The sequence below is a fragment of the Podarcis raffonei genome, chromosome 5 (assembly GCF_027172205.1).
Source record: "Podarcis raffonei isolate rPodRaf1 chromosome 5, rPodRaf1.pri, whole genome shotgun sequence".
In the NCBI taxonomy this organism is placed as follows: domain Eukaryota; kingdom Metazoa; phylum Chordata; class Lepidosauria; order Squamata; family Lacertidae; genus Podarcis; species Podarcis raffonei.
Window position 1 is genome coordinate 13,502,137 of NC_070606.1, and position 129,542 is coordinate 13,631,678.

Below are 129,542 nucleotides of genomic sequence, written 5' to 3' on the forward strand. Positions count from 1 at the left end.
TTGGCCGAGGGGCCGGCATACAGCTTCCAGGTCATGTGGCCAGCATGACTAAGCTGCTTCTGGCGAACCAGAGCAGCGCACGGAAAAGCCGTTTACCTTCCCGCCGGAGCGGTACCTATTTATCTACTTGCACTTTGACGTGCTTTCAAACTGCTAGGTTGGCAGGAGCAGGAACAGGAGCTCACCCCGTCGCGGGGATTCGACCCGCCAACCTTCTGATCAGCAAGTTCTAGGCTCTGTGGTTTAACCCACAGCACCACCCGTGTCCCATTTAACTTAAGTAAGAGCCTTGTAAATCCCACTACAACTAGAGGGAGAGGGTGCCAGTTCTGACCACTTACCCCCCTCCCCACAGCCCACCAAAGTGTGGTAACATTTCAGCTTGAGCTGGTAAAGCACCGCTATTGTTGCCTGTGGTTTATACATTTATTGCTTTTTCCTGCTAGTCTCTCAAGCTTTGCAGCTTCTGACCCCAAGAAGTGGGGAAGATAAAACGAGAATGAGAATGCCCTATATGAATCAATATTTGAATCTATGTGAATTCACTGGCAGAGGCACTGGGGGGGCGGTATATAGAGTATTGAACGAGAAGAAAGCCAGGGTCTACAAAGGCACCATTATATTCTGGGATGGAAAGAGGTATGGAATTGCCCTACCGAGGGTAGTAAGGGGCAGGGTTAGAAAATAAATGCGAGTACATCATCAAAATGTGGACCACATGGCAAAGTTTTCCCCATCTCCCCCTACCCACCCACCAAATCTACTGTCTGCCATTCTGCCACTTTCCAGAATGGCAAACAATGTGAAATCACCCAATCCTGTTTTCTCCCATGCTGCCAGAAAACATTTGCTTTTCTTGCAGCCACTTTAAAACAAACACAGACAAAACAAAAATTTGAAAAGAAGTAGCCTCTCTTTAAAAACAAGCAAGCAAGCAAAGAAACAGACTTTCACTTCCAAAGAACTGGATGGATAGAACCAAACAGTTTCAGGCAAGATTCAATTCTCTCAGCCTTCATGGTTGTGTCCAACAAGATACTTGTGCTATCATTTAATATTTGCTTCTGTAGGCAGCACTGATGTACAGTTTTGTTCACATTTAAATCCACTACACAAATTACTTCTATCTACGCAAGGCAGTCAGCACAGCCTAAATTCACAAACATTGCATTTCCTAAGGACAAATTCCCAATGATTGTTTTACTCACACAGAACTTAATCGGTTGCACAAAAAAATATCATTCAATAATGTACACTGTAAACAGTTAACATACTTCAGTGAAGAGCAGCACCATTTTACATTATATTTAACATTTCTACATAGTTCGTTGTTGGTGGTTGGTTGGGTTTTTTTTTTAAGGGAGCACGCCCAAAGATGGGAACTCTGTGCTGAAATGCTACCCAATTCTCACGGCTTCAGAATGACCCACTGTCAGTTTGGGGGGTGTTTTCTATGCCGCTCCAATGACACGGTGAGGCAAAAGAGGAACGCTGTCAGTGCAGCACAATGGACGTTCCTGCAGCATCATCTTATGCAATGCATTCGCTGCAGATCCTGAAGCGACAGGATGCTGTGTAAGGAGAAAGTGCTAAATTTGGGAAAAAGAGCGCTTTATAAACTAAGAGATGCACTAGCCTGAATATGCAAGGAAGGTAGAGAAATGAGCACCACAGAACCATTTTCAGTGTGGGAAACATGAATTTGCATTGTTAATCTATTTAACTATGGGGCAAGTTAAATTTGCATGGCAAAGGCGGCGTGCTCTATCATGCTTCTTCATCTTGTTTCGTGTGATTCCTTTGGGCACAAGAAAATGTGACATTGTCAGAGCTTATATAATGTTCCCTATATACCGCAGGAGATGTCACTGTTCAGGACTGCTGTCTCCGTGGCTACACCTTAGCCTATAATTAGATAGTTTAACCACTCAAATGGCTAAAAATAAAACATTTAGCTTATGGACTGAAAAAGGGTGTGCAACACACAAAGATACCCTAATAAAATGATTCTGAAACTCAAGTAAACCTTAAATAAAGCTGTCGTGTAACAAACGGGACAGCAATGTTACATTTAATAATGTAATTTTTAAAAACGAGGTCCACATCACAGTAGTAAAACATATGCAAATTTAAAAACTCATGATAAAAATTATTAATACTGTACAATTTATTACAGGAAAGTATTGTGGCTTACTTTGAAAACGCAACTTAAATTAAAATTAGCACTCTGAAATTAATCCCACAATTACTTTTGAAAACACTCCCCCAAATAATACCACCAATTTTTGTAACTAAGAGAACCCCTGTCCCCCAGTACGTCAAGTAGTCATCTACAGCAACCCAGGGGGCCTGCGGAGGCTTCTAGGCTGCTGTCTGTATCGGAGGCCAATGTTGGGTCAGTAGACATTGAAGAGACGTCATTGGCAGATGACGATGAAGAGGGATGCCGAGAACCATTGATCACTGCTGCACCTGTGCTATGAGAAACAGAACATCAATTCGGTTACAGAGAGACTGGCCTCCTTCACTGGCTCGTTTTCACTCTGACTGGCCATTAATGCACTTGGCTCATAACAGACTGGTTAAACTTAAGTCTTGTAGGATTCAGTTTTAGGTTACCCAGGACAGCACATCAGCTAAGTGTAAGCTTAGAGCTCATTCCAGGTTAAACGTTTCAGCTTTCAGCTCCATTTAAAACCAGTTAAAAGCTAGGATCTACTTTAAAACAACCCCTCGAGTGTCAGCTTTCAGTGCCGTTTTAAAAAAGCAGACAGTCTAAGTTACAACTTAAAGCTAGAGGGCAACTTAGGTTCCAAAACAAAAACCAACCAACCACCCTCAGTTGAAGCTCAAGATTAAGCTTATCGCAAAGTTATTAAGTGCTGTATATGAGCTAAGTGGAAGGTTAAGACTCAATCTAAGTTAAAAGCTCAGCTTTTGGTTAAGTTTCAAAATAAGTTAATAATCAGCTCAATTTTAAAAAGTCCCACAGGGAGTCAACTTCTTGCAATCCCAGAGGTCCTTCACTCCCATATCTTTACCTTAACCCACCTTTGTCAACCCCCAACGGAAAAAAAAATCCATTCATTGGGGGGGGGGGCTGACTCCAAATCCCATTTCAGATTTCTACTCACTGGAACCGGGTGCAGCCCAATAATTGAGCCACTCCTCCTTCCATTTTTCTAACAAGGCGCTCCGGACCTAACTGGCTGCAGCAACAGCTGGGGGAAGCTAGTCAGGGCTACAAATCCAGGGAGTCCACTTTGTAAGCAAAGAAAAAAAGGGTGGCCCAGTCAGCAAAGCATCTCAACCTGTGGCAAAGGGTCATGTTAGCTGGTGAGTTTGGCAGTAGGAGTGAGGAGGCCAGAGCAGATTACTCCCTTACAAAGCTACTGATGTAAGAAATTCCAAACTCCACAGTAAATTTACCTAACTAACAACAGGCACTAAAGTCAGGAGGGGTCCAGGGGCTATCAATCATACTGTGCAGAATGTTACATGCCTCTGCTGGACAGAGGTTGTGGGTGGGTGCTTGGTGCCATGAGCTCCTGGCCCTAAGGGATCAAGTTCATCCCTGTGAGGCCAAGGCAGCTGACCTCAAGAAGCTGAGAGTCAGAGAGGTTGGGGGACAAGGCCTTCAGGGATAGGATAACAGCATCCCACCACCAGAGTTACAGGCCTTCCACAGTCACAGAGAATGGAGGCCCTGGGAAGTGGGAGTTGCTCTGAAGAGAAAACAGAACCCTTTGGTAGGATGAACAAATATGCCCACAAGCAAATTAAGGCGTAGTATGCCTTTCCATCTTATAGTATTTTATTGTTATAGTGGTGTTTTAGCGACTGTTTTTTTTGTTTTTGTTTTTTTCCCCCTACGGCACAAGCTGTCACTTATGTGTTGTTTTTACCTGTATAGGCCTATGGCCATAATAAATGAAATGAATGAATGTATGCCCACAGAAGATACGCCTCTGGAAGTTGGGGGATTCCATCATTAGGGACACAGGTGAGCTTATGACATGTGTGCAGAGTGGAGGGTGACTTGCCTGCCTGGTGCAAAGGTTGCAGCTGCCATGTGTTGTCTATGCCAAAAATGGGCTCCAGTAGATCTCTGAGTGGTCTGAAGTAGATCAGCAAGGATGTCTAACTCCCAGTTATTTAAAATGGAAACAAACAAACAAACAAACAAAAAAACCCTCCCCCAATTATAGGGCTTCAACAAAGAAAGACCAGGTAACCAACAGGGGTCTCCTTCCTGAATTACAAGGCAAACATGGGTGATTCAGGTGAGGTTTGCATATGCCCAAGTCAGATTATACTGTTAGCTAGGCAATGCAAGTCTGATCAGGGATTTCCTGAAGTCCTCAGTCTCTCTAGGTAAAGGGATCCCTGACCATTAGGTCCAGTTGTGACCGACTCTGGGATTGCGGCGCTCATCTCGCTCTATAGGCCGAGGGAGCTGGCGTACAGCTCCCGAGTCATGTGGCCAGCACGACTAAGCCGCTTCTGGCAAACCAGAGCAGCGCACGGAAACACCATTTACCTTCCCACCGGAGCGATACCTATTTATCTACTTGCACTGTGACGTGCTTTCGAACTGCTAGGTTGGCAGGAGCAGCGACCGGGCAACGGGAGCTCACCCCATCGCGGGGATTCGAACTGCCAACCTTCTGATCGGCAAGCCCTTGGCTCTGTGGTTTAACCCAGAGCGCCACCCCCTCACTCTCTCTGGGGGAGAAAGCTGCTTTTTCAAAGTGACAGACAGAAAGCAGACTAGCAAAACTCTCTGAGCTCAAGTAGAGAAGCAGCCTTTAATTCAATGAGTTATTTCTCCAGAAATTCACAAAGATTTGGGAAAGGGCTGATGGAGTAAGTACTGAAAACTGGATGGGATTCATCAAATGGATCCTGCCAGCAAAAGCCCAGCGCAAGCAAGGGTTTCCACTTGCATTACAGGGATTTCCCCTCCTCAACTGGCTTTGTGGGGGTTGGATAATTCCATCTGCCAAGCTGATAAGCTTGCACTGATCGGATGTTTGTAAGACAAAAATGTTGAATCCCACCTCACGTTCTTAAGGTATGATCTAGCAACAGAGAATTGGGATTAGTGTTTGTATCCCTCAAAGACTTTTTTTGAGGTCGGATAGACCCAAACAGGCCCCACAGACCTGAGACAGCTGTACATGGCTATTCACAGTGAAGGAGGCAGGTGTATTTACTGCGTGCAGATATTAACAGATCTACACCTGCCACCTTGTTGCAGGGGAAGAAGGTGAATTGGAAGTGCTTGTGCATACACCATCACAGTAATTTGCAGTGGCTTCTAAAATGACTTGGGACACGGGTGGCGCTGTGGGTTAAACCACAGAGCCTAGGACTTGCCGATCAGAAGGTCGGCGGTTTGAATCCCCGCAATGGGGTGAGCTCCCGTTGCTCGGTCCCTGCTCCTGCCAACCTAGCAGTTCGAAAGCGCGTCAAAGTGCAAGTAGATAAATAGGTACCACTCCGGCGGGAAGGTAAACGGTGTTTCCGTGCGCTGCTCTGGTTCGCCAGAAGCGGCTTAGTCATGCTGGCCACATGACCCGGAAGCTGTATGCCGGCTCCCTCGGCCAATAAAGCGAGATGAGCGCCGCAACCCCAGAGTCGGCCACGCCTGGACCTAACGGTGAGGGGTCACTTTCCCTTTCCTTTTCCTAAAATGACTTACTGTATCATGGCAATGGGTAACTGGGTATGTGTGTAAAATGCACATGAGTACTGTAGAGCAAGTTGCCTGGTACAGACAGTTCTTCTCCAAGTAGTGAAGGTGGATGGGAATGCGGAAAGGCTGTCCTCACTTCCTTCTCCATGCTCCAGCACAAACACCTGAAGAGGGCTAAGTGGCAGAAACTAGAGCAACAGCACTTTTATTGTAAACCAACCTAAAGGAGGCGGTTGTCCACATATAACTCCATTCTTGGTTCTCTCCTCCAGGTCCATAACTTCCTTGTAAATCAACTCTGAAAATCACCAGGTATAGTGTTATCCATACGGTATTTCAAACAAGCCAAAGAAACAGACTCCTATATAACAAGTATCACATGTTCTATTGAATATGATTCTGTTGATCAGGCAGAAAGCAGAGAATGTAGTACATTAGGCAAGTCAAACAATGCACCCATGAAATACCGCCATTCTGCTCCACTTTGCAAAACTGAGCAGACAGCTTCAGGGTTTTCTTGAGGATGAGCACATAAAAAAGCATTTTGAAAAGGCCACACCCTCCCCGACATCTGCAGGCAATGTTTGCTTCCTTAAATGCTTCTGGGTCAAATGATTCTTCAACCACAAAACTAGCAAAACTTCAGAACACTATCAGAAACAGAAAATCTACCCAAGCGAGAGACTTTAAATACACAATGGGTGCCTTTTCCAAGAGTTGCACTGCTAGTATTCTAGAAAGAAAAATATAAAGGCATGGATATTAGTCCTGAAGAGAGGTGGCCATTATAGTGCCTTTACAGATCCCATTTGGATATATCAAAAGCTAGTTAATGGATACTATAACACTCAATTCTTAAAAGGTGCAAGGGATTTTAAAAGCAATGCCTTTATCAAAGTTCAAGGAGAAGCCCCTTTTATAACTCTTAATTCCCACACATTTTGTTCCAAGTTTCTCTCTGACCTTTATTCTCTCCTTTTCTACATGACTCTGAGCCATACAACTAACTGCTTACTTATACAGGATCGTATTCTTTCACTCCACTTTAATTAACTTATTCATGATACCCACCGTTCATTGTTCTTTTCCAGCTACAAGCAGATTAGATTCTGTACTTCCTTCATAAGAAAGTACTGAAATAATGGATACCAATCTCCTACTTTGCCTAGCTGTGAGCACAAAATGATAACTGAACAGTAAGTACAGTACTCCTGCGATTCATTGCCCTATTTGTAGGCTTCTGGTTGGCCAGTGTGGGAAACAGGATGTTGAACCAAATGGACTTTTGGTCTGATCCAGCAGATATCAATAAGCTATATATTAATAAGCTTGCACAACTTCTACCTTGTCGGTAGTGGCGCCCACCCTGTGGAACGCCCTCCCATCAGATGTCAAGGAAATAAACAACTATCTGACTTTTAGAAGACCTCTGAAGGCATCCCTGTTTAGGGAAGTTTTTAATGTTTGAAGTTTTATTCTGTTTTTGGTCATCTGTTGGGAGCTGCCCAGAGCGGCTGGGAAAACCCAGCCAGATGGGCGGAGTATTAATAATAATAATAATAATAATAATAATAATAATAATAATAATAATAATAATAATTATTATTATTATTATTATTATTATTATTATTATTATTATTATTATTACAGGACTAAAGGCTGAGAAAAAGAACCACCAACCAACCCAAGTGTTTAGGAACCTGCTGATTTAGAAAATTGTTGGGGGCTGTTATTCCCAACATAGTTTGTGGGGGCAAATGCAGTCAGTTCCCACCACACTTTAGCATCTTAAAACAGTGCAGTGAAAGCTTCATTGGTAATAATATTAATACTTAAAGTATTAACCTCACCTTTCCATTCTTCTATTGTGTGCTCTCTTTCATCCAGCTGCTTGTCTGGTATCTTTGGAGGAGGCTGAAAACAAAAATGTGGCAGAAAACTGAATAAAAGGTAGCAAATATAAATTTACACTCTCAATTTCAGAATAATCGTATATTCATCCCAGGATATTAATACCAGACAGGCCCTCAATTTATTAATTATTTTGCATTATAGACCAGCCATGAAATTTTCCAAGGACCTATCATTATGTAGAATTTTTGTTCCTGCTATGTCACTGGGGGAGGGTATTGTGACAAGGGCCCAATGTTGATCACATGCCTAGAGGTAAAGGTAAAGGGACCCATGACCATTAGGTCCAGTCGTGACCGACTCTGGGGTTGCAGCACTCATCTCAATTTATTGGCCGAGGGAGCCGGCGTACAACTTCCAGGTCATGTGGCCAGCATGACTAAGCCACTTCTGGTGAACCAGAGCAGCACACGGAAATGCCGTTTACCTTCCCGCCAGAGTGGTACCTATTTATCTACTTACACTTGGCGGTGCTTTCAAACTGCTAGGTTGGCAGGAGCAGAGACTGAGCAACGGGAGCTCACCCTGTCATGAGGATTCGAACTGCCGACCTTCTGATCGGCAAGTCCTAGGCTCTGTGGTTTAACCCACAGCGCCACCCGTGTCCCGATCACATGCATAAACATAGATAATTTAAATGGACCTTTTCCACAAGAAGTGGCATAACTTACACTTGTGCCTCTAAGCTGACCAACACTGCTTTGTAGGAATACTGTACATGCCCAGCATTCCACTTGCATTTCCCTAGATTTTCCCCAGATACCTATACAGCAGGATTCTGAAATTCACTGAGTCCTCTCTATGTTTAGGCTGCTAATCAGCAGTGCTAATTAGTGTGCTAAAATGTCTCCTCAATCCACTTCTGGAAAATAATCCCAATGCTACAACTAGCTGTATGCAGCATAATAAAGGCTTAGGAGTTACAAGTGCCAACCTGCCCCATGATGCATAAGACGTCCATGAGTTGGACATCAGCAAAGTGAAAACAACAATGCAAATGAAAATCCTGCCCCCACAAAAAAATAAATAAATGAAGATTCATATAATTACACTTACAGCATAACTTGGAAACTCAGAACCTTGCACATAATGTGTAGGAGTCATAAAAAAGCATAATAATAATAATCTAGTGTTGAGCCAGATGCTCTTCAAGTTATTTTGAAGGGCCCCCCTGCCAGGGCTTAATTTCATGGATATTTGGCAGCCAAATTTTATCTCCCTTTCCCTCTTTTGCAAGCAGTCTTAGCTTCGTGACATGAAACCGTTAAATGGGGTCATCTGGAGTTTTGGAGCAATATCCTAACTAAACACAGCTCTATTTCTCCTTTACATTGGCAGGTGAGGCAGTGGATGTGCTGGGCCGCTGTCTTGCCTTGGCAGTGGACTGGATGAGAGCCAGCAAGCTGACACTCAGTCCAGTTACGACTGAGGCACTGTTAATGGACAGTTCCCTAGACTGGATAGATGGGGGGGTTGCCTGCTCTTGAAGGGGTTACAGTAATCAGGGGTCAGCAAACTTTTTCAGCAGGGGGCAGGTCCACTGTCCCTCAGACCTTGTTGGAGGCCGGACTATATTTTTTTTTTTGGGGGGGGGGGGAAATGAATGAATTCCTATGCCTCACAAATAACCCAGAGATGCATTTTAAATAAAAGGGCACATTCTACTCATGTAAAAACATGCTGATTCATGGACCATCCGCGGGCCAGATTTAGAAGGCGATTGGGCCTTAGTTTGCCTACCTATGGGTTACACTTCCTCTGAAGTAGCAGGTACATAGCTTAAGGGTACTTCTGCATCCATTGCTGTTGCTTGAGACTCAGGGTTTGGCGCGTCCGTAACCTGAAAACCCGCAACCCGCAGTGTTCGCAACCCAAGGTATTACTGTACAGTCATACCTCATGTTACGTTTGCTTCATGATACATTTTTTCAGGTTGCTTCCCACAGCGACCCGGAAGAACCAGAAAGGGTTGCTTCTGGGTTTCGCCGCTTGCGCATGCGCAGAAGTGCTGAATCGCGCTTTGCGCATGCGCACAAGCGCCAAATTGCGCCACGCACCTGCGCAGATACGGCGCTTCAGGTTGCAGGCTTTTTATGTTGCCAACGGACCTCCGGAACGGATCCCGTTTGCAACCAGGGGTACCACTGTACCTGTAGGGCCCTGCGGGACTTGACATCTTTCCGCAGGGCCTGCAAGACAGAGCTGTTCCGCCAGGCCTTTGGCCAGGGCACAGCCTGACTGCCTCCCTCGGCAATCTTCGCGGAGCTCTGGCCCAATGGTGGCCAGTGGCTTGAATTTAATTAATTTATAATGAATGATTTTAGAGTGTTGTTTGTGTTGTGCTTTTGTATTGTTTTATTGTTGTTAGCCGCCCTGAGCCCAGCTTTGGCTGGGGAGGGCGGGATATAAATAAAATTTATTATTATTATTATTATTATTTTGTAAAATTTTTAAAAAATGACTTGAAAAAAAGAAAAAAAGATTCAGCTATGTGCCAGGGCAAACAAAGCCTAGGGATCATCTCAGAATAAAGTAGTTTTAGGACCATTTCCTTCAAAACGGGGTTGATTCTATTCTGGCAAAGCTTTTTGGAATGCTTCCCATTTTGGCAAAGCTTATCCTGAACCTTCTGAAACTCCAATTCAATCATGTAAAGAATAAACAATCAGCCTTTTGGGCTACCTTCCGGCACCAGACACCATGATCAGTGGTGTCCCTGTCAGCAAAAGAATCCAGATTCTAAATAATAAATAAAACTTACTGCTTCTGCTTCTGAAGGGTCATACCAGACATTGATGTATGGGTGCTGTAGAGCTTCATCTACTGAGATTCTTTTTGATGCGTCGATCACCAGCATTTTGGATAACAAATCTCTTGCCTGACTGGCTGCAGGAGTAACATTTAACATAGGATGTAATATTTAAACATTTCGGGTGGCATGGAAAAGGTTGGGGTGAGAGTCATAAGCAAACTAAGGAAGAAACTTATTATACAACTTATTTGGCGATACAACCAAACTAGCTGCTTCAATATCAATGTAGTTTATGAGCAAAGCTCTACAGTCTTGCTCACTACTTTCATCATAGCGATGTGTCAGCCAGCCTCTAGAGAGCAAGATAAATGCAAGGCATCTTCCCAACCCTGGAACTGAGGATTATCCCAACCCGCTCTCAAAGATGGAAAGAAGGCTGGGCTTTGTTTTGGTTCTGCATTTGCTGGATGGAAGCACAGAACCAAAACTAGCCTCTGACTCCTCCATCTGAGCTAGAAAGGGAAAGAGGCATGTGGGCTTGTGTCTGCCACAGTGGAAATCAAAGTGCAGCACTGCACAAAACTCTTACCTTTCAGTTTGTTATGTTCAGAATCAACTGGAAACAGGACATCTGGGAAGAGCTTTTCAAAACTATAACCAGCATATTTAGGCCTATTCTCCACATATGTCCTCACTGTTGGCTGCAGCTTCTTCATGAATTCTGAGCACGGCGTTCCTAGTTGTTCAATAACTTTATTCCATTGATCAATATCTGAGGTGAAGCAGCTAAGGAAAATTGTTTATGCAGCGTTCAGGACAAAGGCCATGTTAAAACTACATCAATGATAAATGGGAGAGCTATGGCCAACAATAACTTGTTAGAGAACCAATGGTGGCTAAATCAAATAACTGCTCTTTTCGCTATGATCTCAACAAGGGCTAGTCTCACCTGGCACACAGGATCTCATGCATTTCAAAATGCCACTTAGAGGCTTTCAGAACAGTATAGAAAACAGAAAGAATTTTGTTGGAATCGTCTGCATTTGTGCTGTCAATAAAAAAACTCCCATCCCTTCTCTTTGACTATTTCTGACCATGGGATCTCACCCACAAGTTCCTTAAGCTTTTCGAAATCAGCCTTCTTAAAGTCCAGAGTGCATGTTTAACCACCCTCAGCTTTACATTGCCTCTGTATAATGAAACCCAAGAGGACGTGATCACTTCCTCCCAAGGTTCCCAGTACTTCTGCTTCATCGATCAGTTCACCTCCTCCCTGTTGGTGAGGACCAGGACCAAGAGAGATGATCCCCCGGTTGTGTCTTCAACCTTCTGGGAAATGAAATTGTCAGTAAGGCAACTGGGGAATTTGCTGGACCTTACATTGCTGGCAGAGTTTGAGTTCCAACAGATATCAGGGTATCTCTCCCTTTTGAATGTCTGGTAATTTGGGGAAACCTGTGATCATCACTTGAGAAAGTGTCTTCCAAAACACCCCTTGCCCTATTAATCACACTGCAGGGAATATCAAGAAGATTGACAGTATACGGTGTGGTGCTTTTGTCCCATCAAACCCAGTAAACCAACCAGTCTTCTCCCCATACCTCAATCTAAGCCAAGAACAGTTCTGCACCAGTCAGGGAATCACTTGTAGCAAAATACGTTATAAGAGTCAGAAATGACTGCTAACAAGAATGTTAAAGGACCAGAGAGAGAGGAAAAACCAGGGAAGCAAACACTTATCCAAGGGTCAGTCATTGTGTAAGTGATGCCCACCTCATGCTACTCTCTAAGTGGTATCCAGAGCAGGTGCTCCTATTGCCCCAACCTGTTAACACTACTAAATAGCAGTACCACTAATGAAGGTGTCCACACACAAATGAAGATTAACAGAATATTAAATAACTAGCTCTGTTAGGACACAAAGCTAAACATAAACAATTAAGACAATACGCTTAGGTACTCAATAGAAAGGAGAAAATGCAAAAAATGAAGTTACAGAGGAAAAAAGCAGAAGGATATTAAATAGATCTCACTAATTTTTCACATGCTGCCCACTAGAAATACTTCTGTGTTCAAGCCCAAATCACACAAAGACACAACCATACAAGGTGTTCCTCCAGCTGGTGGAACTGTTAATCAACACAAAACTTTTTACTGTTCTGGAGCATATAAAAAACCACTTTGTTTACAAAGCAAGTAGGCCTATGCTCTTAATTGGAGCAAACAGCAAACTGTATAAATGTTTGAAACAATAGAATTTTAAAGCCTCGGCAGCTGGAGACAGCATTATTTGATGTTGGAAAGGAAAATGCTAGAATACATTTGACTTTTGATCATTCAGTTCTAGGCCCAAAGTAAGGATACGGTCTGTACCAGGAAATAATACACCACCTTTGATCATTTCTCCCATGATGCACCCCACTGACCAAATGTCAACTGAAAACAAAATGCAATGACATTAACTGATTAAAAGAAAAGCAAAAAGGACTTTAAAAGGAAAAAAAACCAATGATAATAAAGAGCAGTGCAGGATGAAAATGAATGAGAAAAGTGAAGATGTGCTTGCTATCATACCAGCAGAGACTATTTCCTACTGCTAAATGCAGCCTCAATAGAACCAAATTTATTCTAATAATTTTTATACTTATCCGGAGGAAATAATTATGAGCCTTTTAAGGGTGGGTGGAGGGAGTTATAAGCATTTTCCAAGGAATATTTGGGGGGACAAAGGGGGAAGAGAGTCACAAGGTATTAGTTACCAAAAAAATCACATGCTGCAGCAGTACAAGGATACAGTCCCTTCCTGGAAAGAGGATTTTGTGGCAAACCATTTCTCCCATAATGCACCCAACAGACCATAAATCCACTATGTTTGTAGCACAAAAAGAAGAAGCAAAGCAAATTGTCACTGAAAATTAAAGAAGCAGGAGGGCATGACTGCATTTTACTATCTGCAGAGAAAGCACCAAAAAGGAAGACGCAATCATGGGATCAAGCTGTAAACGTATTTTTAAAACACACACACACAGCTCCATATGTCCAAAACGTATTCTGAGTGGGACCCAATGGAAGCAATAATGGTCACAGGAGAATAGCGACCTTACATAGCTCCCACTACATTTCAATGCAACTTGCTAAGCGGAAGTAGAGTAAACCCCCAATACTTGAAAGCTAAAAAAACCAAAAATTCTTGTTCATTAAGAAAAGATTAACAATAACCGAATTCCTTAACAAACAGCTGAAATGACAGAGGAAAATACACACAGGTTCATAATTAGTAATGAGAATTAATCAATCTCAAAAAGGTAGAATATCAGTGGGGTAGGTGGCTCATCTATTCAGACTGTGTTCAAACGGTTCTAGATTGCACTCAGTCTAAAATATCAAGGCTGGCTCCTAGATGCACCCTTGTCACCAAAGGCCCAGATAGCCTCTGTGCCAAAAGAGTGCCTTTTATCAGTTTAGAATGGCATACCAGCTGGGATCTCTCCAGGATAGAGACAGACTGGTCACAATTATCCATGCTCTGATGAACGTCTAGTGTTGAGTGCTCTAATGTACTATATGTGTGCCTGCCTCTGAAGACTGCTTGGAAACTACCATTAGCTCATAATACAGCCACCAGGACCAGGGTATCGAGAGAACTTCCAGGCCATTTCTGAGCACAATTCAAAGTGCTAGAGCCTGGGGTACAAGTTTCTAACTAAACACTTGTAGTTGTGCTTTTCACACAGGTACCTGAACAGATATCTGCTCCCACCACAACCTGCCTATGTACTTTGTTCATCTCTGGAGTATCTTCTCCCAGAACACCATCATCCAAGGTAAGTTGAATGGCATCCATATGGAGAGCCTTCTCTGGGGAGGATGTGCCACAAACAAGGCTGTGCCACTGGAGCTAAGGCAGCTGCTATGAAAAAGTGTCCCCTTTGAATTCCAAGCACAGAATTCTTTCTTATCACAAGGTACCCCTTAATTTATACCAGAGCTCCCTGAAACAGCTTCCGATGGTGGACTGGTGTGCTAACACCGGGGCAAGATGGTTTGGGCATGTAATGCCAATCTTGGCCTGACTGCACTGGCTGCCAATTAGTTTCCAGGCCCATTCCAAAGTGCTGGTTTTGACCTATAAAGCCTTAAAACAGCTCAGTACTGCAATACCTCTCCCCATATGAACCAACCCAGACCCTGCAATCACTATCTGTGGTCCTTCTTCCTGTGCCTCCTCCATGGGAGGTTCGGAGAGTAGAATCACAAGAACAGACCTTTTCTATACTGGCTCCCTGTTTGTGGGAAGCTCTTTGCTGCCTGTCTTTAGGTGCCAGGCATAAACATCCCTCTCCTCCCAGGCCTTTGGCCAATTAAGCAATCTATGCAAGAGAGAACGGGGTATTGTTTTTGTTTCCTATTATGGTGTGTATTTCTGTGTTTTTATTTTGTAAACTGCCTCGTGGTTTCAGATGAAGTGTGGTGTAGAGATTTAATAAACAAACAAACATCACATTGTTATAGACAACGTGGTCAACTTCAAGGCAAATTAGCTTTTCCTTTTCCAGTAGGGAATTTCCTGCTCCTGTTCATCAGAACCTCTGAAAGTAGTAGAGTTCTGAGGTCCTTGATAGAAACCACATTCACACAATACATTTCAATCACTCTGACACCACTTTAAAGAGCCATGGCTTCCCCTAAGTAATTCTTGGAGCCGCAGTTAGTTATAGGTGCTGAGAGTTGTTAGGAAACCCCTATTCCCCTCACTCCCTTTTGTTTTCATCTTAACTATTGTTGCTTTCGTTTTAACTACTGTATTGGCCTGAATATAAGCCACACTTTCCCCCCAAATTCTGACGGTGAAAAGTTAAAGCATGGCTTATATTTGTGACCTTACGGTATGCAACCAGGAGCGCGGGGCAAACAGCGCCAGGAGCGTGGCGAAGTAAAGCTGCGGCTTATATTCGGGTGTGGCTTATATTCATGCCAATACGATATGTATTTTTGCTTTTACCTTGTATTTTTATCCTGTGAACCGCCCTGATATCTTGTGATGAAGGACGGTATATAAATCTATTTAGTACTAAGTAAATAAATAAATGGGACTGGTTGTTAAGCCACTCAGAGAATTGTGGCTCTGGGGAACTTGTTAGCGCAGATGATGAAGCAGGCTTGGCTCTACCATCCATCCGCTGGTGAGTGGGAGAGTTGAAGCCTGCTTTCCCTTGCCGGGTGCACAATCAGGAGTGCACTTTACAGCTCCTGGTGGTACATTGGCAGCTACATCTCTACCTGTCCTACACCTTGGATCACATAGGACATCAGATGTGAGAAAGGTGGCCTGGCTCAGTATAAGGCAGCTTTCTATGTTCTATTGTCCCAATCCTCTCCCTGACACTTGCCCGGAGAGAGGCTGAGGACAAGCAAGAAGAAATGGTAGATACCTCTATAAAAAGCAGCAAACATGGTAAAGGGACCCCTGACCATTAGGTCCAGTCATGACCGACTCTGGGGTTGCGGCGCTCATCTCGCTTTACTGGCCGAGGGAGCTGGCATACAGCTTCCGGGTCATGTGGCCAGCATGACTAAGCTGCTTCTGGCGAACCAGAGCAGCGCATGGAAATGCCGTTTACCGTCCCGCCAGAGTGGTACCTATTTATCTACTTGCACTGACGTGCTTTTAACTGCTAGGTGGGCAGGAGCTGGGACCGAACAACGGGAGCTCACCCCGTTGCGGGGATTCGAACCACTGACCTTCTGATGGGCAAGTCCTAGGCTCTGTGGTTTAACCCACAGCGCCACCCGAGAGTGTAAAAAGGAGTGTGACTGAGCAGTATGGCATCCCAGAGGAAGATGACAAGTGAGATCTTGGAAGCAGAGGCAGGTGCATCTTACAGCCATTGCTTGACTAATTCTCCCTTCCGTGCTGCCCACAGGGATAGCAGGAAAGGAGCAGCTGTCATCTCCACAGTTACTCCTCTCTCATAGCCACACAGCAGGAAGGATTGTGCAAGTACTAGATGCAAGGAGCAACTGCTGCTTCTGATCATTCATCTGTCTTTATCTCTCTGGGAAAGCCTACCTATTCGTTCACCTTCGTTATTTGGAGATGGTGGGGAAAAGTTTTTGGTAAATCTAAATCTGCAACAGATATCACCTGCCTCTCCAATCCCCAGAGAAGGTGGGAGATTGGCCACCATCTCAGGCTACAAGCAGCAGCCACCACACTGCAGCTTTTACAGGATAAAAGCTGATAACTGAGTGGTGGCTTGAATGAAGTTTTACATCCATTTCCATTATCAGTTCTAGATAACTGAGCTTAAAATTTTAACCTCCATGTCAAACACGAGATCAAGGTGGACCTAGCATAGAGTGGGAAAGTGTTATTTGTGCAGATAGAATAAAACACTGCCCCAAGAGCATATTTTATCTAAACAACTGCATCCTATGTTTCCTCAGTGTATAAATAGTATTTCCTAACATGCTTTCAACACAACATAGTGGGGTTAAACATTTAGCTTACTTAGGTCATGGTGCTATTTTAAAAAATAAGCTTCAGCAGCTGAGAAAAATGTAAGATGTAATGTGCAGGGTGTAGGGACAGAAGATATAAAGCACATTATGTTAAGGGACAAAATGAAAGTTGCTGACCATTTTCTTTGTATCCCATCCCTAGGATGACTTCTGGTGCTCTGTAGTAACGAGTCACAACATAAGGTGTCATCATAAAGCTGGTTCCTGCTGTTCTAGCTAATCCAAAGTCAAGAATCTTCAGCGTGCAGTCAGATTTTACTACTATATTGCTAGGTTTCAAATCCTTTCAAGAAAGAGAGAGAGAGACAGAGAGAGATTATTCTAAGCCAAGCATGAAAGTCCCCAGTGGAAGATAAAAAACAAACTGGTAATTATGAAACAAGTGTGGGGAGGGGTTTTTTTTCAGCCAGAAGTCTCATGCTGCCTAGGGACAATGGGAGTTGGAATTCAACAACATCTAGAAGGCTACAGGTTCCCCACCCCTGCCCTAGAGGATTAAATTTGTAATCTGGAGGTATGACCAGACAGGTGGCCTCTCTGCTAGGGAGTGCCTTTCATCTGCTTATCTTGTAGTAAGATATAGGGTTGACTACTATAATGTGTTGTACATAGGTCTGCATTTGAAGGCTGTTTTGAAACTGCAGTTGGTTTAAAACATAGCCACCATGGCAGTTTTATTTCAAGTGAACAGCAATCTTCTTTGGCTTAACAGCAAAAAAAAAAATACTCCCCAAACAGGAATGTTAAAACAACGGCAATAATCTCACTAACCCTATGTATAATTCCAGCTGAGTGAAGATGCTTAATGCCGCACAGCATTTGATAGAGGAGATAGGACATTCGTTCATGGTCGAGCTCCATTTGAATCACTTGGCAGAGATTTGCATCCATGAGCTCCATCACTATGTAACTTTTGAAGAACATCAAAACGTAAAATCAGACGAGAGCAGCAACTTAGGTCATAAAATCAATTGTGCGCTCGTAATGTACTCGCCGAACAAGTTTTACAAAAAAAAATTATACTTACACATCTTGAAATTCTTCCAGTGATTTCTGTGGGGTAAAGACATTCAATAGGCCAATTATCTATGGGAAAGAAACAAGTCACAATGAAGGCCCACAAACAGTCTGTTTGTCTCTAAGTGATAAATGCAAAAAGAAACACGCAAGAAAACATAGCATTTGATCAAATCAGAACTTCACTGACGCTCTCTCACATTTTCACCTATAACCTCAAAGACAAGCCCAACTAGCTGTACTGAATACAGGTAACTCTCATCTTACACTTAATTTACTTATGCAATTGTAGCTTTGCATGGGTATGGTAGGACGGGTGGAAATAAATTAAATCAATGGAGAATGGGGGGGAAGTATTATTTTTTCCTTGTAGCTTATCTTTGTTGTTTTGTTATATAGTTTTAATTTGCACTTGTTTTCATCTTTTTATGTAAAACGCTTTGTGAGGTTTAGCTGAAAAGAACTACATAAATATTTTACAGATACCAAATTGCTGATGTTCAGAACCCATCCATTCAGTATAGTATCATCAAGATAGTATAGTATAAATCAACATAATAAAATATAACCCATTTCTAGCAAATTAAACCGTCCTGTATCCTATTTGCTATTTTCTTGCTATGCCAAATTAGACGTGATGTCTGCCCTATTTAAACATTAAAGAGGAGAATGGGATGCTAATTTTTACAACAAAAGGTTAACGATAGTGAAAGAAACAGGATCAGTTTGTCCATCTTTACACACAAATGTGGCAAATGCATGAGTAAGAATGATCTCACATCTAGTCTGACCCTTACTGTTGATATTTAAACGATGAACAAATGTACTTACGTTTTTGTGGTTTACGCACTTCATGAGGACAAGCTCTCTGTAGGCTCGTTTGGCATGGGTTTGGTTCTGAAATGGCCGACTTAGCTTCTTGATTGCTACATTTCTTTCAAGGATAGCATCGTAGGCTGCACTGTAAATAAAAGTGAACTGTCATAACCATATTTGTATAAAAATTGACAAGAAGACTGGGAGACTGGAGTCAAGACCTATCCGTGAAACACAATCAGTCAAGGATCTGAAAGAGGTTTGCAGTATTATAGATATTCTGATTTGAATAAGAATCAAAACAGCTTAAATATTCCGATACTGTGAAATGTTTGTGGGGAAAATAATTGCTGTAGTGAAAGGCTTACTCTCAGATTGTACAGCTCATAGTAAAGCTTCTATGAAGAACATTTATCTCAAAGATGTCATCTAGGATTCTATGGCGATATCAGGTGATCTGCCACGGGTGGTGAAACTCAGGCTCCAACCTGCTGGGCTGAAAACCTGCTGTAGACAGTGGAGGTGGTGCTGCCACTGAGTGTTCAATACACTCGTTCGTCCAAGGGGCCCAGAACTGACCACAACCACTGGTCAAGTGAAGAAAAGCAACTGTGGAAGGCTGCTAGTTTCAATGAGAGAACCATGGGTGGGCTGCTTAACCCTTTTCCCTTCTGACATTCTGTCTTCTCAAAATCATTCTCTCCTGCTTGCTTTCCAACCCATAAGGGACAAGATAAAAAGTCCCTGAATTTTTTTTCCTCGTGCTTGCAGAAAAGCAAGACAGAGAGGGTGATTTAGATGAGGCAAAATGCCAGGAAGGGAAAAGGCTAATCAATCCATTCCCTGAAAAAGATAGCCCTCTGAGGTTATTTTCAATCAGGAGACTTATTCGCACATTTTATAAGGTGTGGTATTTCATTGGTTTGAGGCTGAGTTTTGCTGCTGTTCTCAGGGACAGGAGTGTGCATACAACTGCTATTCTCCCAATTCTGTACCTGCCACACCTATTTCCTAGTTACACTTGACCTTTATGTGACCTGATGTCATTGTATCTGGTTCTATTCCCTCTTTTCACCTTGCGCTACAATAAAAGGACTGGGGCACTATATATACAAAAGCAATGGTTCTCTAGCAACCAGTACTATCTAGCATTCAAGTAGCACATCAATCAGTTTTGCTCATGTTCGCATTTTAAACAAAATGAGATTTCATCACTGAGCTATTTTTTAAAAAGGAAAAGCCTTACCATACTATGCCTTGCGCACCCGAACCAATAGGTTTTAAATTCTGGTATCGTTTGAGTACAGTGAAAGTAGAATCTCCAATCTCTACACTATAGAAGTTGTTTTCACGTTTGCTTCTGCTCATGACGCCGTTAGTCGAACACTTTAATCTAAAAGACATGAACCTGCAAACAAAAGGAAAATGTTACATGCCTAAGCATATAAATATATAAATATAAATGTGTGTGTGTGTGTGTGTGTGTGTCAGTCTGAAAACTTTTCTGCATTTTTGGCCACAGCCATCCCAACTGTCTCGACACCTGCTCAACACAGATAGATGCTCCTGCTTTTAAGAAAGAAAGAGGTCCAATTTAATGTCATGGACTGGAAAGCAGACACAGACTCAAGAGTCAAGATACAGGATACAAGAGTTCTGGAGCAGAATAAGAATTTCAGAACCGGATGGAAATGGCAAAGATGTTCCAGCAAGTTTCCCTGTTAAAACAGGACACACTCACTTGCAAGACTCTTTCGCCTTCTGGGAATGTTGAGATTGCAAGTGTGCACTCCTTCGGGGTGGGTGGGATTGTTCCCATTTGTGAAGGCGGCACCTGGTTCCAGGTGACAAAGCAGTGCCCTCCAGTCTAGCCTCTTGAATGAGTTCAGTTTCTGCCCCTGACTGATCAAAGCCTCTCCCAATCTCCACTGGGTCTCTCTGCTCCACAGGAAGGTTGGAGGGGAGAGCTGGCATACCTTCTCCACGTTCCAAAGTCAGAGTGGAAGGGGGAGATACTTCGTCCAACCCAGAGTGCCTACATTCCCCATCTTTCTTCCTCCTCCTGCTTCAGAGTCTGCCGTCTCAATCCCGATTCCCAACACTGCTGTGGGGCTCATGACATCAACAACCTTACAGAAACAATTTTCTTGTAATTCTGCACTCCCTCAACATCAGCTCAGCTCAGCTCCTTGTTGGTAGAAAGAGGAGGAAAACTTCTCCTTTAGGGATCACAATGCTTTTCCTGCAAAAGGTCCCAGGTACAATTCCATACATCTTTCATTAGAGCGATACCAGAATGTATGAGGCAAGGAAAGGCCTCTCTGTGTCCAAGACCCTGATGAGCTGCTGTTAACTGGGAATACATAATAGTGGGTGAGATGCCTTTGAGTAAGGAAGCTTCACCCGCTTGTGAAAGATGGTTCTGAGGTATGGAGTCACGCAATTAAGAGCTGTATAGTTCAAAGGCAGCACCCTAGGTTGTTCTTGGCAGGCAGATTAATAAAGGATGACCTTTCACAGCTGAGGATTAATTTTCAGTGAAACACATTTTAGCGATGTCTTCCTAACAGCATTCCAAATGAAAAGCACTAGGCCTCTTTCTTTTCTTTTTAGAATGAAACATGAATAAATAGCACAGAATGTCAGCGTAAAGTGGGATGGCACTTTGCTTTTTTTTTAAGGGAGGGGGGCAGAGAGACTAATACCGTCCCACTTTTATTTTGCCACCTGCATGCTTGCTTCTCTCCCTCCTGGCATTCTCTTACTTTTCCAGAATTTAAGAGATAGGAGGTCTGTCAATAATATTTATAATTTAATTAATTAAAAAAAATTAAAACGTGGGCAGGAAGAGAGAGACTGGCAAAAGCCCAGGAACAAACATGCGGTAACCCACAGCATTTAGCTGTATCTCCATCCTGAGTCCTGTATCACTACAGCATTTCCCATTCTGGACTCAGCAAGCTCCAAACAAGACCCGTCACGGTATACAATCAGAAGATTATAATTTCTGGTTGTTGTCTGAGCAGTCCCAAAGGGAAAACTTTCAGTGGCAATATTTTTCTTCCCCAAACCTTTACTATAGATTCGTGGAGTGTGTCCCTAAAAGTTCACACACTTGAGCCTTGTTTCTGCCACTTCCTCCAAGACTCTTTAAGCTATGGCCAGTATGCACCTTTTGTAGCTTAAAGATTGCTTGGTGGAAGTTATTGATTGGGAATGGAGAAAGCATAAGGGGAAAAGCACAAATCGTCTCCATACTAGCCTTTAAACTGCAAATGGGGCAGAGACCCTAAGAGCCAAAAGCAGGGTAGATAGCCCTTTTCAGCACTCTGTAATTGTTTCACTAGCTCTATCACCTTCCATCGTGGGAAGCAATGTCAGGGATTCTGATGCCTGATAAGTCAGGGATTCCTAACTCCTGGCCTGAAGGATTCTTGGTTGGGGATTCGTACTTGATATTATGCACCCTCACAATCCCAACTTCTCTGTCCTGTTATGTTTCCATGACAGTACACACAACTCTCTCATTCTTTCAGTGTTGGGGTTCCCCCACCTTGCCTTTAAATCCAGTTTTTTTCTACATATTTGCGGAGTCACCTGGGTATGCAGAAACCCAACCCTTGTTCGTGGGTGGTCCCGTTGTGCTGCCTTACTGGTCATGGGAGTTAATCGTCTGGAACAGCAAGCAACAGATGCCCTGCAATGGAAAAAAAACACAGTGAAAATACTGCAGCGTTTGCACTGGATAGTATGAATGCTTGGCCTTGATCCTCAACTTTTGCTGCTTTTTAAAGGCAAAAGTGTATGTTTATACCATTAGTTATACAAAAATGTGGGCAAGGAACCTCACAATGACATTTGTAGGGGAGACAGGACTGACATTTTTATTTATTTGTAATATTTGTGTCCCATTTTTCCATCCAGGAAGCTATCAGTCATTAATTTAGACATTAAAACAAAGTAGCCATCGCTTTCATTGAAAGCTTCTCGAAGTATGACTACATGAGTCTCCTGGCATCCTCCACCTCTGAAAATCACCGGATAGGAAAACCACGCAGCAGATGACAGTTACAAAGGACAAGGTCTCGTCCAGGGAACCACAGCTCTAAGTGTGCCACACTTGTTCCCCAGCTACTGTCACTTCTCTGCAGGCCAGGGATAGGAAAACAGCAGGCTTCATCTGCTTCTGAAGTTCTTCTAAAGGATGACACAGGACCATATGAGACATCTCTTTCAAGGCCTCAGACCAGACACACAAAAAGGGAATTGCACCCAGAAGCCAGTTACAGGATACAGAAATGGGAGGAGGGTGTTTAGAAAAAAGCTGAATGCAACTAACACCTATTTTCTGATCCTACCAATTGGAGACTAAACAATATTAAAAATAGAAATCAGCCAAATCTAGCTTTTCCTTCCAACTAGAAAGTCTTATACAACAGCCTTTCCTCCTGTCCTGGGGTGGGAACCCTGCAGACCTAGAGCCAAAGGCAGCCCTCAGCCTAATTTCGAAAGACCTCTACAGATCATTTCAGATATCTGGCAAGAGTGATCTGTCCCTTCCCCAGCAGCCTCTTCTTGCCTTTAATTCCTCTGTAAAGAGAACATATTTGCAGCAACAGCCCCCAGGAGGGTAGATTTCTCTGCAAGCAAGCTGCTGACCCAGGTAAGAACTAGAAGATGTGGTCCCTAAGTCCTTCTGCAGGGGACTAAGGAGGAGCAGAAATGTCTCACAGTAAGTTCACTGGCCCTCTGCCAGGCAGAACTCCACTTGCTGGAAGTGATGATCCATTTGCATCTTTTCTTAATTCAAAATAAAAATAAGGAACATCTGCAGCACCTACCATGAACACAAGTGCCCCTGTGAAAAGGTCAAGATGATGACTCATGTTCTCCTTTTACCAAGAACTGCATAAAATCTTTTTTTAAAAAAAACCCATAAGCCAGGACAATCAGATCATATTCATCATCATCATCATCATACCCTGCCCATCTGACTGGGTTGCCCCAGCCACTTGGGTTGGCTTCCAACAGCGTATATACAGAAACACCACCAACACCACCACCACAACAACCAGAACATGACACATTAAAAGCGTCCCAATACAGTGCTGCCTTCAGATGTCTACGGAAGATTATTTATCTCTTTAACATCTGACAGGAGGGCATTCCACAGGGCGGGTGTGACTACCGAGAAGGCCCTCTGCATGGTTCCCTGTAACTTAACTTCTCACAGTGAGGGAACCGTCAGAAGACCCTCGGAGCTGGCCCTTAATGTCCAAGGTGAACAATGTGGGCAGAGATGCTCCTTCAAGGTGAAAGCCATTAAGGGGTTTAAAGGTCAACATCAACACTTTGAATTGTGCTCGGGAATATATTGGGAGCCATTGCAGGTCTTTTAGGACTGGTGCTCTATGGTCTCAGTGGCCGCTTCCAGTCACCAGACTGGCAGCTGCAGTTTCCAAGTCACCTTCAAAGGTAGCCCCATGTACTGCAGTAGTCCAAGTGGGAAATGTACCACTCTGGTGAGGCAGTGCGCAAGCAGGTACTGTCTTGGTCGGCGTACCAGATGGAGCTGGAAGACAGCCACTCTGGACACCGAATTGACCTGTACCCCTATGGACAGCTATGAGTCCAAAATGACCCCAAGGTTGAGTACCTGGTCCTTTAGGGACACGGTTACCCCATTCAGGACCTACCTGCCCCCTGCCTCCCAGAAACAGTACTTCTGTCTTATCAGGATTCAACCTCAATCCGTTAACTGCCATCCACCCTCCTCCTATTTCTCTCAGACCAAAATGAATCTATCACTCTCAGTGTGGCCAAGTACTGTGCTGCAACAAGCAATCACAGCCAGGAACTGACCGCAAGACGTTTTGTACTTTTCCTCTTTGGAGTACATGTTATGACTACAACTTTCAATAATATTCATTCCAATTTTACTATTCTATATGCTATTTCTATTTACTTTCTTTATTCTTTTCACTCTATTATACACATCTGGATAAAGTGTTCTATATGCTTCTTGCTTTGATTTCTTAATAATAAAGATTAATAAAATGAACAGTCCCTCCCAGTCCTGGCTCTACTTTCATCAGAAGAGCAGGGTTAATAATTTGCCTTTGAGCTTATCTCAGGAGCACTATGTGACCTAGTCTGCCTTTCTTCTCCCTTTTGTCTGGTCTATAGGGGACTAGGAAGGACAGGTGGGTTTGGGGTCCTGCAAAAGAAGACTGTTCCAAGCCCTCTAAGTGCTGCATGTTCTTTATATTTTTAAGTATCTTCCCTCCAGTACTGCTGAAGGAAGGGCATTTAGGTGCACCAATGTGAAGTCTCTGCAGTGCTTTTGGACCAAGAGTGCAGAAAGACAGTTAGCTGGTTTACTGAATTAGAGTGCTCCGTCAATTAGTGTGTGGTTGGAGGTTGAACCTAGATGATGTTGGCGTTCAACATCTGCAAAACATTGCTTTAGAGCCACTCTAGCCCTCTCCTATCCCAGAGAAATGGCAGAGCTCAAGGAAAATCTGTATAGCTAGAGTTCAGAAGTTTTATGAACAGCAAACTGAATGGTTTGTGGGGCTACTAAGCCAGTTGAATGTAAGGTTAGCTTCAGCCAAAAATTGAAAATAGCAAGCCAATCCCTGGCTTCTAGAGCTTTCTAGAGGCCAGCCTCCAGACACTGGGTGATGTTTGTCATGCCAAAGGGTACCTGAAGAACAACCCTCAGAAATTTGGATTGAACTGCTTTCATAGGTATAAAAATGGAGTAAGGGTTGGGCTGGGATAATCAAGTGACTGCATATTTATTTTCCATCATAGAGAACCTATGTTATTTAGGAAATACAACCTTGGGAAAGTTTTAAGGCTGATTAATGCATAAACATAATAAAATGTGGAGCACAGCTATTCAACACACCTGGTGATGGTTTGGGACAAGTGGCTGAATCCTAACAGTGAGGAGAGCGGGTTGCAAAGATTAAGATTAGAAAGTACTTGGTAAGACCCATATTAATACTTTGCATTGTGTGACACTGAAATTCAGCATGAACTTCAGAGATCAATCAATAACCACAAATCTTTTTGCATCTTCTATTTACAGCATGTCAACTCAGCATAATCCTGTAAACTTTCTCATGGATAAGTAACCAGTTATGAAGAAGATTTGGCATGAAACAACCTGAAGCCTTGAAAAGTCAATTCAGAAGTGCTTAGTAAGAAAAGTAACAAATTCTGACAAATGCAAGCATGCCAATCTTCAAATGATGTAATGCTACAATCCGAACCACATTTATTTGGGAGTACAGTACAGTGGTACGTCGGGTTAAGAGCTTAATTCGTTCTGGAGGTCCGTTCTTAATCTGAAACTGTTCTTAACCTGAGGTACCACTTTAGCTAATGGGGCCTCCTGCTGCCGCCGCGCCACCATGCGATTTCTGTTCTCATCCTGAAGCAAAGTTCTTAACCTGAGGTACAATTTCTGGGTTAGTGGAGTCTGTAACCTGAAGCATCTAACCCGAGGTACCACTGTAATCTCCATTAAACACAGTGGGTTATATCTGTATAAACCTGCATAGGATTGGTCTACAGGCAGGTCCTGCTATCCGAATAAAATGTGTTCTCGGGAAACCTTTTGTCAGGCAAGCGGTCACATAAATGGTCAACTATTTCTACTGATTCCTATAGGAAAATTTCTAATGTGTTCCCGACCAAGGAACTTTGATCCCAAAATGACAAAAACAACAACCCTGGGAAAACCCTCTGAAACCTTGCAAAAGGCAACAAGGAAGGAAAAAATGTTATCTTATTTGTCCAGTCTCTCATCCTTCCTCCCTTCTTCACCATGGTTTCTGATGAAAAGGCTGCTGCAAAAAGTAAGCCTTGTTTAAAGAGGCTTATTTGTTTAACAGTACTACTCACAGATCTGGCTGTTTAGATATTTGAATCTGTGATGTGCCTAGCAAGATTAAGAGTACTACTTCCTCGTATTTTGATAAGTGATTTTTTTTGTATACTAAGTGTTTGGATAGTGGGCCTTAAGTATAATTAGTGTAATTTGCATCTGCCCATACAAGATAGGTTTACTACAAGAAGCAGGGAGCTACTCACAACTCCTTATTAGCATGTCACTGGAGCCCACTAGATAGCAACCTTGTAGCATCTTAAAGAACGAAAAGTTTTCTTGTGGAGCATAACCTCACTGTCAAAAACATGAAGCGTAATTCTCATTTGGAAAACACAGATAGATAAAACATAAACTGGAGCTGCGAACAGAACCAAAAAGCCATGACACACAAGAAACACAAATGGTTTGCAACACGTCTATGCCTTCTGAGCTCAGCGCACATTCTTGCATCTTGTAGCCTCACTCATACCATTTCCCACCCCTCTGAACATTCATGCGTTTGTTAGATGGATAAATTGGTCCCTCTCAACTCTACGATTCTATGTCCGAGTGCAGATTCAAACCCTGATCTCCCACATCCCAGTCCAACACTGTCTAAATCATTACACCACACTGGCTCCCGCTTGGCCACTCAGCACCTCTCGGTCCACTTCGCAGGGATGTTGTGAAAACAAGAAGGGGGAGAAGGAGGGAGGAACATCTGAGATAATTTTCGGGGAGACAAGTCGGATGCATAATAAAACAAGCATGCTGTAATCTGCATTTCGTGCACACTGGGCCCCAAAAAATGTGCAGCATCAGCACCATCATTATTCCAGGGGTGCCAATTGTCACCATTATCATTATTCTATGCCAACCTCCATTATTATCATTGCTGTATTCTATATCATCTAGGGGGTGCCCAACTTGAATAAAATATTGGGGGCCCCAGGGAAGCCCCATGGTGCACACACACACACACGCACCCATTTGAATGGGAATTCCCCTCAAACTTCCCCCTCAAATATATATTTTTTGGGGGGGACACACACACCAAAGGATCCCCTCCATCTGAGGATCCCAGGGCCGCCTTTAAACACACGCAAAAAGCACGCAACCACACAACCTCCCTTAGGGGCCCCCAAGTTTCTTTGCGCACCCCCCCCCACTTTGAGCAAAGGGGAGCAGGCCCAAAAAGGAGAGGCGGGTGGGGGGAGGAAGAAGGAAGGACGCCCCCACCCACACCGCTCCAAGCCAGGCGAGGCCTTGTGAGACCGGAGGCGACGGTTGCAGCCTTTGCCCGGTGAGGAGGAGGGTGTGAGGGCGCCTCTCTCTCTCCCCTCAGAAAGGCACCCATGGGCGCGAGGGAGCGCCTCCTCCAGGCAGGTAGGCCCAGCCGCCAGCCCGCTCTCTCCCGGCCACTCACTCGCTCGCTCGCTCGCTGGCTCCGCTTCCTCGCCTCAGCCGGGCCTTGTCGCCGCCGCCGCCGCCTCTTCCTGCCTGGCCGCCGCCGACCACAGCGAGGCGGAGCGGGGCGGGGAAGGGGGCGGGCGCCCGCCGCCTCGCGCCCGCCTACTGACGGCCGGAGAGGCCGCGGCGCGCCTTCCGCCTCCGCCGCCGGGCCAGGCCGGCATCTTCCTCAGGGAAGGAAGCCGGTCGGGGGCGCTGAGGCGGCGGGAGGCCTCGCCCGCCTTCCTCCGCCGGACGGGAAAGGCTCCCTCAGCGATCCGCGCGCGCAGGAGCGATATCCTATATACTCTCTTAAAAAATAAATAAATTTGGTTTTCACAACATTATAAACAAACAAACACATAAAACAAACAAACATAAATCATAACCTTATTAAAAATTGCACTCATTAACATTGTTAGGTGACTTCCTCGCTTGCCCTTGGTTGAATTTCATTGCACGGTTTTCCAAATCACAGTTCTTAATTTAACTTAAACATCAACATCCTTAGATCTTCACGTTATGAAATCAAACATATTAATTCATCACTCAATTTAAAATCTTAAGCCAATTAAGTATCAATATCTTATATACTCTTGCGCAGCAGCTATCTTATTCTCTGCGCACGCATGTGTGTTTTCAGGGGCTTTAGTTCTGTTTTAGTTTCTTATTTATGCTTTTCAGGTTTATACATTTCATTAGTTTGACAGTCAATTTAACATTTCCAAATTTTGACTTCCTTCCCCCTCTTTCTGCGGTTCTTTAAAAAAATATATATCTTCTGCATATTCAAGTTGCTCGTTGATTTATCTCCTGCAAATATATACTCTTGTGAAACTGCAGGTTATTATTACATTAATGCTGCCAATGTTTTTAATCCGTTTACAGTTTATCTGTAAATATTCAATAAACCATTTCCATTCTTTTATTTAAAAAAAAAAGTTTATCTTGATTTCTTATTCTTTCGCCATTTCTGCATATTCCACAAGTTTTTGTACCCATTCTTGTTTTTCTGGGACTTTACTGCTTTTTTCCACTTTGGGGCAAATAACATTCTTGCTGCTGTAGTAGCAGACATAAATAAATTTCTCTACAGTTTAGGTAGTTCTGTCCCTACAATTCCCAAAAGAATTTAGATCTTAAGTGCGACAACCCCCCCACCCACCCAAAAAAAGCTGAACAAGAGTGTCCCGTGCTGCAACATTTTGTTGCTGCTGCCATGCGACGTCCCTGCTTGCAAACTCCAGGTTGCAGATTTTCTCCCTTTGAGGAGAAAAATCGGATTTCTTGCTCAGTCTCTGGGCCACAAGGCCTGGTGGGTCAGGAACGAGCCCCTCACTCCTGTTCCGGATCCAGATTTGGAACCGGTGTGTGACCCGCAAGTTGCATGGACACCTTGGGGTGGCACCTGGTGGGGCTGCAGTAGGTGCAGAATGCTGCAGCGCAATTGCTGACCAGAGTGAGGTCTGCACTGGTTGCAGGGCTCGAGTTCAAGGTGTGGCTACTGGCGTATTAATAATAAATAATAATAATAATAAATTTATTATTTATACCCCGCCTTTCTGGCTGGGTTTCACCAGCCACTCTGGGCGGCTCCCAATAGAATATTAAAAATACAATCAAACATTAAAAACTTCCCTAAACAGGGCTGCCTTCAGATGTCTTCTAAAAGTCAGATAGTTGTTTATTTCCTTGACATCTGGTTGGAGGGCGTTCCACAGGGTGGGCGCCACCACCAAGAAGGCCCTTTGCCTGGTTCCCTGTAACCTCACCTTTGCAGGGTGGGAACCACCAGAAGGCCCTCACAGCTGGACCTCAGTGTCCAGGCTGAACGATGGAGGTGGATACACTCCTTCAGGTATACAGTACTGGGCCGAGGCCGTTTAGGGCTTTAAAGGTCAACCCCAACACTTTGAATTGTGCTTGGAAACGTACTGGGGGCCAATGTAGGTCTTTCAGGACCGGTGTTATACGGTCATGGCAGTCATATCAAGCCATTAACGCCTCCGGAGCAGTTGATCTGCAAGATGGCCTTTACCCCACAAGCGCCCACACGGCTGCTTCAGATCAGCAGTGCCACATGATGCCCGTTCCGCATTGGTAAGAACTTGATTGTTTAGTGTGCCCTTTGGAACTCCCGGCTTGTTGAGATCAAGCAGGCGCCTCCATGGCACTGCACAGCGCCTGCTAAAAGCATTCCTGTTCAGACAATCCTACCCAGATGCTTATGTGCGTGCGCGCGCATAAAACATTATGGTTTTCCCTCCTTCTATGGCCTTTGGATATAATATTGGGGGGAGAACAGAGAGGTTTGCTGTGGTTCTTCATTGTCTCTTCCTGTATGGCAGGTTTGTGGCACCTGTGACCTTCCAGGTGTCCTCATCAAAATGCCATTCCATGTTGTCTTCCCATTTCCATTTCAGGCAAATATCTGCTAAGTAAACAAACAAACCCCACAAGGAGAAGACATCCAACATCATCAGGGGAGCCACAAGTTCCTTTGTCCTGCTGTGTGACTTGTAGGATCATGCAGAGCTGATGCCATACTCTACAACAATTTACAATTTGAGTCCTAAGTCACAGCCTGGTCCTGTGCAAAGTTTTGTTGTTGTTGTTGTTTAGTCGTTTAGTCATGTCTGACTCTCCATGACCCCATGGACCAGAGCATGCCAGGCACTCCCGTCTTCCACTGCCTCCCGCAGTTTGGTCAAACTCATGCTGGTAGCTTCGAGAACACTGTCCAACCATCTCTTCCTCCGTCGTCCCCTTCTCCTTGTGCCCTCCATCTTTCCCAACATCAGGGTCTTTTCCAGGGACTCTTCTCTTCTCATGAGGTGGCCAAAGTATTGGAGTCTCAGCTTCATGATCTGTCCTTCCAGTGAGCACTCAGGGCTGATTTCCTTCAGAATGGAGAGGTTTGATCTTCTTGCAGTCCATGGGACTCTCAAGAGTCTCCTCCAGCACCAGAATTCAAAAGCATCAATTCTTCGGCGATCAGTCTTCTTTATGGTCCAGCCCTCACTTCCATACATCACTACTGGGAAAACCATAGCTTTAACTATACGGACCTTTGTTGGCAAGGTGATGTCTCTGTTTTTTAAGATTCTGTCTAGGTTTGTCATTGCTTTTCACCCAAGAAGCAGGCGTCTTTTTAGGCACACCTAAATCCAGTTGAAGTGAATGGGCTTGCGTGCATCTCACTGCACAGCATCAGGTTCTAAGTGTGTGCAGGAGAAATGCAGCTAACAGTGTCAACAGGTACAAATCTAATCTCAGCCAGTGAGACAAGACCCAAATCTGAACAGTCAGTGAGTTTGCCTTATTTGTGCCTAACCTAACCTAATCTGTTTGTGAAGGAAATCTCTTCTCTCTTTTTGGCAATCACTCGTAGCTGAGTAAGATAAACACGGTTTTAACAATGAGTCTGTAAGTAACTGTGGAGGCCAATTTTGGATCCACACTTCTGGATCCACATGTCCTTCCACAGTGGGGACATAGGTTTCCAGGCGGAAGTTGATCACGGTGTGGATTTGCTAAGTGTGCCTGCCTCTTAGCACGTTTCTCCCTTGCGTCCTGAGTTCGAGCGTCTTCAAATCCCATGACACCTTTGGTAAAGGCTGTTCTCCAACTGGAGCGCTCGCAGGCAAGTGTTTCCCAATTGTTGGTGTTTATACTACATTTTTTCAGATTTCCCCTGAGACAGTCTTTGAACCTCTTTTGTTGACCACCAGCATTATTTAAGTTCGGAATAGAGTAGTTGCTTTGGAAGGTGATAATCAGGCATCCGCACGACACACTCAGAAACTTTAGAGTCTTGTGGAAAAGAAGCCATGGTTGCTTCCCATGTGTCTTTGTCATGTGTGTCATGGAAACAAGGAAGGCCACTTTCAGACTGTCGCACCTCAACTGAGTGCTCTGCATTTTGCGTGTATGTGATTGAATCCCATGGTTGTAAACTCTACTGCAGTCAAATTAAATAAATAAATGCAACCACAGCAACAATCCCCCATGAAAAGGTCATAGGATTGGTGGAATTATTTCATATACTTGCCATAAATGGGGGGGGGGGGCTTTATTGAAACAACATAGAACAAACTCGCCTGTAAGAAGCAAGTAACTGCGTTGGGGAATTGCGAGGTGAAAATAAGCAATCATTAACCCAGCGGAGAAGATACTCTGACCTTATAATGGAGGCAAGTCCCATTATAAGTGAAATACAATCCCAGCAATATATTACCGAGAGAGGCCATGAAGATGGCTTAGGTTAAGAAGATTTGTATGTCGTTTCTAATTAAGGGCAGGATTTTAAGAAGCTTTCCTGACCTTGAAACCACCAAAGCTAAAATTGGAACTGTAATCCCCACTTCAAAAGTTCCAAGAAGTTGCTCCATTGTGCTATATGGGGAGACTCATTTCGGTGCTGTAAGCTTGTGTGGGAAGCCAGTGAATAGCCAGGGCTTATGCAGTATAAACGGCTAACCAAACAGGGCATTGAGAGCATAAAGGGCAAAACTGCATCCTTGGGAAGCTGTCACAGGGCAATTTGGAGTCATCAAAAAACACACCTGGCCACCTCGCTGTTTGCTCCTAACTCCAGCAGGTAATTTATGAACAACTTAAATAGAACCAGCTTTGGAGGAACTTGATTATTGCATCCTTCATTTGTGATTTTCAAGCAATAGGGGACATTGATTTTTAATTAAATCTACTCGCATTCAAGGGAAGGTAGACTTCCCCACTCAACATTGGGCAAGTCAGGGACTGAGCATGTCGGGCAAAAATGCACAGGGATGTGGCCCCTGCCTCCCATCTGCAAATACACTAGAGCAGACCTTTAGAAAGTGGTGAATACTGATGAGAATTTAGCTTAGCATAACCTTGACTCTCATAACACCAGTAATAATACTAGTAATTTTTATTAATACTATTACTAGTATCAAAGAAGGAACACATGAAAATGAAAATTCCCAATTAAGCCAATCTTAAAAATTCTTTATTTTTGCTATTAGGCAATCACATTTATCAAATATCACATATTAAATAATGAATAAAATCAAATTTGCATAGATTTGCTTACCTAGATTCATATTAACAATATCAAGAATAACCAGTAAACAAATTTATTTATTTTATTTCACAATAATTTATTTTATTTCGTTGCTTGATTGTAAAAAAAAAACCCCAACAACCTCAAAGTGCTTTACACAAAGATAAAACAATGAAATCGAGGAAAATTCATGACCCCGCTTTAAAACATACCAAAGTTAAAATGCTAAAACAGATTAAAATCACCTCAACTTTCTAGGTGTCTGGGTAATAATGTTTTTAGCAAGCGCCCCAAAAAAATGCAGTGAAGACTCCTGCTTGATCTCAGTAGGCAGGGAGTTCCAAAGTTGCATGTGCTGCCACGCTAATATTGATTGAACACTGGGGAAAATAATAAGAAAAAAATGTTCAGCACAACGCTGTGTTGTTTCTGTAGTCTTTAATGAAGTCTCCTGGGAAATCTCTACTTTCCAGAGACAGTGGAGTGTAGAGAAGTGTTGTACCTGAATAGTTCAACAAGTTCAATTCAAGGCACTTCCCCGCCCCCCAATGATTTTTAATCCAATATCTTGGATTAACTCAGAGTGGGGAACCATTAGCTCTCAAGATGCCGTTGGACTGCAGTTCCTATCACTCCTAAGCAGCATAGCCAATAGTCAGGGATGATGGGAGTTGTAGTTTAGCAACATCTGGAAGTCTTGCCCTTGCCCTTTTCTTACTATATAAAATAACTTTTGAGTGTCATCACGTTGCAGTTTGCTTGGCCACAGACAGGTGGTGCTGCAAGCATGGCAACACAGAGTCACTCTGCAATTCTATGGAAGAAGGTCCAAGGAGAGAGAAGAGGCTTAGCAATGAAGAAAACCACACTGAAAACAATTTAAGCATTTACGAGAAAGAATGTGATGACAAAAGATAGGGTACTTTCCAAAAAATATACACCTCAGGTGTCAACGGTGTTAGATTTAGCAAGCAAAAGTGTTATGGAAGGCTTATAAGACGCACCCGGCAGGAAGTTAGACAATAATTTTATTGTTTCCTTTAAACAAGAACGGAACAGTAATAGGAAAGTGAACTATTTCCCTTGCCAATGAAAAACACTGTTCATTTCTGTTTGCTTGTTTTTTTAAAGGAGGTTCCTGACACTTTTAATCGCACATGTCATGTGGCAACATTTCCTTGAGTGCTTTACTAATTGAGCAGCACACAGAATAAAATTATTAATAGAGAAACAAATCAGCAACAAAACGGAAAAAAAACCCTCTGAGACAACTGGCCCTACTTTCTTCAGTTAAACCATGGAGCAGAATAGCTGGTCATTATCATCTGAAATGACAGCCTATGACCCTTTAAAAATCCACAGTTATCTCAATATCCCCACTGCCACCTCTGTCCCCCCCACCCCACCCCGGTTATGCTTCTTGCGGCACTTCATAGAGGTCAGAAACATGTAGATGTTCCTGGCAGGCAACAGATTAATTATTTGTTAGACAAACCACCTCCCTGGGAGTATCGGAGAACAATTTTATCCTTTATCCTGCTGATGCCTCCAACCCAGTCACATGCCAGCTTTAAGGGTTGCTTTGGAAACTGCTCTCTGGGAGGTGAGGGACTCCTGGGTTCAGTTAGCACCACAAAGGGACGGAAAGAAACAAACAGAGGTGAAGCACCTTTGGGCAGGGGGGGTGTGCAGCAGCTTCATAGCATAGCTTTGTGAAAATCGACCCATCTTTCCTGCTTTTGGGCGAAGAGAGTTTCGCACCTCAGCGCAGCACGCCTGATTCTGCGGCACACAAGGTATGGCAGAGTTTTCACCAACCCGTAAAGTGAGCCAGTGTGGTATATTGGATAAAGTGACTTTTGAACGCAGGGCATTCGGCTTAACCTTCCTCACTGGGTTGCAGAATAAAAGGGGAGATCGGTCACGAATGCTGCCTGAGCTCCTTAGTGGAAGGGTGCGGCTGAAATCGGAGTGAATCGGGTACAATTCTGCAACAGCAGGCTCTCCAAAACCCGATTTCCCACAATTTAATTCCGAGCCTTTCCTTATTCCTCTAGCCTCTTGTAAGAATGAATAATGTTTTCTGAAATGTAAAGCTGTAAAGCGCATTATGAACAAAATAGAATCATGAGACTCATCTATGAAAGGGACAGAGGGTTGAAATTTTGTACCGGTAACTTGAATTTGGTTGTTTGGGTGGGGCTGAGTGAGCTTTGTGTTCTCTGGCTAGAGACACCGGCGGTTGTTCACAAAAAATACACCCTAGCCTCTTCACTGGTTTATTTCCTCAGGACACAATAGATTCCCAATATTGAATGCACAGAAGCAGCATGCCACCCTACCTTAAACGAGGTGCTGGTGAGAGTCCATGGCAGAGCAGAGGCCACATTCTGTGCCCCTGCCTGCCTAGGTAAAGGTAAAGGGACCCCTGACCATTAGGTCCAGTTGTGGCCGACTCTGGGGTTGCGGCGCTCATCTCGCTTTATTGGCCGAGGGAGCCGGCGTACAGCTTCCGGGTCATGTGGCCAGCAGGACTAAGCCGCTTCTGGCCAAACAGAGCAGCGCACGGAAATGCCGTTTACCTTCCCACCGGAGCGGTACCTATTTATCTACTTGCACTTTGAAGTGCTTTCAAACTGCTAGGTTGGCAGGAGCTGGGGCTGAACAACGGGAGCTCACCCAGTCGCGGGGATTTGAACCGCCGATCTTCTGATTGGCAAGTCCTAGGCTCTGTGGTTTAACCCACAGCATCACCCGCGCCCCCCCTGTCTGCCTACTCGGTTCTATATTTTTGTTTCAACACCCACTTTCCTCTTTCTAAAAAAAAAAAAGCACGATCTGACATTTCCCCTTACTTTTTAGGAGGAAAAAAGTGCATCTTATGAAGCGAAAAACACGGTACTCTCTGAAGACTAGAGAAGAGACGGTCTTAAGAATATGGGGGGGGGGTGGGCAGGGGAAGGACTAGACCATGTGAAAGGCGAACGTAATATTTTAGCCGCAGTTTGTTCATTTTCAGCTTTGTTTTCTTGTTATATATATATATTAAAAAGTGCCCTGTTGCACCCATAACCTAGGTTTTGATGTTAAGCCTATATTTCTCTGGTTAACGTGGTATCTTCAGTGCTGTGAAGATTGCCCTGTTTGACAGGAACAGATCCCATGTGGAGTATTGCCTATTATTATAATAGAACACGCCAGGCTGTGTTGTGAGCGGCGTGTAGCTTGTCCTTGTCCCCAGAGAGAGATGTGCAATCTGAGTTTGTGTGACATCACAGAGTCATAGGCAGAAGGTTCCACACCGGAACTGTGACAGTTGGGGAAGCAGTTGCGGAGGATGTTGTGAAGAGGTGGAGCATCTGGGCCATCTGTGGGGTGCATACCAGACTACATCCACGGCTGATCATGAGGCTTCCCTAAGTTAACATCCCTCTGAACTGAAGGAGGACTGTGCAGACTGCCTTCTATATGAGGTTGTGCCTTTTTTCTCTAAAGATCACGTTGGGAAGGCTTGCTTTCATAACTGGAAGTTAGAATACCCAGGAGTGCATGTTGCCTATTTTAAACCGTTGCTACACTAATGCCTTAGCAAGTGAGCCCTGCATGTTCTAAAGCAGGGTGTCCCAAACTTGGGTCACCAGCTGTGTGTTGTTGTTTTTTGGACTACAATTCCCATCATCCCTGACCACTGGTCCTGCTAGCTAGGGATGATGGGAATTGTAGTCCAACAATAGCTAGAGACCCAAGTTAGGGAAAGCCTGTTGTAGAGGGACAAATTCTTCATCTGGACTGCATGAGATTCTGCTTTTTCTTTCCATTGTGGCTTCTATTTTTTTTAAAAAAGATATTTATTAAGATTTTATAAAAAGACAAAGATATCAAAACCAAAAATAAAAAATACAAAGAAAAATAGAAAGAAAAAGTACAAAAAATAGAGAAATACATAAAACATAGCAAACACAAAAAAATAATTAAAAACAAATCCATTTTTCAGATTTTCAGAATTCTCCTTATTTCTCTGACCTCCTCACACCTCCCTTTTTTGTATTCCCATTCACATAATTAATTCAGCAAATCCTTATCCTTTTTCTTTAAATTTAACTCAATATCTCAACAAGTTACAACTTTATACATTCATCCATTATCATATTCATATACCATTTTTACATATTCTTATAGATCTTATTACTGAGTCCACTTAAATCCAGTCCAACATCATTTTAACATTCATTAATTTTACAATATTTCTGCAAATAGTCTTTAAATTTCTTCCAATCTTCTTCCACCAACTCTTCTCCCTGGTCACGGATTCTGCAAGTCATTTCCGCCAACTCCATATAGTCTTTTCCATTGTGGCTTCTAAGGTTAAAAAAAAAAAAAGGTAAAGGACCCTTGGATGGCTAAGTCCAGTCAAAGGCGACTCTGGGGTTGCGGCGCTCATCTCACTTTCAGGCCGAGGGAGCTGGCGTTTGTCCACAGACAGCTTTCCGGGTCATATGGCCAGCAGGACTAAACTGCTTCTAGTGCAACCGAACACTGTGATGGAAACCAAAGCGCACGGAAACGCCATTTACCTTCCCACTGCGGCAATACCTATTCATCTACTTGTACTGGTGTGCTTTTGAACTGCTAGGTTGGCAGGAGCTGGGACAAAGCAACTGAAGCTTACCCTGTCACTGGGATTTGAACCACTGACTTTCTGATCGGCAAGCCCAGGAGGCTCAGTGGTTTAGACCACAGTGCCACCCGTGTCCCTAGTTGTGGCTTCTGTCTTGAGGTAGCAAAGGAAGCCTTGCTTATACAGTTTCTGTTCTGTTAACATACAGGACCTAAGGGCCTCCCACAGAAAGGCTCTGAACAGAAAAATATTGAGATTCATTTTTAAATTTTTTGCTCAGTATGGATTCGTATGCCTGGATGAACGCGGTTACCTGGGAATCCTAGGAGCACAGCAAAGGATCACTTTCTAAGACCAGGAAGAATCCAGTTAAATGTGTAGCAAGGTGAGGAATGGCTGCAGCTTCTTTTCCAGCGAATTACTAACTTGTCTGTTGTTTCTTCAATACAGTTTGGTGAAATGAAACAGGCCCATCTCTTGCTCTTTGCCTCAGTGGTGGTGATAACATGCTGCATGTAGCCCAGAGATAACATTTCCAGAAATGCTGCGGCCATGGAACCTTTTCCACAAAAAGAAAAGCAAAAAGGGAAGCAGGGTGCGTGTGCTTTAGAATAAGTGCAATGTTTACTTTCTTAAATGTTTGTGTGTAACTTAAATTGTCCTTCTTAGCCTGTTTATAAAATGTAAAAAATATAAATGCTTTTGTTTTAAACAGCAATCAGAAACGTGCCCGTTGTTAGAAATGAAACTGCAATCTCCTGGTTTCTAGCGGCACAGTCCTTTGCATGTCTGCTTATAAGTCCCCGTATGTTAAATAGAAATTACTCCCAAGTAAGTGTGCATAGGATTGGAGCCAAAGGTGATTTAGGATTGCCTACACGCTAGAGTGATTTAGTGCTGTTGAGGCACTGCTTTTCTGTAGCTATCTGGAAGTGGAATTAAAATGGAGATTCTATACAAGACTATAGCACCATATTATCCAGCAGTCGCCTAAATTTGGGCTACAATATGTTATTCAGGTAATGTTCTTTCCTGTTTTGTTGCTTTCTATTTATCCCATCTTAAGGGCTTTTTAAAATCAATTTTATATCCTTTCCTTCCTCTTGAAAAGGAGCCCAGGATGGTTCACAGCATAAAAAAGTATAGGGGGGAAATGAATATTAAAACATTTTTCAGAGTTGGAGAATCACAATCACAGAGCCTCCAGCTGTCCTTATTTTTCAGGGACGGTCCCGGATTTACAGAAGCCATCTCAGTTTCTGATTTGATCCTGGAATGTCCCGTTCTTCCTTAAGACATCCGGATTTTCATCAGAAAAATGTTGGAGGGTGTGGAGTTATGTGACCCCCGACCCAAGGAGATAAGTAACTATACAACCTTTAGAAGACATCTAAAGTCAGCCCTGTATAGGGAAGGTTTTTTAAATGTTTTATTGTGTTTTTATATGCATTGGAAGCCAATCCAGTCCGATGGGCAAGGTATTATTATCATCATTATCATTATCATTATTATTATTATTATATAGGACACCCCTATTTTCATCGGGGAAATGCTGGAGGGTATGCAATCAACATGTAAAACAGCGACATATAATATAATAGTGGCTGGTTTACTTTACAAAGGGTAAGGCAAGTCTCCATCTGCTGAGAGATAGTTGAGCGATCAGCTAGGTACAAAATCTGTAGGACAGAGAAAATGTGGCTTTTGCTATTTGTAGGCACAGAGGATCCAACGTTGTGTTCAAGAAGACATCCACAAATCTATCCTTCATCCTCAGCCTGGGCTCAATGGGAAGATACTCTGAGTAGCTGTCCAGAGCTCACCATGCTTCTGTGGTCTTCTGTATATCTTAACAGCATTTCCAATTGCCCTTGTTTCAGATCACTCACCAAGTTTGCCGTTGTTCTTCTTAGGCTACAGATGTTAAGTGCAGCCCTCCTCTCAAGAGAAAGGATGAACCCGGGAAATCGGAGGTTATTTCAGGCAGGTATGGTTCTTGCACATCTGAATCCATCAGCACACATAAAATACAGTACAGGTATATTCTCTGCCAGCTGCATCATATTATTTAAGCCAGGAGCAGGTGGCGTGTGGTATAAACCACTGAGCCTCTTGGGCTTGCTGATCAGAAGGTCAGTGGTTCGAATCTGTATGACGGGGTGAGCTCCTGTTGCTCTGTCCCAGCTCCTGCCAACCTAGCAGTTCAAAAGCACGCCTGTGCAAGTAGATAAATAGGTACCGCTGCGGTGGGAAGGTAAACGGCACTTCTGTGTGCTCTGGTTTCCGTCACGGTGTCCCGTTGCACCAGAAGCGGTTTCGTCCTGCTGGCCACATGACCCGGAAAGCCGTCTGCGGACAAACGCCGGCTCCCTCGGCCTGAAAGCGAGATGAGCGCCGCAACCCCATAGTCGCCTTTGACTGGACTTAACCGTCCAGGGGTCCTTTACCTTTTATTATTTAAGCAATTATTTAAGCCTTTTGACAGGACACACAAGCACCGCCCCAGAAGCACCTCTGCGGCACTATCCTCCTTTTTTCCTGCCTTTTGACCTCTTTCCACACTTTTCAGTTTGTGTTTGTGAGTCACCTTTCTGGGTGCTCCCCTGGAGATGTTCTAGACAGCGTCCTTCCTGTGAAAGTTAGCTTCCCCAGATAGAGGGGCGTAGCCTATCTCTCCTCTGTCTGGGAGAAGGCCCTGGTCGCCACTGCCAGGCGTTTCCATGCCAAGTGCTGAGGGCTCTTTTCTGGAAGAGGGCATTGCCAGAGACTGAAAGCAGGCACAATTCAAACCATTTCTGCTCAGTGAGACAGCCTGGCTTCTCCCGCTGTCGGTGTTTTTAGCCAATGAGCGAAGTCAGAGCTCTGATGGACAAGTGAGTTGTTGGACATCAGCAACAGTAAACCCTGGGGTACGAAAGAGCTGCTGTTTCCCCCTCCCCTTCAGCGCACTTTTACAGTATCTCTTCTTATTTTTGTCCAAGGGATCTCTATAGTTTGCCCTCTTTTCCGGCAACTAGGATGCATATTTCATTGGGTTTGATCAGATACTCCCAAGGAGTTATTTTCTGTAAGTTCTACTACACATGTTAAAGGAATCCCCCCCTCTCCGCCAGAAGCCAAATGTTTGGAAAGAGGTTTAGGAAATTCTCATGCAGTGCATGAGATAAAGACCAGGCACTCATGGAGAAGTCCCCATATTCTTAACCTGCAGTACAATGGTATACATGGCTACTCAGAAGGAAGCCTCTGTGTTCAATGGGGCTTGCTCCCAGGTAAGTGTGTAAAGGGTGGCAGCCTAGGCATTGGTTTAGGGTTGGTATTGAGGGACGCGGGTGGCGCTGTGGGTTAAACCACAGAACCTAGGACTGGCCGATCAGAAGGTCAGCGGTTCAAATCCCCGTGACAGGGTGAGCTCCCGTTGCTCGGTCCCTGCTCCTGCCAACCTAGCAGTTCGAAAGCACATCAAAGTGCAAGTAGATAAATAGGTACCACTCTGGCGGGAAAGTAAACGGCGTTTCCGTGCGCTGCTCTGGTTCGCCAGAAGCGGCTTAGTCATGCTGGCCACATGACCCGGAAGCTGTACGCCGGCTCCCTCGTCCAATAAAGCGAGACGAGCACCGCAACCCCAGAGTTGGTCACGACTGGACCTAATGGTCAGGGGTCCCTTTACCTTTACCTATTGAGGAAAACAAGGTTCCTGTGCCTTTAGGAGCTGTGTGGCAGGCAGAAATTAAACAGATCGTTAGTTTGGAAACACATTAGGGAAAGGTTTAATCGTCACAGTACAGGTAGCGCTCCCACCCCCAATTAATGTGCATTCAGTAGGTGTGCAGCCGTGTATATGTACATCGCAGTGAACCCAGAAGTGACCCAGAAACGTCACAAAGGTGTCACTGAAACATCACTAAAAGGACATAACCTGGGGCAGGGCAGGGCAGAATGGGCTGTTTGCAGGCTTTTTCAATGGGTTTCAATTATATGCAATTTCACAGAGGCACGAGATGCCTCGGAAGGTAATGCAGGCGGGGATCTGTCTGTACTCACTCGTTTTGTGTTTTGTCAGGCCCCAAGAGCTGCCATTTTGTGACTGGTGCCTGCAGTACTTTCTCAAAATTCCACTTGTGCCCACAGGCCCCAAAACATTGGTGACTCCTGAGCAAAGCTTTAGTTGTGATTCCTGCACTGCAGGGGGTTGGATTAGATGACCCCTGGGTTGCCTTCTAACTTTGTGAATCCTCAGAATCACTATGGAAGTGCTGAGTATTATTATTAAGAATTTGTGTTTTACTTTTAGTAGCTGGGGTTTAAATTAAGGCTCCCCAGGCTGAACATCTGGAGAGTGATGAGAGTTTCCCCCCATCTTCTGGTAGGAAAAATACCTCGATGGCTTACAGAAAATTACACAAAAGTCACGCGTTCATTTTATATTTACCATTAGGCTGTTGTTGTTGTTGTTTAGTCGTTTAGTCGTGTCCGACTCTTCGTGACCCCATGGACCAGAGCACCCCAGGCACTTCTGTCCTCCACTGCCTCCCGCAGTTTGATCAAACTCATGCCGGAAGCTTCAAGAACACCATCCAACCATCTCATCCTCTGTCGTCCCCTTCTCCTTGTGCCCTCCATCTTTCCCAACATCAGGGTCTTTTCCAGGGATTCTTCTCTTCTCATGAGGTGGCCAAAGTATTGGAGCCTCAGCTTCAGGATCTGCCCTTCCAGTGAGCACTCAGGGCTGATTTCCTTCAGAATGGATAGGTTTGATCTTCTTGCAGTCCATGGGACTCTCAAGAGTCTCCTCCAGCACCATAATTCAAAAGCATCAATTCTTCGGCAATCAGCCTTCTTTATGGTCCAGCTCTCACTTCCATACATCACTACTGGGAAAACCATAGCTTTTACTATACAGACCTTCGTTGGCAAGGTGATGTCTCTACTTTTTAAGATGCTGACCATTAGGCTAGTGGCCACTAATTAATGATACGATGTAGACTTCGAACAGCAGAATAAAATGTCACTTCGCTCTAATATGTTGAGACTTGAAGTACCAGAAGGTCCTGGACCTGGGACCAGAGGCATGTTGGGCAGGAATTAAGCATGGCCAAAAACAGGAGTACTGCAAGAGACCCTATGGAGTACCAAATAAATAATTTTAACAGCCTGATCTGAGTCAAATGAAAGCTTCCACACTATTTTCACTCACAGATCTGAGCAGCAAAGACGCTCAAGTTGTGCCTTGTTCTTTAAAAGAAACTGCTTCGTAAACCACTGAGCAGGAGTTTGGTCTGACATGTAGCATCCCCCTGGTGCAAAAGAAGTTGGGGTAAAGGTGTAGCTTGCAACAGGGGACTCCACGTTTCTGTGCAGTAATCAGCAAAGAGAAAGAAAACAGAGAGTCAGGTGCTTTGAGATTGTTTAACTTTAGCACTGCCACGTGGTAGCGGTTTCTGCCATTTCCAATATAGGATGTTAAGTGAATAACGTCGTTCTACAGCCTGCAGAAAAACAAGCTTGAAACACAGAAAATGGAAACAACAGAATCAGAGGGTTACGTGAGTGAAGATGAAGACGTAGCCAAGAGACTGTCTACCCTGCCCAGAGGTACCTACATAAATATCTGCATCAGCTGGTATAAATCTCATTTACCTTTTTGTCTCATTGAAGCAACACCATTATTATTATTATTATTACTAGTAGTAGTGGTGGTAATACACTACCCATCTGAGTGGGTTGCCCCAGCCACTCTGGGCAGCTTCCCACAAATATAAAAGCATAATAAAGCCAAACATTAAAACTGCCTTCTACAGTTGTACCTTGGAAGCTGAACGCCTTGGCTCCCGAATGATCAAAACCCGGAAGTGAGTGTTCCGGTTTTCGAACGATTTTCGAAATCCGAACGTCCAGCACGGCTTCCACAGCTTCTCATTGGCTGCAGGGCGCTCCTGCTGCCAATCGGAAGCCGCGTTCTGTTCAAAAACCAAGGTACCACTGTACCTTTAGATGTATTCTAAAAGTTGTATAGTTATTTATCTCCCTGACATTTGAATTTACTGTGTAGTAGCATCTACAGAAAATAACTTGTAGCAAATACCTGATCTCAGGTAATGCTCCCATGATGGTATAGTTGCCCATCATGACTGGAATATCTTCTTCCCCCTTCTTATGTCCCATGCGAAGGTCAGAATATCAGCCTTTGAGACTTCGTACCATAGGGCCTTGGCTTAGTTGGGAATAGGCAGGTACCTTTCTGTGGAGAGTCCTGTCTGCCAGACCTCCCCAACCAAAAGCAAACGATTCCTTTTATATCGATCCGACAGGGGCGTCACTTGTCAGTGATGAAGAGTTGGCTGAAATGTCACAGATATCGCAAAGGAAAAGTGGTTCAAACTGTAATACTGAAAATCTAATCCAGAAGCTTCAAAAGCAGATTGAACAGGAAGAGATTCTGAAGGAATATGTGGTGAGTGCTCTACCTCTTCAGGCCTGAGTGTTGCTATTTCAGCAGCAATAAGCAGAATTATTTTCCTACATTATGAGACAATTGTACCAGTATTGTTATGGTGCAGTCCGTACCCGTGTCTGCTCATGAATTTGGTAGGGGTTGCTTCCCGGTAAGTGTGTACTGATTTAAAGTATCTCTGAAATACTGAGAGAAAAATGTGTTCTGTTTCTGGAAGAAGGTACAGAAAACTCCTGTTTAGATACTTAGAAATACCATGACAATTCTAATAACATTTAAGGTTTAGTAGACATGAATGTTAAGGACGCAGGTGGCACTGTGAGTTAAACCACTGTGGGCTTGGGCTTGCTGATCGAAAGGTCGGGGGTTCGAATCCCCGCAACGGGGTGAACTCCCGTTGCTCTGTCCCAGCTCCTGCCAACCTAGCAGTTCGAAAGCACGCAGTGCAAGTAGATAAATAGGTACCGCTCCAGCGGGAAGGTAAATGGTGTTTCTGTGTGCACTGCTCTGATTTCGCCAGAAGCGGCTTAGTCATGCTGGCCACATGTCCCGGAAAAACTGTCTGCTGAAGCGGACAAATGCCAGCTCCCTCGGCCTGTAAAGTGAGATGAGCGCCGCAACCCCAGAGTCGTTCGCGACTGGACTTAATTGTCAGGGGTCCCTTTACCTTTAGACTTGAGTGCTAGCTATGAATCAGATGGATTATCTCTTACAAAAAAAAGAGAGGAAAAATGGATTCACTGAATGCACACACATGAAACCCCAACATATATACTCCTACTCATGTCTCTGCAAATGAAGGATGTTGAATTTTACCTTTCTTTTAGAGCTTAGAGCACATGAAGCCAACCGATGACTGCCAGATTGCTGCAGCAGCAGAAAACCGGGAAAAGAACAGATACCGAGATATCCTCCCATGTAAGGATTTGATTCTGTGGTGGTCTAGGGAGAATGCAAGGAAAATGCATGAATGAGGACAGAACGTATAATTTGCTCAATGCCAGCTCAGTTGGTTAGGGAGCCTGGTTAGTTGGTTAGAACATTTACCTGTGATTTTAAATCTTGGGCCTAGGCCTTAAGATTTTCCACTGGACAATTACAATAATTCGATTTCATTCGAATATGAGAAACCAGCTCTATAGCTCACACACAATTTACAGGTCATGTTTATATTATATATTTACTTCCTTTTGGGGTTTTTGTGTGTGGGGCTGTAACTCAATAGCACACAACAGGCTGGACTTTCAGAATGTTCTGAACCTGGTCCCTAAGGGATTTAATCTGTGTATATCCCCAGCCACACAACTAGAGAGCTGCAGCCTACCGACTTGCAGCTCTTTCTCCAGGCTCTCGTCCTGGATGGTGCTGATTTTCTGGACCCAATCCAGTCTGGCTCCAGCATGGTTTGAGACTGAAATGCCTTCAGTCAATCTGGTGGGTGACCTGCACCAAGAAACTATAGGTAGCGGGTCTCCTTGTTGATTTTCCTAGACCTCCCAGCTGTGTTTTGTATTCGGCCATGATATACTCTGTCTTGGAGGGGAATTGGGACACTATTTGCAGTGGTTCCTCTTTGTTTGTTTGTTTAGAAAAGGTGTACTCTGCCCCTTCAGTATTGTTACTTCCAAGGCAACTATCGAGACCAATGAAACAGATAAAAACAGCATCACACGGGCAAGCTGTAAACAAAGAGATACATACTTGGGATATTTTGTTAGAAAGCACCCCATGTCAGTATTGTCAGGAGCTCAGCCTACACTCGAGTAGGACCCTGGTAGAGACCCATGCCCGACTGGCATGTTCTCTCCCTCCTGGTGAATCATTCGGGAGCTTCAAAAGCTTTCTTCAGCCCGAACATCACAGCGACCGATGCCAACAGACACCGGCACACTTAGGGATCCGCAGAGTTTGCGCATCATGCGTAACAGACCTCAGCAACTCAGCATTTTGGCTAATCTACTTTATTTACATATAAACACACACGGAGCACTGCAACATGGCTCCCTCTCTCTCTAGCATCAGACAGCAAAGAGAAAAAGAACAAAGGACAATAGTCCCACCTCACGGAACACAGTAACACAAACATCCTGTCTCCGTCACTTCCCACTCTGTGGAGTCAAAACATATACCATCATTTGATAGACAACAATCCCATGACTGCAATCATGGAGCAGGAATTCTAACAAATATTTCATGGTGTAGTCTGCAGACTGCAGAGAAGGCTTAGAGGCCTGGAAGGGCTCTTCTGTATTCCTTCCTAGACGACAAAACGCGGGTTCCCCTCGGAAAGGCCGAAGGCTACATCAATGCCAGCTACATCCGCGTGCCAGTGGGCAAGGAAGAGTTCTTCTACATCTCCACCCAGGGGCCTCTGCCTTCCACCGTGAACGACTTCTGGCAAATGGTCTGGGAAAACCAATCCAATGTCATTGCCATGATAACAAGAGAAACGGAGCGAGGAACATCCAAATGCCACCGCTACTGGCCTGAGCCCCCCCAGGACACTCTAATGGATCTGAGTCAGTTTCAGCTGCGAATGAGTAACTACCAGATCCTAGATTGCTTCATCATTAGAGTGATAGAAGTTACAAAGAAACAGGTATGGCGCCCAGGTTTGCACAAGAAAGAGACTTGTCACAGATGCCAATCTTGATCTATGCACATAATGAGAATAGTGATTAATAATAATAACAATAATAAATTTTTATTTATACCCCGCCCCCACCAGCCAAGGCCGGGCTCAGGGCGGCTAACAACCAATAATAAAAACAAGTTGATTAAAATACAATTTAAAAGATTAAGATACAACATTAAAACATTAGGATGCAGCTTCTTCACAGGAGGAGAAAGGAAAAAGAAAGAGGAGGGGGGAATCAAACTGATTCTAAGCCAAAGGCCAGGTGAAACAACTCTGTCTTACAGGCCCTGCGGAAAGAAATCAGATCCCGCAGGGCCCTGATCTCAAGAGACAGAGCGTTCCACCAGGTCGGAGCCAGTGTTGAGAAGGCCCTGGCTCTGGTTGAGGCTAATCTAACTTCCTTAGGGCCTGGGACCACTAGGGTGTTGCTATATATATGGACCTTAAGGTCCTCCGTGGGGCATACCAGGAGAGCGGTCCCGTAGGTACGAGGGTCCCAGGCCATGATTAAGTTATATATGTTTGCTGAATTTTTCTTCCGTTTGCACAAGGAAAGTGATGGTTGAGCTATGTGCATCATTAGAACAGTGATTAAGCTGCCTTTCTTTGCCCAATTTTTCTTCTGTTCTGTTCAGTGATGCCAAATCAGCACAAACCTCCAGCCTGCCTGTCTGATAATATTGTTTCCAGTCTTGCGCAGGGCAAGGCATTCAATCCTCCCCTTTTGGAGGAAGCATTTTGGAAGATGTGCATTTGGAACTGTTAACGAGTTGTGTCCTGCTTTGGAACGCCTTGGCCTAAGTATGTTTCCCTGTTGCCTGTGACCTTGGCTGTTACAATGCTGTTTCAATGTTCAAGATGCTGGAATATAAGACCTCTCAGAGAGGAATCTAGTAATCCTGTCCCTTCACAGCCACCTTGTAGGTGGAAAGGGAAGAGGCCAAGACAGTGGTTGACAGATGGGGGGTGGGGTCAACATTTATTTTATTTAACAAATTAATTGTAATCAGTGCTTTTTTCTTTAAAAAATGTTTAGGGGTACTCTCATTTAGACTCAAGAAAATCAACATTTTATAGTTCACTTCAGGAAAAATAAATACAATAAATGTACAAAAGTACAAAGATTCACAAAATGTTTGGAGGTATGCGTACCCCCAGAAAAAAAGCACTGATTGTAATAAAACTTTTAAGAGGTTTACAAAAATTAAAAACAGAATACAGGGGTACCTCGGGTTAAGTACTTAATTCGTTCCGGCGGTCCGTTCTTAACCTGAAACTGTTCATAACCTGAAGCACCACTTTAGCTAATGGGGCCTCCTGCTGCTGCCGTGCCGCCGGAGCACGATTTCTTTTCTTATCCTGAAGCAAAGTTCTTTACCTGAAGCACTATTTCTGGGTTAGCAGAGTCTTAACCTGAAGCGTCTATAACCTGAAGCGTATGTAACCCGAGGTACCACTGTATTAAAATTATTATCAACAAGAGACTGTTAAAAGCAGGGCTTGCATGGGGGTTTTGTGTTGTTAGTAGCGTGAGGGGATGCAGACCAGATTTCGACTGAATTGCTTGGTTTCCCGAATTCTGATTTAAGAAGAGGGGAATCTTCCCACGACTAATTGCGTAACGGCTAGTTCTTTGACTCCTTCTGCTGCAGACACTTGAGAAGCGGTCTGTGCATCACCTCCAGTTTACATCCTGGCCAGACCACGGCACTCCCACGTCATCAAAAGATCTTGTCAAATTTGTCCGATACATGAGAAAAATCCACCAGTCAGGCCCCATCATCGCTCACTGCAGTGCTGGGATTGGAAGGAGCGGAGTGCTGCTTTGTGTGGATATTCTGTTGAGCTACATCGAAAAAGATATGCCTGTAAGTTCACTAAAATCCTCATTCCATCCTTAGCAGGCATGCTGTGTTGGGATGCTTGCTATGTGCACAATCAGTGAGAAAGGCTGAATAGACTGGTGGGAGCTGTGGTGATCTCAGAATCAAGAGTCCCAACTGTGGACTCATGGTTTTGTAGAATCACAGAATTGTAGAGTTGGAAGGGACCCCGAGTGTACAGTGATGATCTCTGTCAGGCGAGCAGCCTGATAAGCAGCGAAAGACTCTCCGTCAGTTTTATACAAGTTTATTTAAAAGAAAAACACATTCAGAGCATGGCGTTCTGCCTGCTCTCATTAATCTTAGTTCCTCAGTCTGACTCATCGTTCCTCCCCCAACAAGAAGAACGCCAAAATCCCGTCTTTCGTCTCCTTCCCTTCCGTTGCTCTCCGAGCTTTTCTAATCTCCTCGTTTTAAGACTACACGGCTGGGCTACCTCTTCCTCAGAAGATTCAGCCTCCAACACTGGCTTATCTGCTGGTTGCCTGGCAATGCCTTGACCAACTTCCAACTCTTCCTCCCCTTGGGAGCTAACTGCTTCTCCCCTGGAGAGGAGGGGCTGCAGGCTGCGCTCTCTAAAATCAGACAGACCGTTCTCATCTACAGTCAGCCTCTTCTTCACTCAGCTCAATTTCCGAGGCTGACTCTTTTGCTGAGCTCGGGGGGGGGGGAGCACGTTCCTGACACCGAGAGTCCTCTAGTTCAACCCCCTGCAATGCAGAAATCTCAGCTAAAGGATCCATGACAGATAGCCATTCAACCTCTGTTTAAAAACCTCCAAGGAACCTCGCCATTTGCCATGAACTCTCCAGGTGGCATCAGAAAGCCAAACGCTTGTCTCAGAGTTAGTTCCTTCCTAGCTAAAATGCAGGAATCAGAATACTGACCTGCCTCAGAAGAGTTCTTGCGGGGGCTGCCCCATTATTGTCAGAAGTTTGACGTGGGCCCGGGCTGCCCCCTCCTACTGGTCCCCAAGGGTGGCAAATAAGTCAGCCTTCTTTATTCCCGCAGTTTGACATCAAGCAGATAGTAACGAATTTGCGGCAACAGCGCTGTGGCATGATTCAAACCAAGGTAAGGAGATCGAGCTCAATTGTCTCCTTGCACAAACTGCACAGAGTTACCGTATTTTTCGCCCCATAGGACGCACCGGCCCAAAGGACACACCTAGTTTTTTGGGGGGGAAATGAAGGGGGGAATTATTTCCCCCCCCCCCCAGGCTAGGGGCTGGGGCAGGGGATTCCCGAGCTTCCCCCGACCCCAGCCCCCAGAACAGGCTGCTATCCGCAAGCCTAGGGAGCCCGGCAGGAAGTCGCGCCGGTCTCCCCAGGCGTGCGGATATCTGTCCCCCGAGCTTGTGGGGCTGCCCGATATCTGCCCGAAGCCCGGTGTGTCTTCTGGCCCCTCAGCTATGCATGCTCTCTTGCTTATGTGACCACTTGGATCCTGACCCAAACATTGCAAATCCCCTGAAAAGCCAAATGAATGATGTTGCAATTATGTGTTTGCATGGATATTTAATTTCCCAAGAGAGCAGGATTTCAGTTCCATTGGAATTGGACGTGATTGGATTTTTCAAAACCTGTAACTGGCCCTATATAGTAATTTTTAGAGAGCAAAAGCAAATGTTCAAAAGGGGAGGGTCTTCAGGACAACACCCTAGCAAAGGAAGAGGGGAGGTCCTGCTTGCTTTATCTTAGCAGAGTTTCCTAAACATGGGTCTCCAGCTGTTTTGGGACTACAATTCCCACCATCCCTGACCACTGGTCCTGCTAGCTAGGGATCGTGGGAGTTGTAGTCCCAAAACACCTGGAGACCCATGTTTGGGAAACCCTGATTTAGAGCCTTGGATTAGCTCAGGAAATGAAGCCTGTTATTTCTGGTTGTTGTTTCCAGGTAAGTCAGTGCAACGTCAAGTCTATCTGAGGTGAGCAGGGGCAAGCTTGCCCATCTCTCTCTCTCTGTTTGCCACACTTCTTCAGGGGGAAATACTCCTTATTTGAAGGAGAAACCTAAAACCGAAATAGTACTGTAGCAGCTGTGGGAATGTTCAGGGATGCAGGAGAGGATATATTGTCTGATTATATCCTTATCCAACTTGTGTTAACAAGTTGCACAATTTCAGCAGAGTAACATTCCCTTCTTTTAAATTTGCAGCGGCTGTGTTTGCTCAGGCTCGCTAAAGCCTCTATAATAACTTAAAGGTAAAGGTAAAGGTACCCCTGCCCGTACGGGCCAGTCTTGACAGACTCTAGGGTTGTGCGCCCATCTCACTCAAGAGGCTGGGGGCCAGCGCTGTCCGGAGACACTTCCGGGTCACATGGCCAGCGTGACATCGCTGCTCTGGCGAGCCAGAGCCGCACACGGAAACGCCGTTTACCTTCCCGCTAGTAAGCGGTCCCTATTTATCTACTTGCACCCGGGAGTGCTTTCAAACTGCTCGGTTGGCAGGCGCTGGGACCGAACAACGGGAGCGCACCCCGCTGCGGGGATTCGAACCGCCGACCTTTCGATCGGCAAGCCCTAGGCGCTGAGGCTTTTACCCACAGCGCCACCCGCATCCCTATTTTCCCCTTATTCCCTCATAAAATATAAGAGACAACACAGCCTTTTACAAAAGTATAAAAAGAGTTTACTCACATATCATTCTGTTCACAATCAGATCCCAGAAGGCAGACTTAGCTTAATGAAGTAACATACACGTGAAATCTATCTCATAAGAAGACAGTCCCTTTGTCCTCTCTTGGCTGGAAGCCAAGAGTGCATCTTTCACTCAGTAGATGTTGCTTCTTTGATGCATGTGGTGAAAGAGAGAAAGATGGCTGCCCTGCCCTGTGCTTTTGTCATTATCTGCACAGGTGAGGCCACACCCACCTCTAGTCACATGCAGAGGAAGTCTGCCCCAGCCCAGAAGGAAACAGGAAGTTTACCTGCTGGCTGGACAAACATCCCTCCCCATGTGTAAACATGTTCACTCTAGGAATGTTGTACTTGACTGCTCTTGTGTTTCACATCCTACAGCGGCAAGCATTAGCCAAGCGATTGTCCCCACTGAATAGTCTCTCTCTCATCTGCTTGCATTAGGAATGGTGGCTTCTAATCCGTTGCTTTGCAAAGAGAACTATAAATACGAGAGTAATACAGGTAGAAAAGAAAGTAGGCTTTGGCTCAAGGTTATGCCAAGTTTGTGCTGCAACACATTCCTTGAGTCTTTGCAGACTCAGCGATGAAATAATTCTGCTCTGGGAAAGAGGGGGGAGACTCGGATTGTCCCAGAGCCAGAACATTCACGAGCCTAGCAAGTTTTCTCTGTCTTTCATCCTGTGATGAGGAATATAACTGGCTGTTTCCTTCTTCATGCCCAGGAGCAGTATATGTTTTGCTACGAACTAGCTCTTGAAGTCTTGAAGAACATTCAGAGCACGAATTCCTAGCCAGCGCAATAAGCAAAGCCACGCTGCCGCCACCTGTCTCAGATCCGCCTTGTTACTTGAAACTCTTTCCATCGAGATGGCCATGAGAGGTGCTGTACAAGTGGGGATTTTTTTTTTTTCCTGTTTCAGGGCTTGACAAACGTGGATTTCTAAAGCTTTATGCAGGCAAAGTTGACACAGTGGGTGTAGACAAATGTCTGGTAACTAGCCATAAAAAAATCTGCTTGCAACTGAATTCAGTTCTGCTAGTATTTGTAATTTGTAATGGTTTGGGCTTAATTGGCTGCGTGGCTCTGTCCCTCGGATGAATGGCAGCTGGAAGGTAGTAGACTTTAAGCCACACAGGACCTTGCTGTCTTCACCCACCTGAAAAAGAGGGGGGGAGGCCTGTGTTTTGAATAGAGGTGGCTTGTTTCCAATGGCAATGCCCCCCCCATTCTCATTCAAGCTAGAGAAGTATGACTTCTCAAACCCAGGCTTCCTTGGCTGCTTCGCTTTATCACTGGTGATAGGACATGGCCTTTAAGTAGAAGATGAAACTCGCAGAGAAAGTGTTTTAGCAGTTGCAGGAGACAACGTTTTTGTCACCAGGACTGTGAAATGACAGGCACCTCATCTTTTAATCCAGTGTGTTTTGATTCAAGAAAAGGTAGTGGCTGGCTGGCTGGCTGGTTTTTAATAACAGAATGGCCATGTATGTATGCATCTAGTACACTAGACTTCTGAAATTTAGCTGCCCAACTAGAATGGCTTCTGCAGGGAATCTGTGATGCAGCCCTTTGGATAAAATGAGAGGTTGCCAGGTTTGCATTGGAGCCATTCATGTTCTTACTCTCCCTGCAAAAACCCATGCCCTGAAATTTCAACACAGTTTTCAAAGGGAGTATGAATTGTCGTGAAGGAACGAGCACAGTTTTGTACACAATGTAAGTAAGGTGTGCTAAGGAGAATGGTGCAAGTGCCATTTCTGACTGAGCCAGAGTTTCCAAACTTGCAGCCGGTATCTGTAAAAGCTGCCTGATCCCCAAGTCAGCAGTAAAAAGCTACAGCTTTTGCCACTCTCCACACATCTCAAGTTACATGTTTTTTCCCCCTACATGCCAAGTCAATCTCTGGGATGGAAATTTTTAATAATCACGAAGCAACCCTCCGAACCTATCTAACTTCTCCATGTCTATAATCTCGTGATAGATGAAATGAACTCGCTTCATCGCTGTCCATTGGCCATGTTGGTAAGGACTGATGGGAATCCAAAACATCTGGAAGGCACCAGGTTGGCTATCCTAATGCAATCCATGACATCTTTCTGGTGTGCCTTACAGTGAAATTACCCATCACAAGAGAAATCTGGGTGATCAACCCCAGGTCTCCCTCCCAACACTGTATGGCTGGGGGCATTTGCCTGGGAGAATTAGCAGGCTCACTCAGCCATTTAAGATCATCCCCCAGCTGTGCTCCAAACTCAGGGGGGAAATGGCCCGGCCGGGGGCATCTGCTGGGGAGAATTGGCAGGTGCAGGAGAGCCCTAGTCTGCTGATTCTCTCATGCCTGTGGGTTTGGTACCAAACTTTTGCCAGGGTGATGCCTTTACGGGAGAGATGTTTCGGAAGCAGACTGCCTAGAGAAAGGTCACCTCCTTTTAGAAATAGGCAGTATACACAGTTAAGTGTGGGAATGTTCAGGGAGACAGGAGAGGATGGCTATATTGTTTATTGTTGCGCTAGCAAGTTCCTTTACTTAGCAGAGTTTCACATCCCCCTTTTAAACACACAGCAGATAGCTGGTTGCAAGCTTCTGTAAGCCTCTCACTATTAGGTTCCTGGTAAGTTCCCTTAATATCCCTCGTAAAAGAATAAAGACACCACAGTCTTATTCATAAGTAAATAAAAAAAGTTTACATACATCTGGCAGGGCACAGCGTGATCCCTGAAGGCAGACTTAGTTACAAAGTATATACATGTGGGGGACGCGGGTGGCGCTGTGGGTTAAACCACAGAGCCTAGGACTTGCCAATCAGAAGGTCGGCAGTTCAAATCCTGTGACAGGGTGAGCTCCCTGCTCCTGCCAACCTAGCAGTTCAAAAGCATGTCAAAGTGCAAGTAGATAAATAGGTACCGCTCCGGTGGGAAGGTAAACAGTGTTTCCGTGCGCTGCTCTGGTTCGTCAGAAGTGGCTTAGTTATGCTGGCCACATGACCTGGAAGCTGTATGCTGGCTCCCTCGGCCAATAAAGCGAGATGAGCATCGCAACCCCAGTGTCGGCCACGACTAGACCTAATGGTCAGGGATACCTTTACCTTTACTATATACATGTGGAGCTATCCCATATGGGGAGAATCCCAGTGTCTTCTGTTGGCTAGAAGCCAACAGAGCATCTCTAGCTGAAAAGCTGCTCCAACGACGGAATAAGTCAAAAAGAGAGAGAGAGTGCTACGTGCTTTGTCCTTTTTGTTACTTGGACAGGTAAGGTCACACCCACCTCTAGTCACATGCAAAGGAAGTATGCCCCAGCCAGGAGGAAACAGGAAGTTTTTGACTGGCTGGACTAAACATTCCCCCGCATGTCCACTCTAGGAAAACAAGGAATGTTGTACTTGACTGCTACTTATGTATCGCATCCCACATTAAGAGTTTCAGCGTAGACTTTTGCCTGCAATACTGCACCTTACTCTGCAAAATGGTAATAAATAGCTTGTGTTTAAATCACAACCTGGTACAAGAAGACCAAGACCATCAAACACAGCCAAATGTTCCTCATGATCAAATTGTTCCACTATAATGAACAGAGCTGAAGAGGCCTGCACTCCCACTGGCCAGAAGTAGTTCAGGGTTTTGACGTAAGTATCGCCTTAAATGATGCAGAACTTCATTTAAGGTAAAACATATAGGTAGGGACTGATGTACTTCCTGCCTGTGGGTGGACCAATAGAGTTTTTTAAGTTTATGAGTTGCTTTTCCTTCCTTTCCATTCTTTTCTTCTGTGTTTTTATTAGCCAAATTTAGCTGCAGAAATATTACATTACAAGGTTGTATACATATTGAATGTCATATTTAAAACTGCATACATGGGACAAATTATTTGTACCAGTTTGATTCAAAACAGTTTGCGAATGAAAACGTTTACCAACTTTTGCTCAATTATGGTCTCCAAGACTACTGAATACGACCCCATTGATCTTATGCAGACACGATAAACTAAAGATTCATGTTATTATTATTTTTTAACTCATAGCCCATCTTTCCACATGTTTGAATGAAAAAAAATATTAAAATAAGCAACCTTTAAGTGCAAAAGCATGATTCCCATTTCAGTTTGAAAGACTCTGGCCCCAGCTATAGCTTACATTCAGCAACATGATTTGACTCACAAGAAAATTAAGAACAGAGGCTTTAGATTTTAGACTGAAGAACAGAATTTTACCCATTGCAGTTATTTTTGTGGGCCGCAGCTCAGAAGACACATCTCAGAAGACACAACCTCTGCTGCTTGGTCTATGTATACAACGGATGAAAAACTGCGCCAGAGTTTTGAGAATGAACTGTGCAACTTTTGACACACCATTTTAAATGCTTTCTTGCCTTAAAACCTAAAAAAAAAGCAACTCTCTGCACAAAGGAAATTAATACAACTTGACACAGGTGATGGATCTTATTGGTATGCTAGAGTTTGCTGTTTTACTTTTAGAGGGTGGTTTAAACATGTCAAATGCATTCGAAACCACGGTCCCCGACTGCAGTCCACTTATCCCGCTCTGGGTTTTACCAGCATTTTTCTGCGTGTCTAGGTCAGGCTATAGTTCTTGGGGGAAGAAAAGACCCCAACCTGGTCCTGCAAGAGCAGGTTGTGCTTTTTATGTATTTACGTAGCACGATTTCAGGGCAAGTATGTAATACTTCCTTTTCCATTTGGAGCTAGGAGGGAAGATAGTAGCTGTATGCCATTCAAATAAATGCAGCTGTTTTTCAACCCTAGCACCAGACTTTTCGGAGTCCCCTCTGGTTCCAGCCTTCAGCTGCTTCTATAAGAACTGTTATGACTGCAATAGTACAAGACACTCCAAAAAGAGCACTTCTTCTTGGGTGCTGTTATGTACTGAGTTGAATAGGATCCAAAATGCAGCAGTCTGATTGGTCCTAGAACAATAGGATCCAAAATGCAGCAGTCTGATTGATCCTAGAAAAATAGGATTCAGAATGCAACAGTCTGATTGGTCCTAGAACAATGCAGCAGTATGATTGGTCAGCAGGAGTCACCCAATCCAGCTCCAGGTGGAAGTGAATCCACAACCTGATTGGCCTACAGGAGAATCCCAGAATTAGCCAATCACGTGGGGCCCATTGTGTAAATAATGTATATAAAGCAGATATTGTGGGGGAACTTCCATCCCTCCTCACCACTATGAGCTAAATAAAGAGCATGAAATCCACTCTCGACTCTGAGTATATTTCAGGTGCTAACAACTAGGCCAAGTTAATGCATTTGCGTTTTGAGGCCCCCAACCCCCCCTTGTAAATAACTTCACACAGACACAAATTTTAGTTTAAGTTATTGGGCAAATTTTGGCCAAAGATGATCGGTACTGGTTTAGGCATTGGCTATAGACTATAACTGACTCCACCTCTCTGGCTGGTAGTCTGAAAGGGTAAATACAAACGAGGTAGCAACATCGATGAAGACCGACCGAAGCTCACCCTGGGGTTCCTGTGGTCCTGGCATGGCCCTAGCCCCTCAAGCAGACTTCGGACGAGAACCAGAACCCCCAGATTCCTTTACCGGAATATCCTTTTCCAGGAGGGGCAGGTGATGGCCGCACCTCCCCTCCCACACATTCCAATAAGCCAACGCCTAACCGCCAAACCTTATAAGTTGTGATAATTGCGGTGGGGAGCTGGGCGGAAACCAAGTGGCCAAAGCCAATCTGCCAAATGGAAAAATTCCTACCCAGCCCCTCTTCCAAAACAGGCGACCCAAACCAAAGCAAGGCCAGAGCAACACAGCTTAGCAACAAAATAGGGGGACATTTATGGGGAACAAGATGGCCGCCACCATTGAGAACTGCCATTGTCTCCCCAAATGCCCAGGAACAACACTGTGTCTAGCCATTCTGAGGAAAAAATCAAAATGGCGGCTGCCAAACACAGCAGCACAAAAGGTGTTTATTGAGGGGGAAACGCCGCCAAATTGATGCCTCAGAACAAAAGAAATGGAAATGAGTAAAATCTGAAACAACCTAGGCTTTCTGCAGTGAAAATGTGGAGTCAGAGTGATTGAGGAAAAAATGAACATATTCTACAGCCCTATAATGACTCTGCGATTGGGAGTGCAAGGCTCCCAAAAAAATGTACATACACTTCTGTGGATGTGGCCTTTTGAGACCACAACAAATAAAAGTATAGCAAAGATTTGGAGGCTGTCATCACACAAAAAAAACAAAAAGGGGGGGCAGGTGTCCAGCAAGGCAAGTGCCCCAAATTGCGTCGCACTGCCACATATACAGAGCCCAGGGATCACGCCACCTCACATGATTGGCCAAAATAGCCTGGCGTGATCCCTGGGCAGAGGGGGGGAAAGGCTAACTACGCCCCTAACAATTTTAACACTGCCGGATCGCCTCTGGGGCCCACGTGCAACCAGGATCCTCAGTGAGAAGGATCCCATTTCTTTCCTTGGTCACCATCTGATCAAGATCCTAAGGACAGTCAGGGACGTAAGGACAGCCTAAGGTCAGTTCCTGAGTCGTAGAATGGGTGTGTGGGAAAAGCCCTGCAATTCTTCCCAGAGATCCCCTTATGATCATAGCTGTCAACTTACAGATTTGAAAATAAGGGACCAGCAGCCTCGAAAATAAGGGATCAGCAGCCAAAATAAGGGATTTTAGTCAACCAGCTCCTTTCCTTTCCCCCATAACAGTCAATTGAAGGAGCCTCCAAAACAAATCCAAAAGCCCCCCCCCCATGAGACCGCCTTTCCTTCCCCCCACACCATGTGCCCCAGCTCCAGACAGACCTTTTCCCCGGCATGAGTGAGTGGGCCGTCGATGACGTATCCATCTGATTCCGAGCACAGGTATGTTCAATTTCTGAGCCCCTCCAAGCAAAAGGCAGAAAGCCTAGCCAGCAGCCAAACGAAGCCTCAAGCTGTGGTTTCCACAGCGCAGCAACCCGGCAAAGGGGATACAGCAAGGAAAACCACCGTCACCTCTCCGCTGGGAAGCGCTGAGCAAAGGCGAGTCCCCAGGCAACGCAGCCGATTTGATCGGCACAAGGCCTGCAAGCTCCACCCCCCCCAGTCATTCTTAGACTCCTTATTGGGTGAGCAACGCGGCCAAGCAACACAGTTGGAGCCTCCCTCCTCCCTGGCCGGCGGGGAGGGAGGGAGAGGAGCTGCTTCCTTTGAAACCCGGGAAATTTACGGGACATCATCAATAAGGGACAGCAGCGGGAAACGGCGCTGGGATAAGGGACTGTCCCACCAAATAAGGGACGGTTGACAGCTATGCTTATGATGTGATGTGAGCCCCAGGAGTAGGGAACACCCTGCTGCAATTATAAGCATCAGCTTGACTCTTCTCCAAAGAATGTGAGTTTCAAGCCAAGACATTTTAAAAAGTGACAAAAGAAAGAAAGCAAAACGAACAGGTCCTGAAAATACAAGAATGAAACAGAAGGCAGGCAAAAGAAGTTTGGCGCAAGCAAGCAAAGAACATAGCGCTCTGAAATGCATCACCGCTCCTTGTACTAAGGAAAGAAAAGGATTGTAGGATCGTAAAGCTGGAACGGACCCTGATGGTCATCTAGCCTGCGATGTGGGAATTTCGGCCCTAGCATCACGACAGCTTGCCATCCAACCCCTGCTTAAGAACCTCTCCGAGGAAGGAGAGTCCAAGGAAGGGAGCAAGTAGTTTTGAAAGGTCCTTTGAGCCTGCAAGCAAAGCTCTGGTCAAGGAACGAGGCTCAACGGTTGTCAACAATTATTGATTGGTTCTCCCCCCCCCTTTTTTGTTTTGTTTTGTTACTGTTCTTTGCTGCATCAAGACAGAACTTGCCATTTTGCTAGGAGAAGGAAACTGAAAGCCTGTGGACTCGAGGAGGCTGCATGGCAGATGCTTAGTCTCCCTTTTTGCTAACTGGATGCCTGATGTCAATAATAATAATAATAATAATAATAATAATAATAATAATAATAAATTTTATTTATACCCCACCCTCCCCAGCCAAAGCCGGGCTCAGGGAGGCTAACACCAGTAAAATTACAGTAAAAACATAATAAAGGTAAAGGTAAAGAGTCTAAGTTCTCCAAAGGACCACAGACCCTGGGACCCCATGAGCTCTTGCAGAGAGAGGGGGAGGCACCCAACTTTTGTAACAATATATGGTATAAACCAGGCACACCCAAACTCAGCCCTCCAGCTGTTTTGGGACTACAACTCCCATCATCCCTAGCTAACAGGACCAGTGGTCAGGGATGATGGGAATTGTAGTCCCAAAACAACTGGAGGGTGGCGTTTGGTAAACTTTAAAGTCCCCAGTTACTTCATGGACCACCAGGTGTCACTGTTCCCTTACATGTCTTACAGTGCCCAACCAGCTGAGCTGCTTTTTCCCTGACCACCACCAGCTAAAGAGAGAGGGTTGTATGTTGGTGGGAGGAATATTATTGCTCCTGCTCAGCTGCCGCTTAATGGGAACCACTCCATCAAGCAGCAGTGGAGAGAGAGAGAAGCTGGGCTGTTCCATCACTTCTGCAAAAAGGCCTACAGTCATAACTCAAGTTGCATTTGCTTCACGTTGCATTTTTTTCAGGTTACGAACGCAGCAAACCCGGAAGTGTTTGCTTCCGGTGTGATAGGAATTTTGAGGTCTTAGATATATGGTAATGTTCATAACCGCACATACATAGACTTCCCTCTGTCAGCGAACCGACCTCATGGGATTCCTGTGATTGCAAAACTTGGTCTTGAGATTCTTTCCAAAAAGCTCCCTCGAGAAATCTGCCTCTGTGCCCTTACTGGGTAGCAGGAGTTCCCACAGTGCCAGACTGGGCACCAGGAAGGATGTTCCCTTCACATCAGCATAGAAATTATGCTGCGGGTAGGGTTGGGAGAATCCTGGTTTACAACATTGTGATATATCGCCAGCTAAACATCATATGTGGGACACTGGTGGCATTGTGGGTTAAACCACAGAGCCTAGGGCTTGCCGTGACGGGGTGAGCTCCTGTTGCTCGGTCCCAGCTCCTGCCCACCTAGCAGTTCAAAAGCACGTCAAAGTGCAAGTAGATAAATAGGTACTGCTCCAGCGGGAAGGTAAATGGCGTTTCCGTGCGCTGCTCTAGGTCGCCTGAAGCGGCTTAGTCATGCTGTCTACATGACCCGGAAGCTGTACGCTGGCTCCCTCGACCAGTAAAGCGAGATGAGTGCCGCAACCCCAGAGTCATCCACGACTGGACCTAATGGTCAGGGGTACCTTTACCTTTAAACATCATATATACTGATATATCATGATGTCAGATATAAGGATGGAGCAACATAGTTTTGGATGATAAATCGCCCAGCCCTAACACACATAATGATTCACGATCTATTGCCAGTCATGAAACCAATATCAGTATATGGACTTTTAACCGGTTTTGGATGATATATCAATATATCACCCAGCCAGCGTTCCCCCCCCCCCCCGGGATTTCTCAAGGGTACTTTTTTTTTTTTTTGCTGAAAGGAAAGTGCTGGTTTAAAGTGTGGCACTTGCTGTAACAACTTCATGGTGTGTAGCAGCACCTCTTTCTAGAAGAAAAGCACTGCACCAGGCCCTAATTGTGGGTTGAAAGTAGTGTTCATTGCTCACCTGTACCCCTGGTTGGCATCCGTCTGTCACGGGAGACGAAGGAAGAATGTGCCTTCGGAGGTAAAGTCAAACTGTCATTTGTTGACATTTGTAAGGATTGTGTACAGTACCATCTACAAGTTGGGCTCCCCAACTTATTTTAAAGCCTTCAAAAAGTACAGTGGTACCTCAGGTTAAGTACTTAATTCATTCTGGAGGTCTGTACTTAACCTGAAATTGTTCTTAACCTGAAGCACCACTTTAGCTAATGGGGCCTCCTGCTGCTGCCGCGCCGCCGGAGCACGATTTCTGTTCTCATCCTGAAGCAAAGTTCTTAACCTGAAGCACTATTTCTGGGTTAGTGGAGTCTGCAACCTGAAGCGTATGTAACCTGAAGCGTATGTAACCTGAGGTACCACCGTAGTTGCTACATTTTTCTATATTGCACTGGTCACTGAAGTGTGGAAGTCTGGTCTTGGGCAAGCAATGATAGAAACTTAGACTGAGGAGCTTCTGGAAAGGCTGTGGTTAGCTGTTCTCAAAGTCTCATGAAGGAGGCAAAGTTCGTGTGTGTGTGTGTGTGTGTGTGTGTGTTCACACGCTTGGCTGCCTGTTGTCCCCAGCACCTGTCTCCAATTACTGAGAATGACAAGCCACAGCTCTGATTGAACCGCGTACATCTAAACGAGATCATTTGTCTTCATCATCTCTGCCCATCCTTCAATGCCTTGACAGCAGTCTCTCATTGGAAGATAATAAGACCCATTATTGCTTAGAGGAGGAATAATGTATCGCAGGCCCCGCACAGAGCCTTTGGGAGCAATTTGTATTCATTAACGTTCTTGCAAATTAACTTTCACTGATTAATATGTAAGTGTGACAGGCATGCTGGTTGGGCTGCTTGAGCTGGCGAGAGGAGTCTGCTTGCGTCCATCCCAGTTGTTCGTAAAACAAAAAAGAAAGCTGATACAAAAGGAAACCACATACCTATCTAGAGCTGCCTCTTCAGCTATCTGGGTCTTGTGGCCAGCGTGATTAAGCCGCTTCTGGTAAACCAGAGCAGTGCACAGAAACGCCGTTTACCTTCCTGCCAGAGCGGTACCTATTTATCTACTTTATTTATCAAAGTGTGACGTGCTTTCGAACTGCTAGGTTGGCAGGAGCTTGGACCAAACAACTGGAGCTCACCTGATCAGCAAGTCCTAGGTTCTGTGGTTTAACCAACAGCGCCACCCGCATCCCTTCTCATTTAGTTACACAGAGGTTAAGATTATATCCAGTCTCTACTGAGCCTTCATCCTCATTTGCTTGCATGGCATTTACGCATTTCTCTGTGAATATTTTGTTTGCCCTATATTTTTCAGTGAGACACAGTTGGTGCCATGGTCTAAACCCAACCTAAACCTCTTGGGCTTGCTGATCAGAAGGTCGGCGGTTCAAATCCCCGCAACAGAGCGAGCTCCCGTTGCTCGGCCCCAGCTCCTGCCAACCTAGCAGTTCAAAAGCACCCCAAAAAGTGCAAATAGATAAATAGGTACTGCTCCAGTGGGAAGGTAAATGGCGTTTCTGTGCACTGCTCTGGTTTCTGGCCACATGACCCAGAAAAATTGTCTGCGGACAAACACCGGCTCCCTCGGCCTGTAAAGCGAGATGAGCGCCGCAACCCCAGAGCTGTTCGCGACTGGACTTAACTGTCAGGGGTCTTTTCCCTTAACCTTTTACATTTTTCAGTGCCATTCCCCTTCCCTTTCCTAACTTCAAAAGACCCCAATTCTTTTAAAAGTGCTAAGCCATTTTAGCTGCAGAAACCTGACATTCTCAAACCCCTCGTACAAAATACTGTCAATCTCGGAGTTACCTAAGCCTTTGTAATGGAATATCCAAAAAAAGGCATCCTTAACTCTCCTGGGTCTTGGGAAGTCCTCTTTAAGAATGTCAAGGCAGTTGCTACCTCACTCTGTTCCAACGAAGCTGTTATGTACTGAGTTGAATAGGATCCAAAATGCAGCAGTCTGATTGGTCCCAGAACAATAGGATTCAGAATGCAGCAGTCTGATTGGTCCTAGAACAATGCAGCAGTATGATTGGTCTGGAGGAGCCACCCAATCCAGCTCCAGATGGAAGTGAATCCACAACCTGATTGGCCTACAGGAGAATTCCGGAATTAGCCAATCACGTGCAGCCCATTGTGTAAATAATGTATATAAAGCAGATACTTTGGGGGAACATATACCTCCTCACCACTATGAGCTGAATGAAGAGCATGAAATCCACTCTTGACTTCGAGTATATTTCAGAACCATTGATCTCTCCTTGAACCAACCCAGTCCATCTCCTTCCAATGGACAAGAGTTAAGAGGGCAGGTGATTCAAACAAATGGGTGGCTGCAACTGAGCCGCTCCACAGCTTTCCCCAGACACCGTGTGCTGGAGGTTGCTATGGGCGGTGTGGTTATCACCACAAAAGCATGTATCACCTGAACGGGGGCTCGCTTTCACTTCTTTGCTGATAAAGGCCCGTCTCTTTGCCACTGGTCATTCACAGCTTCCCTTCCCTCAGTGGCAGACCCTCCAACCATGCTGGGAAAGCCACATCCTTGCCAAGAAGCAGTAATGATTTCCTCCTCTCTTCCAGAGCTTACGGCCATCGAACTGTGCCACAATCCAGAGCATTGTGAAAGCTGTCAGAGTCATTCCAGGCGTTCCAGAGCCCTACAAAATGAACTTTCTGGCTGTTCTGCTCCTTGATTTGAGCAGATACATTGTGTTAACAGCTGTGATGGGAATTTTATGGTCTTAGATATATGGTAATGTTCATAACCGCACATACATAGATCAGCACAGGAAGACCAACCTGGAACCATTTTGATTCCTAAACTGATCAAATGTTTTCTCTGCATGGTCAAAGTGGAAAAGCCTCCCCATTGTCTTTTCCTTCACAAATCCTGTCTTAAGGGTGTTTGAATAGGGTGTGAGCCTGTGACCAGGCCCAGGAACTAAGTATTTATCACTACAAAAGCATGGCCAGGCTCCCCAGGCAATCCAATCAAGTAACCTGCCAGACAGGAGATAATCAGCGACAGGAGAAGAACAACATGCAAATGTTCTGTTTTAGACAGCTTTTTTGTGTGAAGGTGTGATGTATCTGAGGGGTGGTCTTAGGTTTCTGAGGGGTGGTCTTGATCTACAGGATGGGAATTTCAAAAGTCTTCATAAGGCCTTGCATGCCTCCTTTCCTGCGGGTGAGGGGAGCACCCTGTTGCAACAGATCAATAAAGATCAAGCTTACTAGCTGCTTTGCTTCTCAATATTCTCTGGTTGGCCTCTGTTATTGTTATGTACTGAGTTGAATAGGATCCAAACTGCAGCAGTCTGATTGGTCCTAGAACAATAGGATCCAAAAGGCAGCAGTCTGATTGGTCCTAGAACAATGCAGCAGTATGATTGGTTGGCAGGAACTACCCAATCATGCTCCAGATAGAAGTGAATCCACAACCTGATTGGCTTACAGTAGAATTCCGGAATTAACCAATCATGTGCAGCCCATTGTGTAAATAATGTATATAAAGCAGATACTTTGAGGGGACTTTCATTCATTCCTCCTCACCACTATGAGCTGAATAAAGAGCATGAAATCACTTTGCGACTCTGAGTTTATTTCAGTTATTTTCTCCTACCAATAGGGAACCTATGTAAGGACTCTATATGGGCTCTTGGATACCTCATAAGGGAAAAGGGCAATTTTTTATTTACAACACAGCGTACCCCAATACGCCTGTACATGCCAATAAATTTTGGCACGTGTATACGCGATTAGCATTTGATCGTCTTTGGATGAGTGGACTTGAAATTGCAATCGTCTTCGGCGGTGGGGGGGATTGGTTACACATTTTGCCTTCCGATGCTTTCTTAACTTGCATAACAGAGATAATGTTGTTTACCATATTCTTCTATATTTAGAGTCACCCCCCAAAGCTCAACCTCCTAAGAATTTTTAAAGGAAAACTGTGTTTCCGGGATAAGAAACGGACACTTCTTCACTTGCGTACGTACACAAACGCAGTATTTCCATGCAGAATCTGGTCCATTCATGCAGAATTTATACTAAGAAGTTGATCTCACGGAGATATATGTGCCTAGATAGGCAAAATGTTAGTATAATAAAAGGAAATGTGGAAAAGCATTATGCATGGTGAATCATTATTTCCCAATTAATATCACACACCTGCATGAGGAATGGGAACAGAAGGAGACATTCCTCCTTCCATCCAATCATGTGTTGAGAAACCTGGATTACTGCATATGGCAGGGCTCTCCACTCAGGTCAGGAGGTGGCAACACTAAATGCAGCCAGAGAGGCGCTGAGTCTCTTTTATCTTTTAAACAAACAGCAAAGGTGACAGGATTCAATCATCCGAATGAGGTCTCCTACAGATTTTGAAAGGGTTCCTATCTTAGCTCTAGGACACGGAGGAAAGCAGAGGTTTGTTGTTGTTGTTTAGTCGTTTAGTCGTGTCCGACTCTTCGTGACCCCATGGACCAGAGCACGCCAGGCCCTCCTGTCTTCCACTGCCTCCCACAGTTTGGTCAAACTCATGCTGGTAGCTTCGAGAACACTATCCAACCATCTCGTCCTCTGTCGTCCCCTTCTCCTTGTGCCCTCCATCAGGGTCTTTTCCAGGGAGTCTTCTCTTCCCATGAGGTGGCCAAAGTATTGGAGCCTCAGCTTCAGCATCTGTCCTTCCAGTGAGCACTCAGGGCTGATTTTCTTAAGAATGGATAGGTTTGATCTTCTTAAGCAGAGGTTTAGAAGTTTCCAAAAGGCTGAGTAGGCCTTATTTGGTCTGGGAGCTGCTGAATGAAGCCCAGGGCTCTTGGATGAGACCAGCCAAGTGAGTACACATACAAACCACACGAGCCAGAGCTGTCTTTACGATACGATACGATACAATATACAATACAATACAATACAACATGATACGATAATCTTTATTGTCATTGTCTCATACAGAACAACGAAATTGAAAATCTACATCAGACATTCAGAAACCAACAAGCCTGCTATCCCAGCTATCCCATCCTGGTTTGCCCCCTAAAAACTCTGATACCCCGTAATTAAATACAATATACTCCCATAGAGACTACCTTACACTGCGTTTAAAACCAAAATCGCATTTGAATAGAAACTATTTCTCAGGCGGCTAGTCCTAGTCTTTATAACCCTGTGCCTTCTTCCAGAAGGCAAAAGCTGAAAGAGATTATTTCCAGGGTGTGCAATATCCTGCGCTATCTCTGCAGCTTTCTTATGGCACCTGGAAGCATAGATTTGATCCAAGGTAGGGAGAGTGCACCCAATTATTCTGGGGGTGCAAGGGGTGCAGGGCACCCGGGTGCTGAATTCTGGGGGGCGCCAAATGTATACCTACTGTTTACTGGTCCCTCTTTATTGGCGGCGGTGAAAAGCAATAGAGTGAAAGTCCCGCCCCCGGCACTCTGTTACTCCATAGCATTTTTTTCTGCTGCATCATTGTTACATATGAGCAATTTCCCCTCCCAAAGAACTTCTCCCCTCCCAAAAAAAGTTCATCAAAAGTTAATTTGGGGGCTAAACTAAATTTGGGGCCGCTGGGCAGATCTTTGCACCCTGGCGGAGCATATGCTAAAGACAGCCCTGACACAAGCAAATGAACCTTAATCAGTTTTATCACCTTTCCTATGGCCCCTTCACCAAGCATTTTAAATTTGTTTTGTAGGTACTTCTAGTTTCCCTTGGGACGCGCGTGGGTGGCGCTGTGGGTTAAACCACAGAGCCTAGGGCTTGACGATCAGAAGGTCGGCAGTTCGAATCCCCGCAACAGGGTGAGCTCCCGTTGCTCGGTCCCTGCTCCTGCCAACCTAGCAGTTCGAAAGCACATCAAAGTGCAAGTAGATAAATAGGTACCGCTCCGGCGGGAAGTTAAACAGCGTTTCCATGCGCTGCTCTGGTTCGCCAGAAGCGGCTTAGTCATGCTGGCCACATGACCCGGAAGCTGTACGCCGGCTCCCTCGGCCAATAAAGCGAGATGAGCGCCGCAACCCCAAAGTCGGCCACAACTGGACCTAATGGTCAGGGGTCCGCCCCCCCCCCCGTTTCCCTTGACTTTAACTTGTTGCTCGGTTGACAGGCAAACTGTTTTTGTTTTGTTTTGTTGCGGGAGATCCTAGGTACACGCTCAGGGAAACTTGACCTTATCTTTTCTCAGTGGTGCAAAGGAAACAGGAAGTGTGGGAATCTCACGGACAGCTCCATCCATCTCGCCCAAGGGCAAGTTCCCACAACTCATCCAAAGCCTTTCCTCTACCTGGCTGATGAGAGATATGATGAGTTGAGAAACCTGAATAGCAGGATCACAGAAGTGGTCATTTCCTAGAAGCCTAGGAAATTTGAGGCACACCTACTTCTAAGCCTATTTGTAAAAAATGATAGCAAGAATGACTCTCAGAAGGGCTCACAAGGTTGAAGGGTGCTTTGCTCTTGATTATATATGACTCTTTGGCAGTGGCGTAGCGTGGGTTGTCAGCACCCGGGGCAAGGCAAGTAATTTGCGCCCCCTAACCCGTGGATTTGCGCCCCCTAACCCGTGGATTTGCGCGCCCTAACCCGTGGATTTGCGCCCCCTAACCTGTGGATTGCCCTAACCCCAGATGTTGCGCCCGGTGCGGCCGGCCCCCCCCCCCTGCACCCCCCACGCTACGCCACTGCTCTTTGGAAGTCACCAAAACCTGGAGTAGGACTACTTAACTTCTACCTGCTATGGCTTCAGTGCTCATTCTAGCTGTTATCTGTGCAGACTGTGGGAGCTTATTGTACCAGAATTCCATCATATTGTTATAGATTCTTTTGGGTGGGGTCCCCTTAAACCAGAGGTCAGCAAACGTTTTCAGCAGGGGGCCAGTCCACTGTCCCTCAGACTTTGTGGGGGGGCCGGACTATATTTTGGAAAAAGAAAGAAAGAATGAATTCCTATGCCCCACAAATAACCCAGAGGTGCGTTTTAAATAAAAGGACACATTCTACTCATGTAAAAGCACATTGTTTCCCAGACTGTCTGCGGGCCGGATTGAGAAGGCGACCGAACGGGATCTGGCCCCCAGGCCTTTAGTTTGCTAGAGACACCGGCGGTTGTTCACAAAAAATGCACCCTAGCCTCTTCACTGGTTTATTTCCTCAGGACACAATAGATTCCCAATATTGAATGCACAGAAGCAGCATGCCACCCTACCTTAAACAAGGTGCTGGTGAGAGTCCATGGCAGAGCAGAGGCCACATTCTGTGCCCCTGCCTGTCTAGGTAAAGGTAAAGGGACCCCTGACCATTAGGTCCAGTTGTGGACGATTCTGGGGTTGCAGCGCTCATCTCACTTTATTGGCCAAGGGAGCCAGCGTACAGCTTCCGGGTCATGTGGCCAGCATGACTAAGCCGCTTCTGGCGAACCAGAGCAGCACATGGAAATGCCGTTTACCTTCCCGCCAGAGCGGTACCTATTTATTTACTTGCACTTTGATGTGCTTTCGAACTGCTAGGTTGGCAAGAGCAGGGACCGAACAACGGGAGCTCACCCCATCGCGGGGATTCGAACCGCCAACCTTCTGATTGGCAAGTCCTAGGCTTTGTGGTTTAACCCACAGCGCCACCCGCGTCCCTCGTAGTTTGCCTACCCATGCCTTAAACCCTAAGAATGAATAAATGCTAGGTTTTTGATTAATTGGGATGTAGATTAAAGTACAAGCTGCCAAACTTTGCCAACAGGGAATCCCTGGACTGGTTTACACAAACCATCCTGGCTGGTTTAGTAAAGAGCAAACCTCTTAACATGACAAAAGGGTTTGGTGGGCCATTGGGGAGGAATGGCTTGGGGAGTAAGAGGTTACCAAGGTGACGGGGGGTGTGGAAGCAAGGAATGGTGGGAGGAAGAAGCAGGAAGAAGAGTTGAGATCCATCTTGGGCAGGCTGGCTGAAGGCAGGCTGGGAGAAATGCCTTAGACTCCAGCTCTGCACAGCTGTGGGGGACAAGCCCCTCTTGAAATGGCCATGCTGTAAGATCTGGACTCTCTTCCATGCAGACTGAAAGTGTAAATAGGTGAAGAAAGCACATTTCTTAAAGCCGTGACAGTCTCGACCGTGTCTTCCATTCTGCAAAGGAACACAGGTCCCCGTGGGGTTGCCTGGGACCTCATGGGCTCTGGCCACCGCTCAGCAGAGAGAGGGGCAGGCACCCGACTTTTGTAACAATATGCGCTGACTTCTTTCTTCTCATCACAAATCAAGGTCCAGTGACTGCGCCATAGAACTTGCTTCCCTCGGAGGCTTGCCTGAGCCCCATAAAGAGCTTCATGTTGGAACGCATTACCGTATATCTAAGGAAGGAAGCTTTGAGTGCAAAAGGGCTACATAACAATAACAATTTATTATTTATTATTGCCGCCCATCTGAGTGGGTTGCCCCAGGTACTCTGGGCAGCTCCCAACATCATCATCATCATCATCATCATAGATTCAGGTAGGTAACCGTGTTGGTCTGACGTAGTCGAAATATAAATAAACAATAAAAAATTGTCCAGTAGCACCTTAAAGGTAAAGGGACCCCTGACCATTAGGTCCAGCCGTGGCCGACTCTGGGGTTGCAGCGCTCATCTCGCTCTATAAGCGGAGGGAGCCGGCGTTTGTCCGCAGACAGCTTCCGGGTCATGTGGCCAGCATGACTAAGCTGCTTCTGGCGAACCAGAGCAGCACACGGAAACGCCGTTTACCTTCCCGCTGGAGCTGTACCTATTTATCTACTTGCACCTTGACGTGCTTTCGAACTGCTAGGTTGGCAGTAGCAGGGACCGAGCAACGGGAGCTCACCCCGACCTTCTGATCGGCAAGCCCTAGGCTCTGTGGTTTAACCCACAGCGCCACCCGCGCACCTTGGACACTAACTAAGTTTGTTCTTGGTATAAGCTTTCGTGTATCTGAAGAAGTGTGCATGCACACAAAAGCTTATACCAAGAACAAACTTATTTGGTTTGTAAGGCGCTACTGGACAATAATAATGTTTGTTACTTACCAGAAAAGCAAGGAATTGCCATCCTATCCACCCAAGTGATAACTGACAGTCCGGGGGAGGGGGGAGATGACACAAAGCAGATCATCTTCTGTGTACAAACAATAGCACTTAGCTGATAAATGAGTCCCCTTTATGGGTATTTGCAACGTCATAGGATTGTGTCTTACATCAGAGCACATTGGCGCCGTTTGGAAAGTATTTTAAGGAACTTTGGTGCTATAGTGCGGGGGTGTTAATATTTTGCTGCGGCAATCTAGGAAAACCCTTTACAAACCTCCCTCCCCTCCCCCTCCAACCCTCAACAGGCATCCTAAAATACATATTGTCGCTGGCAAGGAAATGACAACGGGACATCATTAAGCAACGATGACCCCCCAAAGGAGAACATAGATTCCATCGTGGGCTTTCATGAGCCATATGTGCTCGTCCGCATGTTTATAGAATCTTCATTAGTGAAGAGCCGTAATAGATAAGGGACTGAAATGTTAGCATCAATCGCTGAGATAAGGGCAAGTGTATGACCAGTCTACTTGACAATTCACAAGGGTCTGGGGCTGGGGAAAAGAGCGGCCGCAACACAGCTTCAGAAAGCGTCTAGCTTTTGGTTTTGCTCCACTACTCACTCCTCAGACTCTAATCGGACAAGACGTTCCTGGATCTCTGTTGGCTTTTCCCCCACCGGAGAACGAAGCACATGCAAAATGTACTGTTTGGGTGCCTTGGCTCTTGTGAATGTCGTCTTGGTCCATCTGACAAACAGCAAACCTGTGGATGTTAGGAGCGGATTACTCACCGCGGGAAACTCTCCCGAACACTCTGGTGACCTTGGGAATATGGATGAAGAGGTCCCTTTTGACTTTCAGGCTTTCCTGGAGAATCTGAAAGCTGATTTCCTGAGGAACTTGAACTTATCAGAGATACCTTCGCAGGAGAAGATGCAAGAGGAGCCACCCCAATTCATGATTGATTTGTACAATCGATATACCAAGGACAAGTCTTCCAGCCCCATATCCAACATTGTCCGTAGCTTCAGTCCTGAAGGTATGAGGGTTTTCTTCCACAATGTGTGGGCTTGGTTTTCCCAGTGGGTAGGAATCCTACAGTGGAATCCTTTGTGTGCCTACTCAAAAGTAAGTCCTATTAAGTTCAATGGATCTTACATGAAGTGTTTATAAAATTGCAGCTGTAGTTACTTGCTCTATCAGCAAGCCTGATCGTTCTTCACTTTTCCTTATACAGTGGTACCTCAGGTTAAGTACTTAATTCATTCCGGAGGTCCGTTCTTAACCTGAAACTGTTCTTAACCTGAAGCACCACTTTAGCTAATGGGGCCTCCTGCTGCCGCCGTGCCACCGGAGCCCGATTTCTGTTCTCATCCTGAAGCAAATTTCTTAACCTGAAGCACTATTTCTGGGTTAGCGGAGTGTGTATCCTGAAGCGTATGTAACCTGAGGTACCACTGTGTAATATAAAAGATGTTGTTTTCTTTTTAAATCAAGAAGAAATCAGATAACAGCAATAAACTGATAATGTAATTTAGGGCTTGCTTGTCAAAACATCTCTGGCACTCTGCCCCTGCCAACTGAACAGCCAGCCAACCTTTCTGAGTTTATTCCTGATGTCAATTGTCTCCCCAGCGAAGGTCCTGTTTCTGGCAGTGCCCAAACCGCGATACTTCAATAGGGTTTTAAAATTAGCTCTGGTTTTCAAGAAATTGGGATTGCCACACATTCAGAATTTCAGCTGGGCTGTAATGTCCGGGGAAATTCCATGTCAAAGAGTAGAGATTTTTGAGATTTTGCAGGGGGGGCGGGACTTTGGGGAAAACTCAAAAACTCAACAGTGTTGCGCGCGCCCCCCCAAAAAAGCTCAGAACTTTGCCAAAAAACATTTTGCTCAATAACTTTTGTGTCCAGATTTTCAATTATTGAAATATGACAGCCCTATTAAATAAAAAACAACAACCCCAATCTGAGGTTTGAGCCCATCTTTATTTGCTATGCTTCAAGGGAGACCCAAAAAATACTTTCCTCTTCGCACCAATGTGAAGCCACCTTAGGGTGCCTTTTTTAAAAAGTGAAACTAATTAAAAGAATAGCAACTAGGACCACATTTCAGGAACAATTGTAGGCGCCAGTTCCTGGGGGCCAAGGCACTTTGTCCCGTCCCCCCCAGTTTTTTTTTGTTTCTTTGGTTTTGTTTTTTTGAGGACATCCTCAATGTTCAGAGGATGTTCAGCTCCACTCCCTGACTCCCTGCATGCGATGTCAGTACATCACGTTGGGCCCCCTCAACTGTCTGAGAAGCTGGCGCCCCGGGAACGCTACCAGGAATAGAATTCAGATAGCAAAATAATTATGATTGCTAAGGTTATTGGTTTATTTTGGGTTTTTTTTAAAAAAATGTTTATTAAAGTTTTACAAAACGTACATCACATATAACAAAACAAAAACAAATCAACAGACAAAAAATAACAAGAAAAAGAAGAAAAAGAAAGAAAATTCCACTTTTAAATTTCAAAATTCCATATCCCTCTTTCCTGACCTCCTCACATCTCCCTTTTTTGTATTCCTCTTTACTCCGTCAGATTCAGCAAATTCTAACCCATTTCCAACCTCGTTTATAATTATATATTTCCACTTATTATGTCTCTAATTTCCCTTATCTTGATCCTTTACTCCACCTCATATACTTTGACATAATATTATTCTAGTCATACCCCCTCCTTATTAAAACTCTTCTTTTCATAACTCTTTTAACTATGTCCCAAAAGCCATGTTACCTTCACATCCCACATCATTTTAACACTCAAACATTTTACAATATTTTTGTAGGTAGTTCTTGAACTTTTTCCAATCCTCTTCCATCAATTCTTCTCCCTGGTCACGGATTCTGCCAGTCATTTCTGCCATCTCCATGTAGTCAATCACTTGCATCTGCCACTCTTCCACGGTGGGTAGATCTTGTGTCTTCCAATACTTGGCGAGAAGTATTCTTGCTGCTGTTGTTGCGTACATAAAAAATGTTCTATCTTTCTTTGGCATCAATTGGCCGACTATGCCCAAAAGGAAGGCCTCTGGTTTCTTAGGAAAGGTAAATTTAAATACCTTCTTCAGTTCATTATATATCATTTCCCAGTAAGTAAGGTTATTGGTTTATTTTGGTTCTGGTTATGTGTTTTTTGTTTGCTCTCGTTTTGCATTATTATGTTGTGAACCGCCCTGGGATCTTCAGATAATAATAATAATAATAATAATAATAATAATAATAATAATAATAATTTATTATTTATACCCCTCCCATCTGGCTGGGCTTCCCCAGCCACTCTGGGCGGCTTCCCAAAAAATATTAAAATACAGTAATCCATTAAACATTAAAAGCTTCCCTAAACTGGGCTGCCTTCAGATGTCTTCTAAAAGTCTGGCAGTTGTTGTTCTCTTTGACATCTAGTGGGAGGGCGTTCCACAGGGAGGGCACCCCAACCGAGAAGGCTCTCTGCCTGGTTCCCTGGCAGTATATAAATTAATTATAATAATGAGATAAAATGTGCTCAGCAATTCTATTCGCTTATGACCTTTAAAAGTGGAGCTCCAAAAGGGGCAGAAAGTTAAGTGGAAACTCTGTCTTCCCCCGCCCCCCAAAGTGCATGCCAGAATTACTCCCCTCATCCCTTGCCATGTCATGGCGCAGTCCTCATAGAAGGCCATTAGGTAAAGGTAAAGGACCCCTGGACAGTCAAGTCCGGTCAAAGGCGATTGTGGGGTTGCAGCGCTCATCTCGCTTTCAGGCCGAGAGAGCCAGCGTTTGTCCACAGACAGCTTTTCCGGTTCATGTGGCCAGCATGACTAAACAGCTTCTGGAGCAACGGCACACTGTGTCAGAAACCAGAGCGCACGGAAACGCCATTTGCCTCCCCACCACAGCCGTACCTACTTGCACTTTGCTTTTGAACTGCTAGGTTGGCAGGAGCTGGGACAGAGCAACGGGAGCTCACCCTGTTGCGGGGATTCGAACCGCCAACCAAGAGGCTCAGTGGTTTAGACCACAGCGCCACCAGCGTCCCACAAGGAGGCCATTACGAGGTAAATGGAAGGAGGAGCAGAGAAATCAACCTGTGATTTCTTGGGCTTTATCCAGTTTGGCTGCTGAGTGTGCATGTGTTTGATTTGTGCCACAGTGAAGTCCTTCGCTGCTTGTTTATGGGCAGATAGCTGGCCAATAATCTACCAAATGCTAGTGGCTAGGATATATAATTTGTTCTGTAGTGCCTGAAACTGATCCATCGGTGTGAGACCTTTATGTATAAACTGGGATCAGGGCTGGCCTTACCATTAGACAGGGTGGGACATTGGTCTCAGGCGGCAGATGTTGGAGAGCAGTGACAGTAGCCCTCAGCTGTTCCTCTTGAACCTCCAAGGTGTTCCTCACTGTTGCGGAACACCACTTAGTATGTTGTATGGCTTCTCTTAGTTCTCTCCCCCCACCAAAAAAAAATCACCCTTCTGCCTCAAGCACAATGGAGGGTGCCATTGCTAGTACGGCTGGTGATTCTGCTGCCAGCCCAATTAACAGGCAATCAAACGTTTTGGGAAAACCCTGGGCTTTTTTCATTGACGCCCTCCCCACATTCAGGGCAGGGAAGGGGGGCCCATTCATCCTGAGAGAAACAGAACAAGCCCATAACCTCCAACAGTTCTCTGATGAAAATGTTGTTGTTTAGTCGTTTAGTGGTGTCTGACTCTTTGTGACCCCATGGACCAGAGCACGCCAGGCACTTCTGTCTTCCACTGCCTCCCACAGTTTGGTCAAACTCATGCTGGTAGCTTCGAGAACACTGTCCAACCATCTCGTCCTCTGTCGTCCCCTTCTCCTTGTGCCCTCCATCTTTACCAACATCAGGGACTTTTCCAGGGAGTCTTCTCTTCTCATGAGGTGGTCAAAGTATTGGAGTCTCAGCTTCAGGATCTGTCCTTCCAGTGAGCACTCAGGGCTGATTTCCTTCAGAATGGAGAGGTTTGATCTTCTTGCAGTCCATGGGACTCTCAAGAGTCTCCTTCAGCACTGATGAAAATAGGGACATCCTATTCAATCGTGGTGGTGGTGATGGTGATGTTTATGATATTTATACCCCACCCATCTGACTGAGTTGCCCCAGCCACTCTGGACAGCTTCCAACATACAGTGGACCCTCCGGATATGAATTAAATTCATTCCAGGGGTCTATCCGCATCCTGAAAAATCTGTAGGCAGAGGCACCACTTCTGCGCACGCACATGGCGCGATTGAGCACTTCTGCACATGTCGTGTTCATAAACTGAAAGTTACATATCCAGAGCAGTCTGTAACTAGAGAGTCCACTGTATATAAAAACATAATAAAACATTTTTTTTTAAACTTTCCTATTCAGGGCTCCCTTCAGGTGTCTTCTAAAGGATGTATAAATACTTATTTTCTTGGCTCGGGGGCCGCATAACTCCATACCCTCCAACATTTCTCCAGTGAAAACAGGGACGTCCTAAGGAAAAGTGGGACATTCCAGGATCAAATGAGAAACCAGGGCGGCTTCTGTAAATCCGGGACTGTCCCAGGAAAATAAGGACACTGGGAGGGTCTAGATCTCTCTCTCTCTCTTTGCCAGGCAGTTTTCTTTTAATGCACTGAAATCATTCCACAACAATAGGAGATGGAGGCTTTAGATACTGAACCTCGCTGTCATAGTAAGTCTGTTAGAAATATTAAAAGGATCCCTAATTTCACCCATAAAATGTTGTCTACTGGCTGCAAGCAGAATATTCATTACTATTTTGATTTACATGAGAGCTTGTAACACCAGCAGCAGCAAGCCATCAATTAAGATTCAGGTCTAAGACCTATTCCTAATAATAATAGTAAAAACAACAACAACAACAGTGCTTTTTTCTAAAAAAAAAAATGTTTAGGGGTACATTCATTTTCCTACTCATATTGAAATACTGCCGCTCAATGAGGCCAAACTTAGATTCACGAAATGTTTAGGGGTATGTGTACCCCTGTGTACCCCCCAGAAAAAAGCAATGATGATATTTTTATTGTTTTCATCATACAGCTGACTAGGTTTTTTGCAGGATGAGGAAGCATCTCAAGATGTTTAGACAGTCTCTCTCATGATCTTGCTTAGTTTCTGAATCTTGGTCTTTGTCGACATGTCAACGAATTTCTCTCCAATGCTGACAACCATTCCACCCAAGATTCTTGGGTCAGTCTTTATTGCCAGTTTCAGTATTTCTCCTTTAGCTAAAAAGCCATTCAAAGCTGCCTTCAACTCCGTAAGATTAGCTTCATCCAAGGGCTGAGCAGTTGTTACGGAGCATAAAACTTCTCCACGGAATGCACTCATAATCTTAGCAAATGCAGAAATTACACCTGGCGTGTTTTTCAAGCAACCATTTTCAGTAAGCAAATTGATAAAGTTGACAGTGACAGGTGACATTTTCTCTTTAGCTAAAATTTCATTCACGGTCTTTTGCTTTACTGCACTCTTTACGTGAGGATTCATGACAATGACAGATAATTTTGGGTCCTTCAGAAGTGTCAGAACTCGAGTCAGCTCTTTCTCAACCTGGTCCAACTTCTTCTGCTTAGAAGCAGCAGAGTAGAGCACAGTGGCATATCGACCTTCCAGCCCAAATACTTGAATTGGTGGCTGTACCAGTTTTGATGCTGGCCTGATTAGGGAGGTGCTGAAGTGGCGCACCTTCTGAGCCAACCCTGCTGCAGCAGCCATCTTCTCCTCCTGTAGGTCAAGCCGGGCCCTTTCCCCATGATGCTGATATTTTAATTTATTTGTACCCCGCCCAACTGACTGGGTTGCCTACATTTCATATCTCCCACCCCGCAATAACAGAGAGCTATGGTAACAATAGGGACGCGGGTGGCACTGTGGGTTAAACCACAGAGCCTAGGGCTTGCCGATCAGAAGGTCGGCGGTTCGAATCCCCGCGATGGGGTGAGCTCCCGTTGCTCAGTCCCTGCTCCTGCCAACCTAGCAGTTCAAAAGCACCTCAAAGTGCAAGTAGATAAATACGGTAGGTACTGCTCCAGCAGGAAGGTAAACGGCGTTTCCGTGCGCTGCTCTGGTTTGCCAGAAGTGGCTTAATCATGCTGGCCACATGACCCGGAAGCTGTATGCCGGCTCCCTCGGCCAATAAAGCAAGATGAGCGCCGCAACCCCAGAGTCGGCCATGACTGGACCTAATGGTCAGGGGTCCCTTTACCTTTACCTTATGGTAACAATGCTTATCAATTTTCTCCCACAGATATTGCCTCAGGGGAAATGGATCCCTCTCAGAAATACATCTTGCTTTTCAATGTCTCCATCCCATGGCATGAAGAAGTCACCAGAGCTGAGCTTCGGATCCACACTGCTTGTCAGGAGGAGGCAGAGTGTTTCTCTCGCCTTCAAGGAAATGTGGTCATCTATGGCAGTCTAGGAGGGGATCCCTGGGAGAAACCAAAAGATGCCCAATCTTTCCTAGTCTCCAAAGAAATCCACGAATGCGGCTGGGTGATGTTTGATATGTCTGGCACTGTGAAAAGATGGGTCAAGGCGGAGAAAGCAAGGACTACCAGCCAGCTACAGATCACCGTGGAAAGTCATGTTCAGAGGGAGCCCACCTGTGGAAAGCCGCGCATCAGTGTAACACCTGAGTCCAACCGTTTGCCCTTGCTGATAGTGTTTTCCAACGATAATGGCAACAGAATCAAGGAGAACCACAGGGAACTTCAGGAAATGATGGCGCACGAACAGGAGAGCGTGCTTAAGAATGACACTGTTCACAAGCAGAATGCGTTGCCTGTCGGCGGAACCCACCGTTCTCCATCTAGAAGCAAACGCAGCGTTGAAAGCAACCACTGTCGGAGAACGTCTCTTCACGTCAACTTCAAAGAAATTGGCTGGAATTGGATCATTGCGCCCTCGGATTATGAGGCGTTTGAGTGCAAAGGGGGCTGCTTCTTTCCTTTGACCGATAACGTCACCCCGACCAAACACGCTATCATCCAGACCTTGGTGCACTACAAGAACCCCAAGAAAGCAGCCAAGGCTTGTTGCGTTCCCACCAAGCTGGAAGCCATTTCCTTGCTTTACAATGACGATGCCGGGACGCCCACTCTGAAATACCAGTACGAAGGGATGAAGGTAGCAGAATGTGGCTGTAGGTAGGAGAGCAGAGGACCTCTCCTTCATAACTGAACCAAGCGGTGGAAATATCTCTGCGGATATTTCATAGAATGGCACTTGTTGGAAATAAATGGCTAAGTATGCGAACGGTTGTCTTCCAAGCTGACACCTACCTTTCTCTCTCTCAAGAGACAGACACACAGAGAGAGAATCTGAGACCAAAACTGAAAAATTGGAACAGCTACAGCTTATCTTAGGCCACCCATGGTATTGCAAATGTGTCTAGTAGTATTTGAGTTTGATGCATCTCACGGTCCATACTAGATCTGCTTAGGACACTGGCCACCTGATCCACATGCCTTCATGAACTTCTAATTGTGCCTTTTTGTGGTGTCTCTTCATTCTTCCTGAGGCTGATCATGGAAGTATTGGCAATTTGAGGCAGAGTCGTATGAAACATTTCGTTTTGTCGTCGTGTCCATTGCGTTGTAACCATGTTCCTTCCCATTTTCCTTTCTCCGTGACAATGTCGAGGTCTACATACTGTTTCTAAGCCCATATAATACCATCTTGCCTCTTTTGTTTTCCAGAATATTGACGTTTTCTCATTTCAAATTATTATTTCCCCCGTTTGCCAGATAGTAATAAAAGGTACACTTAGCAGCTTGAAATTCTGCAGCACTTTAACCCAAAGGGGAGCTGTTGAGATGGCAAGTAGAAAGTCTTTAAAATTTTGTCAACCAGCTATTTGGCAGAGAAGGGGAGTGAAGGTGAGGGATTTTAATTTAATTTATTACCCACACTTTGCCTTAAGGCATAGCTGTCAACTTACAGATTTGAAAATAAGGGACCAGCAGCCTTGAAAATAAGGGATCAGCAGCCAAAATAAGGGATTTTCCAGGCACAGGTATGTTCAACTTCTGAGCCCCTCCGAGCCAAAGGCAGAAAGCCCAGACAGCAGCCAAACGAAGCCTCAAGCGGTGGTTCCCACAGCACAGCAACCCGGCAAAGGGGATGCAGCAAGGAAAACCACCGTCACTGGGAAGCGCTGAGCAAAGGCGAGTCCCCAGGCAACGCGGCCAATTTGATTGGCACAAGCATGCAATCTCCACACCCCAGTTGTTCTTAGACTCCTTATTGGGTGAGCAACGCAGCCAAGCAACACAGTTGGAGCCTCCCTCCTCCCTGGCCGGCAGGGAGGGAGGGAGAGGAGCTGCTTCTTTTGAAACCCGGGAAATTTAAGGGACATCATCAATAAGGGGCAGCAGCTGGAAACAGCGCTGGGATAAGGGAGTTTCCTGCCAAATAAGGGATGGTTGACAGCTATGCCCTAAGGTCCTAAACTGTGGCTGCAGAGATTGGTAACTCATAACTGTTGCCTCTTGTGTTGTTGTTTTTTGCTGCATTAGCAGCACTGAAGTGACCTGCCTGGGGTGCAAGCCTGGGCAGTGTGTCTGGAGGTCTTGGGCTGCACAGACAACAGGACCCACCACTCTCGGCCTTGCTGACGCGGTCCAAAGGAAAGCAGAGCAATATGCTTGGCATCAGCTAGGCTGCAGGAGTTGCCAGAAGGAGGCACGCAAGGTGCCATCCAACTGTCTTAGGGACTTCACTCTGGATTTGTGTAGGGCCTACTCCTTTTCTTCTCCCGGAGATATCTGTCAGGAGTGCGTGCAGGAGCCAGGCCCTGTAACCGGTAGGGCTTCACAGGACTGGGGCTTTCCTAAGTTTGTTCTGAAGAGGCAAGGCGTGGCCACACAGGTGAGGCCGATTGGTAACTCACAGCACCTGGTGGCAAGAGCCCGGAAGGGATATAAGGTCAGCATTTCCCTTTGGCTCTTGGCCACAGCAACACGCTTCCTGACTTTGGCTTCTTGAGTGCTGGTTTCATGACCCTCGGACCCTTGGCTTCAGGACTCCTGGCTTCCAGACTCTTGTTCCTGCTCCCACCCCACTGTCTTGCCCCCGGTCCCGACATTCTCCGCCAGGACTTCGACCGCCTGTAAACCGGACCGTGACAATATCCTGCAAGGCAGTGGAGGTTTAGGACCAGAGTTTACCCTCTCCTAGATGAGTTGCCTTCCCAGATGTATGAGCTCCATCTGACCCTCACTTCCGTCTAAAACAGGCATCCCTAACCTTCGGCCCTCCAGATGTTTTGGACTACAATTCCCATCACCCCTGACCACTGGTCCTGTTAGCTAGGGATCATGGGAGTTGTAGGCCAAAACAACTGGAGGGCTGCAGGTTGAGGATGCCTGTTCTAAAAGCATGTGCAGAAAAGGCCTTCTTGACCATTGGGCCCACTTTTGGTCTCGTCCACTCAATCCACCAGAGCCTGTCTTTGCATGCAACTCATTGGCTACTCTCAGCTGGTTTTGGTGGCCAGTGGAAGCCGTTCCACAGGATGTGACCACTGTCCCATGCGGACAGCTTCTAGGTGCCACAGGTGAGAGCCGGGTGCAGGGTAGGTACCAAAGGCACACAAACTCTCCCAGAAGAAGCACGATGCGTCCCCACCAGAACAATTTAAAACGCAGCATTCAGGGCAACTTATGATCACCCAAATGTTGTTGTTTAGTCGTTTAGTCGTGTCCGACTCTTCATGACCCCACGGACCAGAGCACGCCAGGCACTCCTGTCTTCCGCTGCCTCCCGAAGTTTGGTCAAACTCATGCTGGTAGCTTCGAGAACACTGTCCAACCATCTCGTCCTCTGTCGTCCCCTTCTCCTTGTGCCCTCCATCTTTCCCAACATCAGGGTCTTTTCCAGGGAGTCTTCTCTTCTCACGAGGTGGCCAAAGTATTGGAGCCTCAGCTTCACGATCTGTCCTTCCAGTGAGCACTCAGGGCTGATTTCCTTCAGAATGGAGAGGTTTGTTCTTCTTGCAGTCCATGGGACTCTCAAGAGTCTCCTCCAGCACCAGAATTCAAAAGCATCACCAAAATAGGATGGGTCTTAAAATAGGCATGGCAGGCATTTGCCCTTTGAACTTCTGAGGGTGGTGGAGCTACCAAAAGTCCTCTGCCCCAGGGCTGAGCTTAACACCTGAGAGGGTCTGTAGGGAATGAGGTGCTCTTTCAGGTATTGGGGGCCAGAGTCGTTTAGGGCTTTAAACATTAACCCCATTGAATTGGGTCCAGAAACAAACTATCGACCGGTGCAGCTGTTTTTAAACAGGAGTGATGTGAGATCTAAATGTAGCCCCTTCCAAACAGCCCTGCTCCCCCATCCAAGCAGTCAACCACCACAATTTTTAGGTTTTAAGGACACATTCTGCACAGGAAGCCCCGGCCTGGCAGCTGGACCAGGGAGGGGAACAGCATGCAAAAGCACATCATCAAGATACTCAGCCCTTCACCCAGCAATGTGTGCAGAAACCTTCCTCCGCCCATGTCGTGGTGTCCTCTAGGTGCATCAGGGCATAGTACATTCGTAATTGTACTTTGAATAACAATTAATGAATGTATTCTTTGGAATCCACCACTGAACTGTGTTGCAGGAACACCCCCCCCAATCATTCAGTTTGTACAAACACGACACAGACACACACACACACACAACATACACAACGTTTCTGTTATAAATTCATAGTAAATCAACCATACATCGGATTTACACTGGTCCACTTTTATTTTGCTCCATGAAGGAAGGACTATCAAAGGGGGATGGTTTGATACAGGACAGCCATAATCCCTTAACCATACCAGCACATAAACAGGAGCCCTACCCAGTTGGCATGACAGCCTTGATGGGCCCAGACAGAAGACCATCAAGGTCACAAAGGACTTGCATATGGGAGTGGATTCAACGTGGACTGGAACAAAGGACAATGATCAGATCATCCCTCTGGGGGCAAGAAACTGCCAACTCCCCTTTGTCACCTGGAAAGTACTCATGGGGAGGGGGAAAGGAGGAACCAGCCAGGTGACAGGACACTCAGGTTACCTCCACAACTCCTCCCTCAACCCCTCCTTTTTGTGATGTAGTTGTGATGTAGTCTTAGGGGTGTAGTTTGGGGGATTAGTAACTAATAAAAGTTGGGGTCTTCTTTTGTTCGGGGCTTCCATTTTGCTTCAGCTTGTTGCGGGTGGGAGTCCTGTCGCGACAGTTTCCGATAAAGGCCAAGCCTACAGGCTGCTGTTTTGCTCCAAGTTATCCTGGTTGGTGTCTTTGTTTTTGTCCAAGGGAGCCCTCGGGTTTTTCTGTTAACAACTGGGAGGCAAGGCAGCTGTGGCTTCTTCATTCTCCCTCCCTCCTTCCTTTTGGCAGCTTTCTCTCCCACCTGCAGCAGTAGGGAGGAGGACTGTGTGATGTAGTGGTTAGAGCAGACTTTCTCAACCTTTGATCCCTAGACGTTGTGGACTATAACTCCCATCATTCCTAGCCAGTATGGCCAGTGGTCAGGAACTGGTGGGAAATGTAGTTCAAGAACACCTGGAAAAGTTGAGAAAAGCTGGGTTAGAGTGTCAGACTAGCACCTGGGAAACAGAGATTCATAATCCCCATTCAGCCATGAAGCTCACTGGGTGACTTTGAGCCAGCCACTCACTTTCAGCCTAACCTACCTCACAGGGCTGTCATGTGGATTAAATGAGGAGAGGAAGAACCACTTTGAAGTTCTTGGAGAAAACGGGAATAATATAAATGCAATCAATCAATCAATGAATGAATGAATGAATTCACAGCTGCGTTTCTGCTGGAGCAACAGTTAACTCGACCACAGAGACGGGAGAAATTGCCCAAATGTGTATACAGTGGTACCTCGAGTTAAGTACTTAATTCGTTCCGGAGGTCTATTCTTAACCTGAAACTGTTCTTAACCTGAGGTACCACTTTAGCTAATGGGGCCTCCTGCTGCCACCGCACCGCTGCCACTCGATTTCTCTTCTCATCCTGAATTAAAGTTCTTAACCCAAGGTACTATTTCTGGGTTAGCGGAGTCTGTAGCCTGAAGCATATGTAAGCTGAAGCGTATCTAACCCAAGGTACCACTGTACTCAAATAAAATGTGCCCTAAAATGCTGAAAAATTATTGTGAGGACTTGTTTTTTTAAAAAACAAAACAAAACAAAATTGCAAATTGATGTGGAAACCTGGAAAACTAAATTTAAGATTGGAAAAAAATGAGAAACTGAAAGCTAACAGATTCTCCCATCCCTACTTAGGAATCTTAATTGCTATTGTTCTTTCTCAGTTTTCAGGTATGTCCTGCACAGGGATAAAAAAGGGATTAAAAAACTAAGGACAACCAGGCTCAGTGAGGCTGAACAAAGCTAGAAAACCATGCCAGAGACTCAAATTCCCTAAAATTACATACTAAGACCAAAATGTCTGTCAAAGCAAATGGACAGAGGAGCATGTTGGGTAAAACTGCAGTTTTCTAGTGCATTAATAAAATATTTTTCTGCCTCTTCTCTCTCATAAAGTACTTGAAAGATGAACTGTCATCAATACCACCAGAGCAATCCTCTACATGTTTTCTCAAAAGTGTCCCATTGAGCTCTGTGGAATTTACTCCCCGGTAAAGTGCAGTTTAAAATATTGTACAGCTCTTAAAACAAGCATGCCTACAGTATATCTCCACCCTTAAAAAGCAATCTCGGAGGTCAAAGGATTTCAACTAATTGCCTAAAGCAGTGAATGAACCATATGGATTGCACTTCGAATGTAGTTCCTCTGGGGTCGTGTGGCAGAATAGAAAGAAATGGCCTTTGCCACCACGGGTATTGCAGAGTCCTCAAGGGCTAAAACCACTGCTCAATGCCTCAGGCCTCCATTCTTCCCAGTGGCTTCCTTTTCATGGTCGCCAGTGCCACATCTTCTGTAATCCTGTCTGCCTATATTTTTACCCCTTTATGAGACACATCCGAGTGATAAGAAGCAGAGTCAGAGACTCCTAAGGCATAACGCCTTCTGAGGAACAGACTCTTTTATCTCCACACTCAAAGCACCGAGCTTTCTAACATTTCCATTCACAAATCCTCAGGTGACCAGCCAAATCACACAGAGAGGCCAAAGTCGTAAGAACACACACCCATCAGCAAAAAAACAAGGAGGAAGGGGTGTTTATTTCTTTGTTTATTTAAAGGATACATTATAAAACCCTGGTATCTAGATTCTTTTCAATTTTTTTGTACAGGGCCCCATTCAAAGCAGGTAGCAAAGAAGAGAAATTAAGAATGGTCAGATAAAATAAACGTAAGCACGTAAACGTATTTTGTGCTCAGCAGGTAATTGTGTCTGAATAAATCTTATGTTACAGAAAATGCAGCAGCAGTCCTCAGTGACCTTCACTGACACAGAGGGCTTGGATTAGGGAAGGAGTACAACACTTAACGTTTATTTATTGGGACAAATGTCAGGTTCTGTACTTGGGCAGGAATAAAAGGTAAAGGGAACCCTGACCATTAGGTCCAGTCGTGGACGACTCTGGGGTTGCGGCGCTCATCTCGCTTTATTGGCCGAGGGAGCCGGCGTACAGCTTCCGGGTCTTGTGGCCAGCATGACTAAGCCGCTTCTGGCGAATCAGAGCAGCACACGGAAATGCCGTTTACCTTCCTGCCAGAGTGGTACCTATTTATCTACTTGCACTTTGACGTGCTTTTGAACTGCTAGGTCGGCAGGAGCAAGGACTGAGCAACGGTAGCTCACCCCATCACGGGAATTTGAACCGCCGACCTTCTGATCGGCAAGCCCTAGGCTCTGTGGTTTAACCCACAGCGCCACCCTCGTCCCAGGCAGGAATAACCAGGTGCTAAAATATAAGACGGGGCACGCCTGGCTTGCTTAGAATCATAGAATTGTAGAAGTGGAGGAGACCCCAAGCATCATCTAGTCCAACCCCCCCCCCAATGCAGAAATCACAACTAAATAATCCCTGACAGGTGGCCATCCAACCTCTGTTTAAAAACCTCCAAGGAAGGAGAGCCCACCATCTTCTGAGGGAGTCCATTCCTCTGGAGCAGCTCTTACTTTCAGAAAGTTCCTCCTAATGTTTAGTTGGAATCCCCTTTCTTGTAATTTGAATCCATCCATTTGGTCCTGCTTTCCACAGCAGGAGAAAACAAGCTTGCTCCATCTTCCTTGTGACAGCCCTTGAGATATTTGAAGATGGCGACCATATCTCCTCTTTTCCAGGCTAAACATACCCAGCTCCCTCAACCGTTCCTCATAAGGCTTGGTTTCCAAACTCTTGATCATCTTAGTCACCCTCCTCTGTACACGTTCCAGTTTGTCAACAGCCTTCATAAATTTCAGTGCCCAGAATTGGACACAGTATTCCAGGTGTCGTCTGGCCAAGGCAGAATAGAGCATGAATATTATTTGACCTTTGTCTTTGCCCACCTCATGAGAAGAGAAGACTCCCTGGAGAAGACCCTGATGTTGGGAAAGATGGAGGGCACAAGGAGAAGGGGGCGACAGAGGACGAGATGGTTGGATAGTGTTTTCAAGGTTACCAGCATGAGTTTGACCAAACTGCGGGAGGCAGTGGAGGACAGAGGTGCCTGGCGTTCTCTGGTCCATGAGGTCACGAAGAGTCGGACACGACTAAACGACTAAACAAAATTATTTGACCTGGACACTATGCTTCTGTTGAAGCAGCCTAGACTAGCATTAGCTTTTTTTCTTCTGCTGCTGCATCGCACTGTGGACTCATGTTAAGCTTGTGTTCTACCAAGACCCTGTTACCTTGGAGGAAAAGGGTAGAATATGAATGTACTACCAGCAAGCTTGGGACGCGGGTGGCACTGTGGTCTAAACTGCAGAGCCTAGGGCTTGCCAATCAGAAGGTCCGTGGTTCGAATCCCCGCGATGGGGTGAGCTCCCATTGCTCGGTCCCTGCTCCTGCCAACCTAGCAGTTCGAAAGCATGTCAAGGTGCAAGTAGATAAATAGGTACCGCTCCAGAGGGAAGGTAAACGGCGTTTCCGTGCGCTGCTCTGTTTTGCCAGAAGTGGCTTAGTCATGCTGGCCACATGACCCAGAAGCTATACGCCGGCTCCCTCGGCCAATAAAGCGAGATGAGCGCCGCAACCCCAGAGTCGTCCATGACTGGACCTAACAGTCAGGGGTCCCTTTACCCTTTACCAGCAAGCCAAGTGTCCCCCATCTTGTATTTTTGTAGCTGGTTCTTCCTGCCTAAGTGCAGAACCTGACATTGAAGAAGAAGAAGAGAAGAGTTTGGATTTGATATCCCGCTTTATCACTACCCTAAGGAGTCTCAAAGCGGCTAACAATCTCCTTTCCCTTCCTCCTCCACAACAAACACTCTGTGAGGTGAGTGAGGCTGAGAGACTTCAGAGAAGTGGGACTAGCCCAAGGTCACCCAGCAGCTGCATGTGGAGGAGCAGGGAATCAAACCCGGTTCACCAGATTTTGAGTCCACTGCTCTTAACCACTACACCACACTGGCTATTGAAATTCCTTTTGTTAGTTTTGGCCCATTTCTCCAGTCTGTGATGGTCATCTTGAATCCCAATTCCATCTTCTAAGGCATTAGCTATCCTTCCCAATTTGGTTTCATCTGCAGATTGGATGAGCATCTCCCCAATTCTTTTATCCAAGTCATTTATAAAGATGTTGAAGAACAACGGGCCCAGGACAGAATCCTGCGGCACCCCTCTTGTCACTTTTTCCCCAGGATGATGAGGAAATTGAAACTGTCTCACCCTAACTCTATAAAATCTGTAAATTGGCACTCACATTTTATCCTCATGGAAACTGCGTAGACCGGCAAATTTGAAAGGGATAAAGTCTAGACTGATCCTCTTTCAATCTCTAAGCAGCACAATAGAATGGCGCTTAAGAAATAACACACACATTCTATTTCAGTCTGTCGGGTTGAGTTTCTCTTGTCCGGAAGCAGTGGCCATATGTTCTGCGCTGGTATTACAAGTAAATCCTAATTGATGACAAATTGTGAAGATTAAAGTCGCCTCAGATTTAGCAACACTCTGGTGAGCAGACATAGTAAAAGTGCAGCCCTGAGAATGGTCAGTAACACTAACAGCAAATGTATTCTTACTTGACGGGGAGGGGATTGCAGCACAAATATTCAGGGTTGGAAAAATCCAAAACACCAAATGCAAATAGAATGTAAGCTGGAGGATTGGGAAGCTATCATTGGTCCAGGAAAAGAAACTGCCATACCCTCCAAAATTTCTCCAATGAAAATAGGGATGGACTATTCAATAATAATAATAATAATAATAATAATAATAATAATAATAATAATAATTATACCCTGCCCGTCCAACTGGGTTGTCCCAGTCACTCTGGGCAGCTTCCAGCATATACAAAAACATAATAAACATTAAACAAGCTCAATTGTAGTCAGTTTCCCACAAAAGTCTCCTAAGAGTGGCCCATGGACCACTTGGAAATTAATGGGGTTCTCGGCGGACCACTTAATGATTTTTCTGCCTGTTGTAGCAGTTGCAACGTGCTGTAGGTGCTGTGTGATATTCAGTTACTCTTGATTGATCCTTTTGTTCCTTACATTGAATTTTATTACCTTGCCATTCAGATTTTAAGTGTTTTTCACACACCTGCCACGCCCCACCTGAATGACCACTGGCGTTCCACAGACTATTTGGAAACCCCCGATCTAAGCGCTTCTCTTGGCTTCCTAAAGCTCCTTAAAGGCCGTTTTGTAAGAGGGATTGTTGCGCGATGAAGCTGCACTTTGTGTGGCCTTTGTCTGATGCCCTCCAGTTTAATGAGATTAAGGGGTTAGAGCCAGATTTAAGGGCTAGTTAAAGGATATTCCATGCTCTCCAAATGTAATACTTGGCTGTTCAGCACTGATTCACAGACAGCGCTGGCAGAAAGCTAAGATCCTCCCGGACTGCAAGTGGTTTGGATTTCTCTTGCGGCACATTTCACTTTGCACTAAAGAAAATGATCAGGGAACGTCTCCTGCTGTGTGTGGCCCTGATGTGTTGCGGCGGCTGTACTGAGGGCGTCCTCCAGTCCACACTGGTGTTGGATATGGCAAAGCTTCTGCTGGACAATTATTGCTTTCCCGAAAACCTAGTGGGGATGCAAGAAGCCATCGAGCAAGCCGTCAAGGGCGGTGAGTTCTGGGACATCTCTGATCCCAAACTTTTGGCGACTGTTCTGACAGCTGGGGTGCAAGGAGCCCTTAACGACCCGCGGCTGGTGATTTCTTATGAGCCCTCAGCTCCCGTTGCCCCCAAGCAAGAAGCAAAGATTTCTCTGACCTCGGAGCAGCTCTTAAATCTCATCCAACACACAGTGAAGTCCGAGGTGCTGGAGGGCAACGTAGGCTACCTAAGGATCGACTCCATCATCGGTCAGGATGCTGTGGAGCAGATTGGGGCTTTCCTGGTAGAAAAGGTGTGGAAAACCTTGATGGAGACGTCAGCTCTGGTCCTCGACCTGCGTTACAGCACCGGAGGGCAGGTTTCCGGCATCCCGTTCATTATCTCTTACTTGTACAACGAGGACAGGGTGCTGCATGTGGATACCATATACAACCGGCCGTCCAATACGACCGTGGAAATCTGGACTTTGCCAAAGGTGCTGGGTGTGAGATACAGCAAGGAGAAGGACGTTGTTTTGTTGATAAGCCAGCACACCACAGGGGTGGCGGAAGATGTGGCCTATATCCTCAAACAAATGCACAGGGCTATCATAGTGGGAGAGAAGTCAGCCGGGGGCTCCTTGAGCATCCAAAAGTTGCAGATTGGGGCTTCCCAGTTCTACATGACAATTCCTCTCTCCTGCTCCGTGAGCCCCTTGAGCGGAAACGGGCAAAGCTGGGAAATCAGTGGCGTGGAGCCATGCGTCGCTGCCTCATCAGAGCAAGCTTTGGAGAAAGCCCTGGGCATCATTTCGCTACGCAAAGCTATCCCTGGCAGTATCAACCTCTTGATGGGTATCCTGAAGGACAACTATTCCGTGGTAGACCGAGTCCCCACCCTGCTGACGCACCTCTCCGCTTTCGACCACTCTTCCGTCCTATCGGCAACTGAGCTGGCTTCCAAGCTCAACGGCGAACTGCACACTGCGTCGGAAGACCCACGCCTATTCTTGCGGGCTGCCGCCCCGGGCGAATTTGCAGCTGCGCCAGCCGAGGAGCAGGTTGCCATGGCTACCGACCTACCTAACGACGAGCAACTCATGCACGCCCTGGTAGATACCGTGTTCAAGGTGTCGGTACTGCCAGGCAACGTGGGCTACATGCGCTTCGACGAGTTTGCTGATGCTACGGTGCTGGTCAAGCTAGGGCCCTTCCTCCTACGTCAAGTCTGGGAGCCCCTGGAAGCCACAGACAATTTGATCATGGACCTACGGTACAACATCGGAGGCCCCTCCTCAACCGCTGTGCCCGTGTTGCTCTCCTACTTCCAAGACCCTTCTGCTGGCGCTGTGCATTTCTTTACCACCTATGACAGGCGCACAAACCAGTCGCAGGACCACAACAGCAGGGCTGAAATGCTAGGCAAGCCCTATGGAGCTCGGCGGGGTGTCTACCTGCTCACAAGCCACCACACGGCCACAGCCGCCGAGGAGTTTGCTTACCTCATGCAGTCCCTTGGCCGTGCCACCCTGGTTGGCGAGATTACAGCAGGTATCTTGACCCACTCGCACACCTTCTGCATTTTGCAGCTCGGCGAAGGAGCAGATTGTGGCCTTCTGATCAATGTACCGGTCGTCTCTTTTATCGACAACCACAGGGAGTGTTGGCTGGGTGGCGGGGTGGTTCCCGATGCCATCGTGTTGGCTGACGAGGCTCTTAAAAAGGCACAAGAAATACTGGCGTTCCACAACGGCATGGGAGTACTTGTCGAGGAAGTAAGGCAGTTGCTGGAGGCCCACTATGCCATACCGGAAATGGCCACCAGGATCAGTGGCGCCCTCCATTCCAAGCTGGCCAAAGGCGGGTATCGCTCAGTCGTGGACTTTGAGACCCTCGCTTCTCAGCTGACCAGCGACCTTCAAGAAACCTCTGGGGATCATCAGCTGCACGTCTTCCACAGCCACGTGGCGCCGCCTCCAGAGGAGCACTCTCCCGACAAGATGCCCACTGCCGAGGAACTGGCTTACCTCATCGAGGCTCTTTTCAAGGTGGAGGTGTTGCCAGGCAACGTGGGGTACCTGCGTTTTGACATGATGGCTGAGGCGGAGACGGTGAAGGCTATTGGGCCACAGGTGCTGCACATGGTTTGGGACAAGTTGGTGGAAACAGAAGCTATTGTCGTCGACATGCGCTACAACACAGGCAGTTACTCCAACGGAGTGCCCATTTTTTGCTCCTACTTCTTTGACGCCGCTCCTCAGCGACACCTGTACACAGTTTTCGACCGCAGCACCTCTCAAAGTACCGAGGTGTGGACTTTGCCCGAGGTGACCGGCAAACGTTACGGCTCGGCTAAGGATGTCTATATCCTAATTAGCCACATGAGTGGCTCGGCTGCTGAAGCCCTCACTCGCTCTTTGAAGGACCTGCATCGTGCCACAGTAATTGGGGAGCCCACGGTCGGGGGCTCGCTTTCGGCTGGTAATTACCACATAGGCAGCAGCCCGTTGTACGCATCGATCCCCAGCCAAGTGGTGCTCAGTCCAGTCACTGGCAAAGTGTGGAGCTTGTCAGGAGTGGAGCCCCACGTCACCGCGCAGGCTCCAGAGGCCTTGGCTTCCGCCCAGAAGATCATTGCCTTGCGCGCCAGGTTGCCCAGTGTGCTGCAGACCGTGGGCAAACTGGTGGCCGACAACTATGCCTTTGTCGATATTGGGGCTACAGTGGCAGCCAAGCTTGCTGAGCAAGCCGCCTACAGAAATGTCAACTGTGAGGTGGAACTGGCTGAGAAAATGAACGCTAACCTAAAAGCTCTCTCTGGAGATAGGCACCTCAAGGTCACCCACATCCCTGAGCATTCAAAGGACCACATCCCAGGTATCGTGCCCATGCAGGTAAGCTACCTCTTCGGTTTCTGCCGCCCAAGGTGACTGCTTCACCCTGCCTCATGTGTGGGCCGGCACTGCTGGGAAATGTGGCAAACGTGTGTGTGTGTGTGTGTGTTTACTTTGTCATCCTATGGCATCACTGAACTTTCTGCTACCCTGCCACGTTATAGAGGATCAGTGGCAAATCATGTGTATTATTATTATTATTATTATTATTATTAATTTCATTTCTATACTGCTGTATATTTTTAGGGGGGATCTCAAAGCAGTTTACAAGCTACATTAAAACAGCAAATAAAACAATTTAGAATAAAACATTACTGAAGAAAGTTGAATATAAAGCATACATTTAAATACAATTAACATTCATTCAGACATAATTAACAGGAAACTAAAATATTATCCTGAACATTAAAAAAAAAAATTACAGAGGAGGTCAACTGCAGAATCCACGTTTAGCAGAGCAAAGTTAACAAAAAAAATATCTTAAACATTTCAAAAGAAAGCATGACTAAGTGAAGTCAAATATAAAAGGCACATTTGAAAGAGCATAACTAGCAAAATAATAAGTTGCCCTATTCTCTCCACAGTGTTACTATCCCTTTCTACAGTTTTTTTTTTTTAAGAAGACACTTTTATTGTTGCCCGTATCAGTTTTTTTGCCCTTCCTGTTTTTCAGGGTGTGTCATCCCCCAGTTACAATTTAGGGCCAAGCTAGATGTATGCATTTAGCATACCGTATTTTTCGCTCTATAAGACGCACCAGACCACAAGACGCACCTAGTTTTTGGAGGAGGAAAACAAGAAAAAAAAAATTCTGAATCTCAGAAGCCAGAACAGCAAGAGGGATCGCTGCGCAGCGAAAGCAGCAATCCCTCTTGCTGTTCTGGCTTCTGGGATAGCTGCACAGCCTGCATTCACTCTGTAAGACACACACACATTTCCCCTTACTTTTTAGGAGGGAAAAAGTGAGTCTTATAAAGTGAGTCTTATACCGTATATATCTATATCTATCTATCTATCTATCTATCTATCTATCTATCTATATATATATATATGGTAATTTCTGAGCAGAGCGTCCTGCACTCTTAACATGCACCTCTTCTGACTGCATGACCTGCACTCTGCAGATTCTAAACACAGACTGTATCATCGCACATGCTCTGTTCAAAAGTCAGAAGCTGCAAGGAACATGTGGGCATATCAGGGCAAGTGATGGCAATATTGTCTCAGTTCTCCAGTGTAACGGATTCTCTGCTGAGGGTTGCCGTATTTCAAAAGGTAAAATTCCTGACACCTGCAAAGTCGTTGAACCTTTTTTACGAAACCCCCCAAATTGTTAAGCTTATTTTTGGGAACAAACCCCAATTTTTGAGCTTTTTTTGGGGGGGGGAACTAACCCAAACAGTGATTTTAAGCTTTTTTTGAGCTGTTTCTGCTGCTTTTTCCACTGCGTTGCCATACATCCGGGTTTTCCCTGACATTTTGCCAATTCGGCAAAAATCCCCCAACACCATTTCTGCACCCGATGACCAGGACATGTCAGGGATTTTCCTGACATATGGCAAGCATGCAACTGCTGCAATTATCCGCATGCCTATTTAAAAGCAAATCTCAAAGCAGGGTGTGCAATTTAAGGTACCATGGATAGGCGCGGGCGGTATAGATCCAGAAGGAAAGGTTAGCGGTATCTAAGCAAAACTGTCTTTCTTTGTTGATAAAGTCATTTGTTGTTGCTGTTTAGTTGTTTAGTCGTGTCCGACTCTTCGTGACCCCCGGGACCAGAGCACGCCAGGCACTCCTGTCTTCCACTGCCTCCCGCAGTTTAGTCAAACTCATGCTGGTAGCTTCGAGAACACCATCCAACCATCTCGTCCTCTGTCGTTCCCTTCTCCTTGTGCCCTCCATCTTTCCCAACATCAGGGTCTTTTCCAGGGAGTCTTCTCTGCTCATGAGGTGGCCAAAGTATTGGAGTCTCAGCTTCAGGATCTGTCCTTCCAGTGAGCACTGAGGACTGATTTCCTTAAGAATGGATCGGTTTGATCTTCTTGCAGTCTATGGGACTCTCAAGAGTCTCCTCCAGCACCATAAATATGCATAATTATTCACAAGTGAAGATAATGCACAGCTCAGTAACATGGGTCCTCTGATCATCTATATGGTCTTATGGGTAATCATGGAGGTCCATGATGGCATCTCTCAGAGGCTACAGCCCGTGATGACTGTATTTATTTATTTATTCATTCATTCATACATACATGCATGCATACATACATACATACATACATAACCTGCCCATCTGGCTGGGTTTCCTCAGCCATTCTGGGCGGCTCCCAACAGAACATTAAAAACACAATAAAACATCAAACATTAAAAACTTCCCTAAACAGGGTTGCCTTCAGATGTCTTCTAAAAGTCAGATAGTTGTTTATTTCTTTGACATCTGATGGGAGGGCGTTCCACAGGGCGGGCACCACTACTGAGAAGGCCCTCTGACTAGACCAGTGGTTCTCAACCTGTGGGTCCCCAAATGTTGTTGGACTACGACTCCCATCATTCCTAGCCAGCATGACCAGTGGTCAGGGATGATGGGAGTTGTGGTCCAGCAACATCTGGAGACCCACAGGTTGAGAACCACTGGTCTAGTCCCTGAGTCGGCAGGTAACCTACACTAATAAAACACAACGTCCAATGTTTTCCTCCATGGTTTGTTCTTTAACACAGGAAAGCAGCCTTAACTTAATAGGTTCAACAGATGGCCATGGTTCATTTTAAAGATATTATTATTGCAGGTTTCGACACATTCGTTTAAAATTCTGATTTCTACTTACACCAGGTTTGCGAGTGCGTGAGATGCTTTTACTGTAACAGAGAATGCATATATCTGCTCAGGAGGGAAGTTACTGTCCCTTCATGGTTTCTGGCGGGTTCAGAATACAAGGGCCAACCCAGTAGAGAAACAAGATTTATTTATTCTCATGTATATTCCTCCAAGGAACTCAAGACAGTGTATATGGTTCTCTCCTTCCCACCATTTCATTCTCACAACAACCATGTGAGGTAGCAATGAGCAGGCTAAGAAACAGGCACCAGCCATCATGGCTGAGTAGAGATTTGAACCTTGGTCTCCCCTAGTTCTACACTCTATTCAACCCTGGCTTAATTTCAATGAGACCAGGAGCTATGATGTGCTCAAGATCTCCTCCACCTTCATTCATTTGACGTTGCCCTTCTATGTTCTTCAACCCATGTTCTTCAAACCATGGCAGATCCCTCCTCCCGAAATGTTTGAAGACCTCGTTAAGTTCTCCTACCACACCAACGTGCTTGAGAACAACGTGGGCTACTTGAGGTTCGATATGTTTGCCGACTGCGATCTTTTGTCTCAACTCTCTGAGCTGCTTCTGAAACACGTTTGGGAGAAGATTGCCCACACAGATGCGCTAATCATAGACCTGAGGTAACTGCTAGACCAAAAATTATTAGGGACTGGATGAAATCAATGAGGAATTAATCATAGTTTTCTTTTCTTCTTTAAATGTTAATGTTTATTTGATTTTTCCTAAGGTTAAAACAAATTTACGTCACGTACATCGCTCACTTATATTTTTCTTATTGACTTCCCAAGTCCATCTTATCATTTCAGCCCCCCGCCGCTTATATCTCAAATCCTGCTCACTAGTTCATATCGCTAAAATACTTTGACAGTCTAATAAAGGCCTCCAATTTTCCATAAACAATTCGTCATGTTGATCTGTTACGTTTTACAATCAATTTCGCCATTTCAGCATAATCAATTAATTTTATAAGCTGTTCATCTTTGGTTGGAATCTTTTCCTCTTTCGGCGTGTATAAGATTCTGTAGTTGCTGCATACGCAAAAAAATAAAAATAAAAAATTAGCCAGCTTCTTCAGAGCTTCCATCCCAATTATCCCTAGCAAAAAGGCTTCGTGTTTTGGGGGATCACCAATTTAAGGAATTAATTGTAATTTTCAAAATGGAACGTACACAGTAAAAGTGTTGTTTCTCAAAGCTTCAGATTTAATCTCTTTGCCCCTTAACCACTTGCATGGGTGCAACTGAACATTTCAAATGTCATATGTGCAGTTATATGGCAGCAGGCTATAGATTCGGACCTTCATAGTGAACCTGTGATGATGATGATGATTGTGATAATGACAATAACAATAACAATATATATTTATTTATTTATACATACATACATACATACATACATACATACATACATGCATACTCTGCCCATCTGGCTGGGTTTCCCCAGCCACTCTGGGTGGCTCCCAGCAGAATATAATAATAATAAAGTGATAAAACATCAAACATTAAAACTTCCCTAAACAGTGCTGCCTTCAGATGTCTTCTAAAAGTCAGATAGTTGTTTATTTCCTTAACATCTGGTGGGAGGGCGTTCCACAGGCCGGGCACCACTGCCAAGAAGGCCCTCTGCCTGGTTTCCTGTAACCTCACTTCTTGCAGTGAGGGAACCACCAAGAAGACCCTCGGTGGAGTTTCTCAGTGTCTGGGCTGAATGATGGGGGTTGAGATGTTCCTTCAGGTATACTGGGTAGAGGCCGTTTAAGGCTTTAAAGGTGAGCACCAACACTTTGAATTGTGCTCGGAAACGTACTGGGAGCCAATGTAGGTCTTTCAGGACCAGTGTTATATGGCTTTGGTGGCTGCTCCCAGTCACCAGTCTGGTTGCTGTATTCTGGATTAGTTGTAGTTTCTGAGTCACCTTCAAAGATAGGCCCACATAGAGCGCATGGCAGTAGTCCAGGCAGGAGATAACTAGAGCATGCACCACTCTGGTGAGACAGTCCGTAGGCAGGTAGGGTCTCAGCCTGCGTACCAGATGGACCTGGCAGACAGCTGCCTTGGACGCAGAATTGACCTGTGCCTCCATGGACAGCTGTGAGTCCAAAATGACACCCAAGCTGCGCGCCTGGTCCTTCAGGGGCACAGTTACCCCATTCAGGACCAGGGAGTCCTCCACACCAGCCCACCCCCTGTCCCCCAAGAACAGTACTTCTGTCTATGATCCAGATTCTCTCCCTTCACTGAATATACGTGTGTTCAAACCATGCAGCACATTCTAGAAAGTATGTCTGCCTTGTCCCTCAGGTTGAACCTAATGTGATCTGGGCTTTCCTCCTCTGTTTAGATATAATATAGGAGGCTCTTCATCTTCCGTAGCAGCTCTGTGCTCCTATTTCTTTGATGAAGGACACCCAGTTCTTCTGGACAAGGTCTACAACAGACCCAATGATACCACCAGAGACATGTGGACCCTTTCGCAGCTTTCAGGTGAGAGCAATTATACTTTTGGTTTGTAGGTGTCAATAGATTTCCTGATACCTATATTAGAAAGCCACTGACAGCATGTAATTTGTGAAATGTCAGAACAGCTGATAGCATGAATCATTGTCAAGCAGTTCTGATTAAGAAATTGGGGGAAGCAATGAACACATGGGGAAACAGTGTTTAACACCTCACTTTTTGTAATGTTTGAAAATGGGGTGTTACTGAGGCTTGACCACTGAGTGTGAGGAAGTTGGGGGAGCTAAATCATCAGGTCAGGAGGGACCAGGGAAGGTACCGAAAGTTCCCCACTGGGTAGAGCAGCTTGTATTTCCTCCTGCATCTTCCTCAGGGGTCTGGATTGAGGATGACATTACTCTCACTTCAGGCAATTGCCTGGTTCTGGCTGTCTGTGTGGCCTTTTTCAAGCTGCACTTTTTCGGCCTTAATTTGCAATCTGTAGAGCAGAAGGAATAGCCACTTGCTTTTCAGGATTGCTGGAAGCAGAAACAAGATTCATATAAGGCACTTCTAAAATTGAGACACTATGGACTCAACTACATTAGTCGAATTATAACGTTATAAATGCATTATAACACTGTGACACCAGATGGCGCTGTAGAGCTGAAATGGAAAGTCAATAATAATTTCCATTGTGAGCTTTTAGAACTTTCCCCCCATAGCGGTTTTTTATAGCTTTGTAGATCCAGCCTATGTAAATTAAGTAAGGATTTCAATTTTGTTGATGATTTTGAACCCTTGAGGTCTTATTACCCCTTATTTCATAGCTGCAAGGAGGAGGGGAGCCAATCGTAGGGTTGAAAGGGACCAATGCACTAACCTACTGCATGTTATCTTGCCTCTTGAAGGTATGAGATATGGTTTCAATAAAGGTCTAGTCATCCTCACCAGCTCTGTCACTGCCGGTGCTGCCGAGGAATTTGTGTTCATCATGAAGAGACTGGGCAGAGCCTTCATCGTTGGGCAAAGGACCAGCGGGGGTTGCCTCCAGCCTCAGACATACCACGTGGATGGCACCAGCCTCTACGTCACCATTCCAACTTCCAGATCCATCATTTCCATGGATGACACCTGGGAGGGTGTGGGCGTTAGACCTCACATGGAAGTTCCCCCTGAGGTGGCACTCATCAAGGCTAAGGAAATGTTGAGGCTGCACAGGTCCAGCTAAACTCGAGGTCCAAAACCAACGGCCCCATGGGAGCAAAAGGCAGGAAGTGAAAATTAGGGGAGGTGAGTGTTTCATCCCGGCAAATCTGTCCCAGACCTCTGCTAACTCAAGGATATCACTGACCCAGTCCCAGTTCTTATGAGAAGTCCACAAAGGGAGAAGAAAGACATGCAGAAGAACACCCCAACCCAAACCACCCACAGGTTCCTCTTTCAGACCCAGGAAGGCCTGAGCCCACACAATACACACAGAGTAGATGGCTAGGAGCAGCCGGAGCTCTGTGATTACTCGAGTTTGTGTATGTACCCTTCCACTTCCACTCCGATGCAAATTTTACAGGTCACACCACCCTGAATGTCATCCCCCCTCACTGGTGTACACCCCTTATTCGTTCTTCCTGATTCAACGAGTGGATTCGTGCAATCTTGTACACGCGTGAATCGTCGTGAAGAGAGATGCTGATTCCTGTAGGGGTTATTCAGAAGTAAAATGTGAGCCAGTGTGGTGTAGTGGTTAAGGGCGGTAGACTCGTAACCTGGTGAACTGGGTTCGCGTCTCCACTCCTCCACATGCAGCTGCTGGGTGACCTTGGGCCAGTCATACTTCTTTGAAGTCTCTCAGCCCCACTCACCTCACAGAGTGTTTGTTGTGGGGGAGGAAGGGAAAGGAGATTGTTAGCCGTTTTAAGACTCCTTCAGGTAGTGATAAAGTGGGATATCAAATCCAAACTCTTCTTCTTCTTCTACCTTTGCCACCAAAGAAGTCCTATGAGCCTAAGCAGAAGCTCATCAGACTGAAGGCAATATTGCCATGTGTGAGCATGGGGGCATGCACGCATGCAGACAACCTGTGAGAGTAGATGCTCCTGTCTGGGGAACTCCCAAGAAGCTCCTTGCATCTGATTGCAGATCTTCCTGGCATGGAGCGTCATTCTCGTGTGTTTGCGAATGTTCAGGCCGCGTGAATTGGTTCTGAGTTTCACTGTTTACTAGGCAGTGAGAAGAGAGCACCTGAACAAAGGAAAGATTGTGCATTTTCAGAATGATATAAGCATAAGTAGGAAACCATTAACACTCCACAATGAAACGGAGGGAATTGAACTCAGAGCTTCTGAGTCCATGTCCTCTCTGTTGCATGGTCTTTCAAGCTCTGATCCTTTAAAGGAGCGCAGAATCCTACAATCACAGAGTTGGAAAGGACCGAAAAGGTAATCCGCGGCAACCCACTGAAATGCAGGAATCACCGCTCTAAAGAATCCCTCACCCAACCTCTTCTTAAAAACCTCCAATGAACCAGAGTCCACAACTTCCCAGGGGACTCCGTTCCGCTGTCAAACAGCTCTAAGCTCTAGCACCAGGAAGTTATTTCTAATGTTTAGTCAGACTTTCCTTCCTTGTAATCTGAAGCCATTGGTTCGGGGTCCTACTCTCTGGAGAAGCGTAAAACAAGCTCACTCCATCTTCCATGTGACAACCCTTCGGATATTTGAAGATGATTATCATATCTCCTCTCCGTCTCCTCTTCCCCAGACAAAACATAACCAACTCCCTGAACTGTTCCTCACAAGGCTTGGCTTCTAGACCAAACTAAGGCCCGAGGGCCGGGTCCGGCCCAATCGCCTTCTCAATCCAGCCCGCAGATGGTCTGGGAATCAGTGTGTTTTTACATGAGTAGAATGTTTCCTTTTATTTAAAATGCATCTCTGGGTTATTTGTGGGGCCTGCCTGGTGTTTTGACATGAGTAGAATGTGTGCTTTTATTTAAAATGCATCTCTGGGTTATTTGTGGGGCATAGGAATTCGTTCATCCCCCCCAAAAAAATATAGTCCGGCCCCCCACAGTGGCCAGTGGACCGGCCCCCTGCTGAAAAAGTTTGCTGACCCCTGTTCTAGAGCCTTGATCATCTTTGTTGCCCTCCTCTGTACACGTTCCAGTTTGTCAACATCCTTCTGAAGGGAAGCAAGGAATAAACCTTATTTCTAACCACACCACAGAGAGGGCTCAATCCTTTGCGCTGCTGATAGGATTCCTTGGCGTACGGGCAGGAGGGCACTGGAGGGTTTCACAATCCCACCATTTTTTCCCTTGCAACTTGCTCCGGAAGGTGGAAATCTTTTGCTACCCATTTCTCCCAGCCCCACATTTAATTCCCAAGGTTGTCCATCTATTTCTCTAATTTGGGAAGTGATGGAGGGTTTTTACAAGACCTTGTTACGAAAGCGTAGCACATTAGACCCATCTATCATGGTTCCAGTGATATGTCATTAGCTGAATCGTATTACTTAGTATATGGAGCCTGAGTTTGCCACCAGAATTCTTATCAGTGACCAGGTGTTCTTGAAACCCATTTCCTTGTTGTACTTGGATATTTTTTCCCCAGACTAGCTGACCGGAAGCAGTGCCTAACGGTCAGGTCTTGTCTGAGACGAAAATGCAAGTCGTATAGGCTTCCGTTCTGTATCTTCACCTATGTATGTTTATTAAGAAAAGGGCATCATGCAGGAGACTAAGAGCAGAATCTGGACTGCACTGTTCTGTGAGAATTAAGATCCAAGAACAGAAAGAGAAAAGTTAGGTCAAAATAAAAATCTGATTTAATCCTATCTGCTTCTCCCTGTGATCAGCATCTTGCTCCCAGCACTCATGTGAGTCATGTCTTTGCTGTTGTGTTGAAAACACTTCTGTCGTCACTGCATGTGTAAGAGATGAATTGCATTCCAGCCACTCCAACATGTACGACGTATTTAGATGGGCGGGTTATTAGCATCGCTGCTGTTCATCAGATCTGCAACCCATTAGGGCACCACACGCCATTTTTATGGCCTTTATTCTTAACTTCCAAAGCCTGATATTCCTTATGTCCCTTTCAAAACCAAAACGAAATTATCCATAGATTTAAAAGTGCATATTTTCTTCTGCTGCTTATTTAATTCACAACTTTTGTGGGCATTAAAAAATTCTTGCTGCATATTTTGTAAACCAGATTACCGCTGCGAAAAGTTCTGTAATAAGAATCTGGTGGCATATATTGATTTATTTGCAGGAAAAGTCACAGTATAAAGGTCTGTGTCAGTTTATGTAGCTAAAATAGAGCCGTTTTGGTCTTCAGTATGTATTTAGCAAATCTTAGCTGCTTCGGCGTGCTTAACAACACAGTTTTAAACATATGTATCTACTCTGAAGTAAGCACTACTGAGTTCAATGGGGCCTACATGCATGTGAGTATAAAAATGCCATCAAAGTTATTTAAATATATTTAAATTTGTGTGTAATGATGTAATGTTTACTTTGCGTCTAAAGGGTAAAATGCTTTTTATTCACACTTATCTTGTATAGTGATTATTAGTAGACTAAATAAATAGTCCAAGAGCTTTTCTTTCACTTGCTAAGGGCTCAAAATATCACATACAGGTATTCTTATTGGAGCAACCTGTTTTTACATCCAAGCTACTGAAACTGTGAACTGCATGAAACTTTCATCCAGAACCAATTAACCTACTCATTAACGCAGTTGTGTAGCCTACGCTAATAAATGAAACCGAGTTTATATTTTGTATTATACTCATTCACACAGTAAACCATGGTTGGAATTGAAACCATGGTTTCCTGTGAACTAGTAGAATGCTGGTGCACACTGCTTCGCACTCCACCCTACCTGCCTCTGGGAGAAGCAAGCGACAAGTCTTGGCTACCTCTTGTGATATGTTCCCACCCCAAAAAACTATGAGCAGTAACCCAGTACTGCTGCTTTTCACGTAACGCTAAAGTCTCATGGTTTTTTTCTCCCAGAGCCAGAAAGGATGGAGTATGCACCCTTGCTTTGCTCCTTCGTGAAACCATGGTGCTGTCAAGAGCAGGTGGCTTGGTGGGGCTGCAGGCCTTGCTTGACCGCTCTCCAGCTGAGTCACTGCTGCATTCTGGGATGCGGAGGATGACAAAGTCAGGAAAAGTGCCAACATATGCAGCAGATTGGCGCGTGAACTGGGAGAACCATGGTTCCTCCCAGCCTCTGTCCTGGTACCCGAGCAACTCAGCCATAGCGAGATCACTCACCATCCTACTGCTTATTGTTACATTTGAACAAAGCCAGTACAGAACTATGGTAGGCTTATCCTGCCATAAACATTCAATTATCTTATCATTGCAGCACCTACCAAGTTCCTCTAAATACCTTAGGTAAAGGTAAAGGACCCCTGACAGTTAAGTCCAGTCACGAACGACTCTGGGGTTGCGGCGCTCATCTCGCTTTACTGGCCGAGGGAGCCAACGTTTGTCCACAGACAGTTTTTCCAGGTCATGTGGCCAGCATGACCAAGCCACTTCTGGCGAAACCAGAGCAGCGCACGGAAACGCCGTTTACCTTCCCGCCACAGCAGTACCTATTTATCTACTTGCACTTTGATGTGCTTTCGCACTGCTAGGTTGGCAGGAGCAGGGACCGAGCAACGGGAGCTCACCCCGTCGCAGGGATCTGAACCGCCGACCTTCTGATCGGCAAGTCCTAGGCTCTGTGGTTTAACCCACAGCACCACCCACGTCCCCAGAGATAGCATTCCACAAATGGGGAACCACCACTGAAAAAGCCTGTTCTTGTGTGGTCACCTTCCAGACCTCTCATGGACGAGGCACACAAAGAAGGGCCTTGGATGACGATTGCAGAGTCTGGGTTGGTTCCTATGAGGAGAAGCTGTCCTTGAGGTATGGTGGTCCAGGAGCTCCTGCCCTCTCCCTCTCTCAGACAGAGCCTGAGAAGGTGCTCCATCTTCTTCCTGCCTGCCTGCCTGCACACTTGCCTCTTTGCCCAAGCAAGTGGAGTGGGCTGTCTCTTTGCCCCCTGACTGGGAGGAAAGAGGCGGCCTGTCCTGTTTGCTTGGAAGAAGGCGAACGCGCAAATAAGCATGCTGACCAGCAAGCAGGCAATTTGAGGTCGCAATACTCCCTGGTCGCCACCAGCAGGCAGGCTGGAATGCGCTGTGCTGGCAGGGGCCATGCGCCACGATGCACCACCAGCTCAGAAAGTCTGAAACCGGTATCACGATCTGAACTTCATCCTGGTTTCAGACGAAGAATCCAAATATTGCCCAACTCTATCATCGCCTATGATGTCTCAGGTACAGTGGTACCTCGGGTTAAGAACTTAATTCGTTCTGGAGGTCCGTTCTTAACCTGAAACTGTTCTTAACCTGAGGCACCACTTTAGCTAATGGGGCCTCCTGCTGCCGCTGCATCACCGGAGCACGATTTCTGTTATCATCCTGAAGCAAAGTTCTTAACCCGAGCTACTATTTCTGGGTTAGCGGAGTCTGTAATCTGAAGCGTATGTAACCCGAGGTACCACTGTACTGTCCAATGTTTTACTCATGGCAACAATGCCTATACTGGTCCTAAAGGATCTTCACTGGCTCCCAGTACATTTCCGAGCACCATTCCAAGTGTTGGTGCTGACCTTTAAAGCCCTAAACAGCCTTGGCATACCTGAAGGAGCGTCTCCACCCCCATCGTTCAGCCCGGACACTGAGGTCCAGCGCCAAGGTCCTTCTGGCAGTTCTCTCATTGCGAGGTGAAGTTACAGGGAACCAGGGTAGAGGGCCTTCTTGGTAGTGGCACCTGCCCAGTGGAACGCCCTCCCACCAGATGCCAAGGGAAAAAACAACTATCTGACTTTTAGAAGACATCTGTCAGCTGCGTCCCATTGCTGACAGAAGGAGAGAGCTTGGGGAGAGAGGTAATTAGGCAGGAATGCTGAACGAGAGAAGAGCAGCCTAGTTCCAGTAGAAGCCTGAGTTCCAAGAACAGGGAGAAGGAAGGGGGGAGTTACAGGGAGAAGACACAGACTGACAGTTTAAGCTCAGACTCAAAGGGAGGGCCACTGGAAAAAGTCCATCCCACGATGCGCAGGCAAGCAAGAATTAATGAGAGGCGTGAACAGGAAAGGAAACGAAGGGGGGCTTTAAATGTGGGAAGAGGAAGGGGCGGAACTTAGACTCGGCAACAGCTAATTTGGAAGCAGACGCTGAGTGACTGAGCTCCAGAGTGATTTGTGTGTTTTGAGCAATAAACCTGAGTTAAGTGCTGCCTGGCGCTGTGGGTTAAACCACAGAGCCTAGGACTTGCCGATCGGAAGGTCGGCGGTTTGAATCCCCACAACGGGGTGAGCTCCCGTTGCTCGGTCCCTGCTCCTGCCAACCTAGCAGTTCGAAAGCACGTCAAAGTGCAAGTAGATAAATAGGTACCACTCCGGCGGGAAGGTAAACGGCATTTCCGTGCGCTGCTCTGGTTCGCCAGAAGCGGCTTAGTCATGCTGGCCACATGATCCGGAAGCTGTACGCCGGCTCCCTCGGCCAATAAAGCGAGATGAGTGCTGCAACCCCAGAGTCGGTCACGACTGGACCTAATGGTCAGGGGTCCCTTTACCTTTACCTTAAGTGCTGCCGGAATTGTCTCGCTTCTGTGGGAGAGACCCAACCATTACACATCTGGAGGCAGCCCTGTTTAGGGAAGTTTTTAATGTTTGATGTTTTATTGTGTTTCTAATATTCTGCTGGGAGCCTCCCAGAGTGATTGGGAAAACCCAGCCAGATGGGTGGGGTATAAATAACAAATTATTATTATTACTACTTCTGCTTCGTAGAGTGGACTGGACTTCTCAGGCGGGCAGGCTTTTTCGAAGAATAACATGAGGTACGATAAGCCCCCCGCCACACCAAACCAACAAAATTATTTCCAAAATAACACCACAACCTCAACGTCTCAGTCTTTTATTTCCTTGGAAGCATATCGACAGCGCTCAGTTTCCAGGAACATATCTTCCTGGAGTAATTGTCCACCTCCTCACATCTGAAAAACACAGAAATCACTGCAGATTGCCTGGCTCTTGGAAAATCACGGTGAAATCTAGCAGAAAATGAATAGAAACAGCTCAATCAATGCACACACCTGACCCAAGTGAGGGCCTAATTATGAGAAGTCATGTGCCGAGATAAGTGGTGCCGTTCCCGAAAATATTCCTGGCACACGGGGCAGGTCAGCTTCTCCTCCCGCCTCCTTTTGCGTGGGGACTCTGGCAAAGCCCCCTCCTTTTTGTGGTGGCAGCGCATGTGGAACACCAGGTCGGACGTCATGCGAAAAGAGAGGTTGCATTTGGCGCACCAGTTTTGGGCCGCGACGCTGAAGGAGGTGAAGGTGGGAGGCAAGAGAGTCAAGGAAGCGGACGAGGGACTCGAAGCCGGGGCAGATGTGGCCTGCCTTTGCTCTCCCATCTGCCTGGGCCACAGCCCTGAGGTGTAAGGGTTGCGCTGAACGAGGCCCGGCGGCAGCAACGGGGAGCTGTTCAAGTCGCTGGCCAGGAACTTGGAAGCCAGAAGGGCGCTGTAACGCATGACGTCTGCGGCACTGACGCATCCTGACAACTCCCCTGGGCCTTTTGCTAAGTCGCTCAGAGGGTATGGGGCAGCTGCCGTTGTCCTCCTGTCCAGCAGGCATCTAGCTGGCTTGCTGAAAGCACTCTTTGGCTCCCTGGCACCTCGGTTGGGCCACACAAAGGAGAAGGCACTGCCAGGGGAACACTGAACGGGGTCCCTGCCAGGGTGGGCCTCCCCAATTCCTTGTTCCACCGCCTTGGCTTTCTCCATTTTCATCTTCTCCTTTATCTGCCTCACTTCAGTGAACGCACTCTCCTTCTGCTCCAGGAGGAGAGCATCCTTCTTAACAGACATTTGTTTTCCCGTGCCGAGCTTCCAGAAAGATCCGCCTGATACCTGCTGCGCAACTCCTTCGTCCCTGCTCCCGCTGTGCTGTCCTCCGTGCAGGTGGTTTGTCTTCTCCAACAACACAGCCTTCCGGCTCAGGCCGTTCTCCACGTCGTCGCGGCTCATCCGCCTCTCCCCGTAGGGATCCTCTTTCCAAGCGGCCATTTTGAACTCCAGGTCCCTAGCCAGGCTGTGGAAGTTTGTGGGTTGTCCTACCAACATGCTTTTCATCGTCTTTGGGGCAGAAAGGTTTCTCCAGAGCTGGGCGCTGTTCTCTGGGAAGCAGAGGAAGCGGGCGTGAGACAGATAGGGGTGCTCCCATTTGAAAACTTGCTTGCAGTTTGGGCAATCCAACTCTAGGCAGAAAGAAAAGTCATGAAAGTCACGGAATTGAAGGTCAGGTTTTTTTCCTACAATCCCCAACAAACGTTAATTTAAACGTTTTCTTCAACTCATTATTGCCAAAGAAAATAAAGAATTTATTTATGTATGCGACAACGGCGGCAAGAGTCTTAATAGTACAAGGATGGAAGAATGAGGAAACCCCGACAAAAGAACAATGGCAAGAGAAATTGATGGATTATGCAGAACTGGCGAAACTGACATACAAATTGCGAGATGAGGACAACTGTGACTTTAAAGAAGAATGGGAACTTTTTACAAACTACTTTTAAAAAAAATGAACTGCACTCCTTGGCAGGTTTTGAATAAACATACACAAATTTATTGACTGTTAATATAACAGATAGACAATTTAAGGATCTTTACAATTTTGCAATATGCAGAGAGCAACATGTGATGAAAAATCAGAGAGAGGAACTGAGGGATGTCTTGGGGGAGAAGAAGGGAGGGTTCTTTTTTGGGGAGGGGGGAGGGGGAAAATTGGGAGGAATGATGAAGATGATATGTTATGATAATTTGTTATATTGAAATTATTAATAAAAATATTTTTTAAAAAAAAGAAAGTCACAGAATTGCAGAATTGGATCATCTAAATCATAGATCATACCTGCGCCATTATCCCAAATCCTATGCTTATTGACAGTCTCAACAACTCTAAAAGTTTGGGAATGTAAGACTTCTGTTGCAGAAGGCATAATTCTTCCTCAGCAAGGCTTGTTCTTATGCTTAATAATATTATTAATAATGCTTTTAACCAATCGACAGTGGTACATTGGAAGTCGAACGGAATCCGTTCCAGAAGTCCGTTTGACTTCCAAAACATTCGGGAACCAAGGCGCAGCTTCTGATTGGCTGCAGGAAGCTCCTGCAGCCAATCAGACGCCGCAAAAGTCGCGTCAGATGTTCGGGTTCCAGAGAACATTTGAAAACCGGAACAATCACTTCCGGTTTTCGATCGTTTGGAAACCAAAACGTTCGACTCCCAAGGCATTTGAAAACCAAGGTAAAACTGTTCTTGGAACAGATGTTGGACTTATAATTCCTCACTCCCCCAGCATCCCTCTTTAAAAGCTGGCATTATTTTGGTTACTCTCCAATTCTCTAGTAACAAAGTCGATTTTAGTTACAAGCTCCTTTTGTTAGGAGACGAGCAATTTCACACTTGAGTTCTCTCAGGGGGCTCTCAGGTGTATGCAAACTGGATAGGAGGACATTAATCCTTAATTTGTCAATTAGCCCTAGAACCTCATCTCTTGTCAGTTCTTCAAACGCCCTCCCTGAAAAATTGCTTCTAGGACATCTGTCTAACATCTTCCACAGGAAAACCAATGCAGAATCACTGCTTCTCAGCTAAGGGAATAACAGCAATGTATCTTATAGCAACAAGGCATGGGGGGAAAAGATATATTCTTGTAGGAAACATTGCATCATTACACACAAATTTAAATATATTTCCATAACTTTGATGCGAGGGCTGTCGTGTGTGCGCCAAATTTTGACGTAGCTCAGGGCACCATAATGCCCAAGTCTGCCCTGGTGACGAGTTCTATGGATTATTAGTAATAACAAACTGGTCCCTACCTTACCGATGCTCTGGAGAATTTGTTACCATATCACTTCCCACAGGTGGAAGTGTTTAAGACCTCAGAGTGAACCAGGGGTGTAGCGGGTGGGGGGGGCTGGCTGCAGGGCCAATGGCCCCGGGCACATTTTTCTGGGGCCCTTGAGGAGAATGCATCAGCCATGCCCCCTTTGATGCCAACCTCAGGGCTGGCATCACATCAGCAGGGAGGGCTGGGCTGCAGCTCCCTGCCCCTGGCGCGCACCAGTGGGTCGCCGCCCCCAAGTGACATGAAGACAAACTCCACAGCTGAAGTGAGCTGGATTTTCAGATGAAGGCTTCCCCAGCTAAGATAGGCAGGTGTGGACTAGGAAATTATTTGCAAGACTCGTTTTGATAGCTCTTTTTTCTGCAACATATCTGACCATTTCTTTCAGTGCATCTGATGAAGCGGAATCTAGTTAGGTTATGTCAGGGGTCAGCAAACTTTTTCAGCAGGGGCCAGTCCACTGTCCCTCAGACCTTGTGGGGGGCCGTATTTTATTTATATATATATATATATATATATATATATATATATATATATTGGGGGGGGGAATGAACAAATTCCTATGCCCCACAAATAACCCAGAGATGAATTTTAAATAAAAGCACTCATTCTACTCATGTAAAAACACCAGGCAGGCCCCACAAATAACCCAGAGGTGCATTTTAAATAAATGACACATTCTACTCATGTAAAAGCATGCTGATTCCCGAACTGCTCATAGGCTGGATTTAGAAGGTGATTGGGCCAGATCTGGCCCCCGGGCCTTAGTTTGCCTACCCATGGGTTATGTCATAATAAATGTGTTGATCTTAAATTGCTGCAATACATTCTTGCCTTCTTGAGTATGTTTAATTGCAATACAAATAATAAAATATAATAATAATAATAATAATAAATAAAATAAAATAAAATAAAATAAAATAAAATAAAATAATAATAATAATAATAATAATAATAATAATAACAATAATAATAATTTATTATTTATACCCTGCCCTTCTGGCTGGGTTTCCCCAGCCACTCTGGGTGGCTCCCAACAGAATATAATAATAAAAAAGAGATAAAACATCAAACATTAAAAACTTCCCTAAACAGGGCTGCCTTCAGATGACTTCTAAAAGTCAGATAGTTGTTTATTTCCTTGACATCTGACGGGAGGGCGTTCCACAGGGCAGGCGCCACCACCGAGAAGGCCCTCTGCCTGGTTCCCTGTAACCTCACTTCTTGTAGTGAGGGAACTGCCAGAAGGCCCTTGGAGCTGGACCTCAGTGTCCGGGCAGAACGATGGGGGTGGAGATGTTCCTTCAGGTAATTTGAATGCAATAGATGCTACTGATAAAAGCCAGGCTCTACTGATTCTGAAGGTGTCTGTCTTTCTATTTGGGAAGAGAAGGATGGTATCCCAGACAAAATGTCGTACGTGCAAGCCCTCCAAGGGAGTGGCAAGCCAAGGTGGGCGATAAGCGAAAGAATTATGGCTTGCACTCCCTAGAAAATGAAAATTCCACTTGGCACTAGACGATGGGCTTTCTACACTCACCACTGTGGAGTCGTCTGCTGGCTTTAATCTCGTTGAATCCCAGAAGCCCGGAGAGCTCCTCATCATACCAAACCAGGAGTTCCTCATTCCGGTGTATTTTCCTTGTAGGGCGATAGTACAGCTGGCTATTCCTTAAGTAGGCTTCTAGGTTCTGCTCTTTCTTGTTGGACGCTGGTTGAACCACCCTCATCCAAGGAAACCCACCAGGATTCTGCACTGATGTGGCATCTACCTATAGGGCCAAAAGTGGAGAAATTCACTGTTTTGTTCTGTTTATTATTATTATTTTTAAAAAGAAGTCCCCCCCCCCAATACTTTTTATTGCTTTTTTGTAACAACAACAAATAAAACAAACACTCTTACATTCAAAAATTTGTATGTCTTCTTATTTACCCTGTGCTTTATTGCGCCCGGACTTCCTTCCATCCCTTCAATGGTTTTCATGTCTCAAATCTTTTCTTACAGTTTCTTATTTACACTCCATCCACATCACAAGATTTACATTAATCCTGCTACAGTTTTTAAATTTTTACAATTACTCCGTATATATTCAACAAATTTACTCCAATCCTTTTCGAACTTTGCTTCTTTTTGGTTCCAAATCTTATGTCAATTTCGCCAGTTCTATGTATTCAAACATTTTTGTCTGCCACTCCATTAAAGTTGGGATTTCCATTTCTGAGCGACTAAGATTCTAGCAGCAGTCGTTGCGTACATAAATAGTTTGTAATCTTCCTTGTAATTTTTAAAAAGAAGTTTGGTGTGAGTGCTACCATATTAATGGATACATGTCAGGCTTCAGGGAATGTAATTCCTCTCATGGTGGCAGCCAAGAAGCAGATAAACAAAAGGAGTTCTTACCAAGTAATTTATTCAATATTCACAGAGAGAGACGAAGGAATGCCGTCTCCCTAAGACAATGGCGTTGCTCCGAGTAAAGTCCCCTCCCCTCCGTCTCTCCTACTCTACGTCATCCCTGCGTCGGCTGATCTGTGCTTTCTGCCTCTGAGCTTTCTGTTCTACAACTCTCAATGGCTGCCTGGTCCTGGGAGATCGAGGGCGGTCAGGAATTCTTTCCAAAGACACTGAGTCTATCAGTTCTCTCTGCCCTGGTGCTCCTTCTTCCTGCTGCTCTCCCAATATTTCCCAGCTTCTCCCCACTGCAGCCTGTGAACTGTGACCCTCTGCAAACCACTGTTCTAAATCTATACTGTCCTCCTGTTCTCAGGAAGGTTCAGGAGAATGGAGGGCAGTCCCCACCATTCCTCCTCAGTCCAGCCCCTGACAATACATCCATAACGGTGATGAACACGTCTTCCCACATAAGCTTCAGAAAGAATCGACATTTCACCCTTTGATTAGGATACTGCCCACACCAAACTCTTTTGCCCTCATCCTTCAATAGCTGCCTTCTTCAAGTATTTGTGGTGAACCTCTCACCAGTTGGCCTGACTAAAATAAATCCATGTAGATTCTCCAGTGAGCTACAGTGGTACCTCGGGTTAAGTACTTAATTCGTTCTGGAGGTCCGTTCTTAACCTGAAACTGTTCTTAACCTGAAGCACCACTTTAGCTAATGGGGCCTGCTGCTGCTGTTGCGCCACTGGAGCACAATTTCTGTTCTCATCCTGAGGCAAAGTTCTTAACCTGAAGCACTATTTCTGGGTTAGCGGAGTCTGTAACCTGAAGCGTATGTAACCTGAAGCGTATGTAACCCGAGGTACACTGTACTTTCTTTCTGGGAGGAAGGTCACTTCCTAGGTGCTAGGGTTAGGCTTTGGGAAGACACTGGGACTGCATTTCAGGATTTGGTTGGTGGCGTCACCTCAAGGTCAGCAGGGACAATCACACCATAGTCAACTTGCTGGATCTTTCTATGGCCTTTATTATGGCTTACTATGAGAGCTCAGTGATACAATGGCAAGAATTTGCAAAAAATAATAATTGTGGGACTACAGTGGAACCTCGTGTTACGGATGGGATCCGTTCCGGAGGCCCGTCTGCAACACGGAACTGACGCAAGCAGAAGCATCGTGCATGCACGATTTAGCGCTTCTGTGCATGCGCAAAGTAGGATTTAGTACTTCTGCGCATGCAGTGAAACCCGGAAGTGACCCGTTCCGGTACCTCCGGGTCGCCATGGGTCGCAACATGAAAACATGTAACCTGAAGCAGACACAACTTGAGGTATGACTGTACTTATTCCCTGCTGGGAAATCCCCAAAAGCAATAGTCAGAAGCCATTGTATTACATTATTTATTGTATACAGTGGTACCTCTGGATACGAACGGGATCCATTCTGGAGTCCTGTTCGCATCCAGAAGCAAACGTATCTAGCGATGGCACATCTGCGCACGTGTGTGTCACTTTTTGCCGGTTCTGTTCATGCGTGTGACGTCATTTTGAGCATCTGTGCAAGCGCAAGTGGCGAAACGCAGAAGTAACACGCTCCGTTACTTCCGGGTTGCCGTGGAGCACAACTCGAACACGCTCAACCCGAAGCACATTTAACCCGAGGTATGACTGTAGTTGTATTGTATTGTATAGTTATTAGAATTGTATTACATTAGTTATAATTTGACACTGATGTGTTATAAATTTGGAAAATGGATAATAAATAATTGGTTAAGTAAGTAAGTAAGTAAGTAAGTCAGAGTCAATAGAATAAAAACTTAAATTCACAGTTTAGCCTTAAATCCAACAGTACAGAAAATCCTGGGTGCCTGGGCCCCTTGGGAAATGATCCCAATGATTGCAAATACAGTGGTACCTCAGGTTACATACGCTTCAGGTTACATACGCTTCAGGTTTCACACTCCACTAACCCAGAAATAGTGCTTCAGGTTAAGAACTTTGCTTCAGGATAAGAACAGAAATTGGGCTCCAGCGGTGTGGCAGCAGCAGGAGGCCCCATTAGCTAAAGTGGTGCTTCAGGTTAAGAACAGTTTCAGGTTAAGAACAGACCTCCGGAATGAATTAAATACTTAACCTGAGGTACCACTGTATCACAATACAGTAACCATTCTCATTACTTTAGCTCACAATTAGGATTAGAGTGCCTATCAAAAGCTAGCTGGCTTCGTTTCAGAATCACTTTCTGGAATCATGCAAAGGGACTCTTCTGAACAGCCTCTTACCTTGAGGACATAATGGATGTTTCTTTTCTCTGAGCACTTGAGCGCAATAAAAGCCACCGTGTCCAACTGTGCATCGTGTAGCAGGCATGGCCCCAAAATAGTTTCCTCTGGAATTTCTTGAGTGGTGTGGACAGTTGCTAAGACGTCTGGGAAATGCTGCGGCAGAAGTCTGTTATCGCTCGTCCTGAATTCTTTCGTTAAAAGTGTAAGTTCCATTGCAAACCTGTAAGGAGCAAAGAATTAAAGTGTCTACAGAGAATAGGTAGAGGCAGGTCCACCATGTACACATTTGTCACCCACGGAATTTTAATTGCAAGTCTGACTATGTTTCTTACGAGCTAAACAACACATGACTCAATATGTTTGTGATCAGGATCTCCCACTGCTGCTGCTTCCATATTTGGTTTGCTTCCAGAGCAGCTACATGGGGGCTGCTAATCGGATCAAGAATAAGTGTTGGGGGATTGACGCAGGTGGCGCTGTGGGTTAAACCACAGAGCCTAGGACTTGCCGATCAGAAGGTCGGTGGTTCGAATCCCTGCGGCGGGGTGAGCTCCCATTGCTCGGTCCCTGCTCCTGCCAACCTAGCAGTTCAGAAGCACGTCAAAGTGCAAGTAGATAAATAGGTACTGCTCTGGTGGGAAGGTAAACGCCGTTTCCATGCGCTGCTCTGGTTCGCCAGAAGCGGCTTAGTCATACTGGCCACATGACCCGGAAGCTGAACGCCGGCTCCCTCGGCCAATAAAACGAGATGAGCGCTGCGACCCCAGAGTCGGCCACGACTGGACCTAATGGTCAGGGGTCCATTTACCTTTAAGTGTTGGGGGCTGTGTTAGAAGCACAGGTATATAAGCTAGGTGCCAAATGGCTCCTTAAACCAAGGTTGCGGTCGCCAAAATGGAAAGTCTAGTTGCCATTTTGGAGCAAGAATACTCTAGAGTCTTCTTTTTCAAATGATGGACTTCTCAGTTAAACCTCTGACTAGTTCAGATGACAATCTTGAGCTAGGTTAAGAGCTCTGAGAACTTAAGGAAGAAAAAACAATTTGATTCAGGGATAGTCCACATATATATTGACCTATTCCGACCTCATTTTCTTAATAGTGACTGCTCCTGCAACTTGGTTCCAGAAATTCATTCCGATTGTGCAGATTAAATATAACAGATAGAATTCCATAGGTATTTGTGTGTGAAAAAACAGTTCCCACTCAATGATGGAGATGTCAGGCATCATCCCAGCACCCGGACATCTTCACTTGGTCGCAAGTGGTTGAAAGTCGGGTGTAAAATGCGCCTGGCTCCTGGCTAATTTCGAACACTGGTGGGGGGTGTAAGAACTTTAATCTTTTCCTTGCATGACCTTTCCCTCATCCAAAAGCCATCCTGAAGCTTACAGCTGGGTGATATCAGTTGGGAAATAGAGAAACTTCCCTTCAGATATAGCAGAAAAGATGAAAAAGATGAAGCAACTTGGTGAAAGTCTCAAAATAAGGAACAAACAATGCTTCTAAAAACTAGTTCTAGTGCTCTTCTTCCCTCCCTTAAATACCAACTATGACTTGGGGCACAATGGAAGCAGTTACAGCCCCAAATCAATGCGCTTGGCTCAATGGAGACAGCTAAAGGTAAAGGTAAAGGGACCCCTGACCATTAGGTCCAGTCGTGACCGACTCTGGGATTGTGGCGCTCATCTCGCTTTATTGGCCGAGGGAGCCGGCGTACAGCTTCCGGGTCATGTGGTCAGCATGACTAAGCCGCTTCTGGTGAACCAGAGCAGCGCACGGAAACGCCATTTACCTTCCCGCCGGAGTGGTACCTATTTATCTACTTGCACTTTGACGTGCTTTCAAACTGCTAGGTTGGCAGGAGCAGGGACCGAGCAACGGAAGCTCACCCCATCGCGGGGATTCAAACCACCGACCTTCTGATTGGCAAGTCCTAGGCTCTGTGGTTTAACCCACAGCGCCACCCGCGTCCCAATGGAGGCAGTTACAACCCCAAATAAGTTTTGTGAAGGTTTTCAGACCTGCACTTCAGAAACCAAGACGTGCAGAGTGTGTAAACCAAGCAATTGCAAAGCTGTTGTTTCAGGGCATGTGAAGTTGTGAGACACACAGACTGGGAGCAACAGGACCCAGGAGCCCTGTACATCTCCAAAGCAGGTAATATTTTCAGCAATTCTATCTGCATTGGGAATGCTTGGAGGCAAGGGAGAACAGGATGATAAAAAAGGAGAGCTCTGCTCAGAATCAGTGCTGCAGCGGCTGCATCCAGAGACATGCGCTCTGAGACCGACAGCATTTGCCACAATAACTCCCTTTATTCAAACGACTGTGTCCCAATTGGTTAGGTGTTGCCAAGTCACAAGAGGCTGGATCAATGTGTCTCAACGTACAATATAAATTTGGATGCTTTGTGAAAATCAAATGAAATGATTTGGGGAGCCAAGTTTGAAGAGGGATGTGGGATGTTTATATTAGCTAAATGAGGACACTGGCTTTAAAAAAAAAGGTTAAGAAAGACTTTGCAACATGGAAAGTCATTGTGACTCCTTGCCATCCCTGAACGGGAACTTCCTGAAGAATTTCTTTCTCTCCGTAGAGTTACAAGGGTGGAACCCCAGGCCACAATGCTGGAGACTAAAGCAAGAAAAATGTAAGTGATTCTGGAGCCAGGACCCCCTCAGAAGCAGAGAGACCCAGGCCACTTCCACCTTTTGAGACCCCTAGTTGTAATTTTTAAAAAATGACAACACAAAAAGGAACCCAACAAGAGATTGAGTTGTTTGTTTATAAAATCAAAGGATCTGAGGTGACATCACGGTCTAATCCTGCGCCAGCAGAACCATTTTTAAAATTAATATTTCTAAAAAAGTTTGACTCTTCAACATGACAAAATCTGTATATCACTTATGAGTGGGATCCACCTATCATAAGCCCTGCACAAGGACTTCCAATTGCACAATGATGCGTTTTTCACTTCTCCTACCCCTACACGCCACTTGTGACCCCCACAATTGCATCAGAAGGGGGGATTTTGAGAACCTCCACTCAGCGAATGGAGATCGCTCTACCTGCAAGTTGCAATGTTTGCGCAGGCAGGACAGAAGAGCACAACACTGAATACCAAAGACCCCAAGTCTCTGACCAAATCCCATCTCTTATGTGCTTAAATCTGCAACTCTAAGCCTAGAGTGCATGTGAACACCTTAGTCTGATGCCTATAAAAACAGGTAACAAGTGTCTAACTCTGTGACCCCCTTTCAGCTTGAGGGCCAGGCAAGAAGCCAGCTCTGCATTTATAGTCACCTGCAGAAGGGTATGGGTTGCTGTCAGGAGATCTGAGCAGGATTAGTCCTTTAGAGGGAGGGATTGGGATAGCCCTAGTTATTTAGCATCGCTGTCATACAGAATGTCATCTAAGGGAAATCACTGCTTTAACAAAACTTGGGGCTCCTCCAGACATCCGTTATATTACAGAGTAATGATGATTTGCGCTCATGATGCTATCAGGGAGGTCACACGCAACCCGCTTTCCATGCTGTTTGTGCCTGCAAATGTTTGGGGGGGGACTTCGCTTCCAGGCGGTGCATATTCCATCAATTCCTGCCGACATCTCGTAAGTTATTATACCGCAAATGTTCTGGTTTATTTTTCTTCTGCCCTTGTTGTGGCCCTTCCAGACAGCAATAACGCGTAGCTTTGCAGAAGCATCACAGGACAAACTGAAGCAAAATAAATCCACAACTAATGCGCTATTGTCGCGTCAAGAAGCTGTTGCAAAAGACACCTGCACTGAAACATCACTCTAGGGAGAGTCCCTAGGAATTTTAGCAAAGGATGATCCCAGATTCACGGCACAGAAAATGCGGTCATCCTCTCATTTTGGTACAGTTCGACGTTCAAAAACAATGCAGCAATGCAGTCGCACTTAGCCAATCTCAATTGCCTAAAAAGAATCAGCATTGCCATGTAGAATTGCAGAGATCCAGAATTGTTCTGTAAATATTTTCTCCAGAAAAAAAGGATGATCAAAACAGACTCCACCCTGCCTCTGAGTCTCACAATATGTGTGCTGCTGCTTAACAAAGTATCTTTGTTCAATGTTTGTCCAAAATGTCAAGTACACTCTTCAATAATGTCAGGAAAGCAAGTAATATGGCAGATATCTTGTGAAATGGTATTCCAATTCTACTATAAATTGTAACAACATGGAGCGGCACAGACATCTCTCAAAACCTAAAGACTCAGATATCTGTTCACCTGCACAACTGCCACATTTTAGCACCCGTCTGTCTCAAGAGACAATAGAGTGCTTCTAGATAGTTGAATAAAATGTAATTCAAATACTGTACAACAATACCGTACAACAAGATCTCTCAAAAAGAATCATCTGCCCATTCTCAACGCCAACAGATGTATAAAAATTGCTTTATTTTCCCTACTTTTGGTTAAGAGCTTTCTTATTAGAAACATGGATTAAATTACACCATTCATTCTCCCTAAAGGGTTACGATTACTCCCAACACTTCCTCTATTCTAAATAAAAGAGGTATTAAATTTTGGTATCCACAATTTAAGTAAGTTTCGTTATTAGTTTTCATTTATCATTACTGCAAAGCAATTTAGCATTAAAAGTTAACAGTACAAAAAAATAATAATCAACCTTTTGTATCAGCCCTGAAAAGATAACAGCAAAACCCTACGCATGTTTTCTCAAAAGCAAATCCTGCTGTGTTTTGAACTCTCCTTAGCATTTTACCATCATCCCAAATAAAAGATATAAAGAAAGATCTAAGCCAAGCACCCAGAGATAGTTTATCATTTCACATTATCCGTGTTCAGCTACTCCTTGTAATCCAAATTCCACACAGGGAAACGGGAGTATTTGAAATCTATTCCAAAGCCCAAAAACAAATCCTGGATGTCAGATCTTGCGATTCAGGCAGCATTGCAGTATTCCGATTTGGTGTTTGAATGCTTGGTTTGAAAAGCTCTTCAGAAGCCGGATGGTCGCTAATTTTGCAAACGTGCTATTATGGGATGTGTCCCTGGTGCTTTCCAGCAGGTCTGCCTCCGGCGGGTGAGCTCTCTCCGGGTTTTCCTCCCCAAAAAAACCTCCCGGCGGTTCCAAGGGACGCCCCTTCGACAGTGCCGTCGGAAGAGCGCCTGGATCCAAACCACAGCCGAACGTTAAGGCATTTTGAAGGCTGCGATCCTATTATATAAGCACGCGAGGAAGTCCCGCTGAACCGAATGCGGATTCACACTCCCTCGCAAGCACGCCTCGTCGAACAAAAGGGTCCTTTGGCGGACAGCCTCCTCCCCGCCGCTCAAACCCATCTTAACCCGCTTACTTACCTGGGAGGGTCGAAGCGCGGCTCGCTAGCCGGCTGGGCATCAGCTGGTGCTCAGACCCGCCCCGTCGGCTCCATCTCCGGGAGACGTCCAGCCGGAGCCCCCTGCTCTCCCCGCTCTGCTCCCGGTAGCCAAGCCAGCGGGGATTCGTCCGCGGGAGGAGGAGGAGTTTCGACGGGGCGCTCAGTCCAGCCCAGAGGGGGCGGCGGCGGCGCAGAGGGGGCCCAGCCCTCACTTGGCTGCCGTCGGCCCGGAGGCCATCGCCCGGCCCAAGCCACCCGCCGCGGAAGCGCCTCTCCAGGGTTATCCCCAAAGCTCCCTCGACGGGGCAGGCTGGGGGGACGGACTTCACGCCGCCCACGGCAGTCTCGCCCCCACGAGCTTTTCCCTAGGCTCCTACCACGGCAGTAGCCGAGGAAGCAGGTCTTTAACATAAATCCTGCCCCACCCCACCCCATAAATCCTGGCTATGCCCATGGTTCCTACCCGCCCCCGCAACTTTGACTCCACTTACCGGACGGACGACAGCCTGGCATTCCGGTATCGCAGGGGGTTGGGCTAGATGACCCTTGGAACCCCTCCCTCCAACTCTGCAGTGCAATGAGGGCCCCGTCTGGGCCAAAGCTGTCAATTTACAGATTTGAAAATAAGGGAACAGCAGCCTCGAAAATAAGGGATCAGCAGCCAAATAAGGGATTTTACTTAGCTTATACATCAATCCGGCACTCATGCTGCTTTGGCTGCGACTGACTGTGTTTTGCAGGGGGTTGGGCTACATGATCCTAAGGGTCTACAACTCCCACCAAAGAAGAGTGGCAGACAAAACTGATGAACGACGTCCAGATGGCAAAGCTTACAGGCAAAATTAGAAACCAGGAAGAGGACCTCTTTAATAAAGAATGGGGAAAGTTTATAATTTAGTTGAAAAGCTATTGTAAAGAGTTACATACATTGGTAGGATTGACAGGAAGCTTGTAGTAAAAATTTGAACTATGGACGGACAAATGATTTATAAAAATAGAGTTATGAAAGGGATGCAGAGGGGGAAATCACTACATTAAGATGCTGCACTGGTTGGAGGGGATGCTAAGCAGCACGTCGGGGCTGCCGTAGTCCTGGCGTCCTGGCGCAAGGAGTTCCATCGGCCCTTCCCCACCCGAGAGAGGATGGGGAGAGAGAGAGACTCTCGCCCACGCCACCTGTGAGCCCGGCATGAGGCGGTTGCGGCGCCACAGCGCCCGCTGAAGCGCCACCCTTCTGCGTACCTTCCCATCCCCTCCTCTTCCTCCTCCCTCAGGCCGCCTCCAGCTTCCCCTGGCAGCACAGCGGAAGTCTCGCAAGAGAGGGGCTGCCTGCCCGCCCGCCGCCACCCGTCTCCTCACGACGTGCCCCTGAGGGGGAAAAGGGAGAGACGAAGACACGGCAGCTCGTGCGTGCGCGCACTCTCCAGGCGGAGGACCCCGAGCTGCTGCTTCCCTCCCAAGCCTGGCAAGCATGAAAGTCGGGAAATTTAAGGGGCATCATCAATAAGGGACAGTAACGGGACACGGTGCTGGGATAAGGGAGTTTCCCGCCAAATAAGGGACAGTTGACAGCTATGTTCCGGGTGTCTGCAGTTCCACCACGCGACGTTACAGGGGTGCCTGTCCGGGCTGATCCGGATCTTGTTAGGTGGAAATAACGGCGCTGGAAAGGATTCGGATTCAGATGATTTCGAGTTGACTGGGGTGGGGGGCGTCTTAAGATGGAGGAAATCAGGTGTTGGGACCACCGCCCTGCTTCTATGCAATAGGAACCCGAAGCCGCCTTTGCAGAATGGGGAAAAGGATTGGTCCCTCTGCCTTCAACTCCTTCTGCACCAAAAATACCGGTGGAGAATATTTGAAGAAAAATTATAAGGCGGCCTTCCAGGAGGATGGGGAAAAGAAAGCTCTGAGGGAATTTTCTTTGGAAAATTTGTTCTTTTTTTCTTCTTTTTTTGCTTGCTTGCATTTATTTATTTATTTTTAGCGATTTATTTTTTTTAGCAATTTCAACTGGGCTATTATTTCCCCAGTCCTTCAGTGCATCACCAATGAGACAACATTTTTATGGTGCTCTTGCAGTTTTGCACTTTACTTTTCATTCTTTTGATTCTGTAGTTATTAGGCTGCTTTAAAGCTGAACAGCAAGCATGCTGATTTTTGCAAGTTGAAATGTTGAGGAGGAGTGAAAATGTCTATTCCTCTACAGTCATATCAGCACTAGCATACAGGGAACCCACAACCTGTGTGCATCTAACCTGTGTGCATTCAGTTTTTTACACATGGCAAAAAAGAATAGGAAAGGGGTCAGGGTTCTGGGGAAAAAATCACTATGGGAATCTCACCCGCCATTAAAGCCAATGGGTTTTGACCACAGTATATGCACTGTAGGCACAATTCCCTGGAACCTAAACCCCACGTGAGCTGCGGGCTTACTGTATTGAGATACATTGCACATAAAAAAATTAGGGATGCGGGCGCCGGGCTCTCAGGGGTGCCAGACTGAGAGTTGAGTCCGGGGAAGAGCCCATCTGTTGGTTGGAGCTCTGCGACGGGCTCTTCTGATGCTGGCGGCTCTGCCCTGCGAGTTTGGGGGTGACCGAGCCAGCGAGACGCTGAGGTGGCCAGCCGGCTCCACTCTCCTATGCGCCTGGGACTGGGCAACCTGGGGGGGGGGAGCCGGGCAGATCTTTGCACCCCGGCACCGCATATGCTTAAGACAGCCCTGAGCTTGATAACACAGTAAGCGTAGGTAATTAAAAAGGAGGATTTATTGTGAAACCAAACAGATTGCACTGGACAGCTTCAACAAAGCGTCCGGCATCATTGCTCAAGATGACCCTTCTGAAGACTCCTTCCGGCATCGACAGAAGATATTGAACTTATGACCCTTGCATCTCTTGTTTTGCTTCCTATCTAACAGCCCTCCCATTTGCCGACTCTTTGGACTGAGTGGATCAACTCCAACCTCTTCCTAGTCTGAGACTATTCGCACCTTTTTGTGCTTCCGGTAAGCTTTGGCTCTGTTCCAGCCTACTCTCTCTCTCTCTCTCTCTTTTTTATAAAATATTTATTAAGGTTTTACAAAAGACAGAGGTTTACAGAATAAAAAGAAAGCAAAAAAGGAAGAAATAAGGAAAAATACAAAAATACATAGAAAAAAGGGGGAAAAAGAAGAAAATACAAAATACAAAAAACAAATAAATAGGAAAAAATTAAAAACAAATCCATTTTTTGAAATCTTTAAGCTCATTTGCTTATTTCCTTGACCTCCTCACACCTCCCCTTTTTGTATTCCCATTTACATAATCAATTCAGCAAATCCTTACCCTCTTTCATTTATCTTAACTCTATATCTTAACATATTATAGCTATATGTTTTCATCCATTATCAATCCATTTTTGCATATTCTTATTAACCTTGTTGCTAATGCCACTTAATTTTAATCCAGCGTCATTTTAACATTCATTAATTTTACAATATTATTCCAGCCTACTCTCAGCTACTGTCTTATCAGCCAGCCTATCAAGGTCTGGAAGAGCTGAAGTCTGCAGCTGCCGGCTCTCCCCTGCCTGATTAATATCTAAGCCTCTCTGTTCCTGGCTGCTTTCTGCAGTTGGCTGCAAATCTTCGCTTGGAGCTGGCTCATTCCTGACACTCCTGTTCCTGGGAGACAGTGGGAAAGGGGACAGAGGGGATTCTCCCAGCCCACCCCTCTCGGGAACCATCTTTTCCTTCGCTTCTGATGCGTCCTGCACTTCCTCCCCCAACTCTGACTGCTCAGCCCCTTCGCCTTCTTCCAGCCCTTGCTGCTGCCTCATGGGGGGCACGAAACCCCATAAATTGCTGGCCCCTTCTCCTGGGTCAGCCTTGGACCACACACTCCTGAGAGCCCCACTAGTCCCTGACAGAAGGAGACCAACTGACAACCCAATTAGCTTCCAGGCCCAATTCAAAGCTCTGGTTTTGACCGATGAACGTGGCCCTGGACCCCAATACCTCAAGGAGAGCCTCTCCTCATAGGAACCAACCCAGACTCTGCAATCGTCATCCGAGGCCCTTCTTTGTGTGCCTCGTTCATGAGAGGTCTGGAAGGTGACCACACAAGAACAGGTTTTTACAGTGGTGGTTCCCCATTTGTGGAATGCTATCTCTGGGGATGCAGGTGGTGCTGTGGGTTAAACCACAGGGCCTAGGACTTGCCGATCAGAAGGTCGGCGGTTCGAATCCCTGCAACAGGGTGAGCTCCCGTTGCTCAGTCCCTGCTCCTGCCAACCTAGCAGTTTGAAAGCACGTCAAAGTGCAAGTAGATAAATAGGTATTGCTCTGGCAGGAAGGTAAACGGCGTTTCCGTGCGCTGCTCTGGTTCGCCAGAAGCGGTTTAGCTGTATGCCGGCTCCCTCGACCAATAAAGTGAGAGGAGCACCGCAACCCCAGAGTCAGTCACGACTGGACCTAATGGCCAGGGGTCCCTTTACCTTTACCTTTATCTCTGGGGAAGCTCACCTGGAGCCATTATTACGTATCTTCAGGTGCCAGGAAAAAACCATTCCTTTTAAACCAGGTCTTTCCCTTTTAACTATCCATGGCCTTTTAGAGTGGGTAGAATGTTTTAATGTATTTCTTCCCCTGGTTTTAATGTATGTGTTTTTTGTTTGTAAGTTACATGGCAAGTCACTTTCAGTTGTCAGGGCAAAATAAAAAGGCACCTAGTAAATTAAATAAATAAATAAATAAATAAATACATAGTTGTGCTCATGAGTCTACCAGGTAACTGCTGATTAAAACAGTGAACTAAATACTCAAGTCAGATCAACCACCAATTCTAATGGCTTGTGGACTAAGTAATGAATTGTGGATTTTCCCCAAAGCAAGAATTGAACCTGAAATCCTTTAGCAACTTGAAACTGGCAGCTCCACGGTAAAATAAAACTTCTCAAAAACAGGTAGAAGGTGCCAAATTTTCGGGGATGATCTCAGAAGAAGCAGATTTGTAGCTCAAGTCCAGTGTTAGAAAGACAGAGGTCGATAATTTGTTTATCAAGGGCAATTGTTTTCGGTGTGATGGGAATAGTTTTACTCTCCTCTGAGGTTTTATATGCAAAAATAAAAGCTTATCAATTTTCCATGTTTAGGGTTTTTGTTTTTTTTAATGTTATATTAGGCCACCGATGAAGATATTTGCATTGAAACAAATTTGGCTTATGTCAAAATGATTCGCATAGTATTAGGATAGTTAAGGAATTATTGCTGGAATCTTTGTAGGTATGATTTGTTTGTTGTAATAAATAATTCTGCATTTTACTACCATTTTCCCCCTTTGTTTTTGGTTGAAAACACTGGCATTGCCATTAAAGCAGCAAGTCAAAACCCTTTAACAGAGAACTTCATCATCTGCATTAACCTGCCTAGTTGGTTGCTTTATGTGGCATGTAAGCCTGGCAGTTCCTGTTACGGGTGGGTGGGTCTAGTCATGTCTAATAAAAAAAGCTTGCAGGGAGGGAGCTACAGAAATGGGGGGACCCAGCTGCACCACTGGAAATTGCGGCGAGGATGCCTGCTCTTATTTGCTCATCCTCCGTTGCTCAAAATAAAATCAAACTATCAGACCCTCGTCGGAATAAGAGCCAGCACCATTTCCAACACAGAGGAGGCGGGGAAAATATTGGGGCCACTTTCAGAGTTGGTCGCCCTCGCCGGTCACCGAAACAGGTAAAATGAAAATTAAAAAGGCAGGTTCTTTATTTCCTTCAACACTCCTAAAGTAGCAAATACCTGCGCTGGCAACCCAATCAGATCAAAACATCTGCAGCTGATGGGAGAACGTTGGATAAAGACCTTTATGAAATGCCTGGATTGATTTCTGTGTTTTCTTTTTCTTTCTTTTTTTTTGCAAAATCAGAAATATTGCAAAGATTTCATCCCCCCCCCCTCCCAGTTTTCTACATTAGCTTTGCAAGATCTCCTGAGCTTGTTCTGTCTTTTCCACAATCTCTCCTGTCAGCTTTTCTTTTGGCAACAGATTTCTCTTTGATTGTATCAAATATAAAATATCCCTCCTTCAAAACCATTACTGGGTTGACGTTTGGTTTTTCAATACAAGCCAATATTCAGTTTGCTTGGACATTAATCAAAGAATCCCGGTTATTTCATTTGTCAACATGCTCATAGGAATTTTCTACCAGGCGTTAAAGGCATTTATATGGAATGACATCTTTCAAAAGCGATGTAGCAAGTCCCAATTTGGGGCCTATTCGATTCTGACAAGACATTTGATGGTTATATATTTTATGTACCAGCTGTGCCAGAAACCATTTGCTATGCAGAGCCATAAATTATCTCCAGCAAGTGCCTTTTATAAAGAAATTAAAAACAAACAGGCATAAGGCACTTCTTGCGATGATGATGATGATGGATGATGATGATCATCATCATCGTATGTGAACAGGTGAATTCCATGACAATATTAAATAAAGGGTTGGAAATCAAAGGGATCTCAAGTTAGTGATTCCAAAGATAGGAGATAAAATGGATAAACCGTTTGCTAGATTTCATTGCAAAGGGCCTTTCTGAAGGCAGCGTAATTTCGGTTTATTATCTCATCCCCTTTCCCATTACTGCTGATCTTGTGCAGACTGGGATAAGCATTATTCCATCAACATGCACGGTGTTTTACAGGATACAAGTCCCTGTTCTGCATGTGGCTCCAGCCTGGCAACCTTGAGTAGAGAAGGCCGATGTCGTTTTCACAAATGATACCTGCCTCTCCCCCCACAATTCCCCAGTTTGTAAGCTGAGTGAAGAACTTACACTGGCTACGAAACACGTTTTCCCCAGCCAATTCCATCTTGAATAGGGAATTGTATAAGGGTAAGAGCTGCAGTCCAGTGGCCAAGTGTAAATGGTTTTGCATGCACAATGTCCCTGGTTCACTGCCTGCCATCTCTAGGTTGAGGCTGGGGAAACCCTAGAGCAGGCATAGGCAAACTCGGCCCTCCAGATGTTTTTGGCCTACAACTCCCATCATCCCTAGCTAGCAGGACCAGCGGTCAGGGATGATGGGAATTGTAGTCCCAAAATATCTGGAGGGCTGAGTTTGCCTATGCCTGCCCTAGAAAGCCCTGACCAGCCAGAAGCAATACTGAGTTACACAGACGGATAAATTGACTCTGTATAATGCAGCTTTCTATTTGTGGGGTTATTTGTGGGGCCTGCCTGGTGTTTTTACATGAGTAGAATGGTGCTGTGGGTTAAACCACAGGACTTGCTGATCAGAAGGTTGGCGGTTCAAATCCCCACAACGGGGTGAGCTCCCGTTGCTCGGTCCCTGCTCCTGCCAACCTAGCAGTTTGAAAGCACGTCAAAGTGCAAGTAGATAAATAGGTACCGCTCCAGCGGGAAGGTAAACGGCGTTTCCGTGCGCTGCTCTGATTTGCCAGAAGCGGCTTTGTCATGCTGGCCACATGACCCAGAAGCTGTACGCTGGCTCCCTCGGCCAATAAAGTGAGATGAGTGCCACAACCCCAGAGTTGGCCACGACTGGACCTAATGGTCAGGGGTCTACAACGGGGTAAGCTCCCATTGCTGTGTCCCAGCTCCTGCCAACCAAGCAGTTCGAAAGCACACCAGTGCAAGTAGATAAATAGGTATCGCTGCAGCGGGAAGGGAAATGGCTTTTCCATGCGCTCTGGTTTCCGTCACGGTGTCCTGTTGTGCCAAAAGCGGCTTAGTCATGCTGGCCACATGACCCAGAAAGCTGTCTGTGGACAAACGCTGACTCCCTCAGCCTGAAAGTGAGATGAGCGCCACAACCCCATAGTCACCTTTGACTGGACTTAACTGTCCAGGGGTCCTTTACCTTTCACCTTTACCTGCAGCACCAACATAAATCCTGACTACACCCATGCAAGAGGAGTTGTTTGTAATCAGGAATGATGGAGCAAATGTGAAAATGTGCAGAAGCATTTGTCACTCTTAACTGTGCTTGGTAAAACTTCTAATATAGTGAGCTACTTGAGTATCAGACACTGACTATGGCTTGCATAGGCAGAAATGATCCTCTCCATTAGCTGTTGCAATGCCCTGCCTGATTCAGTTGGCCCTTTGCCGCAAATTAAGGCTGCAATCCCATGCAATGGGAAGTAATTTACCTGTAAGTAAGCACCACTGAGGGATGTGGGTAGCGCTGTGGGTTAAACCACAGAGCCTAGGACTTGCCGATCAGAAGGTCGGAGGTTCGAATACCCGCAACAGGGTGAGCTCCCGTTGCTCGGTCCCTGCTCCTGCCAACCTAGCAGTTCGAAAGCACGTCAAAGTGCAAGTAGATAAATAGGTACCACTCCAGCGGGAAGGTAAACGGCATTTCTGTGCGCTGCTCTGGTTTGCCAGAAGCAGCTTAGTCATGCTGGCCATATGACCCGGAAGCTGTCTGCGGACAAATGCCGGCTCCCTCGGCCTATAGAGCGAGATGAGCGCGCAACCCCAGAGTCGGTCATGACTGGACCTAATGGTCAGGGGTCCCTTTACCTTTTAAGCACCATTGATTTCAGGGGAGCTTATGACATATAAACGTGCATTGCGTCAGGCTGCGTGTGAAACCGTGAGGAGCACAGAGGTGCAGTTGAGCCTGATGTGAGAGACTCTGAGTCAATATAATAGCTGCAATGTACGGACAAAACATAAACACGCAACTCCCCAGGTTGAGTCAAGGCTTGTTTCCCACCAAAACGAAAATGGACAAATTGCCTCCAAAGTGATTCTGCCTTGCTTCTATCCTGTGGCTTGATCCATTAATTAGGTCAGATCGGTCCAGTTCCTTCTCATGAGCTGTGGCTCGAGGGGGCGACGGGGACGACGACACAGGGATGACAAGAAAGAGTCGGTCATAATTATTGCAATAATTTCAGGTAGCTTGACAACCTTTCTAGGAAAAAGTCTTTGGCGAGAACGTTGAAATATGGAAATATGCAAAATAGGGTGTGTGTGCTTGTTTTAGAATGTTTCATGGCAATAACTACATGTGTCTTACACACATAAATACAAGCATGTGCCTGATGAATGTATCAATATGGTGCAAAGCTAATTTAGGTTAGATTTGTACATGATTTTATCACGTTAAAATCTGATTTTGTGTAGCCTCAACACTATATGTAGTATAAGCAAAAATCCAAGCTTTGCACAGCCATCCATATGTGAAACTACCTATTTCTGTGTTTGCTTTTAAAGCACAATTTACCATATCCCAACACACAGTTGGGATGCAGGCTATTGCTGAACACAGCATTCCCCTACCAATTACAGTCACAATATGTAGAAAATATGGGACGCGGGTGGCGCTGTGGGTTAAACCACAGAGCCTAGGACTTGCTGATCAGAAGGTCGGTGGTTCGAATCCCCGCGACGGGGTGAGCTCCCATTGCTCAGTCCCTGCTCCTGCCAACCTAGCAGTTCGAAAGCACGTCAGAGTGCAAGTAGATAAATAGGTACCACTCCGGCGGGAAGGTAAACGGTGTTTCCATGCACTGCTCTGGTTCGCCAGAAGTGGCTTAGTCATGCTGGCCACATGACCCAGAAGCTGTACGCCGGCTCCCTCGACCAATAAAGTGAGATGAGCGCCGCAACCCCAGAGTCGGTCACGACTGGACCCAATGCTCAGGGATCCCTTTACCTTTTATGTAGAAAATAATGGACTAGGGTGTGTGCCCAATTAGCATTGGCCAATCCCAGTTCCTTATTCCTTTCTCCATTTATTGGCTGTTGTTGACAAGGAAGTCCAAGCTTGACAGCATCCTGTCCCCAAAAAGAGGGCTGGACCACCAGGCACAATTCACCACTACCTCATAAAGGACACATCTCCAGTTGCCAACTAACAGTTTACAGGCATATTTATATTGGTCACCTGGGCTCATCATGTTATCAATAAGTGTTGTGCAAAAAACAATGGTTTTGCCTGAATATAAAGAAGACAATTCCCCAGTCACGGAAATCTGTTAGACAAAACTTATTTTGTGGCCTAGGGACATAGAATCATAGGACAGATTTATTGATTGAGCTCAAACGTTCATTGGAAATAGTCGATATTCTAGTGAACTAGTACAGTATTCAGCTTCAATAGACGCCCCTAGGAGACTACATGCTTTTGAACTATGGTGCTGGAGGAGACTCTTGAGAGTCCCATGGACTGCAAGAAGATCAAACCTATCCATTCTGAAGGAAATCAGCCCTGAGTGCTCACTGGAAGGCCAGATCCTGAGGCTGAGGCTCCAATACTTTGGCCACCTCATGAGAAGAGAAGACTCCCTGGAAAAGACCCTGATGTTGGGAAAGATGGAGGGCACAAGGAGAAGGGGACGACAGAGGACGAGATGGTTGGACAGTGTTCTCGAAGCTACCAGCATGAGTTTGACCAAACTGCGGGAGGCAGTGGAAGACAGGAGTGCCTGGAGTGCTCTGGTCCAGGGGGTCATGAAGGGTCGGACACGACTGAACAACAACAAGGAGACTACAAGTGGGGTGGGTGTGGCAGTGGCGGCACTCTGATGCATTTGTGGTCTCCTCTGAAAAGGATGCCTTGAATCAACCCTGATTTTACTGCTTTTTCTTGCTAACAACTACAGTGGTACCTCAGGTTACAGACATTTCAGGTTACAGACTCCGCTAACCCAGAAATAGTGCTTCAGGTTAAGAACTTTGCTTCAGGATGAGAACAGAAATCGTGCTCCGGCAGCACAGCGGGAGGCCCCATTAGCTAAAGTGGTGTTTCAGGTTAAGAACAGTTTCAGGTTAAGAACGGACCTCTGGAACGAATTAAGTACTTAACCTGAGGTACCACTGTAGTTGATACATAAAAAAAGCTGACAGCTCACTTCTCTGTTAGATGCCTGCTTTCATAGAAGCCAACTCCTAGGGGCCGAGGTGCCTTCGCCCCCCTCCCCATAAAATACTTGAGGGGGCTGAGTGTCCCCCAGTTGCCATTCAAATGGTGTCCCTGTGCTTGTCATGTGATTGATTACGTGGGATGCGGTTTACCCCAGTATTTAATTCAAGCTGGCACCCCTGGGCGGGACACGCATTCGTCACCATCTTCCGCCTGGCTCTGTCTAGCAGCTTCAGGCTGAAATGTCTCAACAGCAGTAGTTTTATTTTTTTCCAAAAAAATTTATTAAGTTTCACAAAATTATACACAAGCAAAACAAACAAACAAACAAACAAACAAAAACCATATCCTTATTAAAATTACACTTATTGACATTGTCAAGTGACTTCCTCGCTTCCCCTTAGTCAAATTTCCATGCATATCCTTATAACGGCTTTCCAAATCATAATTCTTATAAACTTAACTTAGTCCAATAACATCCTTATATCTTTTCAATTCGAAATTGTACATGTTAAACATCACTTAACTTATATAAATTCCTAAGCCAATCTGTTGCCTGCAAGCTATTTCCAATTAATTTAACTTAACAAATTTAGCTAAGTAATCGTTAAATTTTGTCCATTCTTCCTGATACTCCTCCTCCTTCTGGTCGCGGACTCTTCTGGTTAGGTCGGCTAGCTGCAAAAAATCCATCATCTTCATCTGCCATTCTTCCACCGTTGGTAATTCTTGGGTTTTCCACTTTTTAGCTAGTAAAATTCGAGCAGCAGTTGTGGCATACAAAAATAATTTAACATCTTTCTCGGGCAATTCCAAACCTGTTATTCCAAGAAGAAAGGCCTCTGGTTTCTTTATAAATGTATATTTCAACATTTTTTTCAGTTCATTACAAATCTTTCCCCAGAAGTCTTTCACCTTGGGGCAGGTCCCCCACATGTGATAAAAAGTTCCTTCGTTTTCTTTTACATTGCCAACATAAATTATCACAGTTAGGATATATCTTTGCTAGTTTGACAGGAGTCAAATACCATCTGTACATCATTTTCATTATATTTTCCTTTAACACAGTACATGCAGTGAACTTTACCTCTTTCTTCCACAGTCTTTCCCAATCCTCAAACATTATATTATGTCCTACATCCCTTGCCCAATCTATCATCACCAACAGAAGTTTTAAATGACTTTCTTTTGGACCCCTAGTGCTCAGAAAACTTTCTACAA

At 45.6% G+C, this 129,542-nt stretch overlaps 6 protein-coding genes across 20 annotated transcripts; 3 read left to right on the plus strand and 3 right to left on the minus strand.

Annotated features, from left to right (window-relative positions):
• Positions 1-894: 894 nt before the first annotated feature.
• Positions 895-28,152, minus strand: MAPK8 (mitogen-activated protein kinase 8). 6 transcript variants are annotated; one of them, XM_053387901.1, is made up of 13 exons: positions 28,022-28,152; positions 22,314-22,413; positions 19,963-20,124; positions 18,732-18,861; positions 17,911-17,969; positions 17,655-17,793; positions 17,001-17,166; positions 13,156-13,227; positions 10,951-11,133; positions 10,371-10,495; positions 7,549-7,612; positions 5,919-5,996; positions 895-2,472 (listed from the first exon to the last, which is right to left on the minus strand). In XM_053387901.1, exons 3-13 carry the CDS (start codon positions 20,118-20,120, stop codon positions 2,327-2,329), a joined length of 1,320 nt encoding a protein of 439 aa, XP_053243876.1. In that variant the 5' UTR covers positions 20,121-20,124; positions 22,314-22,413; positions 28,022-28,152; the 3' UTR covers positions 895-2,326. The 6 variants fall into 6 exon arrangements, with proteins under 6 accessions (XP_053243876.1, XP_053243875.1, XP_053243877.1 ...); XM_053387900.1 differs by lacking the exon at positions 13,156-13,227 and adding an exon at positions 12,726-12,797 and having other exon boundaries at positions 28,022-28,151; XM_053387902.1 differs by lacking the exon at positions 13,156-13,227 and adding an exon at positions 12,726-12,797 and having other exon boundaries at positions 28,018-28,151.
• Positions 27,906-52,353, plus strand: PTPN20 (protein tyrosine phosphatase non-receptor type 20). Of its 10 annotated transcripts, XR_008330393.1 has the most exons (11): positions 36,391-36,564; positions 38,160-38,304; positions 39,623-39,696; positions 43,198-43,304; positions 44,021-44,163; positions 44,991-45,081; positions 46,425-46,762; positions 48,454-48,669; positions 49,696-49,758; positions 51,706-51,828; positions 52,050-52,096. XR_008330393.1 is itself a non-coding variant. In XM_053387910.1 (10 exons), exons 2-10 carry the CDS (start codon positions 38,251-38,253, stop codon positions 52,116-52,118), a joined length of 1,155 nt encoding a protein of 384 aa, XP_053243885.1. In that variant the 5' UTR covers positions 27,906-27,981; positions 38,160-38,250; the 3' UTR covers positions 52,119-52,353. The 10 variants fall into 10 exon arrangements, 9 of the variants coding, with proteins under 9 accessions (XP_053243885.1, XP_053243890.1, XP_053243889.1 ...); XM_053387910.1 differs by lacking the exons at positions 36,391-36,564; positions 51,706-51,828 and adding an exon at positions 27,906-27,981 and having other exon boundaries at positions 52,050-52,353; XM_053387914.1 differs by lacking the exons at positions 36,391-36,564; positions 51,706-51,828 and adding an exon at positions 34,746-34,887 and having other exon boundaries at positions 39,590-39,692; positions 52,050-52,353.
• Positions 52,354-70,457: 18,104 nt separating this feature from the next.
• Positions 70,458-78,440, plus strand: GDF2 (growth differentiation factor 2). Its single transcript, XM_053387907.1, has 2 exons — positions 70,458-71,069; positions 77,324-78,440. The coding sequence occupies exons 1-2, from the start codon at positions 70,730-70,732 to the stop codon at positions 78,226-78,228; spliced, it is 1,245 nt and encodes a 414-aa protein (XP_053243882.1). The 5' UTR covers positions 70,458-70,729; the 3' UTR covers positions 78,229-78,440.
• LOC128413659 (ATP synthase subunit O, mitochondrial-like) lies at positions 76,096-76,820 on the minus strand. The gene has a single exon (XM_053387918.1). The coding sequence runs from the start codon at positions 76,789-76,791 to the stop codon at positions 76,156-76,158; it is 636 nt and encodes a 211-aa protein (XP_053243893.1). The 5' UTR covers positions 76,792-76,820; the 3' UTR covers positions 76,096-76,155.
• Positions 78,441-87,993: 9,553 nt separating the features above from the next.
• On the plus strand, positions 87,994-98,004 carry RBP3 (retinol binding protein 3). Its single transcript, XM_053387898.1, has 4 exons — positions 87,994-91,127; positions 94,391-94,581; positions 96,302-96,444; positions 97,308-98,004. Exons 1-4 carry the CDS (start codon positions 88,089-88,091, stop codon positions 97,625-97,627), a joined length of 3,693 nt encoding a protein of 1,230 aa, XP_053243873.1. The 5' UTR covers positions 87,994-88,088; the 3' UTR covers positions 97,628-98,004.
• Positions 98,005-104,441: 6,437 nt separating this feature from the next.
• ZNF488 (zinc finger protein 488) lies at positions 104,442-117,638 on the minus strand. Its single transcript, XM_053387899.1, has 4 exons — positions 117,425-117,638; positions 112,066-112,288; positions 108,928-109,159; positions 104,442-105,731 (listed from the first exon to the last, which is right to left on the minus strand). The coding sequence occupies exons 2-4, from the start codon at positions 112,279-112,281 to the stop codon at positions 104,581-104,583; spliced, it is 1,599 nt and encodes a 532-aa protein (XP_053243874.1). The 5' UTR covers positions 112,282-112,288; positions 117,425-117,638; the 3' UTR covers positions 104,442-104,580.
• Between the last annotated feature and the right edge of the window lie 11,904 nt (positions 117,639-129,542).

Bases quoted from the DNA above. Each gene is read 5' to 3' on its own strand.
- MAPK8 (XM_053387901.1), bottom strand. From the start codon at position 20,120: ATGTCTTTTAGATTAAAGTGTTCGACTAACGGCGTCATGAGCAGAAGC. The intron at 10,496-10,950 runs GTAAGAGTTTTG...TTACTCCTGCAG, and splicing joins TGAACATAACAAACTGAAAG to CCAGTCAGGCAAGAGATTTG. The intron at 2,473-5,918 runs GTTGGTTTACAA...CTCATAGCACAG, and splicing joins TGGACAACCGCCTCCTTTAG to GTGCAGCAGTGATCAATGGT.
- LOC128413659 (XM_053387918.1), bottom strand. From the start codon at position 76,791: ATGGCTGCTGCAGCAGGGTTGGCTCAGAAGGTGCGCCACTTCAGCACC.
- GDF2 (XM_053387907.1), top strand. From the start codon at position 70,730: ATGTACTGTTTGGGTGCCTTGGCTCTTGTGAATGTCGTCTTGGTCCAT. The intron at 71,070-77,323 runs GTATGAGGGTTT...TTTCTCCCACAG, and splicing joins CCGTAGCTTCAGTCCTGAAG to ATATTGCCTCAGGGGAAATG.
- ZNF488 (XM_053387899.1), bottom strand. From the start codon at position 112,281: ATGGAACTTACACTTTTAACGAAAGAATTCAGGACGAGCGATAACAGA. The intron at 109,160-112,065 runs GTAAGAGGCTGT...TTGGCCCTATAG, and splicing joins ACATCCATTATGTCCTCAAG to GTAGATGCCACATCAGTGCA. The intron at 105,732-108,927 runs GTGAGTGTAGAA...CTTTCTGCCTAG, and splicing joins CAGCAGACGACTCCACAGTG to AGTTGGATTGCCCAAACTGC.
- PTPN20 (XM_053387910.1), top strand. From the start codon at position 38,251: ATGCTGCGGCCATGGAACCTTTTCCACAAAAAGAAAAGCAAAAAGGGA. The intron at 44,164-44,990 runs GTGAGTGCTCTA...CCTTTCTTTTAG, and splicing joins AGATTCTGAAGGAATATGTG to AGCTTAGAGCACATGAAGCC. The intron at 49,759-52,049 runs GTAAGGAGATCG...CTTCATGCCCAG, and splicing joins GTGGCATGATTCAAACCAAG to GAGCAGTATATGTTTTGCTA.
- RBP3 (XM_053387898.1), top strand. From the start codon at position 88,089: ATGATCAGGGAACGTCTCCTGCTGTGTGTGGCCCTGATGTGTTGCGGC. The intron at 94,582-96,301 runs GTAACTGCTAGA...TCCTCTGTTTAG, and splicing joins GCGCTAATCATAGACCTGAG to ATATAATATAGGAGGCTCTT. The intron at 96,445-97,307 runs GTGAGAGCAATT...TGCCTCTTGAAG, and splicing joins GACCCTTTCGCAGCTTTCAG to GTATGAGATATGGTTTCAAT.